General features: G+C 41.5%; 4 protein-coding genes across 4 annotated transcripts; 1 reads left to right on the top strand and 3 right to left on the bottom strand.

The window, feature by feature from the left end:
• Positions 1-51,618: 51,618 nt before the first annotated feature.
• LOC138766536 (mucin-2-like) lies at positions 51,619-55,371 on the bottom strand. The gene has a single exon (XM_069944126.1). The coding sequence runs from the start codon at positions 55,369-55,371 to the stop codon at positions 51,619-51,621; it is 3,753 nt and encodes a 1,250-aa protein (XP_069800227.1).
• Positions 55,372-55,483: 112 nt separating this feature from the next.
• Positions 55,484-57,457, top strand: LOC138766535 (calphotin-like). The gene has a single exon (XM_069944125.1). It carries the CDS (start codon positions 55,484-55,486, stop codon positions 57,455-57,457), a length of 1,974 nt encoding a protein of 657 aa, XP_069800226.1.
• Positions 57,458-65,611: 8,154 nt separating this feature from the next.
• On the bottom strand, positions 65,612-79,759 carry LOC138766534 (mucin-2-like). The gene is made up of 3 exons (XM_069944124.1): positions 74,929-79,759; positions 72,406-72,503; positions 65,612-65,674 (listed from the first exon to the last, which is right to left on the bottom strand). Exons 1-3 carry the CDS (start codon positions 79,757-79,759, stop codon positions 65,612-65,614), a joined length of 4,992 nt encoding a protein of 1,663 aa, XP_069800225.1.
• Positions 79,760-79,851: 92 nt separating this feature from the next.
• LOC138766533 (mucin-3B-like) lies at positions 79,852-131,757 on the bottom strand. Its single transcript, XM_069944123.1, has 8 exons — positions 131,721-131,757; positions 112,997-131,095; positions 96,170-112,906; positions 96,060-96,091; positions 94,196-94,220; positions 81,382-94,116; positions 81,245-81,276; positions 79,852-79,944 (listed from the first exon to the last, which is right to left on the bottom strand). Exons 1-8 carry the CDS (start codon positions 131,755-131,757, stop codon positions 79,852-79,854), a joined length of 47,790 nt encoding a protein of 15,929 aa, XP_069800224.1.
• Between the last annotated feature and the right edge of the window lie 12,422 nt (positions 131,758-144,179).

The raw sequence follows: 144,179 nt of genomic DNA, 5'->3' as shown, positions 1-144,179 counted from the left end.
ACCATAAAATAATAACCTAGATAAAATAAAATCTAGACAGAAGTACAGAAATTCTTGAGGTCCAGTAGAAGAAGTCACAGGTAACTTCGGCATGCGTCACAGGCAGTAAAGTTTTATGGGCACAAACATATTCATTCTATTCGTATTTCTCACTTCCAGATAGACAGAAACATGTTAATGACATCGGTCTCTACACGTTTCTGATCACACTGCGCTGTCATTCCGCGTCTTAATTATTGTTTGTGTCTTGTTAATCGTTTATAGTTTTTCTTGTTTCTAATAAAATCTTTTATAGACTCTAAATACCCGTTAATTAGAGTTAGTGGCTGTGAGTCACCCTCCCTGAGTCACTACCTATCTGATGACAGGACAGTGACATCCACAGACTTATTGCTAGAAGCCACAGTCTATGTGTCTATCATCTTCTCTGACCTTGCTGCCTTCCTGTTCTAATTACCTCATGAACAATATTACATCCTCTGTCTGTGCTATACAACTTCATATTATTATTATTTGTAGTCGTAGTAGTAGTAGTAATAATATTAATAGTAGTAGTCGTAGTAATAATAAATATGATCGAACATTGGGAAAAGTTAGGTTCTGTCAAACTCGAAGCTTGTCAAGCCTTCCACATTTGATTCCCAAAGCCTTCCCGTTCCGTGGGGAAGAAGTAGACAGCCTGGAAAACAGGGATACAGCCTAGGTAATAGGCTGTTTCCCGGAATTCCAGGCAGTACCTGGGCTTTCTCCTCCTTCCCCCAGAACGGGAAGGCATCGGGAATCAAATGCGGAAGGTTCGACAAGCTTCGAGTTTGATAGAACCTAACTTTTCCCGATGTTCGATCATCTCTAGTAATAAACCCAAATATGTCTCCTAGGTAGAGGTCTCTTTTATGTTCTACATTCCTTACGGTCCTGTAGTATATAAAGTCAGGAAGAGATACCACCAGCACTGTCTTCATTATTTAACCATGGTAGCTGACTAAATGGGATCCAGCCCCGGTCTCATGTCATTTGTTAAGAACTGGTGAAGACCTGTACAACCTGCTGTTCTAGACTTTTGGGGGACTTATGTGGACATCTTTAGGTAGAATATGTGAACTTACTGTACACACAGAGACTAGTACTAGTACTAGTATACCTCCTAACTAGCACGTAAAAATAATAAAGGGTAGATAGGTAGATAGAAATAGGTAGATAGATAGATAGATAGATAGATAGATAGATAGATAGATAGGAGATAGATAGATAGATAGATAGATAGATAGATAGGAGATAGATAGATAGATAGATAGATAGATAGATAGATAGGAGATAGATAGATAGATAGATAGATAGATAGATAGGAGATAGATAGATAGATAGATAGATAGATAGGAGATAGATAGATAGATAGAAAGATAGATAGATACATAGATAGGAGATAGGAGATAGGAGATAGGAGATAGATAGATAGATAGATAGATAGATAGATAGATAGATAGATAGATAGGAGATAGATAGATAATAGATAGGAGATAGATAGATAGATAGATAGATAGATAGATAATAGATAGCAGATAGATAGATAGATAGATAGATAGATAGATAGATAGGAGATAGATATGAGATAGATAGATAGATAGATAGATAGATAGATAGATAGGAGATAGATAGATAGATAGATAGATAGGAGATAGATAGATAGGAGATAGATAGCTAGATAGATAGATAGATGATAGATAGGAGATAGATAGATAGGAGATAGGTAGATAGATAGATAGATAGATAGATAGATAGATAGATAGATAGATAGATAGATGGGAGATAGGTAGATAGATAGATAGGAGATAGATAGATAGATAGAAGATAGATAGATAGATAGATAGATAGATAGATAGATAGGAGATAGATAGGTAGATAGATAGATAGATAGATAGATGGGAGATAGATAGATAGATAGATAGATAGATAGATAGATAGGAGATAGATAGATAGATAGATAGATAGATAGGAGATAGATGGGAGATAGATAGATAGATAGATAGATAGATAGATAGATAGATAGATAGGAGATAGATAGATAGATTGGAGATAGATAGATAGATAGATAGATAGGAGATAGATAGATAGATAGATAGATAGATAGATAGATAGATGGGAGATAGATAGATAGATAGATAGATAGATAGATAGATAGATAGATAGATAGGAGATAGATAGATAGATAGATAGGAGATAGATGGGAGATAGATAGATAGATAGATAGATAGATAGATAGATAGATAGATAGATAGATAGGAGATAGATAGATAGATTGGAGATAGATAGATAGATAGATAGATAGGAGATAGATAGATAGATAGATAGATAGATAGATAGATGGGAGATAGATAGATAGATAGATAGATAGATAGGAGATAGATAGATAGATAGATAGATAGGAGATAGATAGATAGATAGATTGGAGATAGATAGATAGATAGATAGATAGATAGATAGATAGATAGCAAGTAGAAAGTCCACGGCACTCACAGGGTTAACGGTGAAAATAGCGGTGATTTATTGCATACAGCACTCCAAAAAACAGACACGACGTTTCGGTAACCTCACGTTACCATCCTCAAGTGTACAAAGTGAAATACATCTATGGTATAAATACACACCCATTGCTCAGTGATAGGGTAACATTAATTACAAATAATACACACATGTGTTAACTAGTAGCAAGTTAGTGCAAAAGTTAGGTTGTGCAGGTAAAGAGGACACTGCCCACTCTGGGCGTGTGTGTCCAAATACATGTGATCAGATCATGTGATCGCAATAGCTTCTGCCCACCTCTCAGTGTCCGTGTATTAAAAAGAGTCAAAGACTCTATTAAGGACTAGATCACCTGAATAAGGTAACGTAAGGCATAAAAGTAATACAAAGAGAAAGTCTTTAAACATAGTAGCAGCTTGCTGGAAACCGGGTGTAGATCCATCACTCAGCTCGAAAGGTTTAAAAGCTGGCACATGCGCAGAAAGGGGAAAAGGAAGAAGCCTGCGTTCTGCGTCGTCAAGGTGACGTGAGCCTTCCCATATACACGGAGAATCACTGTTGGATAGCTTAACCGTTTACAAGCCGTGAACACGACCCCGGGAATCCATATGTCCTGTGAAGGAACCCCTCAGGTCCCGTGCCTTTTGGACTGCAGCTTCCAAGAATCTCGGATAGCAACCCAGAAAAGGATACATACCCGAAGTCCAAGGAGACAATTCGTCCTGCAGGCAGGGTCAGTGTTCCAGGACCTCTCCAGGTCCCTTAATCCAAAGCGCAACACTACCGCAACATGTGAACCGCTCCTAATGGTACTTATAGCTCCGCAGGAGACGTCAGGTACTTGGGGTAAATAGCGTAAAGTGGAAGCATAGCCAGCTGCTAGAGTCCGAGTGAAGATCCTCCCGGCAGCAAGCGGATAAATCTAAGAAAAATAATAAGATCACGGTAAGTATAATACAAAAATTATGAACATTATAAGACAGTATAAAAAATAAAAAATGTATTTCACATATGCCCATTCGGGAACAGGTCAGTCAAACTGGTTAGCATGGAAGGGAAGCTATCTGAGCATATCGTTGCTGACTTTGAATTCTATATTCAGTCCTGTAGGGGACAGGGAGTCCAACCTATGGATCCACTCCAATTCTCTCTTTTTAAGTAACATAAGTCTGTTACCCCCATATTTTAAAGGTGGAATATGGTCTATGATCATAATTTTTAACTCATTTTCTGTGTGATGTTTTTCAGCACAGTGTTTTGACACAGGAAGATCTAATTTTTGTTTCCTTACTGAGTATCTATGTTGTCCAAAGCGGGTTCTCAAGTCATGTGTCGTTTCGCCTACATAAATAATATTACACGGACACCACAATACATAAATGATCCATCTTGTAGTGCAAGTAACATAGTGTCGTATTTTGTACGTCATAAGACTGCTAGGGTGTGTAAAGTATTGCCCTTTAACAAGTTGTCTGCACGTTGTGCACCCCACACAGGGAAAGCAGCCTGTTTTTTGTGTTCCTATCGTTGTTTGTCGCATTGTCTTTCTCAAACTAATATCCGTCCTCACTAATCTGTCTTTCAGGTTTTGGCTTCTCCTGTAAGACAGTAAAGGTGGTGTGGTAAGTTCTGGGATGTTCCTGTATGTATCACTAAGTATCCTCCAATGTTTTTTAACAATCCTACCTATATACGGTGAACAGTCAGTGTATGTTGATACAAAAGGAATTTTCTGTTGTGTTTTATGTCTCGATGTTGCTTGTTTTTTAAGTAATTCATCCCTAGGATGTACTGTAGTTTTTTGTCTACATAACTGTAATAGACGATCAGGGTATCCCCTCTCACGGAAATCCCCTGTCATCTTGGTTAAGGCCTCATCCAGATTGTATGGATTGTCAATAATGCGTCTAGCTCTCAACATTTGACTGTACGGTAAAGAGCGTATCATCTGTTTAGGATGACAGCTCGAGTAATGTAATGTAGTGTTAGAATCTGTCGGTTTTCTGTATATATTTGTAGATAGCTTGTTGTGTGTTATTGTAACATCTACATCTAAATATTGTATGTTAGTTTTGGAAGAGTTGGCTGTGAATTTAATGGTCCTATCAAGACCATTAAGCATCTCTACAAGAGCTAGACGCATTATTGACAATCCATACAATCTGGATGAGGCCTTAACCAAGATGACAGGGGATTTCCGTGAGAGGGGATACCCTGATCGTCTATTACAGTTATGTAGACAAAAAACTACAGTACATCCTAGGGATGTATTACTTAAAAAACAAGCAACATCGAGACATAAAACACAACAGAAAATTCCTTTTGTATCAACATACACTGACTGTTCACCGTATATAGGTAGGATTGTTAAAAAACATTGGAGGATACTTAGTGATACATACAGGAACATCCCAGAACTTACCACACCACCTTTACTGTCTTACAGGAGAAGCCAAAACCTGAAAGACAGATTAGTGAGGACGGATATTAGTTTGAGAAAGACAATGCGACAAACAACGATAGGAACACAAAAAACAGGCTGCTTTCCCTGTGTGGGGTGCACAACGTGCAGACAACTTGTTAAAGGGCAATACTTTACACACCCTAGCAGTCTTATGACGTACAAAATACGACACTATGTTACTTGCACCACAAGATGGATCATTTATGTATTGTGGTGTCCGTGTAATATTATTTATGTAGGCGAAACGACACATGACTTGAGAACCCGCTTTGGACAACATAGATACTCAGTAAGGAAACAAAAATTAGATCTTCCTGTGTCAAAACACTGTGCTGAAAAACATCACACAGAAAATGAGTTAAAAATTATGATCATAGACCATATTCCACCTTTAAAATATGGGGGTAACAGACTTATGTTACTTAAAAAGAGAGAATTGGAGTGGATCCATAGGTTGGACTCCCTGTCCCCTACAGGACTGAATATAGAATTCAAAGTCAGCAACGATATGCTCAGATAGCTTCCCTTCCATGCTAACCAGTTTGACTGACCTGTTCCCGAATGGGCATATGTGAAATACATTTTTTATTTTTTATACTGTCTTATAATGTTCATAATTTTTGTATTATACTTACCGTGATCTTATTATTTTTCTTAGATTTATCCGCTTGCTGCCGGGAGGATCTTCACTCGGACTCTAGCAGCTGGCTATGCTTCCACTTTACGCTATTTACCCCAAGTACCTGACGTCTCCTGCGGAGCTATAAGTACCATTAGGAGCGGTTCACATGTTGCGGTAGTGTTGCGCTTTGGATTAAGGGACCTGGAGAGGTCCTGGAACACTGACCCTGCCTGCAGGACGAATTGTCTCCTTGGACTTCGGGTATGTATCCTTTTCTGGGTTGCTATCCGAGATTCTTGGAAGCTGCAGTCCAAAAGGCACGGGACCTGAGGGGTTCCTTCACAGGACATATGGATTCCCGGGGTCGTGTTCACGGCTTGTAAACGGTTAAGCTATCCAACAGTGATTCTCCGTGTATATGGGAAGGCTCACGTCACCTTGACGACGCAGAACGCAGGCTTCTTCCTTTTCCCCTTTCTGCGCATGTGCCAGCTTTTAAACCTTTCGAGCTGAGTGATGGATCTACACCCGGTTTCCAGCAAGCTGCTACTATGTTTAAAGACTTTCTCTTTGTATTACTTTTATGCCTTACGTTACCTTATTCAGGTGATCTAGTCCTTAATAGAGTCTTTGACTCTTTTTAATACACGGACACTGAGAGGTGGGCAGAAGCTATTGCGATCACATGATCTGATCACATGTATTTGGACACACACGCCCAGAGTGGGCAGTGTCCTCTTTACCTGCACAACCTAACTTTTGCACTAACTTGCTACTAGTTAACACATGTGTGTATTATTTGTAATTAATGTTACCCTATCACTGAGCAATGGGTGTGTATTTATACCATAGATGTATTTCACTTTGTACACTTGAGGATGGTAACGTGAGGTTACCGAAACGTCGTGTCTGTTTTTTGGAGTGCTGTATGCAATAAATCACCGCTATTTTCACCGTTAACCCTGTGAGTGCCGTGGACTTTCTACTTGCTATTTAATTAAGGATCTACGGTCAGGATCCAGGACCGCGGGCACCCGAAAGCCTTTACCTTTTTGCAGTGCTGCTTATATTCTCTGCTGTAGATAGATAGATAGATAGATAGATAGATAGATAGATAGATAGATAGGAGATAGATAGGTAGATAGATAGATAGATAGATAGATAGATAGGAGATAGATAGATAGATAGATAGATAGATAGATAGGAGATAGATGGGAGATAGATAGATAGATAGATAGATAGATAGATAGATAGATAGATAGATAGGAGATAGATAGATAGATTGGAGATAGATAGATAGATAGATAGATAGATAGATAGATAGGAGATAGATAGATAGATTGGAGATAGATAGATAGATAGATAGATAGATAGATGGGAGATAGATAGATAGATAGATAGATAGATAGATAGATAGATAGATAGATAGGAGATAGATAGATAGATTGGAGATAGATAGATAGATAGATAGATAGATAGATAGAAGATAGATAGATAGATAGATAGATAGATAGATAGATAGATAGATAGATAGGAGATAGATAGATAGATAGATAGATAGATAGGAGATAGGTAGATAGATAGATAGATAGATAGATAGATAGAAGATAGATAGATAGATAGATAGATAGGAGATAGGTAGATAGATAGATAGATAGATAGATAGATAGATAGATAGGAGATAGATAGATAGATAGCTAGCTAGATAGATAGGAGATAGATAGATAGATAGATAGATAGATAGGAGATAGATAGGTAGATAGATAGATAGATAGATAGGAGATAGATAGATAGATAGATAGATAGATAGATAGGAGATAGATAGATAGATAGATAGATAGGAGATGGATAGATAGGAGATAGATAGATAGATAGGAGATAGATAGATAGATAGATAGATAGATAGATAGATAGATAGATAGATAGGAGATAGATAGGAGATAGATAGATAGATAGATAGATAGATGGGAGATAGGTAGATAGAAATACATAGATAGATAGATAGATAGATAGATAGATAGGCTCCAGCCTCGGTAGGTCTCATGCTTTTTGTTAGAAACTGGGAAAAACCTGTACAACCAGCTGCTCCAAACTTTTGGGGAACTTCTCTGGACATCTTTGGGAAGAACATGTACGCTTACCACACAGTTTAATAGGCACCGTCACTTCGACTAATTTTTTAAATGTTGTATTCCAATTGATAGAACTAGCCAGGAGAAGAGCCCACAAAGGGACTTCTCTTCTCAGCTCTGTGCACGAGACCAAAATATCTATGAGACCATTTCGGGCAGAGTAGGCGAGAGAAAAGGACTTAGGTCTGTGCTTCTAGCCCCTCATTCTAGTGAAGGTTCGAACACCCAGACTCTGTCTGATCAAAACTTTTGACATGTCTTTAGGACATAATACATACTTGTCTTCCAGGGATTATTCTGATCACCATTTTGGAGTCGGGAAGAAATCTTCTCCCTGTGATGGAGCAATTGACATCTGCCTCATGAGGGTATGTGCCTTCTTTTGGATCAAAACAGTAGGGTTTCTTGTCTTTTTCAATCTTATTAACTATGTTACTATGTCACTATAAACTTTTTGAAAATTTTCCGAACTACCTTGGATGCTGTTGGAATTTCTGGATTAATGTCTCTATAAGATGTCAAAAGTTACCAGTAAACTATGAAAGCCTTGTTGCAACATCACCAGGGAATTTATCAACCAGACTAAAGCGCTAGACCTTTGAGTGCAAGGGATTACAAGAACCTGATTACCCTAGGCCAAAGAGGGTCCAATTTAGTGTTCTGTTAGGTACTTCACTGCCTACTAAGTCTACCTTCTGTTAACGGGTCTTCCTCTTTGCTCCACTGTTGGGTGTTCCTAAATTACTTTAAAGCTCATAGTACCTAAGCCGTTCCTAGTATATCCATATATCTGTACCCCGCTGCTATTACTTTATTGTTATGTGTTAATTCAGCTGTAACTGGTACAGAAGTGTAATTTGTGCCATGATGATCCTCTCCACGATGGGAGTAAAGTGATTTATAGGTTTCATTTATACAGGCTTCGTATTTGTTTTACTTGGGCATTGTTCAACCGATGTTGCTTCGCTTATGTTGCCTCCGGCCTTTGTTTTAAATATCGATAATAAATCAAAAACAATAAAGGCAGCAGCTGAAACTGGGAATTTTATATACTGTAAGTCACATGCGGTGGCGGATTCCAAACTGTTGCTGGGATACAAATTATTATTGTTATCCCATAATGTTTATCTCTTTAACCCCTTAATGACTGCCGAGCTGCCTTATCACGGCAGTCACTAATTGGCCTTATTCCGATACATACGCCTTTTAACAGCATATGTATCGGAATGCCCTGCCGCCCCCTTGTGGTGGCAGAGCGGGGGATCAGCTGTCAGTGTGACAGCTGATCTCCCCCTGTTTAACCCGTTAAATGCCACTGTCAAATCATGATGGCCTCGGGGCATACTCATGTGATCGCAATGTCCCGCTGCGCCATTCGGTCCCCTGATGGTCTCAATGGTAATCCTGTGGGCCTAATAAAGGCCCCAGGGCTTACCATGGATATGCCTCTGCTCGGCCATATAGAGGTATGGCCGAGCAGATTGCTTGTCAGCATGTTACTGACACATACGATACACTGCACTACAGTAGTAGTGCAGTGTATTGTATCAGTGATCAATGATCACTGATTTGTGTAAAAGTGAAAAAAAAAAAAAAAAAAAAGAGCACCAAAACACAAAACACCCCCCCAGCCCCCCTCAATAAAATGCATTACATTCCCCATACACAATAAAACATTACATAAAACAGATCAAAAACATAAATCCTATACATATTTGGTATCGCCACGTCCGTACCGACCCAATCTATAAAACTATGTCAATAATTATTTCGCACGACATGCACAGTAAAAAAAATAAAATAAAATAACAGTACCAGAATAGCTGTATTTTATCAATCCGCTTTAGAAAATACGTCATAAAAGAGATCAAAAAGTCATATACATATAAAACAATAGAAACTACAGATCTTTCCACAAAAAATAAGCCCCAAACCAGCTCTTTTGTGCAAAAGATGAGAACGCTATGGATCTTGCAATGTGGCGACAGTTTTTGAGGGTTTTTGCTAGGAAGATAGTTTCTATTGCACCAAAGTGGTAATAGTTAAAAAAAAAAGTACACAAATTTAGTATCGCTGTAACTGTAGTGACCCAGAGAATACATGTATTATGCTACTAGTGACCGCCGATACGGATTTTTACGGCGATCACTAATGGGCTCTATTCTGCTGCCATCAGCTCTTTTTGGCAATGGCACAGAATAGTGCAGCGGTGCCGGTAAGGTAGCAGCCCCCTTCTCTCAGCTATCGGAGGTAGCTGAAGGGTTGGGGCAGAGTGTGGGGTCAGTCCCGGCCGGTCCCCACACTGGTGATCGCCGTTATTATCAGTATAACGGTGGCCACCGCTAATGGACATTGCCAGTGCAGCTGAACACTTTCATCACTTTTCACCCTTAATCCACGGTGAGAGGAGATGAGAACATGTCCCCCCCTGTCCCCGGATTAACCCTAGTGATCATGTCACTGACCCTCCCCTCCCCGGGCGGCCATCTGATCCATGTTGGCTGCCGCCATAACTGTGAACAGACTCTGTGGTCCTGATACAATCGATCAGCGGTATATGCTATATACCGCTGATCTCTTGTTCCAAATGCTGCCGGCACTTTTTATCCCCTGTCACCAAAGTCAAGTGCCCGGATTACCTGTAACCACCCCAGAATAATCATAACCACTCCAGTTTATCTGTAACCCCTCAGATTACCCGTCACCACTCCAGATTACCCGTCACCACCCCAAATAGCCAGTGAACACCCCTTAGATTGCCCCAGATTGCCCGTAACCACCCCATATTGCCACAGAGTGCCTGTAACAACTTTAACACCTACCGATAATCTTTGAGTTGCACTCATCTCTAGTTGTTTGCACAAAATCATTTGCCCAGAATGGGCACTGTCATTACAAAGCAAATTTTGATATGTCATAGTAACCTACAGATTAGTAGAACGAGCCAAGAAAAGTCTGCATGTAGCACATAGCACATTCTCCCCTGGCTCTGGGTCACGTGACCAGGACAGACTCATAATCTAATTCTATGGGATCGTCCCACTCACATAGACACCTGTTAGCTCTACTGATCAGTCTAGACCTTTGTTGAGGATGGTACTCAATCCAAACCAGACTGTTGTCTATCTGCTCCAAATTAGGTATATATATATATATATATATATATATATATATATATATATATATATATGCATATGCGTATGAAGAACCACTATGACGCCATGTCAAGGTAGAACTCGTTTATTATAAGCGTTACAGAAGGTTATATAGCGGCAAGAAGTCAGAACAAAGAGGGGAGTTATATAGATAAGATGCCAGGCTATTATACGCCATGGACAGGTTCCTTATTTGCATAGTGGCTTGTATTACATAGCTCATGAATTACGTGGTTATACACAAACTCTCTCCTTTAGGCTTTGTCCAGGATATGGGGGCCATCTTTAACAATATAATATACAGAATTGTCTTTATTTCCACAACACCTTCACCAAAGAAAACATTTGACATATTCCTAGAACATATAGGAACAATGAAATCCAACAACATCCAGTTAGTAGCTAAAGTCCAAAGGCTTTATTGCATAACCAAATACATACAGCAGTGACATTTCGACCAGTGTAGGTTTTTACTAAGCACACACTGACCTACACTGGTTGAAACATCGCTGCTGTATGTATTTGGATTTACAAGCAAGCCTTTGTAGATTTGCTACTAACTGAATGCTGTTGGATTTCTATGTATATAGTATGTGGGCATTTGTGATTCCCGGATTCACAGGGTGCACCCATTTCTCTACACTACTAAAACTACAGGTGCTGTGGGATTTATATATATTTATCCCTTTTCAGTTGTTCCTGGTGCAGACTGCTATGCTTCTTTCCATACACTGCACAGAGGTGAGAGGGGATCCTGCTCTGCTATATCTGTATAGCATATCCTCAAAAGCAACATGGAAGACATTATAGAGCAGTATAGGGCAGAATAATCTATAACACTTACAAGAACATTCAGAAGTAACATGACCATACTTTCATACTGTGAGAAAAAGTCCCCAGATTTTGCTTGTAGAGAGGGTTACTTGTATTTGTAGATCAGAGTTTAAAGTATGTGGTGTTATACTTTATATTAGGATGTTTGGGCTTCAGACCTGGTTAATAAATGGTCTATATATCCAGTAGAATAGTTATATCTTAATTAGGCAATTTTCTCACCACACCTTCGGCATAAATGTATAGGTGTATTAAACCTAAGCGTAGAGATATGTATTCATTATCTGCAGTCCTCCGACTACTGTATGTCATGTCCTGGAGACGTTTTAATGATCGTTGGAGACGATCATCCCGTGATTACTGAGTGTTGTAATTCCAAATGGCTAAAATATTCAGTTTCCTGTCATGATTTATAACACCTTCAATGACTTGGAGAATGTTAGTCAAGAAACTCTGTCTGCTTGTAATCTGATGTTTTTCAAGGTCAAGAAACCCAATGATCTCTACATCTCTATAATTCAAGGACATTTTAGTGTGGGCCAACAATAGTCAATGTGGCGAATGGGGCAGTTGAGTCTGTGGATAGCCTAAAGAGTAGAATGACCTGAGCAATTTGACAAGGGACACCACCAGGGCAGTATTGGCGGTACAGCTGTCAGGGGTCTGAGCTCAGACTAGAATTAGATGGTCCCGCCCAACTCCAGCCACCACGCAAAGAAGCACCTGACAGCTGTACGGCATACAGGCCCCCCACCCCCACCCTGGATGTCAGTGTCTCTATAGAGTAAGCTATGTAAGCAGCAGCCAATGTGCACGGCTACTAATGCATACTCAATAATGCATAATCAGGCACATCTCATTCCTACACTGTCTAGGGAACGCAGCTTGAACAGCGCATGCTCAAAAATGAGCCGTGCTTGCTTATAAATAATTGAGTATGCACAAGCTCATAAAAACATGTGCAAAACATATGTTACAAAGTGCATAGAGTATACCTCTAAACAAGTAAGAAGTATTACGGTCCAGACGTGGCCAGCGCCCCAACGCACCTTTCGGCAAACAGCCTTTAGTGAGTGGCATCTGAACTGAAGAAGATGGTGGTGGTGGCACGGGGTAAGGTAGGTTCATGTAATATACAAAAATTTTCTCTACCACTACCATTGAAATGTCTCCACCAATATCTCTACCACTGGAGGACCCAACATGCCTACTCAAGCACAGCTCATTTTGGACACAATGTAATGCTTTATTTCCCCAATGGTGGCACTGTAGGGAAACTTAAGAGTTAACAAATGCTAACAAGTTGTCCTGTACATTACAGCTGCAGAAAATCTTTGTGATCACATTATTTTCTGTGACCATTAAAAAGGGAAAAGTGGACCTGTTAGCAGGTATAAGGAGGTAAAAATAGGCCCATGGCTCGTATATATTTTATTTATTTTTATTTTTTAAATGTGTGAATAGTAAAAGAGCGAGATAATATCGGAGAGTGGATTGTATCTGGAAGGAATTCTGTAGATGCATCATGTGCAAAATCAGATGATAGGATTTTGCAGTAGACAATACAAGAAATCACAGGGGTGGCATGTATTTAATTGAATGAAGGAGGTAAATCTCTTACAAAGATATCTAGATGTCATCTAGATGTTCATAAGAATCCAACTATCTGCAACCACCATCTCAAATACTAAACTAAATAGAGATTTATTGCTCAATAGGACTTTGTCTTCAGAAAGCGCCATCTATTGGTGGTCTCAGGCACACAAAATGTTACCATTTAGCTTGTAGAACATACTGTGAAATTAGTTCTGGTGGAGAAGCTATGTTTATAGGAGGTGATAGATCACACTACTCCTTGTCATACATGGGATATATCAGTGTCCTGACATGTTTATTGGTCTGAGTTTATAGTCTGTAAGTGGATCTGATAAAACTGGATTTTCAGGTCACTTTCAGTATCTATCATTATATCCATTCAGATTCCTGAATGACAGGAGTATGTATAACCTCCTTTATATTTATAGAAATAAAAAGAAACAGAAGACACAATGAGAAAAGACAAGAAATAAATGAAGACGAAAACACCAAAATATAATAGAAAGAAAAGAACACACAATAAATGTAGGATAGATAGATAGATAGGAGATAGATAGATAGATAGATAGATAGATAGGAGATAGATAGATAGATAGATAGATAGATAGATAGATAGATAGATAGGAGATAGATAGATAGATAGATAGATAGATAGATAGGAGATAGATAGATAGATAGATAGATAGATAGATAGATAGGAGATAGATAGATAGATAGATAGATAGATAGGAGATGGATAGATAGATAGATAGATAAATAGATAGATAGATAGGAGATAGATAGGATATAGATAGATAGATAGATAGATAGATAGATAGATAGGAGATAGATAGATAATAGATAGATAGATAGATAGATAGATAGATAGATAGATAGATAGATAGAATATAACAGAGACCAAAGAGATCAAAAAGCAAGAAAAGATGGTGTGAAAATAAACACATAGCGGGAGATTTATCAAACATGGTGTAAAGTGAAACTGGCTCAGTTGCCCCTAGCAACCAATCAGATTCCACCGTTCATTCCTCATATGCAGATTTGGAAAATGAAAGGTGGAATCTGATTGGTTACTAGGGGCAACTGAGCCAGTTTCACTTTACACCATGTTTGATAAATCTCCCCCATAATACCTAAGCTTTTTTTTATTATTTTAATCTTTATTTCATTTTCACCCATAAAAAGTTTACAAAAAAGTGTCATATAATAAAGTTCACTTTACATAATAACTTACACATCCCTTTTATACATTTACCCCCCCCCACCCCATATTCCATTCTCAGCCTCTGCCATGTCTTCAAAACTCCATCATCAAAAATATCCTTCACCCTTGTTATTCCTGCTCTTTCCATTTTACTAAGAACTCCAATTTTATTAATTTCAACCAGATGCCTATTACTCCATAAAGGGAAACTATCAAGCGATGCCTCTATTCCAAGCTGCTTCCTCAGAGCTTCCCAGGTTTTAACCAACGAACCTATGGAGGGGTACTTCAGCTACTCTCACTCCTCTAGTAACCCCGACTCTAGTATCTCTATTATACTCATTTCACCCTTCACTTTACTTGCAATAAATTTATATAACTCCACCTTCTCTCTATTCCAAAGAGAGTATAATTGTGCAGCTTTTTGTTTTTTATTACTGATATAATATTCTTTGTTTCTTGATTTTTAATTAAAGTCATCATTCGACTACTAAGCCTCCCCCTTGCAAGTATCTTTCTTTACCTATAAAAAAGATTTTGTTCTTAGCCTTCGTTTCCAACACCCCATTATATTCCTCCTGGGCCTGTTGCCACACACTCCTACTTGCCTCTTGAGGATCTCTTACATACTCTTCTTCCATCTTCAACCCTTGCACCTATGCTATTTTTCCTTCCTTCCTAAACTACTGTTTTTTCCTAGCAATACATTTCCTCAGGATTCCCCTCAAAAAAGCCTCTATAATATCCCATACAATCCCCCCGGAGCAGTACTCCAATTTATCCTTATCATCTCTATTTATAGCTTTCTCGTTGTCTAAAAGCTCAAACCAATAAGCATTAACTGTCCATCCTCCTAGTGACCGTTTTTCCTCCGTAAGTACCTCAACACACAAAGGGGAGTGGTCCGATACTGCTCTATGACACATGGTTAACATATTGAACAAACTGATCGTTTACAAGAGCTAGGTCTATCCTTGAGCTTGTCTGACAGGTTTTATGGAAGTAAGAGTATACAGCAGCTGTAGGGGTTCTCTCCCTCCAAACATCGTGCAGCCCCAGTTCTTCACACATCTTAACCAAAGGTGTAATCTTAGGTTTGCTCTTCACTGTTCTCACTCTTAACCTATCTCTTTCCTCATCCATAACACAATTCATATCCCCTAGGAACATAACAGGCACATTTTCCCATTTCTTAACTATTCCAAACACCTTACTTAGTATAGAAGATGAGTATGGAGGAGGCACATACAAAAAAACAAAAACAAAATACACCTCTAATATCTTTATCTGTTATTACCTCTTTCAACTCCCATCTAACTCCTCTGTGCACCAAAACAGAAATCCCCCTAGAGTATTTAGAAAACACTGCATGATATTAATAGGACCACCAACTCCTAAATAAATAGGAGGTCACAGTATTTATAAGGTGAGTTTCAATTAAACACACTATACCTGGTAAAAAAAAAATTTAACCTCAAACACTGCGTGCCTTTTGAATCTATCCCCTAACCTTCTAACATTCCATACCATAATCCTAGTACTCATCTACTGCCTCCATCTTATAATGTTCCCAGGGGATAAATAGATATACATAAAAAATAAATAAAAAAAAGCATATGTATATATTAATTCCAGGATACCCCCCCCCCATTCCCTCCAACCCTCCCAACCCCCCCTATTCCCCCCCCCCCAATATCAACGCTCCCATATACAATGGGCCATGAGTTTTTAATCTTGAGTTTACCCTGTGAACCACACCAAACCAAACATTATATACAATTTTTATTTCTTGCCTCTAGCGTCCACCCATTCTTCTGCTTCCTCTGCAGGGGTAAAAAACAAGCCTTATCATCCACCACCACCCGTAATTTGCTGGGAAAATTAAAGAATATTCCCATATCCCCAACCGTATCCCCATACTTCTCAGGCGCTTCTTGACAGGTATAAAATTCCGTCCCTATTAGTTTGTGTAGCAAAGTCTGGATAAAGTGAGACCTTCTTCTTATTGTAAACAAAACTCCCCAGAGTCTGGATAATGGTATCCCTATCTCTAGCAGATAAAATTCTTACTATCATTGGGCCTTGGGGCATCCCCTGCTGCCGGCGGTTTCCCAGGGATTCTGTGTGCTCTTTCTACCAAAAAACTCGCCAGTAGCATTTCACCAAACTGTTTTCTCAACCACTCTTGCACAAACACTGTAGGGTTGTCTCTCTCCTCTTTCTCGGGGATACCTATTATCTTTATATTATTCCTCCTAGATCTATTTTCCAAATCGTTAGGTTTCTCTCTCCTTTCTTTATTGCTGTGTTCCAGCTCTGACATTACTTGCTTCATCTTCTGGACTTTATCCTCCACCACACTAATCCTAGACTCCGCCTCACTGCATCTTTCCCTAATCTTCCCCATTTCTCCCCTAATTAAAGAAATCTCAGCCTGAATACTCCATACCTGTCCTGTTAGACCTTCCAACGAAACATTACACTTGTTGACTGCCTCCAATATTTTTTCTAATGCCGCATTCCTTTCTGAGGTGTCTTGCCTTGACTGGACCACCCCGCCTTCCTCCAATATAGATTCATTTGCTTTTTTGCTTGTCACAAGAGATTTCACTCCCCCTTGAGAGGGCGACAAAAACTTCTCCATCTTTTTACTCTGTTTCCTCTCTTTACCCTCTGCTTGAGCTCATAACTATTAACCTCCTCCAGCCCACACAACCATTATTGGACAATACCCCCCAGAATCAAAAAGTTTTGATGATCTTGCACAATAACCTACAGATTATCCAAAATAGCATTAACTGTCAGGTATTTAGACACAGTAATCAGTTCCCCTTTTATGTCTATTCATAAATAGAGCAAGGAATTGAGAAATAAAGCAAAAAAAAAAAAAAAGTCCCGAAAAGTCCAGCACTTTGATATAGATCCTGCATGGGAAGAAAAGGCACATACACGGGGATAACAGACACAGTAATCCGTTCCCCTTTTCCCAAAGACTCTAAAGTCTGTTCATAAATAGAGCAAGAAATTGAGGAAAGAAGCAAAAAAAAAAAAAAAAAAGTCCTGAAAAGTCCAGCAACTTAACCCCTCGCCTCCACAATCTGTGTTGGCCTTAATGCCCAGGGCCTATTTTCAAATCTGACCTGTCTCTCTTTATGTAGTGATAACTCTGCAATGCTTTTAACTATCGCGGTTATTCTGAGATAGTTATCCCCATAAATCCCTCCACTGTAAAAACTGCACCCTTCAAAGTATACAAAGTAACATTTCATAAGTTTATTAACCCTTTAAGTGTTTCGCAGAAATTTAAGCAAGTTGGAGGGGAAATTTAAAATGTTCATTTTTTGGGGCAGATATTCTATTTTAATTAATTTTTCCCTTTAACACAGCAAATACTAACTGAGAAATACAACTCACTATTTATTGCCCTTATTTCAATGTTTCTAGAAATCCCCCATATGTGGCCGCAGTGCGTCACCTGACTCAACTACAGGCCGCAGACATGACAGAGACCTGGTGAATTGATGTGGGAGGGCGAATCATATTTTCAATGCGTTTTGGCTAGAATATTCAACCGCAGTCGAATACCTTAAATAGCGTACTATTCAATCGAATAGCTATTCGATAAAATAGTGGTCACTGATCTCTAGTATTTATTCTTTTTATGCTTTTTTATGGCATGTCATTAAGGGTCCTTATTTTAGGCCGCTGTCTTTTCATATTGTGGGGCATTGTGGGGATTGTGGGAGCTCGGAAAAAAATAAAAATATAAATGTCATACGTATTCCAAAATGGTACCAATAAAGAGAACAGATAAATGAATGGAAGCACCAAGCGCCACTACAAGTTATGTCTACCAATGGATGGAAGGCAATGGATGCAACTGGGTACAGAAGAGACAATATACCACATAGATGTGAGCATAGATGTATGGTGCTGTCAAAGTCCATGGTGTGCTCCCCCATCCTGAATGCGGTGTCTGTATGTAAAAGTTTCAGAGATTACAATGATGGAATCCTCACTGGGAGCGAGCTTCAGCCAGTGGAGCCACTTCTCCCAGTTTTAGCGTTCCTTCATTCTCCTGTGTACTTGATGTCATTACTAAACACTACGGAGTCTAAAGAGTCAGAAGACCAACCAACACGTTTCAGCGATGCTATCACCTTTGTCAGGGATGTAAGAGCTTCTACAGACTCTTCCTTATAAAGGTTCATATATCCCGGGAGTGCTGGGTCCACTGTCAGTCATGTAGCTTTTCATGTGCTGCAAGTAAGTTATTTTGTATTCTGTATTATGTTTTGCCTCTGTATGTATGCATCTTGTATCTATTTCACTATAAGGGGTTAATGCCGGGTGGCCACGCGATCGCTGTGGCCCATCATTGTCAGTGATAGCAGCTGGCCTCACCTGCTATGAACCAAGGAGGGCATAAATTTACGCCCAAATTTGCGGAAGCCCAGTCACTGAGGGGTTAGTGTTTGCTCTCTGTGTTTTGGTCACCCAAAAAAAACACCATGTGAGATAACCACACGGCAACCTCACATGCGCCAGATATATTGAAAGGCCTGCACCTGTCAATAAATACAGAATGGGTTACAGGGGTGGGGATTAAGTTGACTGGCATTTCTGTGCCTGTATCTTAATTATTTCTTTTTTATAAGGTCCTTGCCAAAAGCCCCACCCAACAATCTATACCACATAGATACTGGTGGGTTGCAATTGTGATGAAGATCCTGTTATTGAGATTCGCTATTATGGGTTTGCACTACATATATTTCTCAAGAAAGATGATCAAGAGTTTTATTAAAGTCTGTAAAACAGATCCGCCAAAGTTTTCCCTCATCACTGAACCTACAACATGTGCAAAAGAGAGAAGGGGAAGTAAATCTACATTTTATGGATACTAGATAGGGAGCAAATAACCACCATGTTCTCGGCTTACATTTCTTTCCTTCAAAAACTAAAAATGTAGGTAAATGCCGATGTCATTTTTTAATTAAATGAACTTTGAAGATGTGACTAAAAGGAAGAGGCAAAATCTCTTGGCTAAATTGTGAAGTCTCATTTTTGGTTTCCATAGACATAGCTATATTATATATATGGCAACCTGGATATGAAAATCAATGCTGGAAACCAAAGGGGAACAGGATTCAGCTAAACGCTTCTGACTCATCTAGTGATTTCGGGAACCTTAGCACATGGACTCCCAGCAGGCAGTGTGAACATCTACAAAATCTCAGAAGTCGGTAAGAAAGATGAACATTTATTGGTGTGGCAACATGGTGCAGTTGTATGACGTAAGAAAGCTGAATGATGGAAGGATTAGGCAGCAGCAAAGTAGACTGTGAGAATTTAACGATTACAAGATGTGATGTAATCAGTAAAAAATTATAGAACAATAGCTAAAATCTGATAAACCTAAATATACTGGGGTCTATATATAGCTGTAGATTGATAGACAGATCAATTTCAATGTTTTTGTAACTTAAAGAGGACCTGTTCCCTAAAAAAAAAAAAAAACAACTGTCATGTTATACGTAAATAGCCCCTTCCCATTCACTAGCTATTGGTGACATTAGTTTTAGCCCCTGATATACTAATAAAAGCCAAAAGCCAAGTGGAGGCACTAAGGTCCACACCTTATTGAGGGTAGTGACCACTTTGGTAACTGAGCAGTGGTGACCACCCAGTTGACAATCTAGATCCTTGTTGTACATAAATTGCTAAAACTAGTAGCACCAATAACTAGTAAATAAGAAGTCTAGAAGAATAAAAAAAAGTGTTGAATCAGTGAAGTTGGTGCTTTTTTCTCCCGTTTTTCCGTTTTTTTTTTCTCCCCATATGTGGTTTCTTTTTTTACCCAACAGACCTGCATCATAACTCTGACAACATGACTTGAACGTCATTGAAGGATATCGCTAACCGCAGGAACTACAATACTTTGGAGCTGCAGTATGCATGCCTTCCCCCTCTTCCACCCCTTCCAGCCATGACTGATTGACATGTCCAAGCACTGAGCAGGGCGATTCAATCAGACTGAGCCTGGCAAGCTAAAGCTCAGTACAGCCGACAAGTTGATCTCTGAGCATGATCTAGAGCAGGGGTGTCAAACTCAGGCCCCCTAGCTGTTGCAAAACTACAATTGCCATCATGCCTGGACAGCCAAATAATAATACGCACCAATAATAATATGCACCAATTATCCCATACCCCAGACATTTTGTCAAATCTCCTCTTTTTCAGACTTTTCCTTTTCACTACCAACACAATTCTCCCAAGCTCCTAATAGTTACTTAAAATATTGTGTTATACTTTTTCAGTACAATAATCATTTGTTGGAAAAGTAGTGAAAAAAGTAGGGGGGGGGGCTTGGTCATGATCCCCTCTCCTCATCATCCCACCTCCTCATCCATTCCATGGTGCCGCAAACAATAACAATAATCCAACTCACAATGCCTTCACACACATATTAGGTAATGGGATGTGGCAGTTGAAACACAAATTTCCTCCAATGGTTATACAAGGAAAAACAACAGACACATCTTCAACTGATACCTCGAATTACGTCTAAACCATGGAGTCTACAGAATGTCAAAACTAGGTAAGTAAATGTATTACACCAGTCTATTTAGAACAAGAATACAAAAGAATAATCAAATACTTTTATAATATACAACTAATTGGTTGAAAGTAACGCTAGAACCCAATTCCGCTACGTGGACGCGTAAGTCTAATGTGATGAGACACAGAATAGGCAAACCTGGTTTCGCCTAATACTGCATATCTTATCCCTGGCATATATAACCGTAGCCTACATTCCAGTGGAGCAGCATGTCTCTGGGAAACAATAGTAATACGATAACTAGAGTTATAACATTCACATTCTAACTTTGGATCTTTTCCAGCTTTTTATGCAGAAGGGACCATAAACTAAACAATGAGATATAAAATAATACATACAATTTAAATAATATATTAGAAACACTGGGGGAGATTTATCAAACATGGTGTAAAGTGAAACTGGCTCAGTTGCCCCTAGCAACCAATCAGATTCCACCTTTCATTTTCCAAAGAGTCTGTGAGGAATGAAAAGTGGAATCTGATTGGTTGCTAGGGGCAACTGAGCCAGTTTCACTTCACACCATGTTTGATAAATCTCCCCACTGTGCTTAAATCAGTGGTTTTTATACCAGTGCCAAGGCACCAGCTATAGGTTTGCAGAGTTTTCTCATTGGCCGCCATACTGTCCAGTGGTGCATCTGGTTTTTTAATAGACACTCTCACGACTCCAATGGCAGCCTACAAGAAATCCTTGGGTACTGTCCAATGGTACTGTAGTCCCTCTTTTTCTAATTCAACCTTGGAAATCATTTACTCAAGTTTGTAATGTCTAACTAATAGAGATGAGCGAACCTCGAGCATGCTCGAGTCCATCCGAACCCGAACGTTCGGTATTTGATTAGCGGGGGCTGCTGAACTTGGCTAAAGCTCTAAGGTTGTCTGGAAAACATGGATACAGCCAATGACTATATCCATGTTTTCCACATAGCCTTAGGGCTTTATCCAACTTCAGCAGCCACCGCTAATCAAATGCCGAACGATCGAGTTCAGTTGAACTCGAGCATGCTTGAGGTTCGCTCATCTCTACTAACTAACTAATCCAGAACTCTTACCATTCAGAGGGTTTATTTTTAGTTTTTCATTTTACCGTATTGAGCTCTGGCCTATGCACTTACTGATTATGCCATCAGCTACAATTCCCTTCATCCCTTCACAACTCTGTCTAGCCACTCTGCATTGATTATGGGTTCAGTTTTATGACCTGATTCTTCATTAAAATAACTATGTACATTAGATAAACGTCAGGTGATGACACTGATTTAGGACTGGCTGGGGATAGTCTGATCTAGTAACTGGGAGATCAAGAGAATCACAGAACTTTCCCACTGATAGTCTATTATTATGGTAGACTATCATCACCTGACCAATGTATATTTCCGGGTACTGTAAATCTATCAGTAATTGTTCAGCAGATACAGGTACATACATTTGATTGTGATTATTCCCACTGTGGCAGATCACTGCAGCTCAATCCCAGTCTCAGTTACATGAATGGCCGTGAGTGGTATGATGTCCCACCACCACAACCAAATGTTTGATGCTGTGCCTGTGACCCCAGATCATCCTTCCAAATGAAGCTGAATGAAGAGGATGTGAAATACTCTTAAAATAGATGGTTTTTCCCCATCCGAGACCATCATCTTTTAACCACAACAGAGAAATGTTAGAAAGGAGACCTTCAAGTCTATGGACCGGACATGTCCATCGTAAACTATCTTCTGCCATGTCACAATGGCAATGGAAGATAGAAAAACCACAGATCTTCAAGACTTCATAGTACAAAAACATTGATTATTGATATGACTATTGTTGGGGAAGAATCAGTTTGAGTAACGGTTGTTCCTCAGTTTTTCTAGTTTTTCTACCTATTGTAGAACTAGACAAGAACAAGAAGACATCCATAAATAACTGTTCACAGTTTAGTATGAAGAAATGTCAGCACAAAACTGTATATAAGGTAATATATTCTGAGTATACCAGAAGATAAACGATCTATGGTGATAGATCCATTTTAATGTTGACAAGGACTGGCAGGATTCCACCGACTAATGTCTAAGAAACACTTCTTAACAAAGTTTAAGACTGTAATCTTCTACCAGATCCTTAATTACCACAGAGTATCAATATTATTCTTAGTACGTTTATTAACATGGCATAAATTAAGTTTATTTTTACATTTTTGTTTTGTTTTAAAACCCATTGATATTATTGGCATGGATCACTCGAAATGCTTTCAAGTTTTTTTGAGGTCATCATTACTCTTTACATTGCATAGTTCTCCTAGTGGTTGATATACTGAATACATGTCCTGCCCTGCAGGCAGTGTCATCATATAAAGGCAATATAAAGATAAGGGAAATGCACAATAATTTAAAAAAAAGATATTGAAAATAAGTATGTTCTAAGAAACTAAAGCTTAAGTGCTTCACCGGTTGTTTTTAGCTTCTCATCAGGACTTCAAGCAATCTGAGGAAAAAAAAGTTTCTAGGGATGACTTATAAACCCTCATTGATAGGTCAGCCTTACTCCTTACTCCTAGCCCCTTTGGCGAGTCCCTGCTTCCAACCAAAACTACTGCCAATGACCATGTCTAGTTGTTATACAACTGAATATCATTGTTCCTTCACTGTTGGATTAGGCAACTGCTTCAGTGTCCACATAGTGATGACCAGCACTCAAAGATTAACCCAGTCTTCTGCTGCAACACATGACCTGGTGCTTGAGGTACACTCCTTTCCGCATTCCTTCTTCTGTGTGATGAAATTTTTTTTCTTAATTCTATTGTGAGCTCAACTTTGTTCCCTACTTAGCACCAGTCTTGTCCTTTTATTTGTCTGCTTATTACTTGTTGCCCTAATTCTTGTTTTGACTCCTAGCATCTTCCTACGTGCACTTTCTCAGGCTTGTTATATCCTGGCTTCTCTCAAAGTGGAAACCTTTGGCTCCATTCATGTGTCGGCAGTGAATCTGTACGCATGCACTGGGCCAAATACTCTACACCAGGTAGGGCGTAACATTTATGATGGACTGCTTAGTGAATATACAGGAACAGGGTCTCCTCTCATTTGACAGGAGTTCTTACTCCTGATTTTTTTTTCCATGGCATGCTATACTTTCAGCATAGGGCACCAAAGAAAGTACTTAAAAAAGTAGGGACTTTACAAATCAGAAGTCTTTGCTCCGGAATGTACTTAGCAGTGAAGCATACAATGTACACACAGAAACATGGACTTCTTTATTTGACAGGAGACCCTGATTTCATATACAGGTTTAGAAGTACTCGGCATTGTCCACCAAATCAGAATCATAGTAAAGGCCATATCATAGTGAATCCTCCCAAAATGAATTTTGTGATGTTGACTCTTATATAATTTCTGATAAAGTTCTGCACCATTCTGTGACCCTGCCTTACCTTATGTGCAAGGCAAATCATATCCTTGCTTTCTCATGCATGACAAATTGTATCCTGAGTTACAAGAAGGTTTTAGGGCACAGACTGAGTGGTGCCACCGTTGGTGCTCTGCTGTATCTGTTCATCAACTGTAGTGAAATGTTCTTGCTGACAGTATTAAATTTAGTGCAGTGATCTGTGTCACCCGGTCCCCTCCCGGGAATGTTAATTGCATCTGTGATTAATTCTTTTATAATTGACTCTTATCATGAAATAATCCGATGAGAAACCTCGTACATGCAGCAAATGTAATACGAGAGTAGATCAAGTTACCAAGAATTTTTTTTATTTTTTTTTAGAAAACTAAAACAAATTTTACAAAAAATAAAATAAAATTAAATTAAAGTATTGGTTACAAAAGCTGAGCTCAGGTCATATAAGAGGTAAAGACAAGAGTATGGCAGGGCTATAAGCATGAGTGACTAGCTTCATTTCCACTATTTTGCTATGATTAACATATTGATTGTCAGTGCCAAACGAAGAACTTTAGATTGGGACATAGAGTACAACTATCAGTATAGTTGACACCCATACTGGTGGTTTTCATGTTTTAAACTGTGGGAGATGAAATAACTTTTTTGACTTGAATTCTAAAGCAATAGGGGCAGTCTTCAGGATAGTCTTCAGGTTGGGGTTGACCTTATTGGAATGGGTGTTCCAACTCCTAGAGCATCATAGGGAATCCCTACTCTCTTCGTTACTCCTCCTTATGTGTCCTGGACTTACTTAAGCCCTTAGATCTATCTGTATCTTTGAGTTTGCGATTGTGTCTGCCAGTTTTAACCACTTTGACAACAAAGGCCAAGTATTATCTTATTTACTATGCTCAATAGTTTACGTACGGTGATCCTCGCATTGAAAGTGAATGTAAAAGTTATAAAAGTTGCTATACTATATTTCAATACAGTGTTTAATTAAATCTGACATTCATTTACTAAATAATAATAAGCAACTCATGGATCCAATAAAACGATGGAAGACGAGGACAGCCCAATAACAGAGTCAATCTTTGAATACATTCTTGTGTACTCTACGTGCTTCCCTGTATCCATACGTGATTGATTATTCAATCCAATGCACCAGGCATACAAAGCTGTCACATTTCAAGCATTATTTTACATAATTACAAGGCAACTGTGTTATTGGTGCCCTAAATCATCTGGGAAGAGCAATAATTATTATGGGAGGCGGTAGCTGGTGAAGGTGCTTGCTCACTCTCAAGAGTTCAAACAGTTTTTTATAAGAGTTTAATGAGGCCAAGAAAGTGTCAAATCAAATAGATGTACATGTAACCCGTGTAAGGCGGTATATATATCTTGTACCAACAGGTCATCGTTATATATAATATCTGTTATGTACACTGCTGTTGCTGCTGTGACTCCCCACTCCAATGCTATCCTACTGTGCCCTCTAGGGGTAGTGCCATATTACCAGGCAACCAGCCTGTGTTGCTGTTGGGATGCTTGCTTGACTACACCCTCTACATCAATAACGCACTTGTTTATTTCTCCTGCTAATGTGCCCAGTTGCTATGCAGTCGTGAGCTCATCAGTGTCTGCTATATAAACCAAGCTAGTTTGCTCAGCCATGGCCTAGTTGTCAAAATACAGTTCACAGTTCCTATTAACAGTTCCATCTGGTCCTCTGCTCCAATAGGCTCAAGCAGCCTCCTTGCCCTGTTCCAGTGTCCCCATTCCTGCCCCACTTCAGCATCTATGTTCTAGCTCTTTTCCAGTGCACATAATGCGTCTCCACTCAGGTTTCCATGATGTTGCCTTTCTCAAGTGTCCATGATCCTTACCCACTCTGAGGTTCTCATTCCTGCCCCACTGCAATGTCCATCACCCAGCCCTCCTCCAGTGTCCATGATCCTGACCCACTCTGATGTCCACATTCATTCCCTGTTCGAATGTCCATAAACTTGCCTCACTCTGGTGTACCTGCCCTGTGTCCATGATCCTGATCCACTCTGGTGTCCTATTCCTGCCCTGCTCCTGTGTCCAAGATCCTGCCCCACTACGGTGTCCACATTTCTATACTGTGATCATGATCCTGCTTTACTCCGGTGTCCACATTACTGACCTTCACCAGTGTCAAAAATTTTTTGTTTGGTTTCTATATTTCTGCAATGTTCCAGTATTCATACTCCTTTCTGCTCCAGTGTTACGTTTCTGCCCTGCTGTAGTGTCAAAGTTTCTTGTTCCAGCTTCTGGTTTCTTTCTGGAGTCCATGTTCTCCTATCAGCCCCAGAGTACTGGTCCACATTTGGTTTTAATGTTATCCAGTGATCCTTTGTATCTCCAGCCACCAATTGGTGGCCATTCTTGGGTTCTTTGTCTAAAAAATGCAACCATCTTTGCAAGGGGCAAGGGTGAAAACCATTGGACTCCTTAGGCTCTGCACTACTATTGCCAGTTCTACGAATATCCGCCATCTTGTCTAGAGAGTTATTGCCTCGTATTAAAATTTAAAGGCTTTCTTATTACCATATCTTCTGCCCATCTCCTTATCTTCTGTATACTAAGGCTGCCTCTATGCAAAGATGGCTACTAAAAGGCATCACCCCTAGACTACCAACTAACATATTAATAAAATGCATTCTTCATAGAAACACCACACCCAGACCACCATATAAAAAGTCCATATGTACAGTACCTCTACATAAAGATCTATCAGCAGGTTAGGATCCCCTAACCTGCTGATAGATTCCCTTTAAAAAGTTTGTCTCAAGAAAGGCATATGTACATCATGGAGGGGGTCCTCAGCTTTGGATTTTCTTGACCTTGAGAAATCCATATGTTACATGGATGAGCATTTATGGGGGAGAAGTCTGGCCATCCTCAAGTTCAGCCATCTTTTGTTGGTGCTTGGAGCTGGATCGGGGAAGATCAGCAAGTCACCGTGGTTGTACGGTTCCAGCCTCCAGCGCTGCCCAGTGAATGGCTCAAAGAAAGTCATGGCTTCCTATAAAAGACAACCTTTAATCTGTCAGGGAATTAGCTATTTAATTTGTTGCTGTTACCGAAACAGCAAATTAGTCTTCATTTCTATACGCCCAATGGATGTAAGAATACCGTACATTTCATTGATTAATGAATTCTCTTGACATTAAGTATGCAGAATAAACATTTTCTCAGTCACCTGTATATTTTACTTGGACTCATATTATCATTAAATATAATCTTTCTAGCCTGTAGGTAGGTTTTATATTTTACCACATTATTCACTGTCAGAAAAGTCTCACCAGTGTTATCTAAACGTCTACGTTATATTGTCTCAACCATCGATCAAGTTCCAGACAGAGAACTTAAGAACAGGGGCTTAACTAAAATGCTAAGTTGGAAGGCATTTGTCTTATGTTCCTCCTTGGCGCTGATCCTTTGCGGTTTGTCGGGGTAAACTCCGCTACAGAGCACCCTTATAGCACTGCTGCGTCATCCAGCCTGCCCCCTCTATTGATTATCAATGAAGGGGGCCGGCCAGAGGGGAAATATAATCTGCTGAAAGTCCCTCTTTAAGGGGAATGTGTCACCTAAATTTTCTTTTACTGTTTAGAATCAGATACTTAAACTTATTGTTTTAATTTAATTAGTGATAAGCGAATAGTATTCATTTGAATAGTACGCTATGCACGCTATTCAACTGCGTTCTAATATTACAACGATAACACAGTAAAAATTTGATTCAACCTCCCACCCCCCTGGCGCTTTTTTTCAGCAAATAAACATGCAGGGAGGAGGGACAAGCACTAGCAGCAGGCAGGAATTAAAAAAACAAAAAAACTCTAACTGTGATTGGCTGGCTAAACTATGTCACCTCCTGAATATAAGAATAGTCATTTCAGATTCGTGTCATTTGCTGGTTGGAGCTGGAGAGGGATAGACTGTATACCAGGCAGAGAAAGCTTTTAGGTGAAGTTAGGTAGGAAGGGACCCCCAAAAGCCCTTGTTAAGGATAAAAGTATAAAAACCAGAGATTTACAAGCTATTGTGAGACAGGCAGTGTGTTCAGACATCTACGCGCTCTGTGACTTTTGAAGGGATCTTTCGACAAGAAGCTGTTTTGGTCTCTTCTATCTACAGGTGTCAAATGTCTCTGCAATGCTGTACAGATCACTTTACAGCAGCCTCCTCTTATCACCAAAGACACAACAGGAAGTCTCAGATTAATTTTAGCCCCAGTGGTGAGAATGAAACTGCAGGATATCAAGATTATTTTATCATATAGACAGAAAAACTTTAAAATCAGACAAAAAAATCACCAAAAATTCTTAAAAAAAATGTTTAACATAAATACATTTAAGCAATAAGTCATTTTCTGATGACACACTCCATTTACCTTCAGCAGGAGGAGACATTTACAAAAAACAGTATCTGCATATATGTAAATCTGCACTTTTGAGCTATGTTCACACTGCTTATGAGTCCGGGCGTAGTTCGTACGCCGCCGTAGATGTGTGGCTGAAACTACGGGCGTGGGAAAAATAGACATGTGGCCAGATGCGTACGAACCGCGAACATACGCCCGTAGTACAGTTATGCTTCCCTAGCTTGTTTCGAAGCGATCTGAGGCAGGTCATTTACTTGGAAATCTTCACCCAGCCCCGTAAACCACACAGAACCTTTTGGATAGAAAAATCAAGTTCAATTTGGCTGAAATAAGTACTTCGTACGGGACCGCATGGAAATCCACGGCAGTGAGTTTCAACATTTCCGTCCTCAAACAATGGTCTTGTTCATTTTTCACGGTGCCGTATATGATCCGGCCGTAAGCTCATAAGTAGTGTGCATTGTGTGGGCGTATATCGTATACTTTCAAGCGAACGCATCAACCTCAAAACTACGTGCGTATATTCGCGTTTCGCACTACGTCCGGAAACATACGCAGTGTAAACATAGCCTAACAATGTAAATATCCTATACCAATAGCAGAAACCACATTCTCTAACCATCTAGATCCATAAAACACAATGATGAAATGTGACTGGGTCAAATATTATGAAATCGTAAGATGAAAGTCTGATTATTATTTTTTTAAATTCTTCATTAAAACTTTTTATTAACCTTTTTATGGGAACATCATTCACACTCATTAATTCAGAGTTAAATAGATCATGTAATTAACCAAGAGCGCCGTCAATAGCTTTGTAAGCCAAACCTAACTTTTGCCGCAGGTCGTTTCCAGGCATGAAGCCACGATGGAGCCAAGATAAGATCTTGAGCAATATTTTATGTGTTATGACTTAGTAAAATAATGAAAAACTTGTACTGAACAAGACCGTAAGACAGAAAAATGATCCAACACATCTTAATATTCACTTTGTAATTGCAGCTTATCCAATCACTCATGTATTCCCTTCCCCAAAAATGTTCTCAGAAACTTTCTGGTTGAGTTATGAAGGTCATGTGACACTTCAAATATGAAACAGTCCTTATGGCCATTCTAATGAGGCATAGGTGGTTAAAAGTTCACCCCCCCCCCCCACTGTGCCTACTGCCAACAAGTAAGCCATACATACCTGGTGGTACATCCTCTTTAAATTTGAAATTAAGTTTTCGAAACTTTTTAGATTTTACAAATTAAATGCTAATACTATAGACTATTAAATAGCATATTTATATACACTCACCGGCCACTTTATTAGGTACACCTGTCCAACTGCACGTTACCACTTAATTTCTAATCAGCCAATCACATGGCGGCAACTCAGTGCATTTAGGCATGTAGACATGGTCAAGACAATCTCCTGCAGTTCAAACCGAGCATCAGTATGGGGAAGAAAGGTGATTTGAGTGCCTTTGAACGTGGCATGGTTGTTGGTGCCAGAAGGGCTGGTCTGAGTATTTCAGAAACTGCTGATCTACTGGGATTTTCACGCACAACCATCTCTAGGGTTTACAGAGAATGGTCAGAAAAAGAAAAAACATCCAGTGAGCGGCAGTTCTGTGGGCAGAAATGCCATGTTGATGCCAGAGGTCAGAGGAGAATGGGCAGACTGGTTCGAGCTGATAGAAAGGCAACAGTGACTCAAATAGCCAACCGTTACAACCAAGGTAGGCAGAAGAGCATCTCTGAACGCACAGTACCTCCAACTTTGAGGCAGATGGGCTACAGCAGCAGAAGACCACACCGGGTGCCACTCCTTTCAGCTAAGAACAGGAAACTGAGGCTACAATTTGCACAAGCTCATCGAAATTGGACAGTAGAAGATTGGAAAAACGTTGCCTGGTCTGATGAGTCTCGATTTCTGCTGCGACATTCGGATGGTAGGGTCAGAATTTTGCGTCAACAACATGAAAGCATGGATCCATCCTGCCTTGTTTCAACGGTTCAGGCTGGTGGTGGTGGTGTCATGGTGTGGGGAATATTTTCTTGGCACTCTTTGGGCCCCTTGGTACCAGTTGAGCATCGTTGCAACGCCACAGCCTACCTGAGTATTGTTGCTGACCATGTCCATCCCTTTATGACCACAATGTACCCAACATCTGATGGCTACTTTCAGCAGGATAATGCGCCATGTCATAAAGCTAGAATCATCTCAGACTGGTTTCTTGAACATGACAATGAGTTCACTGTACTTAAATGGCCTCCACAGTCACCAGATCTCAGTCCAATAGAGCATCTTTGGGATGTGGTGGAACGGGAGATTCGCATCATGGATGTGCAGCCGACAAATCTGCGGCAACTGTGTGATGCCATCATGTCAATATGGACCAAAATCTCTAAAGAAAGCTTCCAGCACCTTGTTTAATCTATGCCACGAAGAATTGAGGCAGCTCTGAAGGCAAAAGGGGGTCCAACCCGTTACTAGCATGGTGTACCTAATAAAGTGGCCGGTGAGTGTATACTTAATCTCCTTTAACTGAATGTCTAATTCGTTAATAAAACCTTTTTTTATGTTCTAAAATAAAGTTTAGGTTTCACCTTAAAAAATATATATATTTTTTTAACGTTATTATTTTAGTTACTTATAATACATTCTTTATTTATTTATTTATTGCAGTTTTTTGTTCCTTTAAAGTAATTTTCTGAATTTTTTTTCTCTTATAAAAGAGAATACTTATTTTTGAAAGTTTCAACATTATGCTGTAGCGTTTATGTGAGGGCAAACAAGTAGAACAAGTTTTTGTGCACTTGAGGATCTCTCGATGAAAAATATATTAAATAAATTCTATGCTAAATTTGAGAAAATTGACATATTTATTCTCCTAATAACTTGCTGACATATTAAGTGAGTTTTTTATGAATGGAAATATATAAGATGCAATTAATATGGACAGCTAATGTTTGTACAATTACTTTTTCAATCTTAATAATGAAAATTAGTGAGACGTGTGAAGTAGGCCATCCATAGGTGTTATATGTGTGTAAAGGGATAATGTTCATACATCCTATAAATTTTAATATGTCTAGTAGATCATGCTATAACTCAAGACAGTAATCTTCCCCTTGGGACAGACTTAATATTAATTTACAAAGTCAATTTAAAGAGATTAATTTGCTGTTATTAAATAATAGAAAAATTAAAACCAAAATTCACTTTATATGTCCTGCCAACTCACACTTTAGATGTAATCACGAAAAAAATTCTAAGCTTTAATGGTCTCCTAATCTGAAATCTGAAAAAAGTGAGTACAGCATTACAATGAAGGTATTAAGTATTTATTAGGTCTGGCGGCAGATGACAACATTAAAGTTGTGGCCAATTTATAACCTCAGGTGCCAATACTGTTCTTATTTTTCTCCCCCCCCCCCCCCCCTTTTTAATCTTTGATTGACTATTTGCATTTTTCCCTAAATAGTCAGCTGGGTGGGAACTTTCTGAAGTTAAGTTCACACCCACCTGACCCACCTGATTAGGGAAAGGGGAGGCAGTCAACCAAATACCTAAATCCCAGATCCCCGAAATACCCAAAATACTTAAATCTCAAGATCAGGGTAGGGGTGGGGTAAGGTTATGTTAGCCAGGAATAAGGGCATCAGAAGCTACAAAAAACTTTGGTTCTCTATACTGACTAGTGGTTCTCTTTAAGCATCATTAAGTTCAACCTCTTCTATACTATCACATAATTTTAAGCAACCTTACTCTACCCAAACAAGTGCAGCCTTTTATTTTTTGACATTGGTTTTCTGCTTTCAGTCAACAAGCATGTCGGGTTTCCATGCCACCCACAACCACCGCCACTGATATTTTGAAATCTGAGGACTATTTAAAGGACAACTCCGGGCAAAATGTATTTTTAAATATGTTATTACATAAAGAAAGTTACACAAATCCCTAATATACACTAATTATGGGAAATGCATATATAGTGCTATTTCCCTCAATTTAGTAGATCAGGCAGGTTCACTTCCTCAAAAAAAAAACGTGATCTCACGTCTCAAGTGTATGCACCAGCAGGGGGCGCAAGTATAGCATTAAAATAGACGTCCATTTTCCCTCCCTCCCTGTGCTGGTAATGTCCCCCCTCCCTCTGTCCCACCCCCCTGCACAAGCACTCACCCACCGCCCGATCCCGGTGGGGTGAACGCTCATACACCTCCTTCCAATCTGCTCCCCTTCATTAAAGCCCTCCAACTGGCCCTGTGCAGAGTGCTCACATGCCGCCCCGTCCCAGTGGGGTGAGCACTCATGCACCTCCTCATCTCCTCCCAATCTGTCTCCCTTCATTAGAGCCCGTCGATCGGCCCCGTGCAGAGCACTCACCCGCCTCACAGTCCCGGTGGGGTGAGCGCTCATGCACCTCTTCCTAAGCAGCTGCCCCTTCTCCCAAGCAGCTTGCTTCATCGTGCACAGGACTGGGTGGCGGGCTGAGCGATGAGATGAAGCAATCTGGGCCAGTCTCAGCGCTCAGCCAGCCGCCCGGCCCCATGCACGATGAAGCATGCTGCTTGAGAGAAGGGGCAGTTGCTTAGGAAAAGGTGCATGAGCCCCCCCCCCCCCCCCCCCCCGGACGGCGGGTGAGCGCTCTGCACGGGGCTTGTCGAAGGGCTCTAATGAAGGGAGGCAGATTGGGAGGAGATGAAGAGGTGCATGAGCACTCATCCCGCCGGGACTGGGCGGTGGGTGAGAACTCGTGCAAGTGACCAGGCAGAGGGTTTAGATGAGGGGTGGAAAGTTAGGGGGCGATGCAGGAGCGCTCACCCCGCCAGGACTGGGCGGAGGCTGAGCGCACCTGCAGGGGACTGGGCAGGGGGAGACGAGCAGCTAGTTGGGGGGAGCGTCAGATAAAGAGCGCTCACCCCACTGCAGCAGCTGTAATAGGACCAGGCAGGGGGGTGGGACAGAGGGAGGGGGGACATTACCAGCACAGGGAGGGAAAATGGACATCTATTCTAATGCTATACTTTTACATGCGCCCCCTGCTGGTGCATACACTTGAAACTTGACGTGACTTTTTTTTGAGGAAGTAAGCCTGTCTGAGCTACTAAATTGAGGGAAATAGCACTATATGTGCATTTCCCATAATAAGTGTATATTAGGGATTTGTATAACTTTCTTTATGTAATAACATATTTAAAATAGATTTTGCCAAGAGTACCCCTTTAAGCAAGAATCCTTCAGTTGTTTCTCCCCTAGATTTCTTTCTATTGATCCTAACTTCTAATTTTGAATATGACCTTGACCTTCTCCTTAAAGTCTAACTATCATTTAAACAAACTTTTGACATGTCATAGTGACATAAAAACAGAAGGTGCAACAGCAACAGACAGGTGCAAGGGCTCACCGTACATACTCCTCGCAGCGTACACACGGTAAACACCTGCTCTGTAGATATTAAAAAGTGAGGATCTTAGCAAACTATTTGATCAGAGTGTACCATGTCACCACGTTAAGGCGTCCTCGAGACATGGTCCCTACTCTAGCATTTTCACACTAGCAATGGCCTCTCCTGGGCTATATAAGCCTACAACTGGGTAGATAGGAGTCAAATGATCTCTTTTATAGCACCCTTGGGACATGGGTGGAGTGCAGGCCAACAGGAGGTAGCCACACCCACCACATTCAACAGAAAAAAGGAAAAATTGGCAGCACATCCATGTCTCTGTTCACACTGCAGGTTGCACGCTGCTTGTGGCTTAAGTACAGAAGGTGCAACAGCCCGTGTAGTGGCTCACCGTACATTCTCCTCCCAGTGTACACACAGTAAATACCTGCTCTGTAGATATTAAAAAGTGAGGATCTTAGCAAACTATTTGATCAAACAGTGTACCAGAGTCATAGATGTGCTGCCAATTTTTCCTTTTTTTTTTTTTTTTTTTATGTCATGGTGACATGTCAAATCTTTGTTCCGATTCAAGTGCTGAGAATCCTGCTGATTGCTAGAATGAAGGGGCAGACGGGGCAGCTGTGCGCACTCTGCCCCTTCTTCTCTGCTATAAACTGCTAGTATGAACAGTCTATGTTATAATGGAAGCCTACGAGACTCCTGGTATACCACATTGCTGGAAGTTCCATGGGCTTCCATTATAATTCTGTAGATTGCTCGTATTAGCAGTTTATAGCAGAGAAGAATAGGTGGAGCGTGTGCTGCTGAGTGCATCTGCCCCTTTATTCTAGCAATCGACTGAGGTCTCTTCACCCAGACCGACCTATACAAACTTATGACATGTCACTATCATTAAATGATAAGTATAATTTACCTTACTTTTAGTTTTTACAGCTATTTAGGCAACTAGAATTGCTGCATGACTTGTTCTACATCTTATTCTGACCATTGATCCATCGTCTGACGAGGTGTCCTCACCTGAGGTGTACTCTGACTTCTTGCATGCTGACAGCTTTCCTGGTGACAACACTTGGCACCAATTCTGTGAGTTTAATTTAATACAAAGTTAACTGTAAAGGTCCTATGAAGTGACTCTTGAATGTAGCAATGGTGGACTTCCTTATGGGCCTATTAGTTTATACCCTTGTCTACAGTACAACTTGCATAGTCCTAATGGTGACCATGTTATCAATGATTTGCGGTCTAAAGGAGCTTTATCACTGTCAAACGCTGCAGGAAAATATTGAGTGGTATAATTCCTAACCTTTTGAGTTGAACCTTATCAGCTGATCTATCATTTTGCAAGACCCACATCATTAAACTTTATGCAAGCTAATAACAGAGTAATTCAAGGACATAAAGAACATAGTTTTATGATGTGCCATTTCAAACATTACATTTTGTAAACAAAAGGGGAATAGAATGTAAAATAAATAAAAAAATTTAAATTGTCACAAAATGTTTTCTGTGGCAAAATAATGTTCTATTAAAATTTCATTTTGTGACAACATTGTAACATATGTAATCAGTTTGTGTAAATATTTCTATTATTATTAGGATTTGTTGGCACCCTGTTGTGAGTTGCATTGTATTTGTCCATGTCTGGAAAACCAGTGACTGTTATATACAGATGTGTCCACCTTTACCCTTTCATTAGTTAAGTTATAGGATATGGTTCTCCTGCAGCAGGATCCAGACATTGTTAAAGGCTTTATTTAGATACCGATCTCAGTGTCTCCTCTCATAGTCTTATAAATTGGTACACTTAGAGAGTGACATAACCTTAGAGGAGACATCCGGCAATTTATAAAAGCTGGCAGCCAGCAGGGGCAGAGGGAAAATTGATTATAAGTACGAACAGTGAGCGTCAGGACCGACCTCCAGACATCTGTCAGAAAGCATTTTCTCCGGAGTTGTGAAGTCATGACTCAAGGGGAAAAGGCCTGTCCTAGCTGATTGACTGGCATCCCACCACAGTCACTGTCTGGCTGAGCGCCCAGTGATGTGTCAGCGCCGGAGATCCCAGAGCCTGGCAGGGGTTCCAAGGCCAGGCCTGCTGTTCACCAGCCTTGGGAACTTCTCCTTTTACTTGATGTTTGAAGCTAGGAAATTTGATGACATGCATGACTAAATATGTTAAGTTTGGAGAAAAGATGAGAGAGGCCACATCTGATGATATTGTGTTTATTGGGTTGGATTGGAATCTTTAAAGAGGATGTACCATCAGGTACATCCTCTTTAATATGACCCACGGATAGAACGGCGCTGTCACAGTGCTTCGGTCCGTTTTTTGAACTGTGGCCCGGTCAACGTGTACGGCGTTGTTCTATCGGCGGGTACCAGCCCAGGGCAGAAGCACAGAACGCAGCTCCGTTAGAATCAATGGAGCCACGTCATAGAGGGGCGAGGAATTCCTCCCACTGGGGGTGGCCTGGCCCACCTCCAGTGCTTCAGCCCTGGCCCAGTACTCGTGGATGGAACGGCGGCGTACACGAGAACCGAGCCACGGTTCAAAAAATGGACCACGGCACCAGCTTCCCCGCAATGGCGCCGTTCTATCTGTGGGTCATATTAAAGAAAATGTACCTAACTAAATTACAGATAAGGGAAGGGTGGACACATCGGTAGGCTGAATTGTTCTCTGATTGTACCATCCTGTTCTCACCTACATATATTTTTTCTCCAGCGTCTCATGATCCCTCAGAGAATAAGTACTGAATGTATAATATGCAGGAACGCTGATACGATCAGTCCTGTAAATTTATGTTATTACGCTGTATGTTTATCATCAAGGACAAGGACAAAATCATAAATCTTGTCAATTTGTAACTGATGAGTGTTTACGACTGAAGATATAATGATTATGACTATATAAGTATATAAGCGTGCAGAAGTCAGGCCAAGGCTGAGGAAGTGCTAAACCTAGATTTCACAATATAGATGGTCATTCGTACTGTATGCTCAAATTCTGAATGGATCCACAGGGAAAAATAGCGATCGGCACAATCGCAGTATGAACAGAGTTCTATTGGAATATCCTGTTAGTATTGTTGTCCTCAATGAAAAAAGATTACGGGGTGCACCTTTCCTAGAGAAGTAAGTCCATTTAAATCTTTACAGTAAAGAAGATAGCGGAAGGGCACTCACCATAAAACGTCACTTTTATTGCAGCTTCATAAAATCAATCCATTCTATTTGGGCGACACAGGCGCCAGCACCATGCGGTGAACATATGTAACAGCCGTTTTGCGTGCGTCAGCACGCTTCTACAGACGTAAGACACTCCCCCCACAGCCCTGGTTAAATAGCTCAGTGAGTTCCATTGCCAAATACTTAAAATTATCAAATATAGTTAAAAACAGATAAGGCAGTTCACTCTTACAATGCATTGAGTTCTAGCATATATACATATACATTTCATGAAATAAATTTCATTAAATAAACATGTTCAATTCGATTCGGTCGTTCAGACCTAAAGGTCCCTGTGCATTTGTTGCCAATATAATGCGAGCTTCACTTTGCAGCAACCGTTTGCTTGTATCAGTCTCTGAATTAGCTATTATCTTTTTCAGTCCTTGGAATCGCAATACATTAACATCGCCACCGAGTATATTTTTCACATGGTTAATTAATCTTGGGGCTCCTTTTTCTGTTTTCAATGATCTTATGTGCTCATAAAATCGCCTATGAAGTGGGCGTGTTTTGCCTACGTAAAAGGCTCCGCATGAACAAGTGATGGCATAGACAACATTAGATGACCGGCAGCAAATTAATTATTTTACATTATAGGTTATTCCACCAATATGTATAAACTTTCCGGGCGCAAAGAATCCACACCATGAACAGTTTCCACAGCGGAAATTCCCTTTCGGGGATGAATTTTCCAACCAGGTAAGTTGTTTTTTTGTATTAGTATATTTGCTTCTAACTAGTTTATCCTTTAGGTTATGACATCTTTTGAATGTTATCAAAGGTCTTCCCTTGTAGTGTTTTGCCAATACGGGGTTGTTCTCTATAATATCCCAGTGTTTGAGGATTGAGCGCTTGATTGTGTCAGCCAATGCACTAAATTTAAATGAAAATGCAAAACGTTTTGTTTCAGAATCCCCATTGGATACGATTTCATTTTTTTTCTTTTCACTTTTTTTTCGTATTTCGTGTTTTGCAGCTCTATCATTTGCTCGCTCGAATACCTTCATAGGATATCCACGACTCAGGAAACTTCCGGTCAACTCTTTCGCTTGCTGTTCGTAATTTTCATCTGAGCTATTTATACGAAGTAGGTGGAGATATTGACTGTAAGGGATGGCTGTTTTTGTGTGGTCCGGATGATAGCTTGAAAAGTGAAGAAGAGCGTTAGTAGCTGTCGGTTTACGATATGTCTTAGTTTCTAGTTTTTCATTTTCAGCTGTAACTAATACATCTAAAACATTTTTACAGCCGTCCCTAACAGTCAATATCTCCGCCTACGTCGTATAAATAGCTCAGATGAAAATTACAAACAGCAAGCGAAAGAGTTGACCGAAAGTTTCCTGAGTCATGGATATCCTATGGAGGTATTGGAGCGAGCAAATGATAGAGCTGCAAAACAGGTACGAAATACTTTGTTGTACAAAAAAAGTAAAAAGAAAAAAAAATTAAATAGTATCCAATGAGGATTCTGAAACAAAACGTTTTGCATTTTTATTTAAATTTAGTCCAATGGCTGACACAATCAAGCGCTCAATCCTCAAACACTGGGATATTATAGAGAATGACCCCGTATTGGCAAAACACTACAAGGGAAGACCTTTGATAACATTCAAAAGATGTCATAACCTAAAGGATAAACTAGTTAGAAGCAAATATACTAGTACAAAAGGAGTGCAAGCGCATACAGTTCTGACCAGTTTGCTGGGACGAGGTGGGGGCTGGAGCCAGGGATCCAGCAGCTGCCGGTCGGTCATCGGGAGTGGGGGAGGGGCCCACCAGAGGATCCCCGCTCCTCCCATGGCCCAGTCCGACACTGCTCGGAGGTCCCGGCCACTACTGACGTGTTAATGCTGTCTGCAAAAGCAATAGCTTTTGCAGACAGCATTAACTGTCTGAGACCTCAGTGGGCCCCTGTCTGAGTGGGCCCGGGAGCGACCGCCCCCCTTGCCCCCACCAAATTTCGCTACTGGAGACCACCATTCACCATATACATCCAATGGTCATCCAGTCCCTGCAACACTTAAATAACATGTACAGTAAGGCCAGCTTTGCCATTTTAGAAGTACGGGGTGGGGTGCGGGGGGGGCAGACAAATTTGGGTTGGGAGTGCTGAGTTAGGGTAAGTCATACAAACAAAGTGCATTCGAAGTGGCATTGGTTCTACTGTGTTCTAAGTGTGATGTTACTGAATGAAAATTAGCACAGCTAAGTGAACTGATTCTAATTTTATCAAATTTTCTCTCAATTTGTTTCCAAAATTTTGATTAATCCCTATCCAAATTTTGAGGGGATTTATTTCAGGCTATTCATAAATATATATATATATATATATATATATATATATATATATATATGAGCAAGGACTCCTTTCAAAGGCAGGAGACCCTGCTCTCATACACTGAGCAGTATGGAATACACCGTATGCCTGGCTGCTTGATTAACATTCACTGGGAGGATGAGCTATAAACAACTGCCCTTCACTACATTTGCTTGTACAGGTGCCCTGCACCCAGCCATGTGACTATTCATTAAGGCAGTGTATATGTCTCTGCTCAGCGTACAGGAGTCAACAGTCCCTGCTCCTGTACTAACGTTTTTGAATATGATGACTAATTCAATTAAATAAACTGAAATTTTGGAGGTTCGTTTATCTCTAAGAATTATTTTTGTAGCTCCTAGGAGTTAACCCCATTCATGAGCAAAGGTCATTGATGCACGGATGTCCAGCTCAAATTGAAGCATTGTTCCTCCCCGCCTTCTAAGAGCCATAGTGCTTTTATTTTTCCCCCTACTGCCTGAGAGCAGACTCTATACACAGATCGAAGATCCAACAGGATGGAGATAAGTGGCTAAGGGGGTGCCTGTCGGTACAAGCGATCGGGTGTGCATAACTGCAGGGGTCCCGATCAGTCAATGAAAAGTGCTTGTCACTGACTACCTTAAATGCCGGAATCCCTATGCATCGAGGCATTTAAGGGGGTTAATGACAGGCAGCTGTGGGTATGCGACTGCCTGGCATTAGCTCTGCGGGACCACCCACATCGGAATGTATATATGCAGATTGTGGACATGAAGGGCTTAATTAGGTGGTCATTCTTTTAATAAAATACATTTATATTAATCTTAAAGTGTCACTGTCATTAAACAAAAACTTTTGTAATGTCAGAAACACTTGTAAAAAGTTTTGATCGTTCTGGGTCTGACTGATCAAACCCTGACCGAAGGTAAGAACGACCCAGGAGAACATTGCGCTCAGCAAGATCCTTTCCTGTCTCACTGTCATGTGGTCTTTTACTTGCTGCTTCTTACAATCTTTTAAGGTCTGAACACCCAGACGTGGACTGATTAAAACTTTTGACATATCTCTCTGACATGTTTAAAGTTTTTTTGTATAACAACAGTGACACTTTAAATAGGGCCTTCAGAAACTTCTAAGCTATTGGAGAACATATGCACCAGTGGAGGGCTGGATCATTGAACAATATTGAATCTGTCGAACATTTTCCATTGGGGGATCTTCCATTTCGTCATCTTTCTCTGCCTTTCTCCGAACTTCTCTCCATGTTCTCTTTCTACTCTTTTCATTTGTCATTAAGTTTGCTTCTGAGTTTCACAACTTGGCTGCCGCCTGTCCTCGGGCTGTACGGAGGTGGCACCATTCAGAGATGTTTAGATACTTAAGGATTATTGCTTCCCTCATTAAGTTCCCCCTACGGCTTAATTACGCAGTCTTATTATCCCGCTGATTTATTGACACGTTGACAACCAAGCCAGTTGTTAATTGTCAAAGGAAACAAGATCCGACTCTAGAAAACGTGGCTGAATGACTAGAACAATGGTTGAAGCCGTGCATGTGATATAGAGAAACAAGATTAAAATACAGAAGATATTTGCTTACTGAAGAAGGTTGATGATACGATTAAGCAGTACTAACAGTACTGTTACACATAGCAAGTGATGGGGAATTAATACAGACTGGACAATATAATTACAAGACACCTAACACCATTCACATGTCCATTACAAGTAAAATTAAAATGTGCAGCCCTTTGAAAAGAGCCAACAGTATCTGGTGCCACTATGGCCATAGTCTGGTATCGAAATTCTGTCATGTTACATGGATGGTCCAATCACTTCCAATATCACACACAGGCCAACCATGGACAAGAGTGGTGCTTTTTTTAATTCAATTTAGTATATTATACAGGTTGAGTCAACAGTCTTAGGACACCCTTTTATGTTAAAAACAAATGACAACATGACACATCTAAATTTCCCAACAAGTAATGGTTTAGGGACAATCTTTTATCTATATCTGGAACATAGCTGCCATTTTAAAAGCTGCCATATAGGATCAAGGGAAAGCTTTTCCATTGGGAACATGGTCATGTAGCATATCAAAGACCAGATCACAAATCACCAATCACTATGAACCCATATGAGAACTTGTGCTGATAAATTGTGATTGCAACAATTGATTTCTGAGATAAGTATGTTCTTATTTAATATTCCCTTGAAACTTGCCCTTGATCCAATATGGCCGCTATTATGATGACGGCCATGTTCTGGATTTAGCCTAAAAGATAGACCCCTTTTCCATGACTTGCTGGGGTTTTCCCATTTGTTTTTCAAATAAAAGGGTGTCCTGAGACCTGTACTCCATAGCTTGAGCTTCATATTCACTCTCTTCGTAGGCTTGACTTATGGAGATACTGTAGCTGTTTTTAGATCTCTCAGTGAGTCAAATGTCAAATCTAAATTTGCTTAAAAGATTTCACAGAGAACCCTACTTAATGCAGAACTAATAAAGGCAGAAATTGAGTTGCCCAACTCTGGTCCTTTGTTAATATAATTTAAGCTGGTCATGCAGATCAGATAACTGTCAACAGAAAGATGTCTCATCCATCAATCGTTAATCTTTCCAGTAACTTGCTTACTAATTCCTAAAAAAGGATTGAGGATTAAGTTGTTGCAAATAATAATAGGATAAACTTGTAAAATCCAATAAAAGTAGTCCAGTCAAGTGAAATTCTAGCATTGTTACATTTGTGCAATTTTTTAGCGGTTAGTCCCGTCCTGCAAACTTTTCTTTGCTAACAATCCAACATGGCCCCCACCAACGTTAAATTATGAATGACATGAGATTATTGTAATACAAGAGGGCCTTTTGGACATTAAAGCAACCCTTGACTAGATAAAACTTCCTCGAGGAGAAACGTACAGAACAAAGCAGTTACTTGCTTGCAGTACAAGGTTCAGAGGCAGTAAGGAGGCGAAAACTTCTCTTGGCTTTACCTGAAATTTTCATGGATACTTTAGGATCACTGTAGACTTGGTACAGATAAAATGGATGAACAATTATCAGGAGCAGAAATGGCAGACATGGCAGAAAATAAGACAAAGCAGCTGATGGTGTTTCCAACAAAGGACTTTGTATTTTAAGCAGTGGTAGAGGCAGTGGAAAAACTGTGAAGTACCAAGGTGCCTACATAAAGTGGACTAAGGCCTCATTGCCCTATGTGCAATAAAAGCTCTATTTGCCCATTGAGTTTAATCTTCTCCCATAGATTCTGCACTTTGGCCACTATCCTGTTCTGTCCTCCATCCTGTCCTCCTCAATGTTTGCACAAATTGCTGAGAAAATCTGCTTCCAATTATGTTGTCACCACTGAGATGAATAACCCGCCAGTACTTGGCTTACCCTCTACTAAATGCCTAAAGAACAGAACCCCTCCCAGGGAGTGGCAGCGCCACTTACAGCTCCAATTCTCACTGAGCTTCTGTAATTATATTAGAAAGATAAAATTAGTCTATTTTATTGTCGGCTTACTGATCCTAAGCACCGGTGATACAATCCTCCACCTGACATAACGGTGCCATGCCAGGAATAGTCACATTTTACATGTAATGTTCTGAGTTCCATGTGGCTGGTCTATGAGAAATCACAAATTTGCTTAAGAATGTGTAGAAAGATAGGCCAACTAGACAGGTAGGTAGATAGATATACAATACACTACTTTAGATAGCATAGGACTATGAAGGGCAGAAAACAGGTGAGGAAGGGAGAGAACAGGTGAGGAGGGGAAAAAAGGTGAGGATGGGAGAGTACAGGTAACAAGAGGAGAGGAAAGGTGAGGAGGGTAAAACACAGGTAGGATGGGAGGTAACAGGTGAGGGGGAGTACAGGTAGGAGGGGAGAGGACAGGTAGATTGGCAGATGGCAGGTGAGGAAGGGTAAGTACAGGTAAGAAAGGGTAGAGAACAGGTGAGGAAAGGAGAGGACAGGTGAGGAGAGGAAAGGACAAGTACTGTAGGAGGGGAGAAGACAGGTGAGGAGGGGAAAAGACAGGCAAGGAGGGGAGAAAACAGGTGGAAATGGGAAAGGATAGCTGCTATTAAGAGGCAGTGGGGGGCCAGTGTTGCTATTTTTGGGGAAGGATTAAGAAGGGGGTGAAAATTTCCATTTGAGATGTTGCAATGGGGACAGGACTGTAGCACTGTATTGTTGGCTTGCAGCTGCGAATAGTATTTATTACTGCACTGTGGGCTGAAGTAGCTTACAGATAGACCATATTTGCTCATCTCTAGTTTATACAATCTAATTAAATCTGTAGTAAAGAGAATGTACCAACAGTTATAGTAAAAACATGGTATATACATGGGTATACAGGTTGCTACATGGATTCTAATGCTGCTCTTGATTTTTTTATTCCGCCATCTGGTTCTCGAAAAATCCACCGTATTCTAGATCTGCAAATTTCCTCTTCTGGAGCCCTGTAGGCGGTCCCTGCTCCCCTGTGCACCAATATCTCCCTTTCCTCTGTGACGCTCCTGCTTCCTTTTCATGTCTGTTCCCGGCCTGGCTGTGTGATATCCTGCGCAGCAGCATCAGCTTCATCAGCTATTGCACAGGCTCATACCGCGCTCTGACAATAAAGCTGATGCGGCTGCGCAAGATTTCACAGAGCCAAGCTGGGACCAGATGCGAAGAATTAAGGTTTACCATTACAAGTGAAAGTTTGCGACGAGTGTTTTAAAAACATTTAAAATGTATACTGCCTATACATTGTATTGTAAGAGACAATTTCACTGGTTCGCCTTCACTACTTACCGTATAAATACATACATATTCTATACACTCCTTACTATATATATTTACATATTGCACATAGTTTATACATAGGGGGTGGGGGTAGGGGTGCCTGGTGGTTGTGGTGGTGGGGGGGTACCCTGCTACCGCTGCCCCAATAGTGCCCAGGTCCTTGCCAGTGATAGCTTCCTGATCCCTATCTTGACACTCAAGAAATTCTCTCTCATTTAATTATCAGTTGCAGCTGTGATTCACAAAGGAGTGGGGAGACTACTTTTTCTTTTTTTTTTTTTAACTGTTTGTGCCCTTTTTCCTCCTTTTCCAACTGGACTAGCCCTTTAAAGGGGGATAAACGGAAAGCAGGAAAGGTCATACCTTTTCTGCCCACTGGTGCTCCACTTCCTGTCTTTGATAGTTCCACAGATGATAGGGGGACGGAACCATGCTGCAAATCGGGATCAATTGCTGCCCAATGTTACGGCAACATTGGGAAGCTATTGAATATAATGTGTTTTGGGTGGTTTTGCCCACACACAATGAGCACAGCGCTCGCAAGGCATGAACGGGCAGACAGAAGAACTTTTTACTGCTCCCCTTTTTTCAACCAACTACGATGTCACCCATCGTAATATTCAATATATTTTTCTAATGACTAATTTTATATATAATTACAGACCTGCAGTAATTCCACTATTACCTGAATATACATGTATAGATTTAGACCAGATGAATTTGTCATTTAGACCACAGTGTGACAATATAAGCTCAGCTACATCTAGAGACCATTTTATAGGATATAACTAAAAAGAATTTTAAACAGAATCAATGTTTTCTAGGAAAGTTTATTCAACAGTCTGACGTTTCCTTGTAGTCCTCGGAGATACATTGCTCACGGCTCATTCACAATATACATAGTTGCGCTATCGCGATTTCCTCTCTTATATAGATACTGGAAAAAAGAAATAATCAATAAATATATAAAACATTATAACATGTCTCCAATCAGAGCAGTAGGGGTGTGGCCATTCACCAATATCTGAGACCTCCCCATTTCTAACCAGAACCAGTCATAGATGATAGATCACAGGAGTCAAACTGCAGCCCTCTAATGGTTTCAAAAATACTATTCCCATCATGCCTGGACAGCTAAGACTTTGGCTGTCCAGGCATGATGGGAATTGTAGTTTTGCAAAAACTGGAGTGCCAAGAGTTTTGACACCCCAATGGCAGAAGGCTAACAAGTCTTCAAGTGTTCAAGACAAAACATATGACTATTGCCTCCCATTCCATCTTCGACTCTCTGTTTAGCAGAATACAAAATAATCCAGTTTCTGTCACCTATTCTAATAATAGAAATAACAAGCTACATATGCAATTATGCCTTGCCCAGTATTCACATTGTAAAGTCTGGCTAGATCAGAAAGGATATAGATGTGTCCATCCTCATCTTGTCTCTTGCACTTTACGCTCTCACTAGGCGCCACCGGACACCAGACCATCTTCATACATCAGCCCATGCATCCACACTCACCAGGAGTATACACATAATCACCTCCACTCCCGAGCCTTCTCATCCATAGGCTCCATGACATCTTCACGTAATAGCTATGGCCATGTAATGGCCTACATGGTGATCCAGCCATCAACATTGCTTGCTGTAAAATGCCTCCATAGGTATCTTCAGTACTAACTTAAATCACTATCATCTTCCTAGCCTCCTCATTGAGGAGTACAGGTAGAACTGAGAGTACACGCTACACATTGCTGCTCTGTTGGGTGCCGTCAACCCTGTTTAGCCGCAAGCAAAAAAGTAAAAAAAAAGTTTGTTTCTCATAAGCTGTTATAGGTGAAGTGACCTATAGCAGCAAAAGTTATGGAAGCCCTCCATAGAGTGTGACGCTAAACACCTCCGCCCCACAACACCTCTCCGTTTCTGCTTTGCTGGGTGCACTCAACCCTGTTTAGCCGCAACAAAAAAAGTTTTAAAAAAAGTTTTAAAAAAAAGTTTTAAAAAGTTTAAAAATTACTAAATATTTCAAAAAAGTAAAAAAAAAAAAATAGTTTGTTTCTCATAAGCTGTTATAGATGAAGTAACCTATAGCAGCAAAACTTGTTGAAGCCCTCCATAGAGTGTGACGCTAAGTCAGCGCCCCACAAAACCTGTCCGTTTCTGCTTTGCTGGGTGCCATCAACCCCGTTTAGCCGCAATAAAAAAAGTTTTTAAAAAGTTTTTTTTTTTTTAAATAAAGTTTAAAAAAGTAAAAAAAAAACTAAATATTTCAAAACAGTTAAAAAAAAAAAGTTTGTTTCTTATAAGCTGTTATAGGTGAAGTAACCTATAGCAGCAAGTAAGCGCCCCACAAAACCTGTCAGTTTCTGCTTTGCTGGGTGCCGTCAAGCCACAAAGCATTACTCGTTGAAACTTTGTGCCTTCCGGCCAATAACTCACATCACTTTTTTTAAAAAAAATTCTCATTTCATTTTCCCCCAACCAAATAAATATGTCCAAGCGTCCTACTTCCAGCACTTTCCAGGCAAGGACTGCAACAGCAGGCAGTGAGGGTAGGAGAAGTGGCAGCACCATGCCCGGTGGCAGCCGGGGTAACAGGCGTGGCAGCAGGGTGCAGCTACCCGAGACGCCCAATGATCATGTAAGAACCACACAGCCAGCAGTTCTAAATTGGCTTACCCAATCCTCAAGTTCCATCGCCCAAAGCTCCCAAACCAGGAGTCAACCATCGGCTGAATCATCCGACACCACCTTTACATAGGACGGTCAGCGAGAGTCCTCTGCCCCGTCCCCTGTTATTACTATGCCACTCACCTTTGGGGCACCATCTGCCAGGGAACTCTTGGCAAACCTTGATCTGCCCTTGGAGTCTCTACCGCTCTTTAGTGATGAGGAGGAGGAGGAAGTCCCCAAAACTCAGCCGGTGGAACGTGCTGAGACTCCAGAGGACGTGTTGGCTGTAAGCGGTCAACAGAGCCAGGGAGGGGCATCCAGCCACTGGAGGAAAGTAGCAGTGGTGATGATGTCGCTGATCAGACGTGGCGCCCTCAAACTGCGTTATGCTCGGCATCATCAGGGGAGGAAATAGAGGTGCTACCGACGCAGCAACATCTCACTGTTGCAAGGAATTGAGGCACAAGAGGGAGGGGTAGGAGACAAACTACCAGGCAGAGTTCATTACCTCAAAGCCTTGGTCCTGAGAGGGCACCCTCAGGCAGCAGCGGCAGTGAACAGGCCACAAGACCCCCCGTGGCTGTCAGCAAACCACGGTCCTCTGTCGTCTGGCAGTTCTTTCACCTGCAAGTGCAGATGGAGGATGAGGAGGAAGAAGATGTCTACGCCCAGCCATTCCACACACCACCACCTGGCTTCTCTGCCTCTCCATCACAGGAGGAGATGGAGGAAGAGGTGGTAGAGGAAGAGGAGGAAGACCCCAGCAGACCCTGGAACTATACCAAGGACAGTGAAGAGGAGAGGCGCTCATTGTCCTTGGTGCAGATGGCAAGGTGTCTGTGGGAGTATATCTGGAATGACAGCCGCATTGTGGACATCTGCCAGAGGGACCAATACTGTCTGGCCACCCTGGTGGACCCTCGCTTCCGCCACATAATGGCTGAATTTTTCCCGCCATCACAGAGGGAGGCAAAACTGGTGTACTACCGGGACCTACTCACCAGTCAGTTGATGTCAACTTACAAGCGAGACCAACCAGGTTCCCCGACAACATCCTCTCGGGGGGAACCAGCGCGCTCCACCACCACTAGTGGAGGCGTGAGAAGTCGCTACAGCCTACATTCTCCGATGAGTGATTTTATGAAGCCAGCTGCTTAAGAGGGGACACAACACCGGACTCATGGCGTGGACCAGAATGAGCTCAGCCACCTGGTCACTGCCTACCTGGATTGTACCCTGCACCAAAGTGTCACGGACCCCGTGCAGTGCTGGGCAGAGAAACTGGACATTTGGCCTCAACTGGCAGAGTTATCTTTGGCTCTGTTGTCCTGCACAGCCAGTAGTGTGGCATCAAAGAGGGTGTTCAGTGTGGCGGGTAACATCGTCACACCGCAAAGAACAAGGCTCTCTTGCCACAGTGTTGAGATGCTGACGTTTGTGAAGATGAATCGTGCCTGGATTACATTTGATGATACCACTCCCCTGCCTGATGTGAATGACTAAGTCATCAGTCACCTGTCCTGCATGGCAATCCGTGTGTCCAAGAAATTGACCTTAATATCCTAAATATGTGCCTAATGTAAAAATCTGTAATTTAAGTTAAGTAATGTTCCCCCCTTAGACCCCAAATTTTAAAAAATCACCTTAAAAATTCCCTACTTAATTTGGATACATTTGAATAAACAGATCCTCATCTCCAAATTTAATGGGGGGTTTTTAACGTTGACTGTCCAGTGCTGAACTCTACATCAACATTTTGTCATGTATAAAAAAATGATTTTTACAATCGTGCATATTCTTAGCTTCCAACTTCAGTTCTCTGTAATAGGCCCTTCTGGGTCCAAAAGAATACTTTTCCTACTAATGCCCCCACCGTCAATTGTCTATTTGGAAACATACTGTGTGCAATCAAGAGCAGCTGAAGCTGCCTCCTCCTTGTCTGTTCTCAACAATACTGGCCTGAGAGCAATCAACTGCTGCCTCCTCCTGCTGCTGCTCAACTTGTCTGTTCTCAACAATACTGGCCTGGGTGCAATCAAGTGCTGCCTCCTCTTGCTCCTCAACTTGTCTGTTCTCAACAATACTGGCCTAAAAGCAATCAACTACTTACTCCTCCTCCTGCTGCTCAACTTGTCTGTTCTCAACAATACTGGCCCGGGTGCAATCAACTGCCGCCGCCTCCTCCTCCTCAACTTTTTTTTTTCAATATTTTTTTTCAATATTTTTGCCGGATCGAACCTATTCAAACATATTAGAGGATTATAGCGACTAGAGTAATGGATCTGCTGTACCATCACCAGTGATGACGTAGGCCGTACCAGGGAGCGGAGTCGAAAGGGCCGCCGGTCTCTACAAGGCGGGATGGACTTTCTGTGGCAGGCGACCCCCAGGTTGCTACCCTTGGATTGACTTGCTAGTGGCGGTGAGCCAGATGCAGCTGGAGACACGTAGGCAGGCAGGAATTAAGCAGCACACACAGCTGATACCACAGACAGCAGGACAGATAGCATGAACCACAGATGGCAGGGACCATGGGTAGGAAACACAGAGAACTGGGACCACACACTTAGGGAAGCATGCAGAGGTGCCAACAGGGAAAGTCAGCACAGGTGTTTTATTTATAGGGCAGGTGATTAGTGCACTGACCACGTAGGGACATACTGTCCTTTTAAAAATGTGACAGGCGGTGTGCGTGCCCTAGGAGGCAGGGACACAAGTGCCGTCCAGGACAGGGGGGAGCTGGAGTGCAGAGAGGTAAGGCGCTCTGTGGAGCTGAAGAGGCAGCGGTGTCGGACCCCTGAACAGGGGCTCCGGTGTCCGCTTCCAGAGCCCAGTAGCAGAGCGGCGGTGGCTCAAAGCACAGGACGCCGCCGCAGCCGTGACAAGGATAACATGTTGTGATGAAAAGATGTAATTCCTTTCCGACACTTATCTAAGGGAAAGGTGAAGCTGGACACATCTATACTTTTACAAATTATTCCAAACTGTGAGCCAGATGTTAAGGAGACTCAGATGCAAGAGAGACTGAAGAGCTCCAGTATCTTCTTCATACTCCTTCTGACATTTTGAGGCGTGAGTATTCACAGAAGTTAGAGTTGAAGTTCCAGCTTGAGTGATAGAAAAATATTAATTTCTGTACAGTATAATAAGAGATTCCCAAACATTCTAGTCTACAGTACTTTGTGTTTTTCAGTTCGACTTTTACAGGTCACTTGTTTACCTTGGATACCAATCGCAGATGAGTATGACAATTATACCACTATATATTTAGTCTTGAGTGACTACCTACCCCAAAGCAGGCAGTACAGGATAATACTGTCCCGATGGCTGATGCCAGTGCAGTGAGAAGGATACCCCAAGGAGGAAGATCTTTCTGTGCTTCTGTTTCCCCTAAAAAAAACAAGAACAATAGCAATGATGTATGGGGTGATAACGGTGACCAGAAACTCTGGTAAAATTATTATTAGGCTATAAATAATGCTTTTTTGTTCAAGTAACATTTAGGGAATGTTTGGGAAAATATGTGCAATGACCGATAGGGGGCAACACCAGATCTCCAAAGTCTTCAGGAGATCTGACATTACCGCTAACATAGTGGAGTGCTGATAACACATAAGCCATTCCGTCCCTGACTACTAGAAAGAACATGGTAGCCTAGATTCCACTGTGGATGTTTGGTTGAGTAGTATTTATTTCCTTTGAAGATATATGGGGTCCTAAAAGGGAAACTTTTTGAATGCTAGCTAGACTTTTTATTGCAGCTCAGCATTCTAATTGTGTTGTAGTCTAGCCCGCCCCTTATTGATCTGGTCTGAAGGGGCGGGCCAGACTACACACCTGATCTTATGCTTTAACTACCCAGGACTGCAGCATGTAACTGGTTTCGGTGGTGTATTCTTACCAATTTAAAGTCCAGTGTCCAGGTCCTGACTTCCAGTTGTCTCCATGGCAGTCCTAGGGGCCTTCTGAAGGGTCCCAGGCCTAACATGGATACTGTATGCAGAGTCATGGCTGTGTAGGTTGCCTGTCAACATGGTGCTGACATATACAATACACTGCACTACAGTAGTGGTAGTTAATATAAAGTAGTGTATACTAATGTACACTAGTGTAAACGTGAAAAAACACATAAAAGGGGGGAAAACACAATTTTAAAAAATGTCCCCATCCCCCCAAATAATAAAAAGTCAATTATTTCCCATAGATAATGAAGATTCTAGAATTTGGCCACGACCATGACCCTCCAACACCAGTTTAAAAAGGGCACTCTAGCACAACTATGCAGAGGATTTATTTTATTGTACCTGCTTCTGCTGTTTCTTTCCATATATCAACTCCTTTTGATGTCTTTAAGGGTGTTTCGTTCAAAGGAATGATACAAGTACTTTTCCCTATACAATCCACATTAAATAAGTTAGTAGTAGTGACAGGAGGAGGAGCTGAGGAGTTTGTAGATGATGAAGCTGCCGGTTCTGATGTTCCCTTACTCACTAATACTGTTAGATCTTCTGTGGTTGTTGTATTTTGTGTAGTTGATGGCGTCATCTCCTTTGTGGTTGCTATTGTTGTATTTTTTGTCATGTCCCTTGAAGTTGTTGCTACTATAGCTCCAGAAGAAGAAGATGACACAGTACCTTCTAAAACGATTGTTGTGGTACCTTTCGAGTCTGGTAGGGTGTGATCTTTGCTGGTTGCATTTATTTTTGTGGTTGTTGTGGCTGGAATTGTTGCTTTTATGCTTTCACCACTTGATTTTGTAATTGTAGCTGTTGACTGATCTTCTCGAATAACTGAGGTTGAGCCTGTGGCGATTGGTACTGTTGTACCCTGTCCGGATACTGTTGTTGGTGGTCCTACTCCAACACTAGACGATACAGTAGAGTCCTCTGTAGACAGTGCTCCTCTATTTTCTGTACTTGTCAAATTTGTATCTTTTGTACTTTCCATTGCAGATGATGTAATGACATTGACGCTTGAGCTGGGCGATGATTCAGATGTTATGCCCTTACTCCATGTTGTTGTAGATACTGGACTTGGACCATCTAAATTCGAGGTAGATTTGGTAGCCATTGCGGTTCCTTCTGTACTTATTACTTGTGTGGTAGTTGCCGTATCTGCTATTTCTTTGGTAGTTTCTGCTGTTATACCACCCAAACTGGTTTCCTTGGTGCCATCGGTGTTGGGTGTTGTTGCCAAATCCGTAGATTTTGTTGGTTTTGATTTTTCGCCTTCTGTAGTTGCTCCGTTTGTGCTTCCACCTGATTCTGAGACACCAGAAGATGTAACTTCTGATGGTGACGATAAACCATAAGGAGACACTGTAACTTCTGTAACTGATGTAACCGATACTGTTGTCCCTGCAGAATTGTGGGCAGTGGTTGACTCTTTTGTTGTCATTGCTGATGCCGTATCTGGTGTAGATGAGGTTACTGTGTCTTTTGATGACACTTCAATACTTTCCGTTGTTGTTCCATCTATATTTGCTGCCGTTGTACCCTCTATAGATGATGCTGTTGTGCTATGTAAGGTTGATGCCAATGGATTTGAGACTGTTGTCCCTCCTGTATTGTCAGCAGTTGTTGACTCTTTAGTTGTCCTTACTGTGATACCTGTAGCCACTAATGCTGTATCTTGAGTAGATGATGTTGCTGTGTCTTTAGTTGTTGCACCCTCTAGATTTGCTGTGCTCGTACCTTCTATAGATAATGCTGTTGTACTATGTGTTAATACTGATGGGCTTGAGACTGTTGTCCCAGCTGTATTGTCAGCAGTTGTTGCTTTGGTTTCTATGTCTCCTGTAGAACCTGTTCCTGTATTGGGTCTTTCCGTTGTCCCTGTAGCTACTGGTAAACCTTCAGACGTGACGGTTCCAGTACTTGTGAAAGGTAACGTATTTGTATCGACTGTATTTACTGTGTTAGTGACTTCTGTAACAGGAGATATAGCGCCACCTGTTGTTGACTCCTTTATGCTTTCTGTAGCTGTTATAATATATGTAGCTACTTTGGTTGTTATTACCGTGATACCTGTAGCCACTGATGCTGTATCTGGTGTAGTTGTTGACACTTCTATACTTTTAGTTGTTGTACCATCTAGTTTTGCTGTGGTTGTACCCTCTATAGATAATGCTGTTGTGCTATGTAAGGTTGGTGGTGAAGGAGTTGAGACTGTTGTCCCTGCTGTATTGTCAGCCGTAGTAGCTGTTACTGGAGAACTTGTTCCTGTATTGGATATTTCGGTTGTTCTGGTTGCTGCTGGTAACCCTTCGGATGTGGACGCTAACGCTGATGTTTTCGTATGATCTGTACTTACTGGTGTAGTGACTTTTGTAAATGGAGATATAGCGCCACCTGTTGTTGATTCCTTAATGCTTTCTGTAGCTGATGTAATATCTGTAGCTACTTTTGTTGTTATTACCGTGATACCTGTAGTCATTGACACTGTATCTGGTGTAGATGAGGTCACTGTGTCTTTTGTTGACTCTTCAGTACTTTCAGCTGATGCACTCTCTAGTTTAGCTGTGGTTGTACCATCTATAGCTGCTGTACTATGTGAGCTCAGTGTTGATGGACTTAAGACTGTTGCCCCTGCTGTATTGTCAGCTGTAGTAGCTGTTCCTTGAGAACTTGTTCCTGTATTGGACATTTCTGATATAGCCATCGTAGTTACTGGTGAACTTTCAGAACTTTCTTTACCTGATGTTAGCGAGACTGTTGTCCCCGACGTATTATCTGCTGTTGTTGACACTTTTATGTTTTCTGTAGCTGTTGTAACAGCTGAAGCTATGTTTGTTGTCATTGCTGTCATTTCTGCTGTTATAGTTGTTGATGAGGTTTCTGCATCTTTTGTTGACACTTCTGTACTTCTAGTTGTTGTACCTTCTATAAATAATGCTATTGTGCTATGTAGGGTCAGTACTGATGGACTTGAAACTGTTGCCCCTGCTGTAGAGTCAGCAGCTGTTGCCATTGTTTCTGCACCTCCTGTAGAACTTGTATTGGGTTTTTCTGTTGTACCTGTAGCTACTGGTGAACTTTTAGATGTGGCTGCTTCAGTACTTTTGAGAGTTGATATATTTGTATCACCTGTATTTTTTGTGCTAGTGACTTCTGTAACTGGAGATACAGCGCCACCTGTTGTCGATTCTCTAATATTTTCTGTAGCTGTTGCTGTGTCTTTTGGTGACACTTCTGTACTTTTAGCTGCTTCACTTTCTATTGTGGCTGTGATGGTACCTTGTGTAGATGAAGCTGTAGTACTATATGAGGTCAGTGCTGATGGACTCATTGTAGATATTGGTGATGTAACTTTGGTATTTGCTATTGTTGTAGATTTTGTGTCTTCCATAGTTGTTGTTACTGTAATTCCATCTCCTTCTTTAGTTGACACTTCTGTACTTTTAGTTGTTGCATCTTCCGTTTGTGCAGTTGTTTTACTGTCTATAGACAATGTCATTGTGCTACTTGAGGCTGTTGTCCCTGCAGTATGGTCGGCTGCTGTTGCTGTTGTTTCTACATGCCCTTTAGACAATTTTTCTGTTTTACCTGTAGTTAATGCCAAACTTTCAGACTTGATTGTATTTATTATTGTAGTGCCTTCTGTAACTGGTGATATAGCGCCACCTGCTGCTGTTGCTATATCTGAAACTACATTTGTAGTGGTTGGTGTGATACCAGTAGTCACTGACGCTGTATTCTGTATAGATGAGGTTGCTGTGTCTTTTGTGGACACTTCTATACTTTTAGTTGCTTCACTTTCTATTTTTGCTGTGGTTGTACCCTCTATAGATAATGCTATTGTGCTATGTGGGGTCACTAATAGATTTGTTGTAGCAATAGGTGTAGTATCTTCCGTATTGTCTATTGCTGTAGATTTGGTGTCTTCTATAGTTGTTATTGCATTTCCAAAGCCTTTGGTAGTTGTATCTTCCATACTTGGTGTTTTGACTGTTGCAGCCCCCGAGGTGTCATGACTTGTTCTTTGTGCATTTGGTATTGTTTTGTCTTGTGTAGATGGTGGTATTATACCTTTTGTAGTTAGCATTGTAGTTTCTCCTCTTGTGGTGTCAGGTAGTTTTGTCAATGTTCCCTTAGTACTTTTTACTGTTGTTCCTTCAGAAGATCCCTCAGTAGTTATTGCTAAGGCTTCCTGTGGAATGGTTTTACCTGTTACACCCGTATTTGCTGTTGATGTCATCCCTGGAGTTGCGGATATATCACCTGTATCTGTTGCAGTTGTTTCTGTGGTTGCGGATACACCACCTGTATCTGTTGCAGTTGTTCCTGTAGTTGCGGAAACACCACCTGTATCTGTTGCAGTTGTTCCTGTGGTTGCGGATACACCACCTGTTTCTGTTGCAGTTGTTCCTGTAGGTGTGGATACACCATCTGTATCTGTTGCAGTTGTTCCTGTTGTTGTGGATATACCAGTTGAATTTGTTGCAGTTGTTCCTGTAGTTGCGGATACACCACCTGCATATGTTGCAGTTGTTCCTGTAGTTGCAGATACACCACCTGTATCTGTTGCAGTTGTTCCTGTAGTTGCGGATACACCACCTGTATCTGTTGCAGTTGTTCCTGTGGTTGCCGATACACCACCTGTATCTGTTGCAGTTGTTCCTGTAGTTGCGGATACACCGCCTGTATCTGTTGCAGTTGTTCCTGTAGTTGCAGATACACTGCCTGTGTCTGTTGCAGTTGTTCCTGTAGTTGCGGATACACCGCCTGTATCTGTTGCAGTTGTTCCTGTGGTTGCGGATACACCACCTGTATCTGTTGCAGTTGTTCCTGTTGTTGCGGATACACCACCTGTATCTGTTGCAGTTGTTCCTGTTGTTGCGGATACACCGCCTGTATCTGTTGCAGTTGTTCCTGTAGTTGCTGATACACCACCTGTATCTGTTGCAGTTGTTCCTGTAGTTGCGGATACACCACCTGTATCTGTTGCAGTTGTTCCTGTAGTTGCGGATACACCACCTGTATCTGTTGCAGTTGTTCCTGTAGTTGCGGATACACCACCTGTATCTGTTGCAGTTGTTCCTGTAGTTGCAGATACACCGCCTGTATCTGTTGCAGTTGTTCCTGTAGTTGCGGATACATTGCCTGTATCTGTTGCAGTTGTTCCCGTAGTTGCGGATACATTGCCTGTATCTGTTGCAGTTGTTCCTGTAGTTGCGGATACACCACCTGTATCTGTTGCAGTTGTTCCTGTAGTTGCGGATACACCACCTGTATCTGTTGCAGTTGTTCCTGTAGTTGCGGATACACCACCTGTATCTGTTGCAGTTGTTCCTGTAGTTGCAGATACACCGCCTGTATCTGTTGCAGTTGTTCCTGTAGTTGCGGATACACCACCTGTATCTGTTGCAGTTGTTCCTGTAGTTGCGGATACACCAACCGTATCTGTTGCAGTTGTTCCTGTAGTTGCGGATACGCCAACTGTATCTGTTGCAGTTGTTCCTGTAGTTGCAGACACACCACCTGTATCTGTTACAGTTGTTCCTGTGGTTGCGGATACACCGTTTGTATCTGTTGCAGTTGTTCCTGAAGTTGCGGATACAGAACCTGTATCTTTTGCAGTTGTTTCTGTTTTGGTTTCTGTTACACCGACTGTAGATATTGGTGGACTTTCCATTGTCACTGCTGTAGACCCCTTTGTGACTGATGTTGATGCCATCCCTGCAGTTGTTGTTACACCACCTGTTTCTGTTGCAGTTGTTCCTGTAGTTGTGGATACACCAACTATATCTGTTGCAGTTGTTCCTGTAGTTGCAGATACACCGCCTGTATCTGTTGCAGTTGTTCCTGTAGTTGTTGCTACACTGCCTGTATCTGCTGTAGTTGTCCCTGCTGTTGTGGATACACTGCCTGTATCTGTTGCAGTTGTTTCTGTAGTTGCAGATACACCGCCTGTAGTTATTGCAGTTGTACCCATAGTTGTTGTTACACTGCTGGTATCTATTGCAGTTGTTCCTGTTTTGGATTCTGTTACACCTCCTGTAAATATTGGTGGACTTTTCATTGTTACTGCTGCGGAGCCCTCTGTAATTGATGTTGATGCCATCCCTGTAGTTGTTCTTACACTGCCTGTATCTGTTGCAGTTGATTCAGTTGATATTGGTGGACTTTGAGAAACTTTAGCTGTGCTAATGGTTAATATTGCTATATTTGATGTTATGGCGCTTACTGTAGCAGAGACTGTTGTTATTCCTTCTAAGGACGATGTTGTAGATTCTGATGGTGTACTCACTATAGTTTTAACTTCAGTTGTAACGGCTGTTGTAGTTCCTGAAGTAATGGAAGCTGTCGTACTATGCATTGAGCCATCTGTAGTGAGTACTGTTGGGCTGTCAGTCACATATTTGGTTGTAGCGTCTATAGTTTTTACTGTAGACCCTGATGAAGTCACTAATAATGTCGTTTCTTCCTTATCTGTTGGCAATGAAGCTGTTGTATCCACGGTAGTACTACCTGTAGTTATCGGCACTGTACTTTGCATAGATTCTACCTTTGTACTTTCTGTGCTTGATAGTTTGGTGAGCGTAGTGCTCTCAGCGGGTGACACTGCCATCATGCCTGTTGTAGTCTCCAATTCTGCCCCGTTAGAAGTAGGTACTGTGGAAATAACATCTTTGGTAGGTTCTGTAGACACTAAGGTGGTCATTACTGGTGAAGAATAGGAACTTGTTCCCATTGTAGGTTTAGTTGTTTCTACTTTTGTAGTCACTTCATTTGGACTTTTAGATGTAAAGAAAGAGCTAAATGTTTGTGTAGTTGCCTTTGTGCCTTCTATGGTTGATGTAGACTTTGTAGTTATTTTTGATGTGGGGACTTGTGAAGATACAATTGATGAAGTTTGTAGGGCTGATACTGCAGAACTGCCTCTTGATATAGCTGTGTTAGTAGAATTTAATGTTGCACCCACTGCAGTTGTAGCTGTAGTTTCCTGTGGGGCACTTGTGCTGGATTTTACTATCGTAGGAACCCATGTTGGACTATTGGCAGCAAAAGGACCGATTGATCTATTTTCTGGAGTGCTTTTTCCAGGCTTGGTAGATGTGAATACGGTTGTAGAACCAGAGTTCATCTGTGGCGTTGTTATACTTTCTGTAAAATAATGTGAATAGTGTCAGACACATTAGAAAACTCTTTACTTACAACAAATTTGGAAATTTAGGAAATGAGGGCTGTAAATATGAAGTAGAAAATGGGGTAAAACATAACTTTTAAATTTTCTGCAGTTAATTTACCAATGGATGAAGTATATATTTATTACATGTGAGGAGTGCTCTCCTATGCTATCATGGTGTGTAGGTAGGAATTTTCCCATAGTACAAGGCATAGGAAAAGATTTTGGCTGCTGTATGGAGCTAACTGTCCCTTTCACAGCTTGCATGTCTAATTCCAATGCCTAGGCAACGTTATCATCCTGAGAAGGACGGCCTTGCATTGGAACCTACTGTACCTCCCTCACTGGCTATAGATAGCCTAGGCACTAAAGTTAAGGTGACCCATAGCTCAGGTAAACCAACTATGACCCTTCCCTAACTACTTGTCCTACTGCTCATACAGTCAAATATTACATTTAACCTTCAAATGACAAGAAAAACAGCATAGTTTTCCTACACAATTTATTATTGCTATTTTTACTGAATTTTGCAGTGTAAGAACATTTAAAGGATGTGTCTGGTTTAGAACCCCCATTTTCATATAGTCAGTTAGGGAAATCCAATCCCAACATTTAGGTCAAAGATAGGCTGGAGGACTGGAGGACTGGCACATCCATGGGCAGCCTAGGAGCAATGTGTAATGTTATATTTCTCCTGTGGTGGTGCTGCGGAGAAATGTAACCTTTGTTGCCAGAATTCTTTACCAAATACACCTGTCCCTTGAGCTCTCAGCATCAAGTTACCCTGTGATTTATTTATAATTGGAGGATTCCAAGAAAAATGTATTGTTCATGCAGAGAACCCCTTTAAGATACAACATAATTACACCTTAAACGTAAAGTCTGTCATTTTTTAAAATTCGACTGCCGGCAGGGGAAAGGGAGAATTTGATCAGGAGTAGAAACTTACCACTTCCCATGCCCACGTTGAGCGGTAGGAGCGACCTTGGGACCCCTGCCAGAAGGCATTTTCCTCCAAGTTGTGATGATGTAATGATTCGGGGAAATGGCTTGTCCCAGGTAGTGAACTGGCCACTCAGCCAATCAGTGACTGGAGCAGCATCCCGCCCCAGTCACTGACTGTTTGGGAGGCCAGTGCAATGTAACAGTCACAGAAATGTGTACAACAAGCATATGAAAATGGCAATCCTCGAGAGGACAGGGTCTGGCTGACAGCCTGGTGGGATTCTACTAGTGGTGGAGTGAGGCACCTGTGGCAGCCTGGTCTATGTCGCTCCATGGCTTTGTCACAGTTTTGTTAGCAGTGGTAACTATCCCTCATATACTTCACAATGCAGATTTTAGCACAGTATTCTCAATCTTGAACACAGTCCCTTAGATATCTCATGGAAACACAGCTACCTGCACTACTGAGCTAGATATTAGTGGATTAGCTTGATATAAAATGAGTTTGCATAAAAAATATACAAGGTGCTCACTTCTACTAAAGGAGTCCAGGTAATATCCAAATGATAGAAAGTAAGAAAATGTAGAGGGCACTCACCGATAAAACTTATTCTTTATTCATTTTCTTTTAAAATCGCCATAATAGGACACGTAGTAAAGCAGACAACCACTTTTTCCAATCAGTGTGGCAGCGTGACAGCTGTTTTGCGTGACGTAGACACGCTTCTACAGACCTGGTCTACGTCACGCGAAACAGCTGTCACGCTGCCACATTGATTGGAAAAGGTGGTTGTCCTATTATGGCGTGTCCTATTATGGCGATTTTAAAAGAAAATTAATAAAGAATAAGTTTTATCTGTGAGTGCCCTCTACATTTTCTTACTTTCTATCAGTCCCTTAGATACTTTTCTCTAAATCTACATAGGCTGCTTTATCGGTGGGCTTTCAATGGGATACTCCTGTTACTTGTAAAAAAATTTTTTTACCGTTTAAACGTTCCCAACTGCAAGGTGTTTATTCTTGGTAGCCTCACTAGTAACTGGTAATCTGACCAAGCCTTACCAGAAGCTTTTCCAGTCCTGGTTGCAACAAGGATCTTGTTAATTCTATTATCCTTGCAATCTAGATTAATGAACCCCTTTAGAAAGGACTGGCAATCTAGTATATGACTTAATTAATTTATTTGCTGGACATTAAGCCCATGCAACTCCCAAAATGACACCCAAATGAGGTCCTATTCCATTTGGCATTTAGACATATTGACTCCAAATTCCTCTTATGAGCCACACTGCATGGGCTCCCCAGCCACATGTGGTTGCCAGACCACTGGTTGGACTCACTGCCGACCATATATAAAACCCACATATAGATGTACAAATAGTTATCTTGAGTGTGTAAATCTGACATTAGATTTTTTTTTTACTGCTCTCCAATTTAGAATAAGATCGTCCCAACATGCCAGGGGTTAACTTAGAGTTTGCTAATTCTGATTACAATCCCTGGAAGTAGTGCAACCTTCTACCCTAGTAGCAAGTGATGGACAATACAGACTCCTAGACAGTGACAGAATCTAGATGTGGACCAGGTATACTTGCCAGAGGAGCACACCTACTAAAAGTGAGAAACAGTAAATGCTCTGGGTCTAGATTAATGTAATGTTGGGATAATATTGAGAGGGTGCATCACATAAGTCTATGGCACATGTATATATCTGTGTATGAAGTATTAAAAAAGAGACAGGATGAGTCCACCACAAAGAGACCTATGAGATCTAGGAGACATGACAAGTTGCCATGGCTGGGATCTGAGAAACTGTTCATAGTCAAAGCAGTTTACACGTCTTATGATAAAGAAGAAGCAGTAATTGTTACAACTTAATCTCTTTTGAGTAAGTAAAATGGAATGAAGACTTTGTTTAGGTATTGGTGACATATTGATTAGTTACATATGATTGGTGGGAAGCTCCAACCAATAGGCCCCTACTCTACTGGGGGAGGAGGTCACAATCGCTTTGTTTCTTATCAAATCTGCATCATTTCAATGAATGGAAACGTGCTGCAATCCCAACACAGATCTAGGTTGGAAGAAATGTTGTGTTGGAAAAAAAGACAACATGGCCCCAACTAAGCAATGGAGGTAAACTAGAGAAAACCTTCGGCAGTCTACAAGAGACCTGGAATGTGACAGCACCACAATACCCAGCAATATAAAACCAAAAACAGTCACATTAATGTTGAAGAATAGTCAAGTCCACACCTCAGCTGAGAGTCTATGTCTATACAGCACCTTTGCCGCTCATTTCGAGCACTTAAGACAATTGTTAGATCCTAAATGGTTAGAATATTGTCCTAATATAAAGTTGACATTTCTAACCAAACTGCCTCTGGTATGGATTGACAAGGTGTGCGATTGTCACAAGTCATCCAGATCATTCTCCATTGTAGAAGAAACATTGAGGTCAGACATTTTATAGCAACCGCTGTAGTGAAAGAAAATCTATGGACAGACATTCATTGCATTCATCACATTCTTACCTGAAAACTGGAGGTAAAGCAGGAGAATAACAGTAATATTCCATTTAGTGCAAGTGGAATGGACGGCATTGAGGACCTGGGTGCAGAAACTATTACAGAATCCCATAATGGAGACGTCAGGATAGAAATCCTTCTTGTTGGAACCTTCGATAGAGCTACATGAGGACTGATGTCAAGTCCATAGTATCTATATATCCCTAGTGCTATATGTTTGCAGGTTGTCACTGTTACGTTGTCCCATATAACGTATGGAATGAAGGGACTGCCTCGGGCCGGCATACAAGTTTCTATAAATTCACTAGGACAAGTTGAAACATAAGAAAATGTTCAATGTCAGTTAAACTTAAAGTTTCGATTTTATTGACTATAAATGATAGAACCGGAGATTGCTGTCCAAATGTTCACTATAATTATCCTCTCGGGTGGATTTCTACTAACTTAACTATAGGATATACCAGAACAACTGAGTAAAGCCCATAGCCTACAGGAAATGGTATTAGCATGGATATCCATCATATAGGGGGTGCCGAGTTCAGTTTGTCACTTGGCATAACTCATGATGAGTTATTTTTGGTCTTCCGTAGGACTCAGGATGAACCTCTTGAAAAAACTTCAGTAAAATATTACGACGGTGCACAGAAAAAGAAAGCTGTTACATGGGTCATCAACGTCAAAGAGGTTTTCCGGGGTAAAGTTTTCCTCTATCAAATGGATAGGGGAAAAGTAAGAGATTGCAGGGGTCTGACCTCCATACTCCCCCCCCCCCCAATCTCTGTATTGCCCCCCTGCTTCTGTGTTATAAATAGAGCCGCAGGTATGGCACATGACTCTTGGCTCTATTCATTCCTATGGAGGTGCCGGAAAAGCCCAATAAGCCAAAATAGTGCTGTACTTGGCTCTCTCTGGCGGTTCCATAGAAATTAACAGAGCTGCCAAAAAGAGCCGAGTAGGCTAGAAGAGTGCCTAATCTTCTCTATCCGACACCCCCATAGGAATGAATAAAGCCGAGGGTCAAGTGCCGTACCTGGGGCTCTATTCATAACGTAGAAGCCGGGACAGATACGAAGATCGGCAGGCGTTTCAGAGGTCAGAACCCTGCAGATCCCCCGCGCGATATCTTACTTGTCTTACTTTTTTCCTATCCTGGGGATGGGGATAATTTCTTTTTCTTGGAATACCCCTTAAATGGTTAAGCCTTTATGCATACCTGTAATAATAAAAGCTTTTAATGTGTTGCATGGATATTGATAGGTTGGGAAGGAAGACACTTTACTTCCCTGCTGTCAATCATTTTCATCCAGGCAGCCCCAATGGTTGCAATTGTTGCAAGCGGGGGAATAAAAAGCACTACTGTGCACCTCTTTCCAGTTGTTAACCTAAGTGGTGGGGGTCTCAGCTGGGACACCTCAATTGATCAAATCTGTTGACATGTCTCTGTGAAATTTTAAGGTGACAGACCTTAAATAGCTGCTGGCCTAACATTCTTTTTGCCGGCGACTATTATCTCATAATACTCCTGTATGTTTGGCCAAGCATGCATGTACTATCAATGGAAACATCAAATTAAAGGACCCATACACACTATTGATAAATTGGTTAATCCAGGGGCGTAACTACCACTGTAGCAGCCATAGCGACTGCTATGGGGCCTGTCACATCAGTGGGCCCCCTGGCTTTTTCCTGCAATACACTTGGCCCCCTGAACTGTAATTATTTGCTGCAGTGGCCAAGCAGGGCTTGCAGGTTCTGCAAATGTCCCTTGAACTGAAAGTTGCAGGGATACCTACACTTGACGGCTTAGTGGTCAGTTGGGAAGAAGTTTGCTATGGGACCCAGCAATTTCTAGTTACGACACTGGGCAAATCCCATTGTTTTGAGCGGGATTGACTAAGCTTCTCATGTGTATGAAGACTTCCTGACTCTCCCATGTCATAAGGGATTGGGAATGTTGGATTTCAATTGCCTGATCCTTTCATATTAAGAGAGATAAGCCACCATCAGAGGCATCAGGAGGCACTTAACCTTTCCTTTCCTCATTAAGTATATATATATATGGTTAGCCGAGACAAACCTTTATGTATAAAGAAGGATCTGGAGAGACAGTTGTTGACTGGATGTTTATTAGGCCGTTGGCTATTGGGGTTGTACGGGCTTAAGTGGTGCTGGTGCTTATGTCCCCTGAGAACAACAGGGTCAGGGGTGTTAAAATATAACTGACAGATACTTCCCCCGATCTTTAGGGAAGAGTCATGGGACCCCTATACATAGTTTAAGGCCTGAAAATTGGTGGCCAGTTTGTTTGGTCAATTGAGGTCTCTCTCCCAGCTACCCAATGAACAAGACCTGGTACTTGCATGTGAGCGTCATGTCCCCTCTACTGTTTTGAGGAGGTAGGTCCCTCAAAGAATAAATCATGATTAACCATTTTAACTAGTCAACGCACAATCATATTTGTCTCTTTTTACAGTCGATAGACAAGAAGAAAAAGAGTTAAAATAAAGGAGTATGTCCCCCTGGGGCAGCATTCACGTTCTGCCTGATTCCGTCTGACAGGTTGATGGGTCATTTGAAATTGTTTCTAAGCAGTTTAACATACAGAGGATTTCATAGCTGTAGGCCTCATTCTGTGACTCATCCTGTAACTCTCTAAACTATTACTCCAAGCATACCCAACAGCCTGCTGGAAGTTGTAGTTTTACAAAGGCTAGAAAGGCACAGGTTGCTAGCCCCTAGTCTCTATAAATATTAGGTTATTTTTCTCCCAGTTACTGTATAGTGGGAGTGTTACCTATGTAGCAGAGCTAAGGCTATGTTCACATCACGTTTTCAGCCCCACATTAGGCTACAACGATAAAAGGATGCTGACATGCAGCCCGGCATGGGGCCGGTGGCAGGAGAGAGTCATTTTGTGACTATGTTCTGCTCTTTTGTCGGACGTATACTTCTTTTGTGCAGAACTCAAATGTGTGGTCTTTAGAGATGAGCGAACCTCGAGCATGCTAGAGTCCATCCGAACCAGATCGTTCGGCATTTGATTAACGGTGACTGCTGAAGTTGGATAAATCCCTAAGGCATGGATATCGGGATTGGCTTTATCTATGTTTACCAGACAACCTTAGAGCTTTATCCAACTTCAGCAGCCCCCGCTAATCAAATGCGTAACGATCGGGTTCGGATGGACTCGAGCATGCTCGAGGTTCGCTCATCTCTAGTGGTCTTCCATACTTTTGAGTCCTGCACAAAAGGAGTATATGTTTGGCAAGTGAGCAAAACTTAGTCACAAAATGACTCCGTCCTGCCCAATCAAGTCAATGGGGCCATAGGCCCTGCGACGGGCTGCACGTCAGCATCCTTTTATCATTGATTCCCGATGTGTAGCCCAATGTGGGGCTGAACGCGAACATAGCCTAAATTTGTCTTTTGTGCCCCATAACTCTAAATTAAACCAATGTGGTGGTACTTAGAAAAACAAAGCATTATGTCTCATGAGAACAACAGAGATTTCTTTCACCAAGAACCCCCTCAGCTTTGGCCTGGGAATTTAGATTCAAGAATTAATGGTTTCAAACAACTTTCATCCATATGATAGCCTAAGTGATTTCTAACATATTTGTCTATTGCTTCATTAACCAAAAATGACCCAGAAAAACAGCTCTAAAGCCTTGGCCAATGGGTGTCTAGCTTTCCTGAAGTTCGCTTTTCACTGCTTGTTGGCAGGAAAAGTCTGTCTCTAGTAACAGCTACAAAACAGGACAGGACAAAACAAAGGACATGGGGCTTACCATGTGCTAGGTGCAGGGGAGTGAAAAAAAAAGTCTGAGAGCCTGAGGAAACTTTAGCTGTGCACCTGCAATCTGAGTCAGTCTGCACGCTAAAGATGATCCACACTGTTCCTGAAAGGTTAATCAAGGCTTCTTGACCACCCATAAGGCTCCAGCTCTTCCTTGTGTAAATAAATACTTGATCTGACCCCTTCTTTGTTGTGCTGCTTCAATCCCTTTCATTTCTGCTCTCCAAGTATCTTGTAAAGCCAGTGCATCAGTAACCCATCTACTTCCCCATTCCATTTAGTACATTAAATCATTACCCCAGCTCAATGTTCAATATTTAATGCCATTTCAGTAGCATTATATCATAGCACAGCAGAGAGGAGTACATGCCTTATGATTGGCCTAAGGCGTAAGGAAGATCTGTGTGTGTAGTACTTTTAGTGATAAGCGAATAGTGAAATATTCAAATATTCGATATTCGTACGAATATCTCCTGAATATTCGAATATTCGATCGAATATTCGATCCCATTAAAGCCAATGGGAACAAGTATTCGATTATTGAAAAACATCTATTTGACCACTTGGAGGTAAAAACTGGAAGCTGGGGGATTTGAACGCTTATCGAATATTTATCGAATATTCGGCGAACTATTCGATAATATTCGCTAGATCGAATACCTTACTATTCGATCAAATATCCATTCAATCGAACAGTATTTGCTCATCACTAACTACTTTTTTTCCCCAAAAAAGTATATTATGATCTAATATACAATATAAAAAAAAACAACGCAATAAAAATATTGTATTTTTACTTTACAAAATGTACAGTTAAAATTTGTAAATCTTTTCATCAGCAACTTTAACAACACAAAATGCACAAATATTTCTAATTGTTGTAAAACTATTATATACATTGCACAATAAAGGTTTAAGTCAATATAGAATTTAATAAATAGCAAAATAATTTTACAAGTATAACCGATGTCTTAAAAATTTACAAAATTTACACAATTTTTGAAAATTGTAATTTGTAAACATCTGTATAACATTAAAATATGCATTTTGGCCATTTTTTTTTTATATTATTTTTGTTATTTATTTATTTTATTTTTTTCCAACCTGAATATGCTCAAGGTTGTATATTTACCCATAGCTTAACTATGGATACATACACTGATTACATTGTACAGTGAGTGAACAAAGAATCAATAGCCGGATCATGTGTATTCAGCCAAGTTGATACTGTAGATATTATTGATGTTAAAGTGTCACTGTCATTATAACTTTCAAAATCTAAATCAACAGTAGATGTGATCTAAAGCAAGTTTGCAATATACATTCATTATTTTTGTTGTTGTTATCCTGCTGTAAAACAAAACTTTACTTACCAGAAATCCAGGTCCAGTCTCAGATTTTGTGACTTGTGCTGGTTGTAAAAAAAGAGACTAAACACAGGAATTCCGGCCAGTACAGAGAGTCAGGGCTGAATACGTCTGTCAATTACATGACTGCCTTCTCTCTGTGAGCGCTCAGATGGCCTGGGATACACAGCACTTCCTGTTTGCTGACTCTTTGAGAATAAAAACAGTTAGAAAACAGGAAGTGCTGTGTTTTCCATGATAAAAAAAATAATGAAGGTATATTGCAAACTTGCTTTATATCACATCTACTGTTGATTTAGAATTTTAAAGTTATAACGACAACAACACTTTAAGATTGCTGCAAAAAGTCATAGCCCCTATTGAGAAATTCAAAGTTAATAGAAGCAAAGAAGGGTCTTCTTTTGCGGATCCAGAGTACAGAGCAGTTATAGAGATTGTCACTGGAGGACCGATACTTCCCTGCATTGCCCAGACACTTCATTGATGTAAATGAACACCACGTCATGCTTTATTTCACCCGTGGTGGTGCACCTGGGAAATCTCATCACAGAGATGGGTCAGTGCTCCGATATTGTTAGAAGATTCCTTATGACCTGTACTCTCTTTTCCGGCATGCTCTATGCTGCTGAAGGCCATAAGAAAATGGCACTTTCTAATGTGTTCCAATGATCGTATTCCTCCAGCCACTTGAATATGGTTTACTACGAAAGCCTGATGGCAACATAGGAGACCAACATAGTCAATAATTTATAATTCCATTGCAATGAACTCTGGTTGACCTTGATTCCTTTAAGTTTTCTTTAGGTCATGTCATTTAAGTCAATTGTCACCTCCGTCTATCACCGATATCTCCTGGATTTCATTTTCATCCACAAAGTCATGTCCGCTTAAGGCTTTTTCTTTCTTTCTTGGCGTATCATGGCTCGTTCACTACATATACATGGCGTTGGCCATTCAATACGGAGAGCGCCTGAAATAGACAATACAGTGCATAACCAGTACAAATATACACTTGTATAAGGACTTGGTGATCTACAGGCCCCTATGCCCTGACACTGATGTAGAGGGAGGAGCAGTTCATGCTTTTCTTTCCTTCCAAGGAATTAGGTCTTACACCTGGTGCTGTTTGGAGAACAAGGCTCCTACATTGACACAATGAAGATCCACAAGCACCTCTTTACTACACTAGGACCCTAATAGGCTTCAGGCCAGGCCTAGATCCCATATAGATGCCAAGCTACCATACATGTAGTATATTTTCCTAGCCAAGGGCTCTGCAAGCAAAGTATTTTTGCATTAAGACATCGCTGGGAGTCAACCAGTGCACATAATAGACTTTGGGCCAACACAAACTCCCTGCGGCTAGAGCAAAGTAGTAACCCACCGAGGCTTCCTATTCTTCAGTTCCTCAAGTACAAGAGACATCCCCTCGTTCCAGCCATCCCACCTGACACAATACAAGGTTTGCCCTGGGGAAGGCTAACATTTATTTGGTAGTCTCTTCAAGCCATGGATTACCCTGTGGAGGTCCTCGTGCCCACCTGACTGTGAACTGTAACCGGCTGCAACACAAAAATGCCCAGTCAGCCCACAGATGCTTTCCCCTAAAGAAGTGAACTATATTGTAATTGGTACTAGATGTATTTTACTCCATGAACTATTTTGCATTGAATATATAGCATTATGTATATCCATATTAAAATCCATGAAGGTCATAGCGGAGTCAATGTCAAAAAGTCCTATGTGCATAAGACCTAAATTGGCAGCATCCATTATGTTGTTAACACAGTAAGACTGATATACTAAAGGGGTTATCCAGCAGCCGCTTTCTTTCAGAGACAGCAGCACTTTTGTCTCCAGTTCAGGTGTGGTTTGCAATTAAAGGAGAAGTCCGTCGAACATTTTTATTAAAGTATTGTATTTCCCCCCAAAAGTTATACAAATCCCAAATATACACGTATTACGGGAAATGCACATAAAGTACTCTTATCCCTGCACCTACTACTGCATCAAGGCTTCACTTCCTGGATAACATGATGATGTCACTTCCTGGATAACATGGTGATGTCACTTTCTGGATAAAATGGCGATGTTACTTCCTGGATAATATGGTGATGTCACGATCCGACTTTCAGAGCTGTGTGGGCTCTGGCTGCTAGAGAGGATGATGGAAGAGGGATGCTCTGTGTCCCTCCAGTGCCCTGTGTCCCTTAGTGTCCCCCTGATATCATCCTCTCCAGAGGCCACAGCCGGCACAGATCTGAGAGTCGGATCGTGACATCACCATTTTATTCAGGAAGTGACATCACCATGTTATTCAGGAAGTGACATCACCATTGTATCCAGGAAGTGACATCACCTTGTTTATCCAGGAAGTGACATCACCATTGTATCCAGGAAGTGACATCACCATTGTATCCAGGAAGTGACATTACCTTGTTATCCAGGAAGTGACATCACCATTTTATCCAGGAAGTGACATCACTATTTTATCTAGGAAGTGAAGCCTTGATGCAGTAGTAAGTGCAGGGAAAAAGCACTTTATAAACATTTCCCGTAATAACTGTATATTGGTGATTTGTATAACTTTTGGGGGGCAATACAATACTTTAATGAAAATGTTTGCCAAACTTCTCCTTTAAGCTCCATTCACTTCAATGGAACTGAGTTGCAGAACTCCACCCAAACTGGAGACAAGAGCGGTGTTGTCTCTGGAAAAAAAGTGGCCGTGTTTTTCTAAAACTGGATAACCCCTTTAATAAAACTGATTGTAAATTCGTACACACATCCCATGCATCTCATTTATAAAAAGGAATTTATGAGCTGCAGGTGATGTTATGATAATATAAAAGAAAAAAGCTAATAAACGTGTACTAAAATTACTCAACTTGGTCTAGTTATCAGCTAGGGAAATCACCCTGGAGCTGAAAAATTTATCTGTATTGCTGTAATTGTTTCTACCACTAGGTGGTGTTGTGGATTAGCAACTACATGAGCAGTTTTGAGAGTAGTCTATATGTGTTTTATTGACACAGCAAACTAGAAGCAAACATTTCAATGTAAAACATACAAAATTGACAAACACTTCAAGTGTTATTGACAATATAATGTCCGCTACATCTGTTATTAGTGTGACACAAGTGGAGATCTAATCGTGAAATAAATTTTTTGGCTGTTTTTTTTTAATTTTTTTTATTGTATTCAGATTAGTTCAGTAGGGTAACAATTAAAGGGTTTTTCCCAAAATTGGGGCTATGTTCACATACAATTTTTTGAGCTGTAGTTTGGGGTTTTTAAAAGCAGCTGTATTTGAGCCTCAAAAATGGTTGAAATATTCAGCTATTTTGGAACTGTTTGCTTTTGGGCTGTTTTAGAGCTCCCTTTCGGGTAGACAGTAAAAGCTATACCCTAGAAATGTTTATATTTAAATTGGGGGTGTAATTTTAAACAAATTTTTGCCCAAACAATTTAACCCCTTAAGGTCAAAGCCAATTTTCGTTTTTGCACTTTTGCTTTTTCCACTTTATGTTTAAAAGTCCATAGCGCTTGCATTTTTTTACCTACAGACTTATATGAGTGCTTATTTTTTGCTAAACCAATTGTACTTTGCAATGACAGGCATTTTTTTTCCATAAAATATGCTGCGAAACTGGAAAAAAATCATTTGCGCTGTCAAATTGAAAAAAAAAGGAATTTGTTTTGATTTCGGGGAGTTTTGCATTTACGCCGTTGCCCTATGGTAAAACTGACTGGTTATATATGTTCCTCAAGTCGTTATGATTACAACAATATATAACATGTATAACTTTTATATTATCTGATGGCTTGTAAAAAATTCAAACCATTGTTAGCAGATATATGTACCTTAAAATCGCTCCATTCCCATGCCTATAGCGCTTTTATCCTTTAGTCTATGGGGCTGTGTGAGGTGTCAGTTTTTGCGCCATGATGCGTTCTTTCTATCGGTACCTTGATTGCGCATATACGACTTTTTGATCACTGTTTATTTAATTTTTTCTGGATTTGATGCGACCAAAAATGCGCAATTTTGCACTTTGGAATTTTTTCGCGCTTACGCCGTTTACCGTGTGAGATCAGGATTGTGATTAATTAATAGTTTGGGCGATAACGCGCGCGGCGATACTAAATATGTTTATTTATTTGTTTATTTATTTATTTATAAAATGGGAAAAGGGGGGTGATTTGGACTTTTAATGGGGGAGGGGATTTTTTTATTAATAAAAAAACATTTTTACTTTTATTTTTACTGTAACTGATAGTCCCCCTGGGGGACTTGTATATAAACAGTACTGATCTCTCATATAGATCAATGCTGTGTATATACACAGCAAAGATCGATGAGATCGGTCATAGATTACTATGGCCTGCTGCAGGCCACAGCAATCCATTGCCGAGCCGTGATCAGTGTCATTGCGACGCTGAGGCCCAGCACGGGCAGAAGAACGAGATCCGTCCCACTAGACACCAGGGATGCACGGAGGAAAGCCTCTAAGTGCAGCTGTCAGGTTTGACAGCTGCACTTAGAGGCTTAATTAGCCGGCGCGGCAACGGGACCCGCGCCGGCTAATAGAGGCACTGCCCAGCTGCACATGTCAGCCGGGATCAGCGCCGTTCAGAGCGAGGTCCCGGCAGGACCCCTCTCTGAACACCCCACGCGGCACCATGACGTATCAGATACGTCATGGGTCGCTAAGGAGTTAATGCCCAAAACAAAAAAATTTTCTTAATTATTTGTTGCTGCAAGCATTACGCATCACCATACAGTGCAGAGTGACTAATGAATGTAAGCGTGTGCTAGGCATCTACAGTGAACAGTTAAAGGAGAAGTACGGGAAAAATATGGTACAGATAGGGTGTGGGGGGAACATAATAAAGAATGTATAATTACCCATCCTCATTCCCCCTCAGCACCACTCTTACTTCACCACACCACTTCATTATCTTTATGGTATGACCCGGGGTAAACTACCCACTCAGCTACTCAGTGACTGAGGTGGGACACCATGGAATTCCTGAGCCTGGGTGGTGACGTTTCAGGAGAGGGAGCTAGAGGAGGGGTCTGGAAATGGTAATGCAGTGCTGTGGGGACACAGGGAGGGGTAAGTAAGCATTCCTTATTAAGGTCCAGCCCTTCTCTGTCTGCACTGTATTTTTTTGTTATGACCAGACTTCTCCTTTAATGTGTAGCACTTAAACCAAAAGAAGTAGCCAAAAGCAAATCTTTTAAAAGAAAAGGTAAGATACTATGTAAGTCCACCCAAACTACTAGGATTTTATCAGCCTTAAAACTTACCTTAAAACCTAAAACTGTTGATAAAACTGCTCCAGCGGCGACTCCCAAACTGGTAAGAAGGATGCCGGTACTCGCTACATCAGTAGATTGGCTTGCCTCTAAAATACATAATACAAAAAATATACAAAATACAAAAAATATACAATATATGTATTAGAATCTGGATTTGTCATAAAATACAAACATAAAAATGAAAAAAGGAAGGTCCTTTATAGCCATCTGCTTTAATACAGCCCATTTCCACATGTCCTCCTGGAAATTTGTCCCTCCATAATTAGCAATTAGCATTGCTCCCACGTAGCCAGAATCCTGCTCCACACTGATGAGGGGCAACACGCAAAACAGCTGCCTGTGCATGGATACCTGGCTGTGGAAGGGACGACTTAATATGGTGGTTTCGATATTCTCTGTACAGGAGCCATGCCTTTTCTAGGCCCTTCCCTGGAGGGATATCTGTCTAGTCCTGTGTTTTGAGACTCATATCTGAGGCTCCGTGGACCTACTTTGCATATTGATGTTTCCCAGGGGGAAATGCACCTAGCATTTCATTGTATTGAGCTCTTTAACCAGCAGCAAACAGTGTCTTCTTTGGCTGGTCTCCATGAGATCAGTGATTGTTTGCAACAATTAGAGGAGCTCTTACACTATTGGACCCAATGGGCACCTGTTTATACCTTGAGTAAAATGAGGCTTTTCTCCTGATGATAAAAGGTAATCACAAGAACTCATCCCCTACTATTGGATTATCATGGGCTAATGAATAATGGTTGTCCAAACTTGATAACTTACTTAACGTAACTATTGACCTTAAAGGGGTTGTCCGGCGCTAAAAAATTATTCACAGAATAACACACATTACAAAGTTATACAACTTTGTAATGTATGTTATGTCTGTGAATGGCCCCCTTCCCCGTGTCCCACCACCCCCACCCGTGTACCCGGAAGTGTGGTGCGCTATACTCACCTGTCACGTGCCGACCACGGTCTCCGATCCTCAGCAGTGACGTCTTTGCGGCCAAGTCATCAGCTGCTCAGCTGCGATTGGCTGAGCACAGTTATGCTTAGCCAATCGCGGCTGAGCTTCGGATGATGCTGCAGAGGGCGGCCGGCACTCGGGAAGATCCGCCGGCCGCCCGAAGAAGACGTCACTGCTGAGGATCGGAGACCGTGGTCGGCACGTGACAGGTGAGTATAGCGCACCACACTTCCGGGTACACGGGTGGGGGTGGTGGGACACGGGGAAGGGGGCCATTCACAGACATAACATACATTACAAAGTTGTATAACTTTGTAATGTGTGTTATTCTGTGAATAATTTTTTAGCGCCGGACAACCCCTTTAAAGAGGATGTACCACCAGGTACATCCTCTTTAATCTAAACTGACAGATGAAACGGCGCCGTCACGGAGAAGCCGGTGCCGCGGTCCATTTTCTGGACTGCGGTACGGTTCCCGTGCATGGCGCCGTTCTATGCACCGGAACCGGACGGTGGTCAAGCACTGGAGGTAGGCTGGCCCGCCCCCAGTGGTAGGGAATTCCCTCCCCTGTATGACGTGGCTCCATTAGAATGAATGGCGGCGCCGTTCGATCCGTCGGTTCAGATTAAAGAGGATGTACCTGGTGGTACATCCTCTTTAATATCAATGTCATTTTCTTAGGTCCCTACATTAGATAGCTATGATTGCCTTTCCCTGGTTCACAGAAGGCGTGTAGAGGTTAAGAAATTTGTTGTTGACTTCTAGACCAGGAAAATTGGCGTCACATCCACTAAGTGGCCTCTAAACTATTGGTCAGGGCTCTAAGAAAGGACTAAAAAAAAAAAAAAAAAAAAAAGTTTCTTTATGGGTAAAGTGACCAGCTCAAATATCCCTTTCTCTAGGGGTGTAACTATACTGTGTGCACAGGTACTTAGCCTCTGGTGCCTGATGGGACATAAAGACCTTTCTGCTAGATGTGAAACTTATGACAAAAGGAGGTCCTACAACAGATTTTGCATTGGAGCCCAGAAGCTTAAAAGGGTTTTCCATCATGACATGTTATGGATAAAGCACAACAATTTATTCATGGAGTCCAACCACTGGGGCTCTCTGAGATCTCAATAAATTCCCACTAAATTTAGCAGTGGACTACTCCATTCTCTATGGAACCACCAGAGATAGACTTTATCAGCTCAGTGGAGAATGAATGGAGTGGTGGAGTGTGCAGATTTTGGAGTCTTTGAGATAGAGGGGAAGCCTTCATTTGGACCACTTGCATCCTCTTAGTTATGCCCTATCCCATGAATAGGGCTTAATTTGTCAAGGTGGGATATCGTTTTAAAAATAATCTTCTATGTTTCTTATACAGTATATTGAACATAAATAATACAAACAATGAACAACAGTTTTCTCACACAATATTGATGGGCCCCTACAGAATCAGGGCCAGTTTGTGTTTGCTATATGCTATACCCCCTACAGCTGAGTGTCTAAATAATAAGAAATACAATTTTCACATGAATTTTGATGAAATTTGTGTGTTTACCTTCTGGCCTTGTTGTGTTTAATGTCTTACTGAATGAAGTTTTGGTCGTTGTGACAGTTCCAGGGCTAGTTATGGGCATGGAGGGAGTTGTAGCTTTGTCCCCTACAGTCACATCTTTTCCTGTAGTTGTGCTACTAGTTGTAACACTTGTCGTTGTCTCTTTTTCTGGTTTTACTTCTTGAGATGTAGCTTGTGTTGTTGGTACCTTGGATGTTTCACTAACAGGTTGGGGTGTGTGTCCTTTAGGTGATGTATCTGCCGTCCTTGTACTTGACCCTTCTTGGGCTAATAATGTTGTCATTGTCCTTGAAGACACAGGACTGGTCAATGCAGTAAACACTGGGCTTATTAATGTTGTGCCTGTAGATCTTGGAGCACCTACTGTTGTTCCACTTGACCCTGTTCTCTCTGTTCTTTCAGTTTTCAATGTTGTTATCATTTTTGTCATTAATGTATCATATTTTCTACTTGTTTGACTAAACTCCGTTGTAGCTCCTACCATTGTCGTTCTTCCAGCTTCTACGACTTGTCCAGTTGTAGTGGTTATACTTTTTGATAATTCAGTTGTTGATGGGTGGCCTGTTGCTCTACTGGTTACTGCCACCTCAAGTCCAGTGGTAGCATCTACATTGGTAGAAGTTGTTTTCCTGATTGTTACTACTGGTATTTCATGACTGGTACTTGTAGATTGTGTGTCTCCACCCAAAGAGACTGCAGTGCCTCTTGCTGCTGTAATTTTAGACAGTGCCGATATAAGTTTAGAAATAGTTGTGGATGGTACAGAGGTAGCCGTAGCCATTACTGTACTAGCAATCGCATGTGTACTGTGCTTGGTTTCTCTACTCTCTGTACTCACATCTTTTCTGATTGTTACTTTGTTTGGATCCACTGTACTTGTTTCAGTCTGGAGAGCTCCAGTGCTCACTGTTGTAGGCTCATAACCTTTTGCTGTTGTTTTTACTCTCCCAATCTCTAAAGTGGCTGACTGTACAGTTGTTGTTGTTGCTGTTGGTTCTGCTTTTACTATCGTTGTGTCTTTTACTGTAGTGGTCATGGCTGCGGATGTTGTACCCTTGGTGATTGCCATAGAGGATGCCATGCTTTCTCTTTCCGTCCCCGAATGTAAAATAGGGGATGTCTTAATGATGGAAGCCAAGGTAGATTCTTTAAAGGTTGTTGGTACAAGTTTATCAGCTGTGGTTTTGCTTAATGTAGTTTCCATTGTAGATGGTTTGGTTGTTGTTCCATCTTCTACAGTAGTTGTTACTCCACTTACACGTTTTGCTTGTGTTTCGGCTGTTGTTTTTATAGTAGTGCTGACTGTTCCTTCTGCTTTTGTTGGTGACACAGCAGATAGTTTGGTTGATTCTGTAAACACAGTCATTTTTTCAGTAGAGGTTTTAAGCCCATGAGACAAAGACTGTCCACTGATGGCTGTACTTGGTGTAAATGTTCCTGTTTTATTTGCTGCATCTTCTGTAGGGGTTGAGTATGGCTCTTTGGATCCTTTAGTTGACTCTAATCTTGTACTTGTCATGATAGTTGTTGTTTCTGTTGTAGTTCCAACCACAGTGTTAGCACTGGCAGCAGTCATTGTACCAATATCACTTCTAGGTGTAGTAGTCTTCTCCATTGCAGCTGTTGAGTCTTTTATGGCGTTTGTAGTGGTTAACGCTGGAGCTTGTGTTTTGGTGCTTGTCATATCTAGGTGTAGTGTTGTTGTTGTAGCTATAGATGATGATCTTGTACCTTCTAAGGTGCTGTGTGGTTCACTCACGATAGTTGTATGCGTTGTAGCTTCGGAGGGTGATGTTGTACTCCACTGATCCTTAGATGTTTTGGTCTCAGGAGAAGTTGGTAAAGCTGTTGATATAGTTTCCACATCGGGTGTAGTCAAGTGGAATGGTGATGTAATCAATTCTGTTTGTGGTTGGGTTTTTTCCGTAACTTTTCCTGATGTCTCATTGGCCATTGCTGGTAAAGATGTTGATATTGCAGTGGTTGTAGTAGTCTCATCTGATATAGATGAAACAGTTGACACTGTTGCCAGTTTTTTGGCTGTAGTTGATACTACAATTGTCTCTTTTGGAACGCCTGATGTTTCCACAGGCAAAGTTCTTGTGGTTACACCAATTGTTGAGAATATTATAGGATTTATGGTTGTTGGTTTTACTTTTACATCTGTACCCACTATTTTTGTTGTTGTTATTACAGTATCTGTAGAAGACCCTGTTGTAGGTAGTATTCTAGCCACAGTAGATGTTGGTGGAGTTGTTCCAATTGTTGAGAATATTTTAGATTCTTTAGATGTTGTGCCTTCTACATCTGTTCTGGTTGTCACTAAATCTTTAGGTGTAACTATGTCAGAACTTGACGCATTTTCTGCATGTGGCCCAGCTGTTGATCCTATTGTAGCTGCTGTGGATGTTGTTGTCTGTTCTTTGTCTGTTCCCATTACTTTTGTTGTAGTTATGGTTGACTCTGTATCTGTAGATATTGCAGAAGCTGTTGTAGGAAGCGTTGTAACCTCAATGGAAGATGGTGAACTTTCTGCAGTTGATGCAATTGTTGATGCTACAGTAGTTTCAAAAGATGCTGTTGTCCTATCTACATCTTTTCCCATTGTTTTTGTTGTAGGTATTTCTGAATCTATAGTTGTGGCTATGGTAGAAGCTGTAACAGGTAATGTTGTAACCTCAGAAGAAGTTGCTTGTGCTTGTGCAGTTTGTCCGGTTGTTGAGAATATTGTAGTATGTATGGATGATGCTGTTCCTTCTACATCTGTTCTGGTTGTAGTTGTAGGTTGTACTGTAATTACAGTTGTGGTTATGGAAGGACCTGTTACAGGATGTGCTGTACCATCAGTGGAAGTAGGTGAACTTTCGGCACTTGTTCCACTTGTTGAGAATATTGCAGAGCTTGTGGATGTGTCTGTTTCTTTTGTATCTTTTCCCATTGTTGTTACAATTATTATTGAATCTGTAACTGGGGGTACAGCTGAACCCACGGAATGCTGAGTTGTAGTCCCAATGGCAGGAGGTGAACTTCCTTCAGTTGTTCTAGCTGTTGAATGTATTGTAGACTCTGCAAATGTTGTTGTATCTGTTGCTGAATCTGCAGCTGTGACTGTCAAAGAACCTGTTGTAGGAAGTGCTGTACTCAAAATGGAAGTTGTTGGACTTTGTACAGTTATTTCAGTTATTGAGAATATTGTAGGACCTGTCGTTGGAAGTGTTGTAACCTCAGTGGACATTAATGGACTTTCTGTAGATGATCCACTAGTTGAGACCATTGTAGCCTCAGTAGATGCTGCCTTTTCTACATCTTTTCCTGTTGTTCCTGTTGTTCCTGTTGTAGGTATTTCTAAATCTGTAGGTGTGACTATGGTAGAAGCTGTTGCGGGTGATGAAGCATCAATGGAAGTTGGTGGCGTTTGTGCTATTTGTCTGGTTGTTGGGAATATTGGAGAACCTATAGATGCTGTTGTTCCGTCTGTATCAGATTTGGTTATGGTTGTAGGCATTACTGTAATTGCAGTTGGGACTATGGTAGAATCTATTATAGGAATTGAAGTAGCCTTGATGGAAGTGAGGGAACCTTCTGCCTTTGTTCTAGTTGTTGTGAATATTGTAGGATTTATTGATGTATTTGTACCTTCTATATCTGTCCCCATAGTTGTTACCGTTTTAACTGAATCTGTAACTGTGGCTACTACTGAACCCGTTGAAGGTTGTGTTGTAGCCCCAATGGGAGGAGGTGAACTTGCAGGTGTAACAGTAGTTGAATGTATTGTATCTACAGGTGTTGTCAGATCTTTTATATCTGTTCTTGTCGTCAATGCTACTAAATCTGATGTTCTTACTATTACAGAGCCTGTTGTAGGAAGTGCTGCACTCTCAATGGAAGTTGTTGAACTTCCTTCAGTTATTTTAGTTGTTGAGGGTAGTGAAGGCTCAATTGATGTTGTTGTTCTTTCCACGTCTGTTCCTGTTGTTGCTTTTGTTGTAGGTATTTCTGAATCTGCAGTTTTGACTGTGGTTGAAGCTATAGAAAGTGGTGTTGTAACGTCAAGGGGAGTTGGTGGAGTTTGTGTAGATTTTCCAGTTGTTGAAAATATTGTAGAAACTATAGATGTTGCTGTGCTTTCTGCATCTGTTCTGGATATAGTTGTAGCTATTATTGTATTTGCAGTTGTCACTACAGCAGAAACTGTTATAGGGTGTGGTGTAGCCTCAGTGGAAGCCAGTGAACCTTTAGCACTTGTCTCAGTTTTTGAGACCATTGTAGGATTCATAGACGTATCTGTTCTTCTTACATCTGTGCCCATTGTAGTTACTGATTCTGTAACTGTGGCTACTACTGAACCTGTCCACGGTTGTCTTGTAACCACACTGGAAGAAAGTGGACTTTGTGCATGTGTTGAGTATTTTGTAGGATGTATAGATGCTGGTGGTGTAGCTGTTACTGCTGTGACTGTAGGAGAACTTGTAGGCATTGTTGTAACCTCAGTGGAAGTTTCTTCACCTTTTCCAGATGTCACCAATGTTTCCACACTTGTTGATATTGACAACTTTTTGGTTGTAGACGTTACTGCTGAACTTGTAGCATGTACTGGGATTTCTTGACCTTTTTCAGTTGTGGAAATAGTTGTAGATTTTTCAGATGTTTCTGGAGCAGTAGTAGGTGTTCTTTCTGGTGTTGTAGTAGTTGTAATCAGTCGTGTACTTGTTGTTTCGATAGTCTTTCTAGAGCCTTGAGTTTTCCCTTCTGTTGGGATTCCCGTTGATATCGCTGTCAACTCTGTTTTACCTCTTGTAGACTGCGTTGTCATTACTTGTAAGCCATAGAAATAGATGAAAGAATGAAAAAATGTTGTTTAGCATCAAATAGATTATGATTACTATTTTTTTTTTAATAGACTAGTCAAAACTTTAAGAAGGGGATTTTAGACATGTCTAAGCGATTTTCCCTGTTACTCATTGGAGGAATAAGGTAACTACTACTTTTAAAATCCTTCTGGGGAAAAAAAAATAGTCATTTTAAAAAGATTTTAAAGAAACACAAAGCAATTGAGTTCTATATACAGCCTAGATTGTAAGCTAAACCTTAAGACAGCCTGCTCGTATGGTTTCGACTTCCTGGCAAACCTTGGCCACTACAAGCAAACCAGAGGGGATTGGAAGAAATCTTTTACAAGTATCTGTTCTAGAGATGAGTGAAATTACAGTAAGTTCTGATTCACATAAACGCAATAGCTCGGCATTTGACTTCCGCCACCTGGCTAGGGTGGATACAGTCCTAGGGCTCCTGCCATCTTACCCAGGCTGCGGTAGTCAAATGCCAATCAGGTTTGCTCAAACTTAATGTAAGTTTACTCATCTCTAATCAATACCATAATGCAGGGTTGGGCAACCTTCCGCCCTCCATCTGTTCCAAAACTATCATTTCTATCATGCCTGGACAGCCAAAGCTTTGACTTTGCAGGCATTATGGGCATTATAATTTTGCAATAGCTGGAGGGCCAAATGTTTCCCATCCGTGCCATAATGGGTACTGCAGAACTCTTTTTCATGGCTGGTGATGTTCTGGTTGCTCGTATGAATATATGCCAATTTACCATTCATGTCGTCAATGTCTTTGGTCATGAAGACTGTTATCCATTTAGGCTAATTTCTTGTTACTTTGTGGACACAAACCATCATTGATGCCACAAAATTCCTACCAACTTAGTTATCTTCTCCATATATACCATACTGTACTCTTACCTACGTGTTTGGTCACAGTTTCTCCCTAAAAAAGTAATTTGAAAAAAGTTAGAATATTGATTTGAAAAAAGAAAAAAAATTGTTATAGCAGCCCTTATAGTGAACATCAATCTAATTTTTTACCTAAATATATCTTTAAAGGTAATACACCGCTACCTTCTGTCACCCATGTCACATGTAATCACGGAAACCTTTAGCTAAATGTCTAATAGGATCCTACCTGATAGGAACCATCACCATTCATGCTCCTTTGAAAGGAATGAGTTATCAGAAAATGACCTATTGCTTAAAGTTTAATGTTAATTTTTTTTTTTTTTTTATCAATTATGATAATTGTTTTCCACATATTCCATTTTGCTATCTGTATTATAAAATATTCCTGAAATCTTGCAATGTTCATTTTGGCCACTAGGCTTATAACTAAGCTGAGACTTCCTGTTTTGTCGGTGGTGATAAGGAGAACAACTATGTTACTAAAAGTTGCTATGCCCCTCTACTATAAAGTTAATACCACTATGTTTATTTTATAATGAACAGTATGCTCTGGTTACCTGTGCAGCTTCCAGTCGTCCTAAGTCAATATCTGCAAAAGATAAAATAAAAAATATATGATTCCGAAAAGCTTGTGGTTACATAACCCCCCCCCCAAAAAAAAATAAATAAATAAATAAATAAATAATTATTGTACCTTTTACAATTCCCTTGGTTGATCTTGGTAACTCAATGATTGGGGTTTCGCTTACTGTTCCTACGTCTGTGGATTCTGACACTTTTGTTGTAGTTATGTCTGTACTTTTTGAAGCCTCAGTTGTGGTAGATGTTAGTGATTTTGGTGCAGTTGTGTCTTTTGTTAGGTCTTCAGGTGTGGTCACCCCCATAGTAGTGATCTCTGTAGTAGAAACTTTCCCTGATGATGTTACTATTCTGGTTTCTGTCGAAAGTTTTTCTGTCGTTGTTATAACTGGAGATCCTGTAACTATCTTTTCTTCTGTTACCTTAGTGGACATTGATGGACTCTCCGCAGCTGTTCTTGGGGTGGGCTTTGTAGAATCCTCATCTATTGGTGACATTGTTATAGATTCTGTTTGTATTTTAGGAACATCTGTGGATCTTAAATTACTGACTTTAGTCGTTGTTATTGTAGGAACCATGTATGATGTTGATGAACCTTTTGTTGGTTCTCTAGTTATGGTTGTTTCCTCTCTGGCATGTGTTCCAGTTGTGATCACTCCTTTTGTCATGGTTATTGTGCTTAACCCCAGGTCATCTGTAAGTGTTGTTAAAGCCATTGTAGATGTTTTTGTTGCGTCTACATCTGTTGCAGTTAACGTTGGCTTGTCTTTTGATGTTGCTACTGTAGAAGACTCTCTTAAAGTTGATCCTTCAACAGATGTCAACGTAGAAGAGAAGTTATCTTGGGTCTCTATTTTTAATGATGTAGATGCAGAAACCATTGTTGTTGTAGTCTCTACACTCTGTTCTCTTGAAGTAGCACCAGTAGGTTTCGATGTACTATCTGTAGATGTTTCTATTGTTCCTTCTTTTGGAGAGTATGAAGAGGCTGTAATGGAACCTGTGAAAGGTTGGGTGTCTTTGGGGGTTTGAGAAGAACTTGTGATGGCATTAGTAGATTTTTCCTTAGTTGGAATTGTTGACATACCTGTTGATGCACCAGTAGGTTCCCACGTTGTTGACTCTATAGTTATTGTGTGACTTGGTTCTGAAGGTACTGTTTGTGCTTTTACCGATGTGGGTGTGATGACAGATCCTCCTAGAGTTGATCCATCAATAGACTTTGTAGTCGAGATTTTTGCTATTGGACTTATTGGACCTTCTGTAGAAGCTCCTGTTACTACTGTTGAATACTTAGAGAGTTCAATGACAGATGTAAAACTGGTATCTTTTATGGATGTTCCATCCATTGATGTTGCTGGTGAGAATGTTGATGTCACAGTTCCTTTTGAAATTATATCTGTTTGTATTAGTGTTGTAGATAAGGGGGTAATTGCTGTAGTAACCATTGTTGTATCTATTCCTAAGGTCACCGATGTAATGTCTACAGCCTCAGTGACTGGAACCACTGTTCCTACTGATGTTGGATCTGACGTTCCTCCAACTACTCCACCAGATGTGGATATTGTCTTGGCTTCTGTGTTTGTGGTCCCTGTAGACTCTGGGGTTTCACGACCACTTGAGCTTGTTATAGTTGGTAAACTTTCTGTTGATGGCGTCACTATTGCTGTTGAACCGCCTTTAGATGTTGCTAGTGTTCCTAGATCTGTAGATACTATTGCAGGTGTTGATGTTTTGATTGTAGAGATTGGTATTCCTGAGGTAGATTTTTCTATTGCGGTTGATGTTGCACCATCTATGAATGTTGTTAGTTTGACAACTGCAGATCCTTCAGTTGCATCTCTGCCAGAAGTAGTTAATGCAGTCGTTGCATCTGGTGCTGTTCTTAGCATCAGTGTAGGTGTAGACATCCGTGGAGCTGTAGTAGACTCTATTTTGGTAAGAGTTGAACCTTCTAAGGATGTTGTTAAGTCATCTTTTGCTGTTAAACTAGTTATTTCTGTACCTGAAGATGTTTGAGCAGTTATTTCAGTTGCCCTTGTCTCTATTGTTGTATACATTGATGGACCCAAACTAGATTCTTCAGTTGTGTGTATTGTTGTACCATCTGTAGACTTTGTAAGCGCATCTACTGTTTCTTTAACAGCTTGATGACCTGTAGCTATTGTTGACATTGATGACGTTAACACTTTTGGTGTCACTGTAGACAATGATGGACCTGTATTAGATTGTTCTTTTGTGGATAATATTGTAGACACTGGTGAACATGTTGTAGATTGAATCATTGTAGATGAGGCTGCACCATTTGTGGATGTCATAAGTGATTCTGTTGTTATGTTTTGTGTTTCCAACCTTGTTGATGTTATTGCATTTTTGGCTGTCATTGCAGACATTGATGGACTCGTCTTTAATGTATCTATTGTGGATATTGTTGCTCTTTCTGTAGTTGTTGTGGGATTTGTTTCTTCATGGTCAGTTCCAGGACCTGTAGATGTAATTGCAGTTGTTGCAGTTCCCATTGTTGCTGTCCTTGTAGGCATTGGTGAACCTGTAGTAGTTTGTCCTTTTGTTGATGTCACAATTGTCTCTGTTGTTGTTATTTCTTGCGGTTCTGAACCTGAAGATGTTATTGCACTTGTTTCTGCAGACATTGAATGACTTTCAGTTATTATTGAAAAAGTAGATATTGTTCCACTATCTATAGATGTGTGTTCTGCTGCTTCTCGAACGGTTCCGGGACCTGTAGATGTTGCAGTTATCACTGTTGGTATCAATGTAGACATTGATAAACCTAAAGTAGATGCCGATACTGTAGATAATGTTGCGACATTTGTGGTTGTTGTTTGTGCATCTTCTGTTACTCCTTGAACAGTTCCAGGACCTGTAGATACTGCACCACCTGTGGATGTCATAAGTGCTTCTTCTGTAGCTATTCCCTGTGTTCCTGAATGTAAAGATGTTATTGCACTTGTTGCTGTCTCTGCAGACGTTGGATAACTTACAGTGGGTGTTGCAAAAGTGGTGTGTTCTGCTACTTCTGGATCAGTTCCAGGACCTGTAGATGTTGCAGTTCTTATTGTTGGTGTCAATGTAGACACTGATGAATCTAAAGTAGATGCTATTGAAGATATTGTTGCAACAGTTGTGGCTGTTGTTTGTGCATCGTCTGTTACTTCATGAATGGTTCTAGTATCTGTAGATGTTGTTGCGGTTGTTGTTGTAGGTGTCATTGTAGATACTGTTGAACCTGTAGAAAATTGGTCCATTGTAGATGATGTTGTACCTACTTTAGATGTCATAAGTGCATCTTCTGTAGCTATTTCTTGTTTTCCTGAATTTGAAGATGTTATTGCACTTGTTGCTGTCACTGCAGACATTGGAGGACTAGTGGTTGGTGTTTCAAAAGTGGACATTGTTATAGTCTGTATAGATGTAAGCTGTGATACTTCTTGAGCAGTTCCAGGACCTATAGATGTTGCAGTTATCACGGTTGGTGTCAATACAGCCACTGATGAATCTAAAGTAGATGCTGATACTGTAGATATTGATGCAACATTTGTGGTTGTTTGTGCATCTTCTGTTACTTCTTGAACAGTTCCAGGACCTGTAGATGTTATTGCAGATGTTGCAAGTTTCCCTGTTGGTGTTATTGTAGACAATGGTGAACCTGTAGTAGATTGTTCCATTGCAGATGATGTTTTACCACCTGTGGATGTCATAAGTGCATCTTCTGTAGCTATTCCCTGTGTTCCTGAATGTAAAGATGTTATTGCATTTGTTGCTGTCACTGAAGACATTAAATGACTTACAGTTGGAGTTGCAAAAGTGGTGTGTTCCGCTACACGACCTGTAGATGTTGCAGTTATCACTGTTGGTGTCAATGTAGACATTGATGAACCTAAAGTAGATGCTGATATTGTACATATTGTTGCAATATGCGTTGCTGTTGTGTGTGCGTCTTTTGTTACTTCTTGAATTGTTCCAGGACCTATAGATGTAATTGCAGTTGTTGCAGTTTCAATTGTTGGTGTCATTGTAGACACTGGTGAACCTGTAGTAGATTGTTCCATTGTAGATGATGTTGCACCACCTGTGGATGTCATAAGTGCATCTGCTGTAGCTATTTCTTGTGTTCCAGAAGTTGTTGATGTTATTGCACTTGTTGCTGTCACTGCAGCCATTGGAGGACTTGTGGTTGGTGTTTCAAAAGTGGATATTGTTACACTATCTATAGAAGTGTGTTCTGCTTCTTCCTGAGCAGTTCCAGGACCTGTAGATGTTGCTGTTATCACTGTTGGTGTCAATGTAGACATTGATGAACCTAAAGTAGATGATGATATTGTAGATATTGTTGCAACATGCGTGGCTGTTGTATGTGCGTCTTTTGTTACTTCTTGAATAGTTCCAGTACGTGTATATGTTATTGCAGTTGTTGCAGGCGTCATTGTTGGTGTTATTGTAGACACTGGTGAACCTGTAGTAGATTGTTCCATTGCAGATGATGTTGCACCACCAGTGGATGTCATAAGTGCATCTACTGTAGCTATTTCTTGTGTTCCAGAACTTAAAGATGTTATTGCACTTGTTGCTGTCACTGCAGACATTGGAGGACTTGCGGTTGGTGTTTCAAAAGTGGATTTTGTTACACTTTCTATAGATGTGTGTTCTGCTACTTCTTGAGCAGTTCCAGGACCTGTAGATGTTGCTGTTATCACTGTTGGTATCAATGTAGACACTGATGAACCTAAAGTAGATGCTATTGAAGATATTGTTGCAACCGTTGTTGCTGTTGTTTGTGCATCATCTGTTATTTCTTGAATGGTTCCAGGACCTGTAGATGTTATTGCAGTTGTTGCAGTTGGTGTCATTGTTGATGTTATAGTAGACACTGGTGAACCTGTAGTAGATTTTTCCATTGCAGATGATGTACTACCTGTAGGTGTCATAAGTGCATCTTTTGAACCTAAAGTAGAAGCTAATATTGATATTGTTGCAATTTTTGTGGTTGTTTGTGCATCTTCTGTTCCGTCTTGAATGGTTCCAGTTATTGTAGATGTCATTGTTGGTGTTATTATAGACACTGGTGAACCTGGACTAGATTGTTCCATTGCAGATGATGTTGGACCAACTGTGGATGTTATAAGTGCACCTTCTGTAGCTATTTTTTGTGTTCTTGAATATGTTATAGCACTTGTTGCTGTCACTGCAGACATTAAAGGACTTGTGGTTGGTGTTGCAAAAGTGGATATTGTTACACTATCTATAGATGTGTGTTCTGCTACTTCCTGAGCAGTTCCAGGACCTGTAGATGTTGCTGTTGTTGCAGGTGTCATTTTTGGTGTTAATATAGAAAATTGTGAATCTGTTGTAGATTGTTTCATTGTAGATGATGTTGCACTGCTTGGGGATGTCATAAGTGCACCTTCTTTAGCTATTTCCTGTGTTCCTGAACTTGGAGATGTTATGGCACTCGTGGTGTGTTCTGCTACTTCTTGAGCAGTTCCAGGACCTTTAGATGTTGCAGATATTACTGTTGATGTTGATGAACCTAAAGTTGATGCTGATATTGTAGACGTTGTTGCAACACTTGTGGCGGTTTGTGTTTCTTCTGTTCCTTCCTGAGTTGTTCCAGGACCTGTAGATGTTGCAGTTTTTGTAGGTTTCATTGTTGGTGTTATTGTGGATACTGATGAACCTGAAGTTGATTGTTCCATTATAGATGATGTTGCACCACCTGTAGATGTCATAAGTGCATCTTTTCCAGAACTTGAGGATGTAATTGCATTTGTTGCTGTCACTGCAGACATTGGAGGACTTGTGGCTGGTGTTTCAAAAGTTGATATTGTTACACTATCTATAGATGTGTGTTCTGCTACTTCTTGAGCAGTTCCAGGACCTGTAGATGTTGCAGTTATCACTGTTGGTGTCAATGTAGACATTGATGAATCTGAACTTAATGCTGATATTGTAGATATTGTTGAAGCATGTGTGGCTGTTGTTAGTGCTTCTTCTGTTCCTATATGAATGGTTCCAGGACCTTTAGATGTTGTTGCAGGTGTCATTGTTGGTGCTATAGTAGATACTGTTGAACCTGTAGATGATTGGTCTATATTAGATATTGTTGACCCAACAGTGGGTGTCATAAGTGCATCTTCTGTAGCCATTTTCTGAGTTCCTGAACTTGAAGATGTTATTGCACTTGTCAATGCAGACATTGGAAGACTTGCCGTTGGGGTTGCAAAAGTGGTGTGTTCTGCTACTTCTTGAGCTGATCCCGGAACTGTAGATGTTACGGTCATCACTGTTGGTGTCAATGTAGACATTGATGAACCTAAGGTAGATATTGTTGCAACATGTGTAGCTGTTGTTTGTGCATCTTCTGTTCCTTCTTGACTGGTTTCAGTAACGGTAGATGCTGCAGGTGTCATTGTTGGTGTTATTGTAGATACTATTAAACCTGTAGAAAATCGGTCTATTGTAGATGATGTTGCGCCATCTGTGGATATCACAAGTGAATCTTCTGTAGTTTTTTCTTGGCTTCCTGAACTCAAAGATGTTATTGCACTTGTTGCTGTCACTGCAGACATTGGAGGACCTGTGGTTGGTGTTGCATAAGTGGATATTGTTACAGTCTCTATAGATGTGTGTTCTGCTACTTCTTGAGCAGTTCCAGGACCTGTAGATGTTGCAGTTATCAATGTTGGTGTCAATGTAGACACTGATGAACCTAAAGTAGATGCTGAAATTCTAGATATTGTTGCAACATTTGAGGCTGTTGTTTCTGCATCTTCTGTTACTTTTTGAATGGTTCCAGGACCTGTAGATGTTGCAGTTGCTGCAGGTGTCATTGTTGGTGTAGATAATCTTGAACTTATAGTAGATTGTTCCAATGCCAATGATGTTGCTCCACCTGTGGATGTCATAAGTGCACCTTCTGTTGCTATTTCCTGTGTTCCAGAACTTGAAGATGTTATGGCACTTGTTGCTGTCACTGCAGACATTGGAGGACTTGTGGTTGGTGTTGCTAAAGTGGATATTGTCACAGTCTCTATAGATGTGTGCTCTGCTACTTCTGGATCAGTTCCAGGAACTGTAGATGTTGCAGTTATTACTGTTGGTGTCAATGTAGACATTGATGAAACTATAGTAGATGCTGATATTGCAGATATTGTTACAACATTTGTGGCTGTTGTTTGTGCATCGTCTGTTACTTCTTGAATAGTTCCAGGACCTGTAGATGTTGTTGCAGTTGTTGCAGGTGTCATTGTTGGTGTTATTACAGATAATGGTGTAACTGTAGTAGTTTGTTCCATTATAGATGATGTTGCACTGCTTGTGGATCTCTTAAGTGCATATTCTGTAGTTATTACCTGTGTTCCTGAACTTGAATATGTTATGGAACTTGTCAATGCAGAGATTGGAGGACTTGCTGTTGGGGTTGCAAAAGTGGTGTGTTCTGCTACTTTTTGAGTAGTTCCAGGACCTGTAGATGTTGCAGTAATTACTGTTGGTGTCAATGTAGACAATGATGAAGCTGAAGTAGGTGCTGATATTGTTGATATTGTTGCAACATTAGTGGCTGATGTTGCTTCTTCTGTTCCTTTTTTAATGGTTCCAGGACCTGTAGATGTTATTACAGTTGTTGCTGGTGTCATTGTTGGTGTTATTGTAGACACTGAGGAATCGGTAGAAGATTGTTCCATTGTAGATGATTTTGTACCACCTGTGGATGTCAAAAATATATCTTCTGTTGTTGTTATTTCAGGTGTTTCATGTGTTCCTGAACTTGAAGATGTTTTTACACTTGTTTCAGTCACTACAGATACCGATAGTCCTTCAGTTATTATTGCTTTTGTGGATCTTATTGCTCTATCAGTGGCCGTTGATGTTTTTTCAGCTTCTTCTTGAGCAGTTCCAGGACCTGCAGATGTTATTGGAGCTGTTGCTGTTATTACTGTTTGTGCCGCTGTAGGCAATGATAGATCTGAAGTAGATGCTGATATTGTAGCCTTTAGTGTTGCAACACTTGTGGCTGTTGTTCGTGCTTCTTCTGTTCCTACTTGAACAGTTCCAGAACCTGTAGATGTTGCTATAGTTGTTGCAGGTGTCATTGAGGGTGTCATCCTAGATGCGGGGGAACCTTCAGATGATTGTTCTATTGTAAAAGATGTTGCACCACCTGTTGATGTCATAAATGCATCTGCTGTAGCGTTTTCTTGTGTCCCTGAATTTGAAGATGTTATTGCATTCGCTGCAGACATTGGAAGACTTGCAGTTGGGGTTGCAAAAGTGCTGTGTTCTGCTACTTCTTGAGCAGTTCCAGGAACTGTAGATGTTGCAGTTATCACTGTTGATGTCAATGTAGACATTGATGAACCTAAACTAGATGCTGATGCTGCAAAATTTGTGGCTGTTGTTTGTACTTCTGTTCTTTCTTGAATGGCTCCAGGACCTGTATATGTTGTTGCAATTGTTGCAGGTGTCATTGTTGGCGTTATTGTAGACACTGGTGCACCTACAGTTGATTGCTCTATTGTAGAAGATGTTGTACCACCTGTGGATGTCATAAGTTCATCTTCTGTAGCCACTTCCAGTGTTACTGAACTTGAAGTTGTTATTGCATGTGTTGCTGTCACTGCAGACATTGGAGGACTTGCGTTTTTTGTTGCTATTATGGATATTGAGGCACTATCCATTATTGTTGTTGTTAACTCAGCTTCTTCTCGAACTGTTCCAGGACCTGTAGAAGTTATTGCAGCTGTTGCAGTTGGAGCTGTTGGTGTCACTGTAGACAATGATGGACCTGAAGTAGATGCTGATATTGTGGATGTTGATGGAACATTTGTGGCCGTTGTTTGTGCTTCTTCTGTTCCTTCTTGAATGGTTCCATTTGTAAATTGTATTGCAGTTACTGCAGTTGTAGTTATTGGGGTCACTGTAGACTTTGATGGACCTGTGGTAGATTCTGCTAATGTGGATATTGTGGACGTTATTTGTGATTCTTTTGTTCCTTCTTGAGTAGTTTCAGGACCTGTAGATGATAGTGCAGTTGTTTCAGTTGTCATTGTTTGTGTTACTGTAGACACAGGTGAATGTTTAGTTGATATTTCTCCACCTGTTGATGTCATAAGTGCATCTGCTGTAGTTATCTCTTGCGTTCCAGAACTTGAAGATGTAATTACACTTGTTGCTGTCACTGCAGACTTTGGAGGACTTACAGTTGGGGTTGCAAAAGTGCTGTGTTCTGCTACTTCTTGAGCAGTTCTAGGACCTATAGATGTTGCAGTTATCACTGTTGGTGTCAATGTAGACAAAGATGAACCTAAAGTAGATGCTGATATTGTAGATGTTGTTGCAACATTTGTGGCTGTTTGTGCTTCTGTTCCTTCTTGAACAGTTCCAGGACTTGTAGATGTTGTTGCAACATTTGTGGCTGCTTGTACTTCTTCTGTTCCTTCTTGAACAGTTCCAGGACCTGTAGATGTTGTTGCAGTTGTCATTGTTGATGTTATTGTAGATACTAGTAAACCTGTAGTAGACTGTTCCATTGTGGATGATGTTGCACCACCTGTGGAAGTCATAAGTGCATCTTCTGTAGCTATTTCTTGTGTTCCTGAACTTGAAGTTGTCGCACTATTTGCTGTCACTGCAGACATTGGACGACTTGCCGTTCTGGTTGCTATTATGGATATTGTGGCACTATCCAAGGATGTTGTGCGTTTTGCTTCTTCTTGAACTGTTCCAGGACCTGTAGAAGTTATTGCAGCTGTTGCAGTTGGAGCTGTTGGTGTCACTGTAGACAATGATGGATCTGAAGTGGCTGCTGATATTGTGGATGTTGATGGAACATTTGTGGCCGTTGTTTGTGCTTCTTCTGTTCCTTCTTGAATGGTTCCAATTGTAAATTGTATTGTAGTTGCTGCACTTACAGTTATTGGTGTCACTGTAGACTTTGATGGACCTGTGGTAGATTCTGCTAGTGTGGATAATGTGGACGTTCTATGGGATTCATTTGTTGCTTCTTGAGTAGTTTCAGGACCTGTAGATAATGTGGCAGTTGTTTCACTTGTCATTATTGGTGTAACTGTAGATACAGGTGAATCTGTAGTTGATATTTCACCACCTGTGGATGTCATAAGTGCATCTGCTGTAGCTATTTCTTGTGTTCCAGAACTTAAAGATGTTAATACACTTGTTGATGTCGCTAAAGACATGGGAGGACTTGTGGTTGGTGTTTCAAAAGTGGAAATTGTTACACTATCTATAGATGTGTGTTCTCCTACTTCTTGAGCAGTTCCAGGACCTGTAGATGTTGCTGTTATCACTGTTGGTGTCATGGTAAACACTGATGAACCTAAAGTAGATGCTATTAAAGATATTGTTGCAACGGTTGTGGCTGTTGTTTGTGTATTATTTACTGTTACTGCAGAGATTGGAGGACTTGCAGTTGGGGTTGCAAAAGTGCTGTGTTCTGCTACTTCTTGAGCAGCTCCAGGACCTGTAGATGTTGCAGTTATTACTGTTGGTGTCAATGTAGACAATGATGAACGTAAAGTAGATGCTGATATTGTAGATGTTGTTGCAACATTTGTGGCTGTTGTTTGTGCATCATCTGCTGTCACTGCAGAGATTGAAAGACTTGCAGTTGGGGTTGCAAAAGTGCTGTGTTCTGCTACTTCTGGATCAGTTCCAGGACCTGTAGATGTTGCAGTTATTACTGTTGGTGTCCATGTAGACAATGATGGACCTGAAGTAGATGCTGATATTGTGGATGTTGATGGAACATTTGTGGCCGTTGTTTGTGCTTCTTCTGTTCCTTTTTGAATGGTTCCAGAACCTGTAGATGTTATTGCAGTTGTTGCAGTTGTTATTGTTGGTGTTATTGTAGACACTGGTGAACCTGTAGTATATTGTTCTATTGCAGATGATGTTGCACCACCTGTGGATGTCATGAGTGCATCTTCTGTAGCTATTTCCTGTGTTCCTGAACTTGAAGATGTCATTGAACTTGATATTGGAGGACTTGTGGTTCTTGTTGCTACTATGGATACTGTGGCACTATCCATGGACGTTGTTGTGTGTTTTGATTCTTCTTGAACTGTTCCAGGACCTGTAGAAGTTATTGTAGCTGATGCAGTTATAGCTGTTGGTGTCACTGTTGACATTGATGGACCTGAAGAAGATGCTGATATTGATGGAACATTTGTGGCTGTTGTTTGTGCATCTTCTGTTCCTTCTTGAATGTTTTCACTTGTAGTTGGTATTACAGTTGCTGCAGTTGTAGTTATTGGTGTCACTGTAGATTTTGATGGACCTGTAGTAGATTCTGCTAATGTGGATATTTGTGGTTCTTTTGTTCCTTGTTGAGTAGTTTCAGGACCTGTAGATAATGTGGTAGTTGCTTCACTTGTTATGATTGTTGTTACTGTAGACACTGGTGAATCTGTAGTTGAGATATCACCACCCGGGGATGTCATAAGTGCATCTGCTGTGGCTATTTCTTCTGTTCCTGAACTTGAAGATGTTATCGCACTTGTTGCTGTCATTGAAGACATTGGAAGACTTGCAGTTGGGGTTGCAAAAGTGCTGTGTTCTGCTACTTCTGGATCAGTTCCAGGACCTGTAGATGTTGCAGTTATTACTGTTGGTGTCAATGTAGACAATGATGAACCTAAAGTAGATGCTGATATTGTAGATGTTGTTGCAACATTTGTGGCTGTTGTTTGTGCTTCTTCTGTTCCTTCTTGAATGGTTCCAGGACCTGTAGATGTTATTGCAGTTGTTGCAGTTGTCATTGCTGGTGTTATTGTAGAAACTGGTGAATCTGTAGTATATTGTTCCATTGTAGATGATGTTGCACCACCTGTGGATGTCATAAGTGCATCTTCTGTAGCTATTTCTTGTGTTGCTAAACTTGAAGATGTTATCGATCTTGTTGCTGTCACTGCAGACATTGGACGACTTGCGGTTCTTGTGGCTATTATGGATACTGTGGCACTATCCATGGACGTTGTTGTGTGTTTTGATTCTTCTGGAACTGTTCCAGGACCTGTAGAAGTTATTGTAGCTGATGCAGTTATAGCTGTTGGTGTCACTGTTGACATTGATGGACCTGACGTAGATGCTAATATTGTGGATGTTGATGGAACATTTACGACCGTTGTTTGTGCTTCTTCTGCTCCTTCTTGAATGGTTCCGCCTGTTAATGGTATTGCAGTTATTGGTGTCACGGTAGACTTTGATGGACCTGTAGTAGATTCTGCTAATGTGGATGTTATTTGTGGTTCATTTGTTCCTTCTTGAGTAGTTTCAGGACCTGTAGATAATGTGGCAGTTGTTTCAGTTGTCATTGTTGGTGTTATTGTAGACACAGGTGTAGTTGATATTTCACCACCTCTGGATGTCACAGACGCATCTGTTGTTACTACAAGAGTTTCTAAACCTGAGGATGCTGCTGAGCTTGTTCCTGTCCCTGCAGACATCGATGAACTTGCATCTGTTGTGGAAAATGTTGAACTCTCTATGGATCCTGTTGTTACGTCTTCTGTTCCTTCTTGAATGGTTCCAGGGCCGGTGGATGTTTTTACAGTTGTTGCATTTGTCATTGTTGGTGATATTGTAGATACTGTTGAATCTGTATTAGGTTGCTCTATTGTAGATGATGTTGCACTAGCTGTGGATGTCATAAGTGCATCCTTTGTTGTAGTGTCCTCTGTTTCTGTAGATGTTATTGTCCTTGTTGCTGTCGCTGCAGACATTGATGGACTTGCATTCAGTGCATGCATTGTGGATATTCTTGCCCTCTCCATGGATGTTGTTGTTGTGTGTTCTTTTTGTGTAGTTCCAGGATCTGTAAATGAAAATATACTTATTTACCATCTGTGTCCGTAACTACTTATCTTTTTATATATGCTATATTATATTCTTACCTATGTGTACGGTGACAATTTCTCTCTAAAAAAAAAAAATTAAAGAGTTTAGAATAATGATACATCAACATTATAGTAAAAATTGACCTTATATATCTATTACATCTGGATAAAAAAAAAAATCCCAGGATATCCCACAAATTTATATTTTTGGCATACATTTTCTACCTCCTCACCTTCTCAGACCAATATCATTTTTATTCTTCTATTGAGTAATATTTGGTACTTTGTAGTGCTATTATATAATTAAAAAAAAAAAGTTGTAAGCTAAAATTGAAAAAAGTAAATTCATGGAGAGAAATATAGATTGTTGTAATTTTTTAAACTTTTTTTAAAACTTTCTTAATAACCCTTTTTGCCCCACAAAGAGGGTATTATAAGCAATTATTACATTACAAGTGTAGTGCATATGCACTGCATAGTTCTAGGTTATAGGTGCTCTGCTGGTACAGCCTGCCACAGGTAGACCTTATCGGCAGATCAGTCATGGCAGACCCCAGAGAAGGATTGGGCTGCCATAACAGTGGATCAGCACCACTGTTTACATTGCAGGGGTGCTGATCATACCCACTGAACACAAATGACAGCTGTTTATGCTGGGTTTACACGTAGCGACAATTCACCCTATCATACGATAAACTATTTCGAAGTAACAATTTTTTTTGTAGCGATCAGCGTTTAGACAGAATGATATATTGTACAGAAAAATCGTTTTGTGATCGGTTAAGCCCATCTCGCACATAGGTTAAATCAGTGAACGACTGTTTACACAGAACGATCTGCGAATTTTTTGAGAGCGACGAACGACGATTTAAGAACATGTTGTAAGATCAAAATGAACGATTTCTAGCTCGTCGTTTGATCGTTCGCTGCGTTTAAACGCACGATAATCGTTAGAATTCGATCATTATCGTGTAAATTCGAACGATAATCGTTCCGTGTAAACGCAGCATTAGATACTGCAATCAATAGTTATTTCCAATGACAGTCATTACCGACAGATAGCCTTCGACATACCCCCTCACCCGACCGCTGTTATAACTGTACTTTATAGGTTGTGATAGGTTAAAGGACAACTCCGGCGGGAACCCCCCCAAAAAAAAAAAAACACAGACACACACAGACACCATACTCACCATCCCTCCGGTGATGATTGCCACTCCATTCGCCCGCCGTCCGCCTCGCCGTCACCTGGGTTCGCCGTCCAGCGATGTCTCTTGCTTCCGGGTCCATGAGAGAGAAAAGGCTGCCAGTGCGCTTGCGCACCGGCAGCCTTTTCATTGGCTGGAGCGCATCACATGGCTTCCAGCAAGCTCAACCAATCAGGGCTGAGCAAGCTGGAAGCCATGTGATGCGCTCCAGCCAATGAAAAGGCTGCTGGTGCGCATGTGCACCAGCAGCCTTTTCTCTCCCATTCACTCTCAATGAAGACGCCGAAGAGGAAGAAGACCCGGACCGCCCCCAGCTCTGACGTCACCCGTCACCAGATGCCGCCCGGGAGAAGAGGACCGTGACGACCGTAATAGGTAATGTATACATTCTTTAACTTCCGGGCGGGGGGGTCGGAAAGTGGGGGAAGGGGGCCAGACCGGGTATTTAACCACATTACAAAGTTATATAACTTTGTAATGTGTGTTAAATAAGCCAAAAAAAAAATTCGCCGGAGTTGTCCTTTAAAATGGTTTAAAGCTTTATGTTGTATCACTCCTATCCTACTTAATTGGAGCCATCACCATAGATTTTCCTTTAACAGAATGCACCATCAACAACTGGGGTAATAGAACCTGTTATGCCCCTAACATATAGCTAATATTACTATGCACTCTTTAGTTTTATATTACAATGAGCAATATGCTCTGGTTACCTGTGCAGCTTCCAGTCGTCCTAAGTCAATATCTGCAAAAAATAAAAGAACATTTAGATATACAAGTCTGAAAAGTTTGTGATTGCATTAACCAGGAAACGGAGGTGTACCTTTTACAATTCCCTTGGTTGATCTCGGTAACTCAATGTTTGGGGTCTCGTTCCCTGTTCCTAAATCTGACACTTTAGTATTAGTTGTTATATCAGTAGTAGATGAAGCTTCTGTTAATGTAGGTGTTGATGGTTGTTTTGCGCCTTTCCTCTGGGCCTCAGGTGTTGATGCCACCATAGTAATTATTCCTGTCATAAAAACTTCCCCCGACATTGTAGATTCAGTGGTCGGTTTTCTTGTAGTTATCAATTCTGATTGACTTAATGTAACTGTACTTAAGGTCATAATATTTGTATGTGGCGAGTTATCTTTTTGGGTTCTTAACGTTTCTGTAGTTGTCTCAACTATCGTTTTAAGACCTTCTGAAGTCTTTTCAGTTTTATCATGTGACGTTGTCCCCAGGTTGTCAGTTGTTCCTGCTGTAGTTGGTGGTGACTCCATTGAGTTTGTTGTTGTAGCTCTGTCTGTTGTTGCGGTTTCTGTAGAACCTTTTTGAATTGTTGGTATAACTGAAGATACTGTAACTATCTCTTCTTCTGGTACCTTGGTGGATGTTAATGGACCCTCTGTAGATGGTCTTGGGGTGGACTTTGAGGAAGCCCCATCTATTGGTGACATTGTAATGGATTTTGTTTGTATTGTAGGAGAATCTGTCATTCTTGAATTACTCACTTGGGTTGATATTATTGTAGGAACCATATGTGATGTTGATGAACCTTTTGTTAGTTCTCTAGTTATGGTTGTTTCCTCTATAGATGTTGGTACAACTCTGGCATGTGTTCCAGTTGTGGCCACTGGTTCTGTCATAGTTATTGTGCTTAGCTCCAGGTCATCTTTAAGTGTTGTTAAAGCCATTGTAGATGTTTGTGTTACTGTTGCAGTTTTCATTAGCTTGTCATTAGACATTGTAGAAGACTCTCCTATAGTTGGTCCTTCAAGAGACGTTGATGTAAAATACACATGCTCTTGGGTCTCTGTTTTTAATGGTATTGTAGATCCAATAACTATTGGTGTTGTAGTCTCTTCACTCTGTCCACTTAAAGAAGCATTCGTAGGTTTTGATTTACCATCTGTAAAAATTTCTGTTAGTCCTTCTATTGGAGAATATGAGGAAAAAGTGAAAGAACTTGTGAAGGGTAAGATGTCTTCTGAGGTTTGAGAAAAACCTGTCATTGTCATAGTAGATTTTTCTTGTGTAATAGTCGACATATGTGAATCATCTTCCAGAGTTGACCTATCTATAGACATTGCAGTAGAGCTTGTAGCGATTATTGTTGTTGGACCTTCTGCGAAATTTCCTGTTGAATAATTTGAGGATGCAGTGACAGATGTGGAACTTGTATCCTCTATGGATGTAATATCCGTTGATGTTCCTGTCGAGAACCTTGATGTCTCAGTTTCTTGTGTAATTGTCTCTGTTTTTAATGGTGTTGTGGATAATGGGTCTATTGCTGTAGTAACCATTGTTGTAGCTATTCCTAAGGTCACTGGTGTAATGTCTACAGACTCAGTGACTGGAACTCCGGTTCCTACTAATATTGGACTTGATGTTCCTCTAGATACTCCACTAGATGTGGGCATTGTATTGGCATCTGTGATTGTGGTCCCTATAGACTCTGTGGTTTCATGGCTATCTCTATTCAGTGTTGCACCTGACACTGCTGAGCTTGGTAAAGTTGGTAAACTTTCTGTTGATGGTATCATTGTTGTATTATCTATGAATGTTGCTAGTGTGTTTGTTGCAGAATTTGTAGATATTATTTCAGTTGTTGCTGCTGTGCTTCTAGAGATTGGTATTCCTAAAGTAGATTGTTCTATTCTGGGTGATGTGGCACCATCTATTAATGTTGTTGGTTCAACTCTTTCTGATCCTTCAGTTGCACCTTTGCCAGAAGTGGTTAATTCAGGTATATGAGTTGTTGCATCTGCCCTTGTTTTCATTGTTGATATACCTGTAGTAGATTGTTCTATAGTAGATATGTTTGTCTCAGTTGTCATTGTTGGTTTAATTCTGAACACTGTTGAGCCTATAGTAGATTGCTCCATTGTAGATGATGGTGCTCCTGTTCGTGAAGATGTTATTTCACTTGTTGCAGTCACTGCAGATGTTGATGAACTTCCAGTAGATGCTGCTACCGTGGATATTGTTATTGTTTGTGCATCTTCTGTTCCTACATGAATTGTTCCCGGACCTGAAGATGTTATTAGGGTTGCTGCAGTTTCCATTGTTGGTGGTAATGTAGAATCTGGTGAGCCTGTAGTAATTTTCTCTATTGTAGATGGTATTTCACCACTTGTGGATGTCATAAGTGCATCTTCTGTTGTTTGTCCAATAGTTTCTGAGTCTGACATTGTTATTGATCTTGCTGACGTCAATGCAGACATTGAAGCACTTGCATTCAATGTACCAATTGTAGAAAGCATTGCACCATCCATGGATCTTGTTGAGGCTTCTTCTGTTTCTACTTGAACAGTTCCAAGACCAGTAGATGTTTCAGCTGTTGCTGTTATCAATGTTGGTGTCACTGTAGTCATTGAGGGATCTAAAGTAGATGCTAATATTGGGGATATGGTTTCAACATTTGTGGCCATTGTTTGTGCTTCTTCTGTTACTTCTTGGATGGTTCCAGATTCTGTAGATCTTATTACACTTGTAGAACTTACCGCTGTTGGTGTTTTTGTAGAACCTATAGTAGCTTGTTCTACTGTAGACAAAATCTCACTGCCTGTGGATGTAATAAGTGCATCTTCTCTTATTATTCCATGTGTTCCTGAACCTATAGTTGATGTTGAACTTTTTGTCACTGCGGACATTGATGGACTTGCATTCAATGCATCAGTTGAGGGAACTGTTGCACTATCCATAGATCTAGTTGTTAAATGTTCTCTTTCTACTTGAACAGTTCCAGGATCAATAGATGGTATTACAGTTGTTGCAGTTGTCATTGTAGACACTAGTGAACCTGAAGTAGCCAAAGGACCAATAGATGTTGCAGATGTTGCTAATATTACTGGTGGCGTCACTAGAGACTTTGATGGGGCTGATTTAGATGCTGATATTTTTGGGACATTTGGGTTGGTTGTTTGTGCATCTTCTGTTCCTTCTTGAACAGTTCCAGGACCTGTAGATGCTATTACAGTTGTCATTGATGATATTATTGTAGACACTGGTGAATCTGTAGTAGAATGTTCTATTGTAGATGATATTTTACCACCTATAGATGTCATTAGCGCATCCTCTGTTGTTGACTTATGTGTTTCGGAACTTAGGTGTGTTATTACACCACTTTCTGTCACTTTAGACATTGGTAAACTTGCAGTAGATGCTGATATTGTGGATATTGTTGGAAAATTTGTGGTGGTTGTTTCTACATTTTCTGTTCCTTGTTGAATACTTACAGGACTCTTAGATGTTATTACAGTGTTTACAGTTTTCATTGTTGGTGTAATTGTAAACACTGGTGAACCTGCAGTCGATTGTTCCATTGTAGATGATGGTGCACCACCTGTGGATGTCATATGTGCACCTTCTGTTGTCATTTGATGTGTTCCTGAACCTGAAGATGTTTTTCCACTTGTTGCAGTCACTGCAGAGGTGGATGAACTTCCAGTAGATGCTGCCACTGTGGGTGTTGTTATAACATTTGTGCCCATTGTTTGTGCATCTTCGGTTACTTCTTGAATGGTTCCAGGACCTGTAGATGTTATTACGGTTGCTTCAGTTTCCATTGTTGGTGGTATTGTAGACACTCGTGAACCTATAGTAATATGTTGTATTGTAGATGATGCTTCGCCACCTGTGGATGTCGTAAGTGCACCTTCTGTTGATTTTCCAATAGTTTCTGAGTCTGACATTGTTATTGATCTTGCTGACGTCAATGCAGACATTAAAGCACTTGCATTCAATGTATCAGTTGTGGAAAGTATTGCACTATCCATGGATCTTGTTGTTGCGTGTTCTGTTTCTACATGAACAGTTCCAGGACCTGTAGATGTTAGTATAGTTGTTGCAGTTGTCATTGTTGGTGTTATTGTAAACACTGGTGAACCTGTAGTAGATTTATCTATTGTAGATGATGTTTCATCACCTCTGGATGTCAAAAGTGCATCGTTTGTCAATAATCCAGTATTTTCTGAGTCTGGTAATGTTATTGCCCCAGTTGCCGTCACTGTTAACTCTGGAGGACTTATAGTAGATGTTGCTATTGTGGATATTGTTGTTGCATTCTCTATTTCCTCATGAAAAGTTCCAAGACCAGTAGATGTTGCAGCTGTTGCTGTTATCAATGTTGGTGTCACTGTAGTCATTGAAGGACCTAAAGTAGACGCTAATATTGGGGATATTGTTTTTACATTTGTGGCGGTAGTTTGAGCTTCTTCTGTTCCTTGATGAACAGTTCCAGGATTTGTAGATGGTATTACAGTGTTTACACTTGTGATTCTTGATGTTATTGAAGAAATTGGTGAAGCTGTAGTAGATTGTTCCATTGTAGATGATGGTGCACCACCTGTAGATGTCATATGTGCATCTTCTGTTGTTATTTGATGTGTTGCTGAACCTGAATATGTTATTGCACTTGTTGCAGTCACTGTAGATGTTGATGAACTTCCAGTAGATGCTGCTACTGTGGGTGTTGTTATAACATTTGTGGCCATGGTTCGTGCATCTTCTGTTACTTCTTGAATGGTTCCAGGACCTGAAGATGTTAATATAGTTGCTGCAGTTTCCATTGTTGGTCTTATCGTAGTCTCTGGTGAACCTGTAGTAACTTGCTCTATTGTAGATGATATTTCACCACCTGTGGATGTCGTAAGTGCACCTTCTGTTGGTTTTCCAATAGTTTCTGAGTCTGACATTGTCATTGATCTTGCTGACGTCAATACAGACATTGAAGCACTTGCATTCAATGTATCAGTTGTGGAAAGTATGGCACCATCCATGGATCTTGTTGTTGCGTGTTCTGTTTCTACTTGAACAGTTCCAGGACCTGTAGATGTTATTATGGCTGTTGCAGTTGTCATTGTTGGTGTTTTTGTAAACACTGGTGAACCTGTAGTAGATGTTTCTATTGTGGATGATGTTTCACCGCCTGTGGATGTCATAGCTAAATTGTTTGTAAATAATCCAGTAGTTTCTGAACTTGAAGATATTACTGCATCAGTTGCTGTAACTGTTGACTCTGGAGGACTTACAGTAGATGATGTTATTGTGGACATTGTTGTTGTATTCTCTATTTCCTCATGAAAAGTTCCATGACCTGTAGATGTTGCAGCTGTTGCTGTTATCAAAGTTGGTGTCACTGTAGTCATTGAAGGACCTAAAGTAGACGCTAATATTGGGGATATTGTTTTATCATTTGTGACCATTGTTTTTGCTTCTTCTGTTACTTCTTGAATGGTTCCAGTTTCTGTAGATCTTATTACATTTGTAGAACTTATCGCTGTTGGTGTTATTGTAGAACCTATAGTAGCTTGTTCTACTGTAGACAAAATCTCACTGCCTGTGGATGTAATAAGTGCATCTTCTCTAAGTATTCCATGTGTTCCTGAACCTAAAGTTGAACTTTTTGTCACTGTGGACATTGATGGAGTAGCATTCAAGACGGTTGAAAAAGGTGTTGTACTATCCATGGATCTTGTTGTTAAATGTTCTGTGTCTACTTGAACAGTTCCAGGATCAATAGATGTTATTACAGTTGTTGCAGTTGTCATTGAAGATGATATTGTAGACATGGCTGAACCTGTAGTAGCTCCAGGATCAGTAGATGTTGCAGCTGTTGCTATTACTGTTGGTGTCACTAGCGACATTAATGGACCTGATATAGATGCTGATATTGTGGATAATGTTGGAACTTTTGTGGTGGTTGTTTGTGCATCTTCTGTTCCTGGACCTGTAGAAGTTATTACAGTTGTCATTGTTGATGTTATTGTAGACACCGGTGAATCTGCTGCAGATTGTTTTACTGTAGATGAAATTTTACCACCTCTAGATGTAATAAGTCCATCCTCTGATGTTATCTGATGTGTTTCGGAACTTTTCTGTGCTATTGCACTAGTTTCCATCCCTTTAGACATTGGTAGACTTGCAGTAGATGTTGCTATTGTGGATATTGTTGTTGATTCTTCTGATTTCTCATGAACAGTTATTGATCCTTTAGAGGCTTTTGCCTCTGTTGTATTTATCACTGTGGGCATCACTGTAGACAATGATGGACCTGATGTAGTTGCTGATATTGTGGATATTGGTTTAACAGTTGTGGCCATTGTTTGTGCATCTTTTGTTCCTACATGAATGGTTCCAGGATCTGTAGATGTTATTACGGTTGTTGCAGTTTCCATTACTGATGTTTTTGTAGACGCTGGTGAAACTGTAGTAGATTTTTCTATTATAGATGATCTTTCAGCACCTTTGGATGTCACAATTGCATCTTTTGTACTTAATCCAGTAGTTTGTGAACCTGAAGATGTTATTGCACTTGTTGCTGTCACTACAGACATTAATGGACTTACAGTAAATGCTGCTGTTGGGGATAATGTTGCAATATCCATAGATGTTGTTGTTGTTGTTGTTGTTGTTGTTGTGTGTTCTGTTTCTTCCTGAGTAGCTCCAGGACTAGTATATGTTGCAGCTGTTGCTAATATTACTGTTGGTGTCACTATAGACATTGATGGACTTGATATAGAAGCTAATATTGTCGAAACATTTGGGGTGGTTGTTTGTGCATCTTTTGTTCCTTCTTGAACAGTTCCAGGACCTGAAGACATTAGTACAGTTGTCATTGTTGATGTTATTGTAGACACCGGTGAATGTGTAGTAGATTGTTCTATTGTAGATGATATTTTACCACCTGAGAATGTGATAAGTCCATCCTCTGTTGTTAAAACATGGGTTTCCGAACTTGTCTGTGTTATTGCACTAGTTTCCATCACTTTAGACATTGGTAGACTTTCGGTAGATGCTAATATGGTGGATATTGTTGTTGTTCCTTCTGATTCCTCCTGAACAGTTCCTGGACCTGTAGATGCTGTTACATCTGATGCATTTATTACTGTGGGTGTCACTGTAGACAATGATGGACCTGAAGTAGATATTGATATTGTGGATATTGGTTTATCAGTTTTGGACATGGTTTGTGCATCTTCTGTTCCTACATGGATGGTTCCAGAACCTGTAGATGTTATTATGGTTGTTGCAGTTTCCATTGTTGGTGTGTTTGTAGACGCTGGTAAAACTGTAGTAGATTTTTCTATTGCAGATGATGTTTCACCACCTGTGGATGTGATCATTGCTTCTTTTGTACTTAATCCAGTAGTTTCTGATCCTGAAGATGTTATTGCACTTGTTGCTGTCACCACAGACATTAATGGACTTACAGTAAATGCTGCTGTTGGGGATAATGTTGCAATATCAATAGATGTTGTTGTTGTGTGTTCGGCTTCTTCCTGAGTAGTTCCAGGACCAGTAGAGGTTCCAGCTGTTGCTAATATTACTGTTGGTGTCACTACAGACATTGATGGAGCTGATGTAAATGCTGATATTGTTGGGACATTTGTGGTGGTTGTTTGTGCATCTTCTGTTCCTTGTAGAACAGTTCCAGGACCTGTAGATGTTACTACAGTTGTCATAGTTGATGCTACTGTAGACACCATTGAATCTGTAGTAGATTGTTCTATTGATGTTTTTTTTCCACCTGTGGATGTCATAAGTCCATCCTCTGTTGTTATCTGATGTGTTTTGTAACTTGGCTGTGTTTTTCTACTACTTTCTGTAAATTTAGACATTGGTAGACTTGCAGTAGATGTTGCTGTTATGGATATTGTTGTTTCTTCTGATTCCTCATAAACAGTTCCTGGTCCCGTAGATGCTATTGTATCTGTTACATTTATCACTGTGGCTGTCACTGTAGACAATGATGGACCTGAAGTAGATATTGATATTGTGGATATTGGTTTAACATTTGTGGCCATTGTTTGTGCATCTTCTGTTCCTACATGAATGGTTCCAGGACCTGTAGATGTTGTTATGGTTGTTGAAGTTTCCATTGTTGGTGTAGACATTGATTTTTCTGTTATAGATGATGTTTCTCGACCTGTGGATGTCATAAGTGCATCATTTTCACTTAATCCAGTAATTTCTAAATCTGAAGAGGTTGTTGCACTTCTCGCTACAGTCATTAAGGGACTTACAGTCAATGCTGCGGATGGCGATAATGTTGCAATATCCATAGATGTTGTTATGTGTTCTTGTTCTTTCTCAGTAGCTCCAGGACCAGTAGATGTTGTAGCTGTTGCTAATATTACTGTTGGTGTCACTATAGACATTAATGGAGCTGATGTAGATGCTGATATTGTAGATACATTTGTGGTGGTTGTTTGTGCATCTTCTTTTGATTCCTGAACAGTTCCAGGACCTGTAGATGTTATTACAGTTGTCATTGTTGATGTTATTGAAGACACTGGTGAATGTTTAGTAGATTGTTCTATTGTAGATGATATTTTACCACCTGTGGATGTCATATGTGAACCCTCAGTTGTTATTTGATGTGTTTCCAAACTAGCCGGTTTTATTGCACCAGTTTCTGTCATTTTAGACATTGATAGACTTGCAGTAGATCTTGTTATTGTGGATATTGTTGTCTCTTCCGATTCCTCATGAATAGTTCCTGGACCAGTAGATGATAGTGCAGCTAATGTATTTATCACTAAGGGCGTCACTGTAGACAATGATGAACCTGATGTAGATTTAAATATTGTGGATATTGGTCTAACCGTTGTGGCCATTGTTTGTGCATCTTCTGTTCCTACATGGATGGTCCCAGGACCTGTAGATGTTATTATGGTTTTTGCAGTTTCCATTGTTGGTGTTTTTGCAGAAGTTAATGACAATGTAGTAGATTTTTCTATTGTAGATGATGTTTCAACAACATTTGATATCATACTTGCATCTTGTGTCCTTAATCCAGTAGTTTCTGAACCTGAAGATGTTATTTCACTTGTTGATACAGACAATAATGGACTTGCAGTAAATGCTGCTGATGGCGATAATGTTGCAATTTCCATAGATGTTGTTGTTTTGTGTTCTACTTCTTCCCGAGTAACTCCAGGACCAGTAGATGTTGCAGCTGTTGTTAATATTTGTGTTGGTGTCACTATATATATTGATGGATCTGAAGTAGATGGGGATATTGTGGATATTGTTGGAACATTTGTGGTGGTTGTTTGTGCATCTTCTGTTCCTTGTTGAACATTTTCAGGACCTGTAGATGGTATTACAGTCGTCACTGTTGATGTTACTGTAGACACTGGTGAATCTGTAGTAGAATGTTCTATTCTAGATGATATTTTACCACCTGTAGATGCCAAAAGTGCCTCCTCTGTTGTTATCTGATGTGTTCCAGTACCTGACCCTATGGAGGCTGTTGCATCTGTTGCATTTATTACTGTGGTTGTCACTGTAGACAATGATGGACCTGAAGTAGATGTTGATACTGTGGACATTGGTTTGACAGTAGTGGCCATTGCTTGTGCATCTTCTGTTCTAACATAAATGGTTCCAGGACCTGTAGAAGTTATTATGGTTGTTGAAGTTTCCATTGATGGTGTTTTTGTAGATGCTGGAAACACTCTAGCAGATGTTCGCTTTGTAGATGATGTTTCACCATCTGTGGATGTCATAACATCATCTTTTGTACTTAATTTATTAGTTTCTGAACCTGAAGATGTTATTGCACTTGTTCCTGTCACTACAGACATTAATGGATTTACACTAAATGCCGCTGATGGGGATAATGTTGCAATATCCATAGATGATGTTGTTGTGTGTTCTGCTTCTTCCAGAGTAGCTCCAGGACCAGTAGATGTTGCAGCTGTTGCTAATATTACTGTTGGTGTCACTATAGACTTTGATGGATCTGATGAAGGTGTTGAAATTGTTGAAATATTTGTGGTGGTTGTTTTTGTGTCTTCTCTTCCATTTTTAATAGTTTCAGGACCTGTAGATGGTATTGCAGTTATCATTGTTGATGTAATTGTAGACATTGGTGAATCTGTAGTAGATTGTTCTATTGTAGATGATATTTTACCATCTGTAGATGTCACAAGTCCATCCTCTGTTGTTATCTGATTTATCCCTAAACTTGTCTGTGTTATACCATCAATTTCTATCACTTTAGACATCGGGAGACTTGCAGTAGATGTTGCTATTAGGGATATTGTTGTTCCTTCTGATTCATCATGAACAGTTCCTGGACCTGAAGATGTTATTGCATCTGTTGTATTTATCGATGTGGCTGTCACTGTAGACAATGATGGACTTGATGTAGTTGCTGATATTGTGGATATTGGTTTAACAGTTGTGACCATAGTTTGTGTATCATCTCTTCCTACATGAATGGTTCCAGGACCTGTAGATGTTATTATGGTTTTTGCAGTTTCCATTGTTTGTGTTTTTGTAAACGCTGGTGAAACTGTAGTCGATTTTCCAATTGTAGATGATGTTTCTCCACCTGCGGATATCATAAGATCATCTTTTGTATTTAATCCAGTAGTTTGTGAACCTGAAGATGTTATTGCAGTTGTTGCTGTCACTACAGACATTAATGGACTTACAGTCAATGCTGCTGATGGGGATAATGTTGCAGTACCCATAGATGTTGTTGATGTTGTTGTTTTGTATTCTACTTCTTGCTGAGTAGCTTCAGGACCAGTAGATGTAGCAGCTGTTGTTAATATTTCTGTTGGTGTTGGTAAAACCGTAGCAGATTTTTCTATTGTAGATGATATTTCACCATCTGTGGATGTCATGAGATTGGTCATTGATGCATCTGATGTAGATGCTGATATTGTTGGGACATTTGGGGTGGTTGTTTGTGCATCTTCTGTTCCTTGTACAACAGTTCCAGGACCTGTAGATGTTATTACACTTGTCCTTGTTGATGTAACTGAAGACACTGGTGAATCTGTAGTAGATAGATCTATTGTAGATGATATTTTACCACCTGTAGATGTCATAAGTCCATCCCCTGTTGTTATTTGATGTGTTTCTGAACTTGTCTGTGTTTTTCCACTTCTTTCCGTCACTTTAGACATTGGTAGACTTGCAGTAGATGTCGGTATTTTGGATAATGTTGTTTCTTCTGATTCCTCCTGAATAGTCCCTGGACCTGTGGATGCTTTTCCATCTGTTGGGGTTACCACTGTAGACAATGATGGACCTGAAGTAGATGTTAGTATTGTAGATATTGGTTTAACACTTGTGGCCATTGTTTTTGCATCTTCTATTCCTACATGAATGGTTCCAGGACCTGAATATGTTATCATTTTTGTAGTTTCCATTGTTGGTGTATTTGTAGATGCTGATGAAAGTGTAGTAGATTTTACTATTGTAGATGATGTTTCACCACCTGTGGATGTCACAATTGCATCTTTTGTACTTAATCCAGTAGTTTCTGATCCTGAAGATGTTTTTGCCGTTGTTGCTGTCACTACAGACATTAAGGGACTTACAGTCAATGCTGCAGATGGGGATAATATTGCAATGTCCATAGATGTTGTTGTGTGTTCTGCTTCTTCTTGAGTAGCTCCAGGACCAGTAGATGTTATAGCTGTTGCTAATATTACTGTTGGTGTAACTAGCGACATTAATGGAGCTGATGTAGATGCTGATATTGTTGGGACATTTGTGGTGGTTGGTTGTGCAACTTCTGTTGATTCTTGAACAGTTCCAGGACCTGTAGATGTTATTACAGTTGTCATTTTTGATGTTATTGAAGACAATGGTGAAGGTGTAGTAGATTGTTCTATTGTAGATGATATTTTACCACCTGTGGATGTCATGTGTGAACCCTCAGTTTTTATTTGATGTGTTTCCAAACTAGCCTGTGTTATTGCACCAGTTTCTGTCATTTTAGACATTGATAGACTTGCAGTAGATCTTGTTATTGTGGATATTGTTGTCTCTTCTGATTCCTCATGAATAGTTCCTGGACCAGTAGATGATAGTGCAGCTAATGTATTTATCACTAAGGGCGTCACTGTAGACAATGATGGACCTGAAGTAGATTTAAATATTGTGGATATTGGTCTAACCGTTGTGGCCATTGTTTGTGTATCTTCTCTTCCTACATTAATGGTTCCAGGACCTGTAGATGTTATTATGGTTTTTGCAGTTTCCATTGTTGGTGTTTTTGCAGAAGTTAATGACAATGTAGTAGATTTTTCTATTATAGATGGTGTTTCAACAACATTTGAATTCACACTTGCATTTTGTGTCCTTAATCCAGTAGTTTCTGATCCTGAAGATGTTATTGCACTTGTTGCTACAGACAATAATGGACTTACAGTAAATGCTGCTGATGGCGATAATGTTGCAATTTCCATAGATGTTGTTGTTGTTTTGTGTTCTACTTCTTGCCGAGTAACTCCAGGACCAGTAGATGTTGCAGCTGTTGTTAATATTTGTGTTGGTGTCACTATATATATTGATGGACCTGAAGTAGATGGGGATATTGAGGATATTGTTGGAACATTTGTGGTGGTTGTTTGTGCATCTTCTGTTCCTTGTTGAACATTTTCAGGACCTGTAGATGGTATTACAGTCATTATTGTTGATGTTACTGTAGACACTGGTGAATCTGTAGTAGAATGTTCTATTCTAGATGATATTTTATCACCTGTAGATGTTAAAAGTGCATTCTCTCTTGTTATCTGATGTTTTCCAGTACCTGGCCCTATGGAGGCTGTTGCATCTGTTGCATTTATTCCTGTGATTGTCACTGTAGACAATGATGGACCTGAAGTAGATGTTGATACTGTGGATATTGGTTTGACAGTTGTGGCCATTGTTTGTGCATCTTCTGTTCCTACATGAATGGTTCCAGGATCTGTAGATGTTATTATGGTTGTTGCCGTTTCCATTGATGGCGTTTTTGTAGAGCCAAGTGAAACTCTAGTGGATGTTCCCATTGTAGATGATGTTTCACCACTTGCGGATGTCATAACATCATCTTTTGTACTTAATCCAATAGTTTCTGAACCTGAAGATGTTATTGCACTTGTTGCTGTCACTACAGACATTAAGGGGCTTACAGTAAATGCTGCTGATGGGGATAATGTTGCAGTATACATAGAGGTTGTTGTTTCTGAACCTGTAGATGCAATTGCATCTGATGCAGTTATCACTGGGTGTGTTAATGTAGACAATGATGGACCCGAAGTAGATGTTAGTATTGTGGATATTGTTTTAACAGTTGTGGCCATTGTTTTTGAATCTTCTATTTCTGCATGAATGGTTCCAGGACCTGTAGATGTTATCATTTTTGTAGTTTCCATTGTTGGTGTTTTTGTAGACTCTGATGAAACTGTAGTAGATTTTTCTATTGCAGATGATGTGTCACCACCTGCGGATGTCACAATTGCATCTTTTGTACTTAATCCAGTAGTTTCTGAATTTGAAGATGTTATTGCACTTGTTGCTGTCACTACAGACATTAATGGACTTACAGTCAATGCTGCTGATAGGGATAATGTTGCAATGTCCATAGATGTTGTTTTGTATTCTACTTCTTGCTGAGTAGCTTCAGGACCAGTAGATGTAGCAGCTGTTGTTAATGTTTCTGTTGGTGTTGGTGAAACTGTTGCAGATTTTTCTATTGTAGATGATATTTCACCATCTGTGGATGTCATGAGATTGGTCATTGATGCATCTGATGTAGATGCTGATATTGTTGGGACATTTGTGGTTGTTTGTGCATCTTCTGTTTCTTGTAGAACAGTTTCAGGACCTGTAGATGTTATTACACTTGTCCTTGTTTTTGTTACTGTAGACACTGGTGAAGGTGTAGTAGATGGATCTATTGTAGATGATATTTTACCATCTGTAGATGTCATAAGTCCATCCCCTGTTGTTATTTGATGTGTTACAGAACTTGGCTGTGTTTGTCCACTTCTTTCTGACACTTTAGACATCGGTAGACTTGCAGAAGATGTTGGTATTGTAGATATTGTTGTGGTTTCTTCTGATTCCTCATGAACAGTTCCGGGATCTGTAGATGCTGTTCCATCTGTTGCAGTTACCACTGTGGACATCACTGTGGACAATGATGGACCTGAAGTAGATGTAGATATAGTGGATATTGGTTTAACCATTGTGGCCATTGTTTCTACAACTTCTGTTCCTACATGAATGGTTCCAGGACCTGTAGATGTTATTGCGGTTGTTGCAGTTTCCATTGTTGGTGATTTTGTAGACACTGGAGAAACTCTAGTAGATTTTTCTATTGTAGATGATGTTTCATCCCCTATGGATGTCATAATTGCATCTTTTGCACTTAATCCAGTAGTTGCTGATCCTGATGATGATATTTCACTTGTTGCTGTCACTACAGACATTAATGGACTTACAGTCAATGCTGCTGATGGGGATAATGTTGCAATATCCATAGATGTTGTTGTGTGTTCTGCTTCTTCTTGAGTAGCTCCAGGACCAGTAGATGTTGTAGCTGTTGCTAATATTACTGTTGGTGTCACTATAGACATTGATGGACCTGGTGTAGATGCTGATATTGTAGATACATTTGTGGTGGTTGTTTGTGCATCTTCTGGTGATTCTTGAACAGTTCCGGGACCTGTAGATGTTATTACAGTTGTCATTGTTGATGTTATTGTAGACAATGGTGAAGGTGTAGTAGATTGTTCTATTGTAGATGATATTTTACCACCTGTAGTTGTTATTTGAAGTGTTTCCAAACTAGCCTGTGTTATAGCACCAGTTTCTGTCATTTTAGACATTAGTAGACTTGCAGTAGATGTTGCTATTGTGAATATTGTTGTCTCTTCTGAATCCTCATGAACAGGTCCTGAACCTGTAGATGATATTGCAGCTGTTGCATTTATCACTGTGGCTGTCACTGTAGATAATGATGGACCTGAAGTAGATGGTGATATTGTGGATATTGGTTTAACAGTTGTGGCCATTGTTTGTGTATCATCTCTTCCTACATGAATGGTTCCAGGGCCTGTAGATGTTATTACGGTCTTTGCAGTTTCCAGTGTTTCTGTTTTTAAAGACACTGGTGAAACTCTAGTAGATTTTTCCATTGTAGATGATGTTTCACCACCTGTGGATGTCATAAGATCATATTTTGTATTTAATACAGTAGTTTGTGAACCTGAAGATGTTATTGCACTTGTTGCTGTCAGTATAGGCAGTACAGTAAATGCTGCTGATGGGGATAATTTTGAAATATCCATAGATGTTGTTGTTGTTGTTGTTTTGTGTTCTACTTCTTGCTGAGTAGCTCCAGGACCAGTAGATGTAGCAGCTGTTGTTAATATTTTTGTTGGTGTTGGTAAAACTGTAGTAGATTTTTCTATTGTAGATGATATTTCCCCATCTGTGGATGTCATGAGATTGGTCATTGATGCATCTGATGTAGATGCTGATATTGTTGGGACATTTGTGGTGGTTGTTTGTGCATCTTCTGTTCTTTGTAGAACCGTTCCAGGACCTGTAGATGTTATTACATTTGTCCTTGTTGATGTAATTGTAGACACAGGTGAATCTGTAGTAGATGGATGTAGTGTAGATGATATTTTACCACCTGTGGATGTCATAAGTCCATCCTCTGTTGTTATTTGATGTGTTTCCGAACTTGGCTGTGTTTTTTCACTACTTTTTGTCACTTTAAACATTGGTAGACTTGCAGTAGATCTTGGTTTTGTGGTTATTGTTGTCGTTTCTTCTGATTTCTCATGAACAGTTCCTGGACCTTTGGATGCCATTCCAGCTGTTGCAGTTACCACTGTGGTCATCACTGTAGACAATGATGGACCTGAAGTAGATGTTGATATAGTGGATATTGATTTAACAGTTGTGGCCATTGTTTCAGAAACTTCTGTTCCAACATGAAAGGTTCCAGGACCTGTAGATGTTGTTGGTGATTTTGTAGACGCTGGAGAAACTCTAGTAGATTTTTCTATTGTAGATGATGAATCTTCACCTGTGGATGTCATAATTGCATATTTTGTAGTTAATCCAGTAGTTTCTGAAAATAAAGATGTTATTGCACTTGTTGCTGTCACTACAGACATTAATGGACTTTCAGTAAATGCTGCTGATGGGGATAATGTAGCAATATCCTTAGATGTTGTTTCGGAACTTGTAGATGCTATTGCATCTGATGCAGTTATCACTGTGGGTGTCACTGTAGACAATAATGGACCCGAAGTAGATGTTGATATTGTGGATATTGGTCTAACAGTTGTGGCCATTGTTTTTGCATCTTCTGTTCCTACATGAATGGTTCCAGGACCTGAAGATGTTATCATTTTTGTAGTTTCAATTGTTGGTGTTTTTGTAGATGCTGGTGAAACTGTAGTAGATTCTACTATTGTAGATGATGTTTCACCACCTGTGGATGTTATAATTGCATCTTTTGTACTTAATCCAGTAGTTTCTGATCCTGAAGATGTTATTGCATTTGTTGCTGTCACTACAGACATTAATGGACTTTCAGTCAATGCTGCAGATGGGGAGAATGTTGCAATATCCATAGATGATGTTGATGTGTATTCTGCTTCTTCCTGAATAGTTCCAGGACCAGTAGATGTTGCAGCTGTTGTTAATATTTCTGTTGGTGTCACTATAGACATTGATGGACCTGATGAAGATGCTGATATTGGAACATTTGTGGTGGTTGTTTGTGCATCTTCTCTTCCTTGTAGAACAGTTCCAGGACCTGTAGATGGTATTACAGTTGTCAATGTTGATGATAGTGTAGGCACCAATAAATCTGAAGTAAATTGTTTTATTGTAGATGATATTTTACCACCCGTAGATCTTAAAAGTGCATCCTCTGTTACCTGATGTGTTCCTAAACTTGGCTGTGTTTGTGCACTAGGTTCTGTCACATTATACATTGGTAGACTTGCAGTAGATGTTGTTATTGTGGATATTGTTGTTGTTGTTTCTTCCGATTCCTCCTGAACAGTTCCTGGACCTGTAGATGCTATTGTAGCTGTTAAATTTATCACTGTGGCTGTCACTGTAGACAATGATGGACCTGAAGTAGATGTTGATATTGTGGATATTGGTTTACCAGTTGTGGCCATAGTTTGTGCATCTCCTGTTCCTACATGAATGGTCCCTGAACCTGTAGAGGTTATAACAGTTTTTACAGTTTCCATTGTTGATGTTTTTGTAGACGCTAATGAAACTGTAGTAGATTTTTCTGTTATAGATGATGTTTCACCACCTGTGGATGTCATAATTGCATCTTTTGTACTTAATCCATTAGTTTCTGAACCTGAAGATGTTATTGTACTTGTCGCTACAGACATTAATGGACTTACAGTCAATGATGCTGATGGGGATAATGTTGCAATATTAATAGATGTAGTTGCTTTTGTGTGTTCTGCTTCTTCCTGAGCAATTCCAGGACCAGTAGAGGTTCCAGCTGTTGCTAATATTACTGTTGGTGCCACTATAGACTTTGCTGGGCCAGATGTAGATTCTGATATTGTGGAGATTGTTGGGACATTTGTGGTGGTTGTTTGTGCACCTTCTGTTCCTTGTTGAACAGTTCCAGCACCTGTAGATGATAGTATAGTTGTCATTTTTGACACCAGTAAATCTGTAGTAGAATGTTTTATTGTAGACGAAATTTTATTGACACTAGACGTCAAAAGTGTCTCCTTTGTTGTTATTTGATGTGTTCCTAAACTTAGCTGTGTTATTACACCAGTTTCTGTTACTTTAGACATTGGTAGACTTGCAGTAGATGTTCTTATTGTGGATATTGTTGTTTCTTTTAAATCCTCATGAACAGTCCCTGAATCTGTTGATGTATCTGTTGCATTTGTAGACAATGATGGACCTGATGTACTTGCTGATATTGTGGATATTGTTTTAACAGTTGTGGCCATTGTTTGTGCATCTTCTTTTCCTACATGAATGGTTCCAGGACCTGTAGATGTTATTACGGTTGTTGCAGTTTCCATTGTTGGTGTTTTTGTAGACCCTGGTAAAACTGTAGTAGATGTTCCCATTGTGGATGATGTTTCACCACCTGTGGATGTCATAAGTACATCTTTTGTCCTTAATTCAGTAGTTTCTGAACCTGAATATGTTATTGCACGTTTTGCTGTCACTACAGACATTAATGGACTTACAGTCATTGCTGTTGATGGGAATAATGTTGCAGTATCCATAGATGTTGTTGTTTTTATTGATGTGTTTTCTGCTTCTTCCTGAGTAGTTTCAGGGCCAATAGATGTTGCAGCTGTTGCTAATATTAATGTTGGTTTCACTATAGACATTGATGGAGCTGATGAAGATGCTGATATTGTTGGGACATTTGTGGTGGTTGTTTGTGCATCTTCTGTTCCTTGTAGAACCGTTCCAGGACCTGTAGATGGTATTACACTTGTCCTTGTTGATGTTATTGTAGACACTGGTAAATATGTAGTAGATTGTTCTATTGTAGATGATATTTTACCACCTGTAGATGTCAAAAGTGCATCCTCTGTTGTTATTTGATGTGTTTCTAAACTTGTCTGTGTTATTTCACTAGTTTCCGTCCCTTTAGACATTGATAGACTTGCAGTAGATGTTGCTATTGTGGAAACTGTTGTTTCTTCTGATTCCTCCTGAACAGTTCCTGGATCTGTAGATGCTATTGTATCTGTTACATTTATTGCTGTGGGTGTTACTGTAGTCAATGATGGACCTGAAGTAGATGGTGATATTGTGGATATTGGTTTAACAGTTGTGGCCATTGTTTGTGCATATTCTGTTCCTACATGAATGGTTCCAGGACCTGTGGATGTTATTACGGTTGTTGCAGTTTCCATTGTTGGTGTTTTTGTAGATGCTGGTGAAACTCTAGTAGATTTTTCTATTGCAGATGATGTTTCGCCACCTGTGGATGTCATAAGATCATCCTTTGTACTTAATCCAGTAGTTTGTGAACCTGAAGATGTTATTGCTCTTGTTGCTGTAACTACAGACATTAATGGACTTACAGTAAATGCTGCTGATAAGGAAAATGTTGCAATACCCATAGATGTTGTTGTGTGTTCTGCTTCTTCCTGAGTAGCTCCAGGACCAGTAGAGGTTCGAGCTGTTGCTAATATTACTGTTGGTGTCACTATAGACATTGATGGAGCTGATGTAAATGCTGATATTGTTGGGACATTTGTGGTGGTTGTTTGTGCAACTTCTGTTCCTTGTAGAACAGTTCCAGGACCTGTAGATGGTATTACAGTTGTCTTTGTTGATGATAGCGTAGACACTAATAAATTTGGAGTAAATTGTTTTATTGTAGATGATATTTTACCACCTGTAGATGTCAAAAGTGCATCCTCTGTTATCTTATGTGTTTCTGAACTTGTCTGTGTTATTGCACTAGTTTCCGTCCCTTTAGACATTGGTAGACTTGCAGTAGATGTTGCTATTGTGGATATTGTTGTTTCTTCTGATTCCTCCTGAACAGTTCCTGGACCCGTAGATGCTATTGTATCTGTTACATTTATCCTTGTGGTTGTCACTGTAGACAATGATGGACTTGAAGTAGACAGTGATATTGTGGATATTGGTGTAACAGTTGTGGCCATAGTATGTGCATCGTCTGTTCCTACATAAATGGTTCCAGGATCTGTAGATGTTATTATGTTTTTTGCTGTTTCCCTTGATGGTGTTTTTGTAGGGTCTAGTAAACTGTCTTGTATTGTAGATGATGTTTCACCACCTGTGGATGTCATAAGTGCTTCTTTTGTACTTAATCCAGTTGTTTGTGAGCCTAAAGATGTTATCATTACAGACATTAGTGGACTGACAGTCAATGGTGTTGATGGGGACAATGTTGCAGTACCCATAGATGTTGTTGTTTGTTTTGCTTCTTCCTGTGTAGTTTCAGGACCAGTAGATGTTGCTGCTGTTGGTGCCATTATAGATATTGATGGACCTGATGTAGATTCTGATATTGAAGATATTGTTGGAACATTTGTGGTGGCTGTCTGTGCATCTTCTGTTGCTTGTTGCCCAGTTCCAGGACCTGTAGACGTTAGTACAGTTGTCATAGACACTGGTGAAGGTGTAGTAGATTGTTCTATTGTAGATGATAATTTTCCACCTGTGGATGTCATAAGTGAATACTTTGTTGTTATTTGAAGTGGTTCCGAACTTGTCTGTGTTATAGAACCAGTTTCTGTCACATTATACATTGGTAGACTTGCAGTAGATGCTGATATTGTGGATATTGTTGTTGTTTCTTCTGATTCCTCATGAATAGTTCCTGGACCCGTAGATGCTATTGTATCTGTTACATTTATAACTGTGGGTGTCACTGTAGACATTGATGGACCTGATGTAGATATTGATATTGTGGATATTGGTTCATTAGTTTTGGCCATAGTTTGTGCATCTTCTGTTGGAATTGTGGATATTGTTGTTTCTTTTGATTCCTCATAAACAGTCCCTGAACTTGTAGTTGCTATTGCATCTGTTGCATTTAACTTTATGGCTGTCACTGTAGACAATGATGGACCTGAAGTAGATATTGATATTGTGGATATTGGTTTAACAGTTGTGGCCATGGTTTGTACATCTTCTGTTCCTACATGAATGGTTCCAGGATCTGTAGATGTTATTACGGTTGTTGCAGTTGTCATTGTTGGTGTTTTTGTAGATGCTGGTGAAACTGTAGTAGATTTTACTATTGTAGATGATGTTTCCCCACCTGTGGATGTCAAAAGAACATCTCTTGTCCTTAATCCAGTAGTTTGTGAACCTGAAGAAGTTATTGTTCTTGTTTCTGTCACTACAGACATTAATGGACTTACAGTAAATGCTGCTGATGGGGATAATGTTGCAATGTCTATAGATGTTGTTGATGTGTATTCTGCTTCTTCCTGAGTAGCTCCAGGACCAGTAGATGTTGCAGCTGTTGCTAATATTACTATTGGTGTCAATATAGACATTAATGGAGCTGATGTAGATGCTGATATTGTTGGGACATTTGTGGTGGTTGTTTCTGCATCTTCGGCTCCTTGTAGAACAGTTCCACGACCTGTAGATGTTATTACACTTGTCCTTGTTGATGTTATTGTAGACACAGGTGAATCTGTAGTAGATTGTTCTATTGTAGAAGATGTTTTATCACCTGAGGATGTCATAAGTCCATCCTCTGTTGTTATTTGATGTGTTTCTGAACTTGTCTGTGTTATTGCACCAGTTTCCATCACTTTAGACATTGGTAGACTTGCAGTAGTTGCTGATATTGTGGATATTGTTGTTGTTTCTTCTGATTCCTCATGAACAGTTCCTGGACCCGTAGATGCTATTGTATCTGTTACATTTATAACTGTGGGTGTCACTGTAGACATTGATGGACCTGATGTAGATATTGATATTGTGGATATTGGTTCATTAGTTTTGGCCATAGTTTGTGCATCTTCTGTTCCTACATGGATGGTTCCAGGACCTGTAGATGTTATTATGGTTGTTGAAGTTTCCATTGTTGGTGTTTTTGTAGACGCTGATGAAACTGTAGTAGATTTTTCAATTGTTGATGATCTTTCACCACCTGTGGATGTCATCATTGCATCATTTCTATTTAATTCAGTAGTTTCTGAACCTGAAGATGTTATTGTTCTTGTTTCTGTCACTACAGACATAAATGGACTTACAGTCAATGCGGCTGATGGGGATAATGTAGCAATACCCATAGATGTTGTGTGTTCTGCTTCTGCCTGAGTAGCTCCAGGACCAGTAGATGTTGCAGCTGTTACTAATTTTGAAGTTGGTGTCACTATAGAAATTGATGGGGCTGATGTAGATGCTGATATTGTTGGGACATTTTTGGCAGATGTTTGTGCATCTTCTGTTCCTTGTTGAAAAGTTCCAGGACCCGCAGACGTTAGTACAGTTGTCCTTGTTGATGTTACTCTAGACACTGGTGAATCTGTAGTGGATTTTTCTATTGTAGATGATATTTTACCACCTGTAGATGTCATAAGTCCATCCTCTGTTATCTGATGTGTTCCTAAACTTGTCTGTGTTTTTGCACTAGGATCAGTCACTTTAGACATTGATAGACGTACAGTATATGTTTTCATTGTGGATACTGTTGTTTCTTCCGATTCCTCATGAACAGTTCCTGGACCAGTAGATGCTATTGCATCTGTTGCATTTATCACTGTGGCTGTCACTGTAGACAATGATGGAAGTGAAGTAGATGTTGATATTGTGGATATTGGTTGATTAGTTTTGGCCATAGTTTGTGCATCTTCTGTTCCTACATGAATGGTTCCAGGACCTGTAGATGTTATTACGGTTGTTGAAGTTTCCATTGTTGGTGTTTTTGTAGACGCTGATGAAACTGTAGTAGATTTTTCTATTGTAGATGATGTTTTACCACCTGTGGATGTCACAATTGCATCTTTTGTACTTAATTCAGTAGTTTGTGAACCTGAAGATGTTATTGCACGTGTTGCTGTCACTACAGACATTAATGGACTTACAGTCAATGCTGCCGATGGCGATGGCGTTCTTGTGTGTTCTACTTCTTCCTGAGTAGTTCCAGGACCAGTAGATGTTGCAGCTGTTGCTAATATTACTGTTGGTGTCACAACTGATATTGTGGATTTTGTTGGAATATTCGTCATGATTGTTTGTGTGTTTTCTGTTCCTTGTTGAACAGTTCCAGGACCTGTAGATGGTATTACAGTTGTCATTGTTGATGTTGTTGTAGACACCGGTGAAACTGTAGAGGATTTTTCTATTATAGATGAAATTTTACCACTTGTGGATGTCATAAGTGCCTCCTCTGTAGTTATCTGATGTGTTTTTAAACTTGGCTGTGATATAGCACCAGTTTCTGTCACTTTAGACATTGATAGACTTGCAGTAGATGTTGCTATTGTGGCTATTGTTGTTTTGTCTTCTGGTTCCTTATGAACTGTTCCTGGACCTTTAGATGATATTGTATCGGTTACATTTACCACTGTAAGTGTCCCTGTTCGCCTTGAAGTAGTAGTTGATATAGTGGATATTGGTTTTACAGTTGTGGCCGTTGTTTGTATATCTTCTGACTCTTCCTGAATGGTTCCAGGACCTGTAGATGTTATTATGGTTGTTGCTTTATCCATTGTTGGTGTTATTTTAGACACGGGTAAACTATTAGTAGATTCTTCTATTGTAGATGATATTTCACCACCTGTGAATGCTATTTGTGCATCCTCTGTTATATCTTGTGTTCCTGAACCTGAAGATGATAATGCACCAATTTCTGTCACTTCAGACATTGATCGACCTGTAGTAAATGCTGCTGTCTTGTATAGTGTTGCGTTTTCCATGGATGTTTTTGTTGTGTGTTCTTCTTGTTCTAGATTAGTTTTTGGAGCTTCGGATGTTTTTGCAGTTATTACTGTTAGTGTTACCAAGGGTATTGATGGATCTGCAGTAGCTTTTTCTATTGTTGATGATGTTACATCATATTTGGATGTTGTTTTTGCACTTTCTGCTCTTTGGCTTGGTCCTAAAACTGTAGCAGTTGTACTCAAAATTTCTGTTGCTAATGTTGTATATATTGATGGACCTGAAGTAGATTCTGCTATTGTAGCTATTGCGGCTATTGCTATATCATCTCTGGACATTGTTGGTCTATCTTCTGTGCCTTCTATCATGGTTCTAGGACCTTTGGATGCTATTACAGGTGTTGGCTTTGTCAATGTCGCTGTGGTTGTCGACGTGGATGGACCTGCAGTAAACACTGTTGGTGTCGGTGTTGGACCTGTAGATGTTTCTATTGTAAATGATGATCCTGATCCTGAAGATGTTTCTGCATTTGTTGCTGTCATTTTAGACATTAGTCGACTTGCAGTTGAGGTTGCTATTGTCGATGTTGTTGCACTATCCATTGATTTAGCTGTTGAATGTTTTGCTTTTTCTTGAACTGAAGATGTTATTTTCGTTGTTGCAGCAACTGTTGACGTAACTGTAGACACTGATGGATCTGAATTATTTACTGATATTGTGGATATAGTTGGAACATTTGTGGCCGTTGTTTCTGCTTCTTCTGTTACTTTTTGAATGGTTCCAGGACCTGTAAATTCAGTTGTTGCACGTGTCATTGTTGATGTTATTGTAGACACTGGTAAAACTAGAGTAGTTTGTTCAATTGTAGATGATATTGCACGATCTGTAGATTTTGCAAATGTCTCTTGTTTTGAACCTGTAGTTGACTGTTCTATTCTGGATGATGATGATGATGCACCACCCGTGGATGTCATAACCGCATCTTTTGTTGTTATTTCTTGCTTTCCAGATGCTGACGATGTTATTGCACTTGTTGCTTCCACTGTAGACATGGATGGACTTGCATTTAATTTGTCTTTTAGAGATATTGTTGCACTTTCCCTGGATGTTGGTGTTGTGTGTTCTGCTTCTTCTTGGGCAGTTCCATTACCTGTAGATGTTATTGTAGTTGTTGCTGTTATCACAGTTGGTGTCCTTGTAGACAATGATGAAGCTGAAGTAGATGCTGATATTGTGGATATTGCTGGAACATTTGTGGTCATTGTTTGTGCATCTACCGTTCCCTCATGAATGGTTCCAGAACCTGTAGATGTTATTGCAGCTGATGCAGTTATAGCTGTTGGTGTCACTGTAGCCATTGATGGACTTGAAGTTGATGCTGATATTGTGAATATTGCTGGATCATTTGTGGTCATTGTTTGTGAATCTTCCGTTCCTTCAAGAATGGTTCCAGAATCTGTAGATGTTATTAGGGTTGTTGCAGTTGTCATTGTTGGTGTTATTGTAGACACTGGTAAAACTTTAGTGGACTCTTCTTCTTGGGCAGTTCCAGGACCTGTAGATGTTATTGTAGTTGTTGCTGTAATCACAGTTGGTGTTACTGTAGACAATGATGAAGCTGAAGTAGATGCTGATATTGTGGATATTGCTGGAACATTTGTGGTCATTGTTTGTGCATCTACTGTTTTCTCATGAATGGTTCCAGAATCTGTAGATGTTATTGTAGTTGTTGCAGTTATAGCTGTTGGTGTCACTGTAGCCATTGATGGACTTGAAGTCGATGCTGATATTGTGAATATTGCTGGATCATTTGTGGTCATTGTTTGTGAATCTTCCGTTCCTTCAAGAATGGTTCCAGAATCTGTAGATGTTATTACGGTTGTTGCAGTTGTTATTGTTGGTGTTATCGTAGACACTGGTAAAACTGTAGTGGACTCTTCTTCTTGGGCAGTTCCATTATCTGTAGATGTTATTGTAGTTGTTGCTGTTATCACTGTTGGTGTTACTGTAGACAATGATGAAGCTGAAGTAGATGCTGATATTATGGATATTGCTGGAACATTTGTGGCCATTGTTTGTGAATCTTCCGTTCTTTCAAGAATGGTTGCAGAATCTGTAGATGTTAGTACTGTTGTTGCAGTTGTTATTGTTGGTGTTATCGTAGACACTGGTGAACCGGTAGTGGATTGTTCTGTGGATGATGTTACACCACCTGTGGATGTCATAAGTGCATCATCTCTATCCATCTTATGTGTACCTAAAAGTGAAGATGGTATTGCACTTGTTGCTGTAGACATTGATGGACTTGCAGTTGATGTTGCTACTTTGGATATTGTTGCACTATCTCTGGAGTTTGTAAATGTGTGTTCAGCTTCTTGAACAGTTCCGGGTGGTGTAGAAGTTCTTTCAGTTGCTGCAGCTATTGCTGATGGTGTCACTGTAGACATGAATAGATCTGAAGATGCTGGGATCTGTGCTTTAGTTTTTTCTGCTTCCTCTGGAATGGTTCCAGGACCACCAGTAGATTTAATTATAGTTGTCACAGTCGTCATAGCTGATATTATTGAAGATACTGGTGAACCAGTAGTAGATTGCTCTACTGTAGAGGATATTTCACCATCTGCGGTTGTCATATGTGCATCTTCTGTTATTATTTCTTGTGTTTCTGAACCTGAAGATGTTATTGCCCTTGTTGTCATTGGTAGACTTGCAGACGATGCTGCTATTGTAGATATTATTGCATGTGATGATGATGTTATTGTTGTGTCTTCTTCTGCTTCTTGATCGGTTACATGACCTGTTGGTTTTATTGCAGCTGTTGAAATTGTCCCGGTTATTGCTTTTGAAGTCTTGGGTATATCGGTAGCTTGTATTGTCATTGTTGTAGATGTTGCTGGTGTATCTTCTTCTGTTATATTATTTATACCGATTTCTGAAGATGTTATTGAAGCGCTTGCAGTGGTCTTTGTAGCTGTCACTTTAGACATTGGTGGACCTGTAGTAGATGCTGCCCTTGTAGACAATGTTGCACCATCAGTTAATATTGTGCCCCATGCTGCTTCTTGAACAGTACTGAGACCTGTAGATGTTATTTTAGTTGCTGTAATTGTCATTGTTGATGTCACTGTAGTCTGCTGAACTGTAGTGGCGTCCCTTATTACAGATGATGTAGAACCATCTTTGGATGTCCTTTCTAATCCTGTAGATGGTATTGTGGTTGAAGACGTTAGCCTTGTTGCTGTCACTGAGGACATTGGATCTGCTGTAGATTGTTCTGTTGTAGACAATGTTGCCTCCTCTCCGGATGTTCTTAGCAAATCTTCTGCGGTTATTTTATATATCTCTGTAGCTGAAGACGTGGTAGCGGCTGTTGCTGTGGACTTTGTTGTTGTAGATATTGATGGACCTGAAGTAGACCCTCCTATCTTAGATATTGTTATATCCTCTGTCGATGTTGTTACGGCACCTTGTGCTGCTTCTTGAATAGTTTTACTGCCTGTAGATGTTATTGTAGTTGCTGCAGTTAGGATTGTTGGTGTCACTGTAGAGATCGATGGACCTGCAGTAGATTTGTCTATTGTGGATGACGTTACTTCATACTTGGATGTTGTTCTTACACTTTCTGTTGATTTACTTGTTCCTGAAGCTACAGATGCTTTTGCAGTTATTCCTGTTTTTTTTGTTGCTAATGTTTTAGACGTTGATGGACTTGAAGTAGATGCTGTTATTGGGGATATTGTTGTATCATTTGTGGCCATTGTTATTGGATCTTCTGCTTTTTTCATGGTTATAGGATTAGTAGATGTTATTAAAGTTGTCGCTGTCATTGTTGTCGTGGATTGACCTGCAGTAGACATTGCTATTGTGGATATTTTTTGTGTATCTTCTGCTCCTTCTTGAGTGGTTCCAAGCCCTACTGATGTTATAGTGTTTGTCATTGTCACTGCTGATGTCAGTGTTGGAATTGATGAACTTGTATTTGATTGTTCTATTGTAGATGATGCAGTAGATGTTGCTATTGTGGCACTATCCATAGATGATGTTGTGTGTTTTGCCTCTTCTTGAACAGTTACGGGACCTGTAGATGTTATTGTAGCTGTTGCAGTTATCACTGTTGGTGTCAGTGAAGACACTGACGGACCTGCAGTAGATGTTGCTGTTGTAGATATTGTGGTCGTTGTTTGTACATCTTCTGTAACTTCTTGAATGGTTTCAGGACCTGTATTTGCCACAGCTGTCATCATTGGTGGTAATGTTGACATTGGTGAACCTGTAGTAGATTGTTCTATTGTAGTTGATATTTCACCACCAGTGGATGTCGTAAGTGCATCCATTGTTGTTTCTTGTGTTCCTGAAGATAAAATTGCATCAATTGCTGTTACTACAGACACTGATGGACTTACAGTCAATGCTGTTGTTGTTGTTGTTGTGTGTTTTGCTTTTTCTTGAACAGTTCCAGGACCTGTAGATATTACCATTACCACTGTTGGTGTCATTGTAGACACTGATGGACCTGAATTAGATGGTGATACTGTGGATATTGTTGGAGCATTCATGGTCGTTATTTGTGCCTCTTCTGTTACTTCTTTAATGCTTGTTCCAAGACCAGTAGATGTTACTGTAGTTGTTGCAGTTGCCATTGTTGGCATTATTGTAGACACTGGTGAGCCTTCAGTAGCTTCTTCTTCTGTTGCAGATGTTGTTTCACCTACTGTAGATGTCGTAATAGCATCTTCTGTTTTTATTTGAATACTTTCTATACCTGAAGATGTTGTTGCATTTGTTGCCATCACTGTAGACATTGATGGACTTGCCATTGATGTTGCCACGGTGGATATTGTTGCACTATCCATGGATGTTGTTGTTGTGTGTTCTGTTTCTTCTTGAGCTGGTCCAGAACCTGTAGATATTGTAGTTGATGCTGTTATAGCTGTTGATGTCACTGTGGTCTCTAAAGTGGATGCTTGGATCAATGTTGTTGTTTTTACTACTTCTTCTTGACCTGTAGATGTTTTTGTAGTTGTTTCAGTTGTCATTGTTGGTGTTATTGTAGACACTCGTAAACCTGCAGTAGATTGTTTTATTGTAGTTGATATCTCCACACTTGTGGATGTCATAAGTGCGTCTGTTATTTCTTGTGTTCCTGAACCTGAAGATGTTATTGCACCAACTGAAGTCACTGCAGACACTGATGGACTTGCAGTCCATGCTGCCGTTGTAGATATTGCTATACCATTTGTGGACATTAGTGTGTCTTTTGTCTCTTCTTGCATAGTTGCAGGACCCTTAGATGTTATTACAGTTGTCCCCGTTGTTGTTGTTGTTGTTGTTGTTATCGTTGCTGGGGTTGTTGACTTGGATGGATCTGCAGTAGACATTGATGAACTTGTAGCTGATTGTTGTATTGTAGATGATGTTTGTAATCCTGAAGATGTTATTGCACTAGCTACTGTCACTGAAGACATTGCTGGACTTGCAGTAGATGTTGCTGTGGATATTATTGGAACAATAGAGACTGTTGTTTGTGCATCTTCTGTTACTCGTTGAATGGTTCCAGGACCTGCAGATGTTATGACCTGCATTGTTGGTGTTATTGTAGACTCTTGTGGACCTGTTGAAGATGATGTTGCACCACTTGTGGATGTTATAAGCGTGTCTATTGTTCTCATTCCGGTTGATGCTGCTATTGTGGATATTGTTGCATCTATAGATGTTGTGTGTTCTGCCTCTTCTTGAGCAGTTCCAGGACCTGTAGATGTTGCCTTTATCACTGTTGGTGTCACTATAGACATTGATGGACCTGAAGTAGATGCTGATATTGTAGATCTTGTTGGAACATTTGTGGTCGTTATTTGTGCTTCTTCTGTTATTTCTTTAATTGTTGGTGTTATTGTAGACACTGATGAACCTGTAGAAGCGTCTTCTGTCATAGATGATGTTGCACCACTTGTGGATGTCATAAGTGCATCTTCTGTTTTTATTCCAATAGTTTTTAAAGATGTTATTGCATTTGTTGCTGCTACTGAAGACATTGGGTGACTTGAAGTTGATGCTGCCATTCTGGATATTGTTGCACTATCCATGGATGTTGTTGTTGTTGTATGTTCTGATTTTCCTTGACTAGGTCCAGAACCTGTAGTTGTTATGGTACTAGACACTGTAACCACTGTTGGTGTCACTGTAGACACTGATGGATCTGAATGGGACACTGGGACCGGTGTTGTTTTTGCTGCTTCTTCTTGGATAGTTCCAGGTCCTGTAGATGATATTTTTGTTGTCACAGTTGTCATTGTTGGTGTTATTGTAGACTCTGATGAACCTGTAGATTGTTCTATTGTAGATGATATTTCACCACCTCTGGAGGTCATAAGTATATCTGTTATTTCGTGTGCTCCTGAAACTGAAGTTGTTATTGCACCAACTGGTGTCACTGCAGACACTGATGGTCTGACAGTCGATGCTGCTGTTGTAGATATTGTTGCACTATCCATGGATGTTGTTGAGTGCCCTGCTTCTTCACTAGGTCCAGGACCTGTAGATGGTATTTTAGTTACTATAGACACTGATGGATCTGAAGTGGACGCTGGGATCAGTGTTGTTTTTACTGCTTGTTCTTGAATGCTTACAGGACAGATAGTTGATTTTTTAGTTGGCACAGTTGCCATTATCTGTGTTTTTGTAGGCACTGGTGAACCTGTAGTAGATTCTTCTATTGTAGATGATGGTGAACCACCTGTAGATGCCATTAGTACATCTTTTGTTGTTATTTCTTGTGTTCCTGATCCTGAAGGTGGTATTATTGAACTTGTTGCTGTCACTGCAGACATTGATGGACCTGTATTTAATGTGTCTATTGTGGATAATATTGCTCTGTCTACAGATGTTGTTATTGTTGTGTGTTCTGTAGTAGATTTTTCCATTGTAGACGACATTGCACCACCTGTGGATGTTATAAGCCTGTCTATTATTCTCATTCCAGTTGATGCTGCTATTGTTGGATCTATAGATGTTGTTGTGGGTTCTGATTCTTCTTGAGCAGTTCCAGGATGTGTAGATGTTGCTTTTATCACCGTTGGTGTCACTTTAGATGTTGATGGACCTGAAGTAGATGCTGATATTGTGGATATTGTTAGAACATTTGTGGTCGTTATTTGTGTTTCTTCTGTTATTTTAATTGTTGGTGTTATTGTAGACACTGGTGAACCTGTAGTAGCTTCTTCTGTCATAGATGATGTTGCACCACCTGTGGATGTCATAAGTGCATCTTCTGTTCTTATTCCAATAGTTTTTAAACCTGAAGATGTTATTGCATTTGTTGCTGTCACTGAAGACATTAGTGGGCTTGAAGTGGATGCTGTCATTATGGATATTGTTGCACTGTCTATGGATGTTGTTTTGTGTTCTGATTCTCCTTGACTAGGTCCAGTACCTGTAGATGTTATTGTACTTGATGCTTTAATCGCTGTTGGTTTCATTGTAGACACTGGTGGATCTGAATGAGATATTGGGATCAGTGTTGTTTTTACTGCTTCTTCTTGAATGGTTCCAGGACCTGTAGATGATATTTTTGTTGTCATTGTTGTTGTTATTGTAGACTCTGTTGAATCTGTAGATTGGTCTATTGTAGATGATATTTCCCCACCTGTAAAGGTCATCTGTGCATCTGTGTTTTTTTGTGTTCCTAAAACTGAAGTTGTTATTTCACCAATTGGAGTCACAGCAGACACTGATGGACTTGCAGTCAACAATGTCATTATAGATATTGTTGCACTATCCATGGATGTTGTTGAGTGTTCTGCTTCTTCTTCACTAGGTCCAGGACCTGTAGATGTTATTTTAGTTGTTGTTCTCGCTGTTGGTGTCACTATAGACACTGACGGATCTGAAGTGGATGCTGGGATCAGTGTTGTTTTTACTGCTGGTTCTTGAATGGTTACAGAACCGATAGATGATTGTTTAGTTGCCATGGTTATCATTGTTGGTGTTATTGTAGGCACCGGGGAGCCTGTAGTAGACTGTTCTATTGTTGATGATAGTTTACCACCTGTAGATGCCACGAGTATATCTTTTGTTGTTATTTCTTCTGTTCTTGATGCTGAAGATGGTATTAATGAACTTGCTGCTGTCACTGCAGACATTGACGGACTTGCTTTTAATGCATCTATTGTGGATAGTGTTGCTCTGTCTATGGATGTTGTTATTGTTGTGTGTTCTGCTTCTTTTTTATTTCTTGTTCCAGGACCTTTAGATGTTATTGCAGCTGTTGGTAGACTTGCAGTAGATTTTACTATTGTGAATATTGTTGTTGTGTCTTCTGATTCCTCATGAACAGTTCTTGGACCTGCAGATTTTATCAAAGCTGTTGGAGTTATCACCGTTGGTGTCACTATAAATATTGGACCTGATGTAGATGCTGCTCTTGTCGATATTGTTGTGCCATCTATGGTTGTTGTCTCTTTAGCTGTCAGGAAAGTTATGGGTAGACTTGAAGTTGACTCTTTTACTATAGAGGATGTTGAATCTCTAGATGTTATTAGTTCATCTTTTTCTCTTGCAGTCGTCTTTGTTGATTTCATGGCAGACATTGGTGGACCTGTTGTAGATGCTGTTTTCGTGGATAATGTTTCACCATCTATGGATGTGGTTAATGACCCTTTTTCTGCTTTTTGAACAGTACTAAGACTTGTAGATACTATGGCTGTTGTTATTGGTGTCACTGTAGACAATGGTGGATTTGCAGTGGATTCATCTATAGTAGATGATGTTGTTCCTAAACCTGTGGATCTTTTTATAGTTGTCACAGTTGTTTCCAATATCAATGCAAGCGATGTAGGTGATGCTTTAGGAGTTCTTGTTGCTGTCACCACGGACATTTGTGGACCTGCAGTAGATTTGACCATTGTAGAAGATGTGCTTTCTACGGATATTATAAGTACATCTTCTGGTGTAGCTTGAACAGTTCCAAGACCATTAGATGTTTCTGTCTCTGTAGACACTGGTGGACCAGCAGTTGATTCTTCTATTTTAGATGATGCTGCCTTATCTATGGGTGTTGTTAGGGCATGAGTAGTTCCAAGACCTTTAGATGTCGTTGGCATTTTTGTTGCTGTCACTGTCGACATTGAGGAATCTGCAGTAGACTCGTCCCTTGTAGAAGATGTTGTATTTATGGAGAATGTCAGTGCATCTTTTTCTGCTATTTCAGTTGCCCCTCCACCTAAAAATGTTATTGCTCTTGCTGCTGTACTAGTAGACATTGTTGACCCTGCAGTAGATTGAATTGTTGATATTATTGATCCATGTATGACAGTTTTTTGTGCAGCTTCTACTACTATTTGATCTGTTATGAGACCTCTAGATGTTGATTCAGTTTTCGCACCTGTAGTTGTCACTATAGATCCTGTTGTTTCTAGTGTTTTTTCGATATTCCTCTCAGATAGTAATGGTATAAATTCTACTGATGTTGGTATTAAGTCTAGTGTAGTTGTCTCTAAGGTGGTGGAAGTCTTTGTATCGGTTGTAGTTCTCTCTTCTCTTGTATGAGCTAAAAGTGTTGTAAGAGATTCAGGATATGATGATGTCTCACCGGCATGTTTACTCACAACTGTAGTTTTTTCTGATGTTGGAATTGTTGCCTTCACTGTTTCTGTGGTTGCAAACATAGTTCTTGTTGTTTCAGGATAGATTGATGAACCTTTCACGTCTTGTTTACTTAAAAATATTGTATTTGTATCTGAGGATGTAGAGACTGTGGACCCCTCAGCTGCCAACGGTGTTTTACCAATAACCAGTCCTAGTGAGTTTTCTCCAGGTCTACTTTTAATTTCTTCATTTTCAAAAGAACTTTTCTCAGATGTTGCTGATGCAGCTGTGGTTGTATCTCTTGAAGTTTTCACATTTTCAATCTTAGCAGACATACTAGTTGCAGTAGTAATGATTTCAGAAATGAGTTGAAATATTGTAGATCGTCCATTGTGTGCAATTGTCTCTGTGTTTACTGCTTTGTTAAATGTAATTTGCATTGGTTCTGTCGTTGCAACACTTGTTTGTGTTATAGTTTGCGTCGTTGTTATTTCTTTCTTCTTAGTAGATTGTGATTTTGAGGTCAGAGGGTCGATGTCCCTCCATGTTGTTAGGGCTCCCATTGATGTCATGTCTACTCCATCTAGTACAACTGTGGATATTTTCTGGGGTTCTACTGAAACTGTGTCTTGAACTTCTCCCAACATTGCAATGGTTGTAAATATTGATGCCCCAGAAGCAGATCCTGGTGTTGTGGGTGAGGAGGAACCATGTACAGATGCTGTTTTGCCATTATCTTGACTTGTTCCTAGACCTACAGTTGTTATTGAAGATGGCACCATCTTTGTTGTTGAAGCATCCCCATACTGTTTTGATGACACATCAATTGCATAAGTTATTGTTGATGAATCTGTAGAAGGCATTGTATGTCCTGCATCAGTACCTGATGTATGCATTGTCCTTGGGTCTATCATGGTACTTGGAATAGATGGTCTTGTTGTTGGTAATATTGTAGTGTCCAGGGTTGCTGATTTTTCAGCTTCGTTTGCTACTTCAGTTGTTTCCAAGCCAGCTGTTTGTGTTGTAACTTGTTTAGATAATGTAGTAGTTATCAATGGTCCCATTTCTGTTTCTAGAGCTGGTGTTGGCATGTTTTTTGATGATGGTCGTGCTGCAAATACTTTAGTACTATCCACAAAGGCTGGGTTTAAAGTGTCAGTAGGTTTTTCTGGTGGTGGAGCAGCAAATACTTCAATGAGCTTGGAAAACATCTCATTAGGTATTAATGTCTTTGAAGGGTAAGCATCTGTAGCAGGTTTTGCGCCATTCATGGTTGTTGTTGTTGCACCGTCTGAGTTTGTATGATCTATTGTTGTTACAGCTCCTACTGTCTGTGGTATCGTGGGCTCCTTGGATTTTGAGACAGTAACCTTAGAAGATCTTACTAGAGATGTTATATTTGTACCTTTTGTTGTATTCACCACGGATGTTGTTGTCCTAGTGGTAGCAGGGATGGTTGTAACCTTTATTGCATTCTTTTGTAAGCCTTTACCTTTGCCTTGAATGACCGTAGCATTTTGCATAGTCTTATGGCTTGCCGCACCTCCAGTTGGGTTGTTTGGAGCTTTGTCCATATTCTTATTTGCTGCCGCACCTCTGGCAGGGACGACTTTAGCCTCACGCCTTTCCCTATGTGTTTTACTTTTCCTATTTGTTTTGTGCCTTGTAACTTTTCTCCATGTATTATATTTAGTCCTACCTCTACTCATGAGTGTGATAGCTTCTATATTGTTTTTATGTGTTTTTACTTTTCTAGATACTCCTAATGTCCCTGACTCCCCAAGTGTTTTGACCTTATCTTGGTTCTTCGGGCTTGTCGCTGACAATTCTTGTATTGATGGTTTTTCTATCAATAGTTTTCCTTCTATGGGATATTCTTTCTTTCTAACAATAAGAATATCTCTTTCTCCTACCGGTTCTATATGTGAGGTCTTACTTTTTGACGTACCATTTGTTGCCCTTGATATTACTACTGGGTCAGCGGAAGATGGGTGATTTCTTGGTGTGGTTTGGAGTATTGCTGTTCCAACTAAAAAACAAAAATCACTTAAGTAAGGATTCAAAGTCAATTGTTTGATACAAGAACTGCCTGCTCAGACAATGGCAAAATGACAGAGGTGAAATAGATTAGAGGAATAGAAGAACAATGGGGAGTGGGTGATGTCACAATGGCAAGGCCACAATGGCAAGGATTGGGCCAATGATTATAACTAGAGATGAGCAAACCGAGTTCGGGTTCGAGTCGATCCGAACCCGAACGTTCGGCATTTGATTGGCTGGGGCTGCTGAACTTGAATAAAGCTCTAAGGTTGTCTGGAAAACATGGATACAGCCAATGACTATATCCGTGTTTTCCACATAGCCTTAGGGCTTTATCCAAAATCAGCAGCCACCGCTAATCAAATGCCGAAAGTTCGGGTTCGGATCGACTCGAGCATGCTCCAGGTTCGCTCATCTCTAATTATAACCTCATTTTTATTTTCACTGTACCCCAAGACAATTATAAAAACATAGGGGGACATTTATGAAGTCCGGCGTTTTTTACGCCGGATTTATAAATGTCCCCGCATCTCCGGCGCTACGTGGATTTACATAGAGGCGGACCGCCTCTTCATAAATCCCGTGCGCGTCGGTGCGCACAGCCAAAAACCTACGCCACCTGAAAGGTGGAGTAGGTTTTTGGCGTATCATTGTGCCGAAAAAATGATAAATCGCGCGGACTCTTCACGCCCCCTCCACACCCCCGCCCCCCCGGCGTACTCGGCGTGAAGTGCCGATATGCGAATATTTTATTCACAAATCGGCCATTTGCGAATAAAAAAATACGCAAATGGGCACTTTCCGCCGAAAATCATCCGGATGATACATGTCGCCCATAGACTTGCTGTGAATCAGCTGCACCCAACTTTGCATATACATTGGTATCCTGATACAATATAGACTTAAAGGACCCCTTAAGGACAGAGCCCAAAATTACAGGGATCTTTCGATAAACTAGCACTGCATTGACTTCTGTGGGTACTGTATATTCTACATACACTTCTATTTTTTTTTTTATTTAGAACATTCATTGTATTCTCAGGCTCAGTTACATGACCACTCTGCCTGTGTTTTTACTTCCTTTGATGCCATGTTCCCTTTCTGTTTCCTGTTCCTCAGGGGCTGGCTGGCAAATTTTAGCCTGGGGGCAAGCACACAGCACTGGCCCATGAGTAGCCAAACAATGGCCCATCCTTCAGGCCCCCTATTATTACGCTCCCCACATAAGTGCAAGGAAGGTAAATGGCCACCCACTCCAATACTTCCTCCAGGGACACTGTTCTGACAGTTCGGATAATACATTCAGCCATTCCAGTCATTTGTAAACAGGGATTTCCTACTGCTCCCTGTGAAGGGGTCGGTAGTCACTTTCCTGTATAAGTATATGGGACGGCTCAGCGCTGACACGGAACCATAGTCCCATAGACTTACATTGAGTAGGTGACCTCTGGTCCCTTCACACAGAGCAGTAGGAATTCTCTGGTCACAAATGACCAGAAGGGCTGGAGACGTTATCCGAACTGTTGGAACATCGCTGCTGGAAGAGGTAAAGGTCCGGGTTGCCATCTACCGTCCCTGCACTGATGTGGGGGTAATAATATGTAAAGGCTGGAGTGCTCCTTTAAAGGGAACCAATTAGCACAGTTGTCCTGATCTGGTTTTTCAGCTGCACAGTATAGATTTACTGTGCAGCTCCCCAAGGCCCAACCACTTAGTATAAGATGGTGGGAAAGCTGGGTGACCACATCATACTGAGTATAAGATTCTGGGAAACCTGAGTGACCACATCATACTGAGTACTAGATGCTGGAAAAGCTGCGTGATCACATCATACTGAGTATAAGATTCTGGGAAAGCTGGGTGATCACATCATACTGAGTATAAGATTCTGGGAAAGCTGGGTCACCACATCATACTGAGTACTAGATGCTGGAAAAGCTGGGTGACCACATCATAATAAGTATTAGATTCTAGGAAAGCTGGGTGACCACATCATACTGAGTATAAGATTCTGGGAAAGCTGGGTGACCACATCATACTGAGTACTAGATGCTGGAAAAGCTGGGTGACCACATCATACTGAGTATAAGATTCTGAGAAAGCTGGGTGACCACATCATACTGAGTACTAGATGCTGGGAAAGCTGGGTGACCACATCATACTGAGTACAAGATGGTGGGAAAGCTGGGTGACCTCCATCATACTGAGTACAAGATGCTGGGAAAGCTGAGTGACCTCCATCCCACTGAGTATAAGATTCTGGGAAAGCTGGGTGACCTCCATCATACTGAGTATAAGATGGGTAGAAAGCTGGGTGACCTCCATTATACTGAGTACAAGATGTTGGAAAGCTGAGTGACCTCCATCATACTGAGTATAAGATGGTGAGAAAGCTGAGTGACCTCCTTCATACTGAGTAAAGGATGGTGTGAAAGCTGGGTGACCTCCATCATACTGAGTATAAGATGGGTAGAAAGCTGAGTTACCTCCATCATACTGAGTATAAGATGGGTAGAAAGCTGAGTTACCTCCATCATACTGAGTATAAGATGGTGTGAAAGCTGGGTGACCACATAATACTAAATATAAGATAGTGGGCAAGCTGCGTGACCTCCATCATACTGACTATAATACAAGATGCTGGGAAACTGAGGTTTCTGTATTTTCACCATAGTTTACTTTTCCCTTCACATGATCACTTTTGCTGTCAAAATGCCACTACCCCCCCCCCCCCAAGCAATCCCCCCTGTGGGTATGGGCAATCCTTCACCCTTAGTTCAATTCTCCTTCCCCCTCATGTGCGCACCCCCTATTAGTAAAAATAATAATAAACAAAACAACACACACACATGCTGTAGTTCTACCAAAGCACCAGAGGATCATGCTGTGAGTTGTTGTTCTACCAAAGCCACACAGGAGCATGCTAGGAGTTGTTGTTCTACCACAGCCACACAGGATCATGCTGTGAGTTGTTGTTCTACCAAAGCCACACAGGAGCATGCTGGGAGTTGTTCTACCACAGCCACACAGGATCATGCTGGGAGTTGTTGTTCTACCAAAGCCACACATGAACATGCTGGGAGTTGTTCTACCACAGCCACACAGGATCATGCTGGGAGTTGTTATTCTACCAAAGCCACACATGAACACTAAAACACACAGGGGTGTAACTGGCATTCATGGGGCCCCATAGCAAAAAACTGTATAGGGCCCTCCGAAACATACTAACCTGGCTCAGCGTATCCCTCAAGCACCAGGGAGCTGTGAGAACAAAGGAGCACTGTCTCCTCCTCGTGTACTGCATTATTGTCTTATCTGTTGAAGAACTACAACTTGTGATATTACCCCACACAACAACCGGCATATTACCCCACGCAACATACTGGGAGATGTAGCTCTACAGCCTACCCTATACACCATGCTGGGGGATGTAGTACTACTGTGCCACAGCTTCCCCCCTCCTATACTGTGTAAACCTCTAATCTGTTGCAGAACTTCAACTCCTAATATGATTTGCCAATAGGGCTTGATGGGGGTTGTAGTCCAACACCTGAATGTCCAAAGACTGCAAAACTACAACTCCCACCATGAACTGTTAGGAGGTTCTCAGGGGGTAATCTCACCCATCCTGGTTCCTGCTCTATCCTCCTCTGATCCTGTGTGGCTGCTGCCCTTGGTTGGTGGGGGGAAGGGAGTGGAGGGACGATGGGGGAACGTGCCGCTGGGTATGCTTTGTGTGTGTGGGGGTGAGGGGGTGCCGCAGGGGCTGCTGTGTGTGTGTGGGGGGGGGGGCTGCAGGGGATCCTCTGTGTGTGGGGGGGGGGCTGCAGGGGATGCTGTGTGTGTGGGGATTGGGGGGCGCAGGGGATGCTGTGGGGGAGGCTGCAGGGGATGCTGTGTGTTTGAGGGGATGGGGGCTGCAGGGGATGCTCTGTGTGTAGGGATCAGGGCCGCCATCAGGAATTTCGGGGCCCCATACAACCAAAGTGTCTGGGCCCCCCACATTAATAAAAAAAAAAATAGTGTGTTGGCCCCACGCCTTGCTGGGAGGTATAATTTGATTCCGATCAATTCTAGAGAACTGGCTCATATTCCCCATTTTCCCCAGTGGCTTAAAATGTAACCTCTGTTATACAGTTATAAAATTGTAGAAACTAAATGTGAACAAGGTGCAATGTAAATGTCACCATACAGACACTTACTTGTATAGCCGTCTCTTGTGCTCTGTATGCAGTGCATTATATTCACCCCTGCAACGTACAATTTATAGCGTGTCTACAAGCCCAGCGGGGCTCATTATGATGGAGACTACAACATACAAGAGTGGGGTAGGGGTTCCCCTGTATTCAGAATGCTGTTGAGTACTAGGCAATGCCCCGTTTGGGGTTATTGAATTTCGAGGGTCTGGGGGGCTGTTTGATTTGTATATGTTCACCAATAATAATGCCCCCAGAGGTGCCCCCATACACTAATAATGCCCCCAGAGGTGCCCCCATATACTAATAATGCCCCCAGAGGTGCCCCCATACACTAATAATGCCCCCAGAGGTGCCTCCATACACTAATAATGCCCCCAGAGGTGCCCCCATATACTAATAATGCCCCCAGAGGTGCCCCCATATACTAATAATGCCCCCAGAGGTGCCCCCATATACTAATAATGCCCCCAGAGGTGCCCCCATACACTAATAATGCCCCCAGAGGTGCCTCCATACACTAATAAAGCCCCCAGAGGTGCCCCCATATACTAATAATGCCCCCAGAGGTGCCCCCATATACTAATAATGCCCCCAGAGGTGCCCCCCATGAACTAATAATGCCCCCAGAGGTGCCCCCCATGAACTAATAATGCCCCCAGAGGTGCCCCCATATACTAATAATGCCCCCAGAGGTGCCCCCATATACTAATAATGCCCCCAGAGGTGCCCCCCAAGAACTAATAATGCCCCCAGAGGTGCCCCCATATACTAATAATGCCCCCAGAGGTGCCCCCATATACTAATAATGCCCCCAGAGGTGCCCCCCAAGAACTAATAATGCCCCCAGAGGTGCCCCCATATACTAATAATGCCCCCAGAGGTGCCCCCATATACTAATAATGCCCCCAGAGGTGCCCCCCATGAACTAATAATGCCCCCAGAGGTGCCCCCATATACTAATAATGCCCCCGTAGATGCCCCCATATACTAATAATGCCCCCAGAGGTGCCCCCATAGACTAATAATGCCCCCAGAGGTGCCCCCATACACTAATAATGCCCCCAGAGGTGCCCCCATATACTAATAATGCCCCCAGAGGTGCCCCCATATAATAATAATGCCCCCAGAGGTGCCCCCATGAACTAATAATGCCCCCAGAGGTGCCCCCATACACTAATAATGCCCCCAGAGGTGCCCCCATACACTAATACTGCCCCCAGAGGTGCCCCCATACACTAATAATGCCCCCAGAGGTGCCCCCATATACTAATAATGCCCCCAGAGGTGCCCCCATATACTAATAATGCCCCCGGAGGTGCCCCCATATACTAATAATGCCCCCAGAGGTGCCCCCATACACTAATAATGCCCCCAGAGGTGCCCCCATGAACTAATAATGCCCCCAGAGGTGCCCCCATACACTAATAATGCCCCCAGAGGTGCCCCCATACACTAATAATGCCCCCAGAGGTGCCCCCATACACTAATAATGCCCCCAGAGGTGCCCCCATACACTAATAATGCCCCCAGAGGTGCCCCCATATACTAATAATGCCCCCAGAGGTGCCCCCATATACTAATAATGCCCCCAGAGGTGCCCCCATATACTAATAATGCCCCCAGAGGTGCCCCCATTCACTAATAATGCCCCCAGTGGTGCCCCCATGAGATAATAATGCCTCCAGAGGTGCCCCCATGAGCTAATAATGCCCCTAGAGGTGCCCCCATATACTAATAATGCCCCCAGAGGTGCCCCCATATACTAATAATGCCCCCAGAGGTGCCCCCATATACTAATAATGCCCCCAGAGGTGCCCCCCATGAACTAATAATGCCCCCATATGCTAATAATGCCCCCAGAGGTGCCCCCATATGCTAATAATGCCCCCAGAGGTGCCCCCATACACTAATAATGCCCCCAGAGGTGCCCCCATTTACTAATAATGCCCCCAGAGGTGCCCCCATATACTAATAATGCCCCCAGAGGTGCCCCCCTCGAACTAATAATGCCCCCAGAGGTGCCCCTAAAAAAACAAACATCCTACTCACCTAATCCGCGCTGTGCAGGCAGCAGCTCTTCCTCCTCTTCGGGCTCCATCTTGCGAGCCGCAGGGACGGGACTTCCGGCAGGCGTGATGACGTCACATGATCACGCCTGCCGGAGAGGTCACGGCCCGGCCTCCCATAGGCTGCTGGTATGAAGTGCCGGCAGCCAGGCCTGTATTTAGAGTTTATGCTGCCCTAGGCACTTTGCACGCTGAGGCGCCCCCCCCCCCCACATTACTGTACATGCATGGTATATACCCTGGCACTTGGGTGTCGCTCTGCTTGATGCCCGCTATTCTCATCAAACAAATGTGATGGAGGAAGGAAGGAGGCCGGGGACGTCTTAGTTTGGGGGCCGCTTCTGTCCAGTGTCGGACTGGGGCACCTGGGGCCACCAATATAGAACCAGTGAGATACGACATGCTGACCCGCTCCTTTCCTGAATTCATCTGTATCTGTGACAAATCCCTACATTTATACAGCTCTCAGGGTATGCTGGGAGTTGTAGTCTCTGAGAGGACAACCCTGTAATAAATCACTGTGTGCAGAGGCTCCTGGTGGCTGCAATCTGTGGGTGACAACCATTAGCCCTGAAGGTCCAGCAATACATCTGTCTACACTGTACTACAACTCCCAGCATACTCTGAGGGCTGCAGACTGTCAGTACATGCTGGGAGTTGTAGTGCCTGCAGCTGTTGTAGTTGGGTCCTATACACTGGATGCTTTGTGGCATATAAGAATACAAAGATCTGTGGGGGCTCAGTGCTGGGAGGTGACCCCAGAACATCACTAATAGGGGATAGAACAAAAACATCTCCCACTATCCCCTATTAGTGATGTTCTGGGGTCACGTCCCTGCACTGAGCCCCCACAGATCTTTGTATTCTTATGTGCCACAACGCCTTCAGTGTATAATGCACCTAGGACCCAACTACAACAGCTGCAGGCACTACAACTCCCAGCATTTACTGACAGTCTGCAGCCCTCAGCATATGCTGGGAGTTGTAGTGCCTGCGGCTGTTGTAGTTGGGTCCTAGGTGCATTATACACTGGATGCTTTGTAGCATATAAGAATACATAGATCTGTGGGGGCTCAGTGCAGGGACGTGACCCCAGAACATCACTAATAGGGGATAGTGGGAGATGTTTTTGTTCTATCCCCTATTAGTGATGTTCTGGGGTCACTTCCCTGCACTAAGCCCCCACAGATCTATGTATTCTTATATGCTACAAAGCATCCAGTGTATAATGCACCTAGGACCCAACTACAGCAGCTGCAGGCACTACAACTCCCAGCATTTACTGACAGTCTGCAGCCCTCAGCATATGCTGGGAGTTGTAGTGCCTGCGGCTGTTGTAGTTGGGTCCTAGTTTAAAAGTTTGCGCTAGTGTACTGTAGTGACTGCGGGGCTGTGTCAGTACACTACTGCAAACAATACACTGACCCATTTAGACCCCAATGGTACACAGGCTCTGCACACTATAGAAGTGATTACAGTGCAGTTACTAATGACTCACCGGTGACGTCTTCTCCGATTGCCGTCGCTTCTTGCTTTCTTCTCCATCTGGCGCAGCAATCAAGAAGACTTCTCCGACCACAACTAGTCTGCAAGCAGGCAGCTGGGGGTGACTGGGGAAGGGAGGCAGCTGGGTGTGCCAGGGGAAGCCGCTGGGGTGAAGGGGAGAAGCTGGGGTGACAGGGGGAAGGAGAGCAGCTGGGGTGACGGGGAGCAGCTAGGGGTGGCAGGGGGAGAATCTGGGGAGGCAGAGGGAGCAGCTGGGGGCAGGGGGAGTAGATGGGGGCAGGAGGAGGAGCAGATGGGGGGCAGGGGGAGCAGCTGGGGTGAGAGGGGCAGGGGTAGTAGATGGGGGCAGGGGGAGCAGCTGGGGGGGCAGAGGGAGCAATGTGGGGCAGAGGGATCAGCTCGGGGGCAGCAGCTGGGGTGGCAGGGGGAGTAGATGGGGGGCAGGAGGAGCAGCTGGGGTGGCAGGCAGGGGGAGCAGATAGGTGGCAGCTAGGGTGGCAGGGAGAAGATTGGGCAGCTGGAGTGGCAGGGGGAGAAGATGGGGGACAGGCGGAGGAGCAGATGGGGCAGGGGGAGAAGATGGGGGGCAGGAGGAGCAGCTGGGGGGCAGGGAGAGCAGCTGGAGGTGCTGGTGGAGAGGCTAGGGGGTGCAGGAGGAGAGGCTGGGGGGTGCTGACAGAGAGGCTGGGGGGTGCTGACAGAGAGGCTGGGGGGGTGCTGACGGAAAGGCTGGGGGAGAGGCTGGGGGTGCAGGAGGGTAGGCTAGGGGGAGAGGTTGTGGGGTGCAGGAGGAGAGGCTTTGGGGTGCAGGAGGAGAGGCTGTGGGGTGCAGGAGGAGAGGCTGTGGGGTGCAGGAGGAGAGGCTGTGGGGTGCAGGAGAAGAGGCTGGGGGGTGCAGGAGAAGAGGCTGTGGGAGAGGCTGTGGGGTGCAGGAGGAGAGGCTGAGGGGTGCAGGAGAAGAGGCTGGGTGAGGCTGTGGGGTGCAGGAGGAGAGGCTGGGGGGTGCAGGAGAAGAGGCTGGGGGAGAGGCTGTGGGGTGCAGGAGGAGAGGCTGGGGGTGCAGGAGGAGAGGCTGGGGGGTGCAGGAGGAGAGGCTGGGGGGTGCAGGAGGAGAGGCTGGGGGGTGCAGGAGGAGAGGCTGGGGGGTGCAGGAGGAGAGGCTGGGGGGTGCAGGAGGAGAGGCTGGAGGGGGGGTACAAGAGGAGAGGCTGGAGGGGGGGTACAAGAGGAGAGGCTGGAGGGGGGGTACAAGAGGAGAGGCTGGAGGGGGGGTACAAGAGGAGAGGCTGGAGGGGGGGTACAGGAGGAGAGGCTGGAGGGGGGGTACAGGAGGAGAGGCTGGAGGGGGGGTACAGGAGGAGAGGCTGGAGGGGGGGGTACAGGAGGAGAGGCTGGAAGGGGGTACAGGAGGAGAGACTGGAAGGGGGTACAGGAGGAGAGACTGGAAGGGGGTGCAGGAGGAGAGGCTGGAGGGGGGGTACAAGAGGAGAGGCTGGAGGGGGGGTACAAGAGGAGAGGCTGGAGGGGGGGTACAAGAGGAGAGGCTGGAGGGGGGGTACAGGAGGAGAGGCTGGAGGGGGGGTACAGGAGGAGAGGCTGGAGGGGGGGTACAGGAGGAGAGGCTGGAGGGGGGGTACAGGAGGAGAGGCTGGAGGGGGGGGTACAGGAGGAGAGGCTGGAAGGGGGTACAGGAGGAGAGACTGGAAGGGGGTACAGGAGGAGAGACTGGAAGGGGGTGCAGGAGGAGAGGCTGGAGGGGGGGTACAGGAGGGGGGGTACAGGAGGGGGGGTACAGGAGGAGAGGCTGGAAGGGGGTACAGGAGGAGAGGCTGGAGGGGGGGGTACAGGAAGAGAGGCTGGAGGGGGGGTACAGGAAGAGAGGCTGGAGGGGGGGGGGTACAGGAAGAGAGGCTGGGGGAAGAGGGAGCGGCCGGGGGAGCCAGGGGAGCAGAGGGAGCAGAGGCAGGTGAGGCAGGTCCCCCCTTCCCATGCTGCGTTGGTCCGGTGAGCTTCCGGCACACGCTGCCTCTACCACTGGCCGGAAGCTCACAGCTGCAGCCCCGCGGTCCAGGAACTTCTCTCCTGCTCGGCGCGATGACGTCACGTGCGCCGCTGCCGAGCAGGAGAGAAGGACCGCAGGGCTGCAGCTGTGAGCTTCCGGCCAGTGATAGAGGCAGCGTGTGCCGGAAGCTCACCGGACCGAAGCGGCACAACCCCCCCCCCCCAGGTGGCAAGGGGGGCCGTGCGGGCCCCCCTAGCGTAGCGGTCGGGGTGGGGGGGTAGCGGTCGGGCGGGAGGCGGCGGTAGCGGTCGGGCGGGAGGCGGCGGTAGCGGTCGGGCGGGAGGCGGCGGCCGGCGGGCCCGCCGGGCCCCCCGGGCCCCCCGGGCCCCCCCCATGTCCCTTAAGGGTCCGGGCCCCATACGGCAGTACCGGTTGTACTGCCCTATCGGCGGCCCTGGTAGGGATGGGGGGCTGCAGGGGATGCTTTGTGTGTAGGGATGGGGGGCTGCAGGGGATGCTCTGTGTGTAGGGATGGGGGGCTGCAGGGGATGCTGTGTGGGGGCTGCAGGGGATGCTGTGTGGGGGGCTGCAGGGGATGCTGTGTGTGAAGGATAGGGAGGCTGCAGGGGATGCTGTGTGGGGGCATAGGGGGGCTGCAGAGGATGCTGTATGTGGGGGGATAGGGGGCTGCAGAGGATGCTGTGTGGGGGGGATAGGAGGGCTGCAGGGGATGCTGTGTGGTGGGGGGGGATAGGGGGGCTGCAGAGGATGCTGTGTGGGGGGGATAAGGGGGCTGCAGGGGATGCTGTGGAGGGATGGGGGGGCTGCAGGGGATGCTGTGAGGAGGGATGGGAGGGCTGCAGAGGATGCTGTGTGGGGGGGGATAAGGGGGCTGCAGGGGATGCTGTGGGGGATGGGGGGCTGCAGGGGATGCTGTGAGGAGGGATGGGAGGGCTGCAGGGGATGCTGTGGGTGGGGAAGGGGGGCTGCAGGGGATGCTGTGTGGGGGGATGGGAAGGCTGCAAAGGATGCTGTGTGGGGGGGGGGGATGGGGGCTGCAGGGGATGCTGTGGGGGGGATGGGGGGCTGCAGGGGATGCTGTGTGTGGGGGGGATAGGAGGGTTGCAGGGAATGCTGTGTAGGTCTCCCCTGTACAGTTTTTACCTGGCTCCCTACAGACCACCATCTTCTATGTCTTCAGACTCCTCTATCCAGACTGCAGGAGTGGCAGCTGGGGGGGAGAGAGTGGCCTCTAGTGGCGAAAGGGAGAAAGAGCAGCAGTTTGCTTTTGACTATAATCCTCATAGGCTTTGGTTAAAAGCATAGAGGTCTGCTTAGGGGACGAGACTTGATGTCGTGCTGGGGGGGGGGGGGGGGGGGGGGCGGAGCACAGTCCAGCCTCTCAGCACTCTTAGATGCAGGAGAAAAGAGCGCTGTGGCGGAAAGAAGCTGCAGGGCGGCCCTTCAACCAGCTGTCAGTGAGTGGCAGCTGTGCAGCCCTATACTGTACTGGGAAAGACCGGCTCGGGGGGCAGATGCCACCCTGACCCCTGGCCTAGCCCGCCCCTGTGCAGCCCTATACTGTACTGGGAAAGACCGGCCGGGGGGGGGGGGCAGATGCCACCCTGAGTTCTGGCCCAGCTCGCCCCTGTGCAGCCCTATACTGTACTGGGGAAGACAGGCCCGGGAGGCAGATGCCACCCTGACCCCTGGCCTAGCCCGCCCCTGTGCAGCCCTATACTGTACTGGGAAAGACCGGCCGGGGGGGGGGGGGGGCAGATGCCACCCTGCCCCCCGGCCCAGCCCGCCCCTGCTGTTTCTGCCAGTGTGGGAACAGTAATTCTTCAGGTGGGTGGAGTTATGCATCCACATTTCTTTAGCCCCACCCCTGTAGGAGGATCTAACATTGTTGTGGGAGCACAGAGGATAGCCATTTTATGGGGGGCACAAAAGTTATCCACGTTATGAAGGACACAGAGGTTAGTCATGTTGCGTTATAGTGTTAGGGTCCTGGGATAACAGCTGAATGTAAGTCCCCAAATGTCTGCATTGATTTTATCACACCCTCCAATATGAGCTCCTTTGGGGACAGGGATCAATATGAGTGACTACAATCTCTGCACTGCAGGATAGGTTAGAGCCATATAAATAAAGGAACTATGGGGGGTGAAGTACCAAAGCCTGTGCAGAAGAACAGGATAACAGTTGCCCATAGCAACCAGACAGATTCTAGGTTTTATTTTTAGAGGCCTTTTTTAAAAATGAAAAAAAAAAAAAAATCAATCTGTAAGGCTAGGTTCTCACTGCATTTTTGCAATCTGTTTTTTTTCATCCGTTTTTTGCAAAACGATCAAAACGGATCGGTTTTTTTTTGACGGACACAAAAACGTAGCTGACACTACTTTTGCGTCCATTAAAAAAAAAACGGATCAGTTTTTTTTACAATGGAAGTCAAAGGAAAAACGGATCAAAACGGATGCACACAAATGCATCCGTTTTTTCATCCGTTTTTCATCCGTTTTTTGCAAAAAAACAGATGAAAAAAACTGAATGCAAAAACGCAGTGTGAACATAGCCTAATCAAATGCCGAACAATCAGACTCAAGCATGCTCAAACTGTACTCATCTCTACTAGATAAACATGGCTCAGACAGAGCAATGAGAGGTAGAACATTTCAGGGTGAATAATGACCAAATCCAGTATACTGATGCCAATATTATTAATAATACCGGTATATAAGCAGGGTAATTATCACCATACATATTACTTCATACTGTACTGAACAAATCCTGTATACTTAGACCAATATTACTGACAAAGAATACTTTTATACTGGTATCATATAATACTGCAAGACCATGATCACCACATAGTGACTTAATATTACCACCACACTGCCATCAAATAAGAACCACTATACACTGCAATATTAGTGACTACATATACAGTGACACATGTAGTGATATATAGCAGCACTACACGGCTCTGCGCACCATGAAAGCATTTGCAGTAATAGAGCATTCACTTGTTCCATTCACAGTCTGTAAATATGGACAATAACCATGTGCTACGGAACAATGGTCGGAGCTCTCGGCATCAGTATTCATTATGATGCTGGGAACTCCGAAACTCTTTTTTAATTCTTCCCGCTACTGTACTGATACCGCCGCACATCGCCCGTGCACGGACCTTAATTGCGAAACGTGTGAATGGGTTCTTTTAGACGCATAGATTTCTCGGCCATGGGGGGCTCAAACGAGCGCTGATCGGTAATATCAGCTGCTCATTTGCTGTGCCTT

Source organism: Dendropsophus ebraccatus, chromosome 10 (assembly GCF_027789765.1).
Source record: "Dendropsophus ebraccatus isolate aDenEbr1 chromosome 10, aDenEbr1.pat, whole genome shotgun sequence".
In the NCBI taxonomy this organism is placed as follows: Eukaryota; Metazoa; Chordata; class Amphibia; order Anura; family Hylidae; genus Dendropsophus; species Dendropsophus ebraccatus.
The sequence above is the reverse complement of the archived record's forward strand: the minus strand, read 5'-3'. Positions and strand labels throughout refer to the sequence as shown.

Coding starts and splice junctions, on each gene's coding strand:
- LOC138766535 (XM_069944125.1), top strand. CDS start 55,484: ATGGTTTTACCTGTTACACCCGTATTTGCTGTTGATGTCATCCCTGGA.
- LOC138766533 (XM_069944123.1), bottom strand. CDS start 131,757: ATGATACGCCAAAAACCTACTCCACCTTTCAGGTGGC. Junction 96,092..96,169: donor AACCAAGGGAATTGTAAAAG/GTACACCTCCGT, acceptor TATTTTTTGCAG/ATATTGACTTAGGACGACTG. Junction 81,277..81,381: donor AACCAAGGGAATTGTAAAAG/GTACAATAATTA, acceptor TATCTTTTGCAG/ATATTGACTTAGGACGACTG.
- LOC138766536 (XM_069944126.1), bottom strand. CDS start 55,371: ATGCTAACTACAAAAGGTATAATACCACCATCTACACAAGACAAAACA.
- LOC138766534 (XM_069944124.1), bottom strand. CDS start 79,759: ATGACAACGCAGTCTACAAGAGGTAAAACAGAGTTGACAGCGATATCA. Junction 72,504..74,928: donor AAACACAACAAGGCCAGAAG/GTAAACACACAA, acceptor TATGTATTTTAG/AGGCAAGCCAATCTACTGAT. Junction 65,675..72,405: donor CAACAGTTTTAGGTTTTAAG/GTAAGTTTTAAG, acceptor CCTGTTTTGTAG/CTGTTACTAGAGACAGACTT.